This window comes from Neofelis nebulosa, chromosome 3, assembly GCF_028018385.1.
Source record: "Neofelis nebulosa isolate mNeoNeb1 chromosome 3, mNeoNeb1.pri, whole genome shotgun sequence".
In the NCBI taxonomy this organism is placed as follows: Eukaryota; Metazoa; Chordata; class Mammalia; order Carnivora; family Felidae; genus Neofelis; species Neofelis nebulosa.
In genome coordinates this window covers 34420205-34542620 of record NC_080784.1, presented here as the reverse complement: position 1 = coordinate 34542620, position 122416 = coordinate 34420205, and the positions used below count along the sequence as shown (strand labels likewise).

The 122416-nt window shown below is 38.8% G+C and overlaps 1 protein-coding gene across 1 annotated transcript; it reads left to right on the top strand.

Moving 5' to 3' along the window:
• Window positions 1-26475: 26475 nt before the first annotated feature.
• Window positions 26476-94776, top strand: ADAM7 (ADAM metallopeptidase domain 7). Its single transcript, XM_058723300.1, has 22 exons — window positions 26476-26527; window positions 27519-27622; window positions 32085-32161; window positions 48333-48411; window positions 49960-50036; window positions 50996-51188; window positions 53070-53123; window positions 58329-58400; window positions 66512-66681; window positions 68994-69078; window positions 70467-70597; window positions 72433-72607; window positions 74512-74601; window positions 75617-75812; window positions 76229-76331; window positions 77329-77518; window positions 83925-84005; window positions 85627-85705; window positions 86213-86318; window positions 86690-86789; window positions 90538-90594; window positions 94687-94776. The coding sequence occupies exons 1-22, from the start codon at window positions 26476-26478 to the stop codon at window positions 94774-94776; spliced, it is 2361 nt and encodes a 786-aa protein (XP_058579283.1).
• Window positions 94777-122416: the final 27640 nt, after the last annotated feature.

Genomic DNA, 122416 nt, shown 5'->3' with positions numbered 1-122416 from the left:
ACAAAACTGAGAGCTTTCCCCCTAAGGTCAGGAACAAGACAGGGAAGTCCACGCTCACCACTGTTACTCAACATAATGGAAGTCCTAGTCTCAACAATCAGACTACAAAAGGAAATAAAATGCATCCAAATCAGCAAGGGGGAAGTCAAAATTTCACTCTTCAGAGACGACATATTCTCTATGTGGAAAGACTTTACCAAAAAACTGCTAGAAATGATACATGGATTCAGCAACGTTGCAGGATATAGAATCAATGTACAAAAATTGGTTGCATTACCTATACACCAATAATGAAGCAACAGAAAGACAAATCAAGGAATCGATCTCATTACCAATTTACCAAAACCCATAAAATTCCTAAGAATAAACTTAACCAAACAGGTGGAAAATCCATACACTGAAAACTATAGAAAGCTTATTAAGGAAATTGAAAAAGACACACAAAAAAATGGAAAAACATTCCATACTCATGGATTGGAAGAACAAATATTGTTAAAATGTCGATATTGTCCAAAGCAATTTACATACTCAATCCAATCCCTACCCAAAAAGCACCCAACATTTTTCACAAAGCTAGGACAAATAATCCCCAAATTTGTGTGGAACAGAAAAGACCCCGAATAGCCAAAACCATCCAGAAAAGAGAACCAAAGCTCGAGGCATCACAATCCCAGACTTCAGGATGTATTACAAAGCTGTAATCATCAAGATGGTGTGTTACTGGCACAAAAAACAGACACTCAGATCAGTGGAACAGAATAGAGAACCCAGGAATGGACCAACAAATGTATGACCGACTAATCTTTGACAAAACAGGAAAGAATATCTGATGGAAAAAAAGACAGTCTCTTCAACAAATGGTGTTGGGGAAACCGGACAGCAACATGCAGAAGAATGAACCTGGACCACTTTCTTCCACCATGCACAAAAATAAACTCAAACAGGATGAAAAACCTAAAAGTAAGACAGGAAGCCATCAAAATGCCAGAGGAGAAAAGAAGCAACAACTTCTTTGACTTCAACCACAACAACTTCTTACTAGACATGTGTCAGGAGGCAGGGGAAACAAAAGCAAAAATGAACTATCGGGACCTCATCAAGATAAATAGCTCTGCACAGTGAAGGAAACAATCAGCAAAACTAAAATACAACCAACAGAATGGAAGAAGATATTTGCAAATGACGTATCAGGTGAAGGGTTAGTATCCAAAATCTACAGAGAACTTGTCAAACTTGACACCCAAAAAACAAATAATGCAGTGAAGAAACGGGCAAAAGATCTGAATAGACTCTTTTCCAAAGAAGACATCCAGGTGGCTAACAGACACATGAAAAGATGCTCAGCATCACTCATTATCAGGGAAATACAAATCAAAACCAATATGAAATACCACCTCACACCTGTCAGAATGGCTAATATTAACAACTCAGGTAACAACAGATCTTGGTGAAGGTGTGGAGAAACTGCTGGTGGGAAAATTAAAAATAGAACTACCCTATGACCAAGCGTTCGCACTACTAGGCATTTATCCAAAGGATGTAAAAATGCTAATTTGAAGGGCACTATGGACAATAGCCAAGGCATGTAAAAAGCCCAAATGTCCATCGACGGTTGAATAGATAAAGATGTGGTGTGTCTGTGTGTGTGTGTATGTGTGTGTGTGTGTGCGTACACACATATATATTGTATGTATACATATACATAAAATGGAACATTTTATTCATTCATAAGAATGAATCTTGCTATTTGCAACAACATGGATGGAACTTGCATGTATTAGGCTAAGCAAAATAAGCCAGTCAAGGAAAGACAAATATCATATGATTTCACTCATATGTAAAATTTAAGAAACAAAACAGATGAACATAGGGGCAAGGAAGCAAAAATCAGGTAAAAACAGAGAGGGAGACAAATCATAAGAGACTCTTATTTTTTTTTTAACATTTTTATTTATTTTTGAGACAGAAAGAGACAGAGCATGAACAGGGGAGGGGCAGAGAGAGAGGGAGACACAGAATCGGAAGCAGGCTCCAGGCTCTGAGCCATCAGCCCAGAGCCCGACGCGGGGCTCGAACTCACGGACCGTGAGATCGTGACCTGAGCTGAAGTCGGACGCTTAACCGACTGAGCCACCCAGGCGCCCCTATAAGAGACTCTTAAATACAGAGAACAAACTGAGGGTTGCTGGAGGGGTGTTGGTGGATGGGTGGGCTAAATGGGTGATGGGTATTAAGGAGGGCACTTGTGGGGATGAGAACTGCGTGTTATATGTAAGTGATGAATCACTAAATTCTATTCCTGAAATCATTATTACACTATATGTTTACTGACTTGGATTTAAATTTTAAAAAAAGAAAAAGAAGACACACACACACACACACACACACACACACACATACACACACACACACAATCTAAATAAATAAATAAATAAATAAATAACTCCAAAAGCCAGATATGCTCCAGACTTTCAGGCTTTAATGACCTACAGGAATATCTCCCAAGCCTCATCTTCCCTTCAAATATAAACTCATATCTATGGTATAAATGAACTTGTCAAGACTTGCTTTTAGGTCAGAGTATGAAGTTTCTGCGAAATTGATTCAGAAAGCCACACATCTGCAGAAACGCAAAAAATATTCACTCACATTCCTTAGAAACATAATGGTAAGGTCATAAAATATATATTCCCATGAAACATAGGAGAAAGTAGTTTTAGGTAAAGTCCTTGAAGTTGCTCTCTTCAACTTATTGTTCCAGTCAACCCCAGACATTTCAACTAGTTTCCTAGTTAATTGACTCTTTTTAGAGTAAATACATATATAGATCATCCCATGCATGTACACATACACGAAACAAATAAGCAGAATAAACCCGTTATTTTTACACCAAAAAAATGACCATGTTTTGTTTTTTTGTTTTTTGGTTTTTCTGGGTTTTTTTTTTTTTTACTTCCACTTGGGAAATTAAAATAAGCTTCAGAGAATTAGAGACCCCAACTACTTTATTGTAAAATGGGGGAAAACTCATTAGGTTGCCTTAAAATGTTCTTTTGGTGATTGTATTCTTTCAGAATAAGTGCTTGTGCCCAGGGCATGTGGTTGAAGTCAGATTTCTTTATTAGGAACGGAGCATTTTAGAGCTAGGAGAGACTTTCAATATCTGACAACGCTAATGGATTTAGAGCTAATTTTAGAATAAGATACGTCTGGGACACGTATTGATTTGCAGTACTGATGGAGTTTGCCTTTCTTCAGAAATATCTCCTTCCAGGTATTTTTCCATTTTCCTATAACCCAGATGAGATTTCTAAAAGCTTTGAATCATAATTCTTGACAGAAGGTAGACGGTAGAGGTTTTGTTTTTAAGTTACCTTTGTTAGAGACAATGCGGTATCCTGAAAAGGATTGGCTCGGTAGAAGATACACTTGGCTTGGAATCCTTATTCTGCCAGTTACTACTTGCGTGGAAATTGGAAGGTACAATTGGTTGAGTCATCTGTGAAATCGTACCCCTCACCCCTGCCCCACCTTTTACAGATGAGGGCGCAGGATGCACACCCGCTAAGTGAAGTATGGTTCCATGCTGCAGTCTTTTGGAAGTTTAACAGCAATGTACAAATTGCCTAGTAGTGTGAGCAGTCAGCATCCAACAGGTGAAAGGTAAGATACAACAATAATAAAAGCGTTTTCCTCTTTGTCCTGTCTCAGATGGAATATCTAAGCACTGCTTATCTTCCATAACACCACCATCTCTGTCACCAACAGGAAGGGAACTCAAGGTGCCACAATCATTTGTACACTTTCAACAAAGAGTGGTACCCCAGAGTCCATGGAAAGAATGCCTGGAAACTTCATTACAAGGTTAGATATTCTGAGACACAAGTTTTCCTTTTTTTCTTCCAAAGAGATACAGCATTAGCTGACCCAGGGGACAAAACAAATAGTTCCATCCTGGTTTCATCGTGTTTTTTTCTTCTTTTTTTCTTGTCTTTTCTGTTTGTTTGTTTTCTGTGTGTGTGTGTGTGTGTGTGTGTGTGTGCACATGCCTGTATGCATATGTGCAGTACTCTGTAACTTTGGCTATTTGAGAGGCCTTTTCTTCAGATTTCCATTTCAGCTCTTCTTAAGAGCTCTGGTTTGGGGCGCCTGGGTGGCCCAGTCACTTAAGTGTCCGACTTCAGCTCAGGTCACCATGTCGTGGTCCGTGGGTTCGAGCCCCATGTGGGGCTCTGTGCTGACAGCTCAGAGCCTGGAGTCTGCCTCGGATTCTGCGTCTCCTTCTCTCTCTGCCCTTCCCCCACTCATAGTCTGTCTCTCTCTCTGTCTCTCAAAAGTGAATAAGCATTAAAAAAAAATTTTTTTTAGAGCTCTGGTCAGTAAAAGGCAATGCAGGGACCATCTAAGTACAATAAATAGTTTGAAACAAAACACATCTTTAGAAAAAATGATTCCTTCTTCTCTCCCCTACGCCTTCCATGTAATAAAATAATGAGTTATGGCTGTACCTGCGTAATTAGCAGAAAATCTATTTTAGAAGAAATAACCTGAAGCAAAGAATTTCATAGCTATACGTTTATGCTGGATATTTATTTCCTTGGAGTCTCATTTGCTTGGCGTTAGTTTTTCTCCTTTGACTGGACCATTGCTCTTAGAAACAACTAAGAGCAGATATTTTTATAAATCTTAGGTCCACACTTAGTTTAAAATCCTTCATAAGTCTGCCCTTACTGGAGTTAACCTGAAGGATTACACTCTTGCCTGACTGCCAAACACATTTATCTTTCACTTGTGTCTCGAGAGTAAGGTCCCGAGAGCATAGAGCATCTGCTTTTGGATTAAAATACATACCCCTAATCCCTACTTTTAATTGCAATGCTTCACCTGGTCATCTCTGATTTTAATTTAATCAACAAATATAGTCTCCACTATAAATTGTCAGACAATCTCCAAGCACTAGAGCTAGGACAGTAATCAAGCTGACAAAATTATCTTTAGGTGATAAAGTCAGGGAAGTAAGCAGGGGTCAGATAAGCAGGGCTTTGTGAATCAGGATAAGACATTTGGCTTTTGTTTTCAGTGTGTTGGAAAGCCTTTAGAAGGTTTTCAGCCATAAAATAAATTGACGAGGCTTATATTTTAAGGAAATCATTTAGTTGCTGAATGCAAATGACTTCTTGGGAAGGGTTGGAGGGAGAGAAAGACTAAATGCCTTTGTGGGCCTCCCATAAATGGAAGGACTGCTCATCTCCCAGGATGCAGGATCGCACCATGTTTCCAGGCAAGGGCTCTTGAAGCTGGTTATAGATACAAATACTGGTTTATTGCTCGCTATTGACCTCTCGACTTCATGACCCAAAATGGAGATAACAATTTTACCTTCTACCAAGGGTTCATATTAGGATTTAATGCTGATATATATCAAGCTGGAGCAGTTCCTGGCACACGGAAAACTTCAGTGAACGGCAGCCTTAAGAAACTTGATCCATAAAATCTATTGGCTTACTTTCTGTTTTTGTTGTGTGGACTTTGGAATATTTTACCACAGAGATTGCAATTCCTCCCAGCTTGCTTAATCTCTTAATACTCATTCGTTCTTGCCTTGTCTGAAACATCTTTCTTGGCTTGACCGATTGCCCAACTATATGATTAGTATGCTGCAGTCATATTCTTCATCAAAGTCGGGGTTTTAAACTTCCTTTTTTTTTTAAGTTTACTTATTTATTTTTGAGAGAGAGAGAGAGCATGCGCAGGGAAGCGGCAGAGAGAGGGAGAGAGAGAGAATCCCAAGCAGGCTTAGCTCTGCCAAAGCAGAGCCCCATGTGGGACTTGAAGACACGAACTGTGAGATCATGACCTGAGTCGAAATCAAGAGTTGGCTGCCCAACGTACTGAGCCACCCAGGCACCCCCAGGGTTTTACACTTCTTAATCCAACCAGGGCTTTGCTGCCCCCACTGGAAATCTACACTTACACTCTTTGCATGTTTAATATTAGAGATATGTTATACAACTTTTGCTGCTATAGTATCTTTAGTGTCTGAGAGTCATGTTCTCATTTTAACCATACATTTTCTCATGTCCGTTTTATAATGAATTGTTTATATCATCAGCTTAGTTGCTGATTTTCCCCATTTGTGTCATTACTTTTCCCCTGTAGACTTGAAGACAAAAGTTCTAACTGTTTCCTTGTGTTTGGGGTGTTTTAGAGGCTCAGTCTAGCAATATGTTAATATAAAAGTCATTGATTTAAATATAAAGGGGGTGTATGCAAGTGATCTCATCCAGAGAGCTCTGACGGAATAGGCTGAATTAAATCACAATGTAAGAATGGGCCTCCCAGATGAGATGCCTGAAGTTCAACTTGTCTCCTAATTTCACTGTCGTGACCCTCCAGTGTAGCCCAGCTCTCTATGGTGGTTCATGGTCTTGAAAAATTATAATATTTTGTTCTTTTCTCTTATCCTGAAAGTCTGGAGAAGAGAATGCCTTTTGTGACTACAGTTGTCATGCACATTGGAATTTGAGGTTAGCAAGAGATTTTCTGATTAAATAAGTTCACATTTGTTTTTACATCGACTAATTGGGTATGATTTAAAATTCAATGCAAGTCGTAAAAACAATTTTTAACCTTTTCTTACATCACAAGCACTGTACTGTGCATTTTATATGCGTAGTGACATTTAATTCTGTTTTTTTCAACATCATATAAAAAGTTAGTAGAGATTGAGCAGCAAATGTAATTATCTCCATGAGAGCTCCAGTGTCAAATAACACAATTGCATTATGTCTATCTGTCCTTGGCCTGAAATGTATTCGCAAAAGCTGACCCAGGATCTCAACAACGTAACTGCTGTCGAATATTTATCTTTTCACTGATTCAAAACTCTTCCAAACTTTAGAAGAAGAGACAAAAAGAAAAATAACACGCACATATAAAAACAATATTGCTTAAGACAGGAATTGGTATACATTTTCTGTAAGGATCTAGACGGCATATTAGCACTTCATGGGCCATGTGGTCTCTGATCCAACAACTACTTGGCCATTGCAGCATGAAAACAGCCATAGAAAATACACAAACAAATGGGCGTGGCTACGTTTCAATAAAACTTTATTTACAAAACTGGCTGTGGCCCATAGACCATAGTATTTTGACCCACTGGCTTAAAAAATACAGTGAATATGATTTTATTTCTTAATTTTGTAGAAAATCATAGGGCAATCTTCCAAATCGTGTGTTCCAAATCATTGCACTTAGTAGCTCATACTAAGTACAGCTGGGATATGTTTTCTCTAACAAGGAAAAGTCCCAGGAATGGAATTCCTCAATCTGAGGGATAAGACTAAAAACTTCTCAAGGTGAATGAAACCAACATTATTCTTCCTGGAAGGAAGGTCTGGCCCAATCAAAACCACTTTCTCCTTTCCGCCCTCCAATGCATTATCCTAAATACCCTTCTCATTCAAGAGAAAGAACTAACAACGTTATTTCTGTGTTTAAAACTTTTGCGAACATTGCCTTCCGGATAAATTAGCACCTTCGTACTCTGGCAAACAGACCTCTTCCCAATCCATCTCCAACCTTCTGGAGAGCTTCATCTCATGGCACGGCCCACCTTCCCAATCCCATTTAACCTGGCCCTTTATTAAACACATCTCCACCGAGCACCCAGCTCCAGAATCGGTCAGAGTTTCAGATGTGAGTTGACTTCATGTACACTGTTTTTTAAACAATTTCACTTCAATTCATACTCGACCAGAGAATACATCTCAGCATCTTACTAATATCTAACTAATATTTATTGGCCCTGTGTCAATGACTGTTACAATGGCTATAAGTATGTGTTGTTCCGTGTAAACAACCGAGAAAGTTCAGCAGAGGAAATGGGAGGTACAAAGACGGGAGGATCTCGAACCATAACAACAAACAGAAGTGAGGGACGGTGCCACTGTTCCACACCACACCACACAACACAACACAGGCAGGCTTCCTGACTTCATAAGGGGAGAGAGAAAGGAAGTGGTTTTCTTGTGAATCCTCCTTAACAATTAGGGATAAAAGAGTATAATTTTTTTTTTTTTTTTTTGAGAGAGACAGAGTTTGAACAGGGGAAAGGGACAGAGGGAGTTAGAAGGAGGAAACCCAAGCAGGCTCCACATTCAGCGTGGAGTCCTACACAGGGCCCAGTCCCACGATCCTGGGATCATGACCTGAGCAGAAATCAGGAGTCAGCAGCTCAACTGAGCGAACCACCCAGGCGCTCCCCCCGACCCCTTTTTGGAGTATTATTTTTAAAAGAAGAAACTCTGATGAAAGAAAATTTTACTTTTTGAATGTTTGTTTATTTCTGAGAGAAAGAGAGAGCACACATGCACTAGTGTGGGAGGGCCAGAGGGAGAGGGAGACAGAGGATTTGAAGAGGGCTCTGCACTGACAGAAGAGAGCCTGGGGTGGGGCTTGAACTCGTGAGGTGCAAGATCATGACCTGCGCCGAAGTCGTGCTTAGCTAACTGAGCCACCCAGGTGCCTCGAAAACAAATTGAAAACTCTTGAATTTTTATTTCTATTTCTAACCATGGGCACGAACAGGCAGCACAAAAGAGTGGAAGACAAAGGTTCCAAATACGTTACATGACTTGTGGCTGATATTTAAAGTTGAAAGGGAACGCGTCCCTTGATTTCAAACCTCCTGCAGATGCTGATTACTCTGAGACTTTAAAACATTTTTCTGTGTGCGACTGTCACTAGCACAGACAGGCTCTCTCTGTAATCCTCAGAAATGAGAACGGAAGTGTGGGAACGTCATAAATTAATAGCCTAAGATAATTGGGTCTATACGAAGTTCCACCAGTCGCTGGTTACCTTTGAGCAGGCAAATTTCCCTCTGGTCAGAACTGAATGTCCAAGTGCCCAACAGAGTAAGTGCTCAAGGGGTTAAGTTTTATTGCATCATGAGGTCGTAGGGCTCATTTCAAGCCTCAATCAAGGCTTGAAAGTGTGTTCTGAGTGAAGGAATAGCTGGGTGCCAACATTTCCTGCCTCAACTTTCCCTTTGTAAGGAGACAACCTGGATGCGGGGCGTTTCTGGCGCGGGTTCGAGGGCCGTACCAAGCCACTTCCTCATGGTTAATGGAGCGCTGCTGGTACAGACTGTACTGGAAGGTTCAATTGTGGGTGAAAGCAGTCTGCCGAATTTGAACGGACAGACTGTAGAGATGCTATCGTATTCATTCCTGCTTTCAGAAGAAAGGCATGATGCATAGTCAAGCTATTAGAAATCCGAATGAGGGGCGCCTGGGTGGCGCAGTCGGTTAAGCTTCCGACTTCAGCCAGGTCACGATCTCTCAGTCCGTGAGTTCGAGCCCCGCGTCGGGCTCTGGGCTGATGGCTCGGAGCCTGGAGCCTGTTTCCGATTCTGTGTCTCCCTCTCTCTCTGCCCCTCCCCCGTTCATGCTCTGTCTCTCTCTGTCCCAAAAATAAATAAAAAATAAAAAAAAAATTTTTGAAAAAAAAAAATTTTTTTTGAAAAAAAAAAAAAAAAAGAAATCCGAATGAACCTCAACTCCCAGTCCTTGAAGAGCTCTTGGTCACGGGTGCGTCTGGAGCTGTTATGCAGCCTTGGATTAGCTATAGAGAGACCCAAAGGAACTTGATTTTCGGGAAAACAAGAGTTGTGGAAATTTGTTTTCGGTCACAGGAAATCTATAATGTTTATCACCTTTCTGCAAACTGAGCCCAGCAGCAAAGTTATGCTAAAGTAATCACCTCCTTCAACCACTGTTTATTGAATCCTGACAACGTGCGAGGTCTAGAGATGTTGGACCCCGCAGGGAAACGTGCATCTTAGCCCAGACCTCTGATTTCAACAGGTGTGTACATATTTCAGAAGATACAGTAAAAATTTCACGAATAATTCCTGACTTTGCAAATGTTAAGAGGCAGAAGGCAAGCGAGTTCAGATATATCACTTAATTAAGGTCTAGATACTTCGAAGATACCTTTGGCTTGGCACATAAACACCTTAGCCTTCACTATATTTAGCCTACAGAAACAAGCAGACAAAAGCAACAAAACTCCCTCAAAGGTACTCACACCCCTTACATACAGACTGTAGGGCAGAAGTAAGCATTCTTAGGATTCAGCGAAAGGAGGGGGCAGCATGGGCTATGTGGGGTAACAGAAGTATCCTGAAGAATGTAGTACTACATGTGTGGATTCAGGAAGGGTGGGCAGGCCCTCACCCCAAAGTGACTTATCATATTTGTCAAATTGGAGGAGGAGAGTGGCCTGGAATAAAGAATATGATTAAGCCACAAGGACTGATAGGTATACTGAGTTGTGTTCAACCAACCCTGAAAAAGATGGTTCACTTGACCCTGTAGGAAGATGAAAGGAGAGCTCAGCAGGTGTGCTGATAAAAAAAAAAAAAAAAAAAGCAGGGGAAGGGGCACCTGGGTGGCTCAGTCGGTTAAACGTCCGACTTCCTCTCAGGTCATGAACTGGCGGTTTGTGAGTTCGAGCCCCGCGTCGGGCTCTGTGCTGACAACTCGGAGCCTGGAGCCTGCTTCAGATTCTCTGTCTCCTCCTTTTTCTGCCCCTCCCCTGATCATGCTCTGTCTCTCTCTGTCTCTCAAAAATAAATAAGTGTTTAAAAAATTAAAAAAACAAAACAAAAAAAAAAGCAGGGGAGCAAGACCTGAGCAGGCCAACCAATCAGATGATCTGTTGGCTAAAAGTAGTCTCTAGTCTTTTCTAGTTTGTAGTCTTAAAATATTACACATACAGCGTCTGGTTATGACAACTTAGGTTTCCTTACATTTAGCCACCCAGGCTACTGGGAAACCCTCTTCAAAAAGGCAGAAGAGGACAGAGTCTCAGTCATTCATTGGTAATGTACAGTTTCTTGGAAAACAAACAAACAAACAAACAAACATAAACTATAAGGACAAGATCTTCAAATGAACTTACCCTAAAAATATTTATTGAGAGTCTCCCTTGTGTGAGATACAACTCTAGATGTTGGGGATATAGCACTGAACAGACACAAAAGATTGTATTACATCCTAGTGCAGGTAGATAAACAAACAAACAAACAAACAAACAAAACAAGTGCATAGTTAAAAGTCTCTGTGCTGATCATGTGTTTACTCTTCAATGACCAAGTGGGAAAGTAGATAAAGAGATCTTAGATGTTTTTATGAAGAGTGTGCATCTAAAATTGAGCAGGCAAAGAAGGACTTGCTGAAAAAGCATATTTTTTAAGATTTTATTTTTTTAAATTTACAACCATATTAGTTAGCATATAGTGCAACAATGATTTCAGGAGTAGATTCCTTAGTGCCCCTTACCCCTTTAGTTCATCCCCCCTCCCACAACCCCCCCCCCAGAAACCCTCAGTTTGTTCTCCATATTTATGAGTCTCTTCTGTTTTGTCCCCTTCCCTGTTTTTATATTCTTTTTGTTTCCCTTCCCTGTGTTCATCTGTTTTGCCTCTTAAAGTCCTCATATGAGTGAAGTCATATGATTTTTGTCTTTCTCTGACTAATTTCACTTAGCATGATACCCTCCAGCTCCATCCACATAGTTGCAAATGGCAAGATTTCATTATTTTTGATTGCCGAGTAATACTCCATTGTGTGTGTGTGTGTGTGTATATATATATACATACATATATTCATATATACACATGTACATATACATATGTGTATATATACATATATATGTACGTATATATATATACTATATATACATTGTGTGTATATATATATACATAACATACATGTATGTTTATGTGTGTGTGTGTGTGTGTGTGTGTATATATATATATATATATATATATATATATATATATATCTTCTTTATCCATTCATCCATCGATGGACACATTTGGGCTCTTTGCATAATTTGGCTATTGTTGATAGTACTGCTATAAACATGGGGCTGCATGTGTCCCTTTGAAACAGCACACCTGCGGGGCGCCTGGGTGGCGCAGTCGGTTAAGCGTCCGACTTCAGCCAGGTCACGATCTCACGGTCCGTGAGTTCGAGCCCCGCGTCAGGCTCTGGGCTGATGGCTCGGAGCCTGGAGCCTGTTTCCGATTCTGTGTCTCCCTCTCTCTCTGCCCCTCCCCCGTTCATGCTCTGTCTCTCTCTGTCCCAAAAATAAATAAAAAACGTTGAAAAAAAAATTAAAAAAAAAGAAACAGCACACCTGCATCCTGTGGATAAATGCCTAGTAGTGCAATTGCTGGGTAGTTCTATTTTGAGTTTTTTGAGGAACCTCCATACTGTTTTCCAGAGTGGCTGCCCCAGCTTGAATTCCCACCAACAACACAAAAGAGATCCTCTTTCTCTGCATCCTCACCAACATCTGTTGTTGCCTGAGTTGTTAATGTTACCAATTCTGACAGGTGTAAGATGGTATCTCATGGTGGTTTTGATGTGTATTTCCCTGATGATGAGTGATGTGGAGCATTTTTTCATATGTTGGTTGCCATCTGGATGTCTTCCTTGGAGAAGTGTCTATTCATGTCTTTTGCCCATTTCTTCACTGGATTATTTGTTTTTTGGGTGTTGAGTTTGATAAGTTCTTTGTAGATTTTGGATACTAACCCTTTATGTGATATGTCATTTGCAAATATCTTCTCCCATTCTGTCGGTTGCCTTTTAGTTTTGCTGATTGTTTCCTTTGCCGTGCAGAAGCTTTTTATTTTGGTGAGGTCCCAGTAGTTCATTTTTGCTTTTGTTTCCCCTGCCTCTGGAGACATGTTGAGTAAGAAGTTGCTGTGGCCAAGATCAAAGAGGTTCTTGCCGGCTTTTTCCTCGAGGATTTTGATGGCTTCCTGTCTTACATTGAGGTCTTTCATCCATTTTGAGTTTATTTTTGTGTATGGTGTGAGAAAGTGGTCCAGGTTCATTCTTCTGCATGTCACCATCCAGTTTTCCCAGCACCACTTGCTGAAAAGACTGTCTTTATTCCACTGGATACTCTTTCCTGCTTTGTCAAAGATTAGTTGGCCATACGTTTGCGGGTCCATTTCTGGGTTCTCTATTCTGTTCCATTGATCTGAGTGTCTTTTCTTGCGCCAGTACCACACTGTCTTGATGATTAAACCTTTGTAGTATAGCTTGAAGTCTGGGATTGTGATGCCTCCTGCTTTGGTTTTCTTTTTCAAGATCACTTTGGCTATTTGGGGTCTTTTCTGGTTCCAGACAAATTTTAGGATTGTTTGTTCTAGCTCTGTGAAGAATGCTGGTGTTACTTTGATAGGGATCGTGTTGAATATGTAGATTGCTTTGGGTAGTATTGACATTTCAACAATATTTGTTCTTCCTATCCAGGAGCATGACATCTTTTTCCATCTTTTTGTGTTTTCTTCAATTTCTTTCATAAGCTTTCTATAGTTTTCCAGTGTATAGAGTTTTCACCTCTTTGGTTAGATTTATTCCTAGGTATTTTATGGTTTTTGGTGCAACTGAAATGGGTTCGATTCCTTGATTTCTCTTTCTGTCGCTTCATTGTTGGTGTATAGGATTGCAAACGATTTCTGTGCATTGATTTCACATCCTGAAATTTTGCTGAATTCATGAATCAGTTCTAGCAGTTTTTTGGTGGAATCTTTTGAGCTTTCCATATAGAGTATCATGTCATCTGCAAAGAGTGAAAATTTGACTGCCTCTTGGACTATTTTGATGCCTTTTATTTCTTTGTGTTGTCTGACTGCAGAGGCTAAGACTTCCAATACTGTGTTGAATAACAGTGGTGAGAGTGGACATCCCTGTCTCGTTCCTGACCTTAGGGGGAAAGCTCTCAGCTTTTCCCCATTGAGGATGATATTAGCATTGGGTCATTCATATATGGCTTTTGTGATCTCGAGGTATGCTCCTTCTATCCCTACTTTCTTGAGGGTTTTTACCATGAAAGGATGCTATGTTTTGTCAGATGCTTTCTCTGCATCTATTGAGAGGATCATACGGTTCTTGTCCTTTCTTTTATTGATGTGCTGAATCATGTTAACTGTTTTGCAGGTATTGAACCAGCCCTGCATCTCAGGTATAAATCCCACTTGGTTGTGGTGAATATTTTTTTTAATGTATTGTTGGATCTGGTTGGCTAATATCTTGTTGAGGATTTTTGCATCCGTGTTCATCATGGTTCTATAATTGGTCTATAGTTCCCCTTTTTAGTGGGGTCTCTGTCTGGTTTTGGGATCAAGGTAACACTGGCTTCATAGAAAGAGTTTGGAAGTTTTCCTTCCATTTCTATTTTTTGGAACAGTTTCAAGAGAATAGGTGTTAACTCTTCCTTAAATGTTTGGTAGAATTCCCCTGGAAAGCCATCTGGCCTTGGACTCATTTTTTGGAAGATTTTTGATTGCTACTTCAATTTCCTTACCGGTTATGGGTCTGTTCAAATTTTCGATCTCTTCCTGTTTCAGTTTTGGTAGTGTATATGTTTCTAGGAATTTGTCCATTTCTTCCAGATTGTCCATTTTATTGGCATATACTTGTTCATAATATTCTCTTATTATTGTTTCTATTTCTATTGTGTTGGTTGTGACCTCTCCTCTTTCATTCTTGATTTTATTTATTTGGGTCCTTTCCTTTTTCTTTTTGATCAAACTGGCTAGTGGTTTATCAATTTTGTTAATTCTTTCAAAGAATCAGCTTCTGGTTTCATTGATCTGTTCTACTGTGTTTTTTTTGTTTTGTTTTGTTTTGTTTTGGTAGCATTAATTTCTGCTCTAATCTTTATTATTTTCTGTCTTCTGCTGGTTTTGGGTTTTATTTGCTCTTCTTTTTCCAGCTCTTTAAGGCATAATGTTAGGTTGTGTATCTGAGATCTTTCTTCCTTCTTTAGGAAGGCCTGGATTGCTATATACTTTCCTCTTATGTCACCTTTGCTGTATCCCAGAGGTTTTGGGTTGTGGTGTTATCATTTTAATTGACTTCCATATGCTTTTAATTTCCCCTTTAAGTGCTTGGTTAGCCCATTCATTCTTTAGTAGGAGGTCCTTCAGTCTCCAAGTAGTTGTAACCTTTCCACATTTTTTTAATGGTTGATTTCGAGTTTCATAGCGTTGTGGTCTGAAAATATACACGGTATGATCTCGATCTTTTTGTACTTACTTAGGGCTGATTTGTGTCCCAGTATATGGTCTACTCTGGAGAATGTTCCATGTGCACTGGAGAAGAATGTATATTCTGCTGCTTTAGGATGAAATGTTCTGACTATATCTGTTAACTCCGTCTGTTCCAGTGTGTCATTCAAAGCCATTGTTTTCTTGTTGATTTTTTGATTAGGTGATCTGTCCATTGCTGTGAGTGGGGTGTTGAAGTCTCCCACTATTATTGTATTACTATCGATGAGGTTCTCTATGTTTGTGATTAATTGATTTATATATTTGGGAGCTCCACATTTATATATTTGGGTGCATAAGTGTTTACAATTATTAGGTCTTCTTGGTGGATAGAGCCCTTGATTATGATATAATGCCCTTCTGCATCTCTTGATACAGTCTTTATTTTAAAGTCTAGATTGTCTGATATAAGTATGGCTACTCCAGCTTTCTTTTGGCAACCATTAGCATGATAGATGGTTCTCCATCCCCTTAATTTCATTCTGAAGGTGTCTTTAAATTTTTTTTTTAACGTTTTTATTTTTGAGACAGAGAGAGACAAAGCATGAACGGGGGAGGGTCAGAGAGAGGGAGACACAGAATCCGAAACAAGCTCCAGGCTCTGAGCTGTCAGCACAGAGCCCAACGCGGGGCTCGAACTCATGGACCGCGAGATCATGACCTGAGCCGAAGTCGGCTGCTTAACCGACTGAGCCAGCCAGGCACCCCTGAAGGTGTCTTTATAGTTCTAAAGTGGGTCTCTTGTAAACAGAATATAGATGGATCTTCTTTTCTTACCCATTCTGTTACCCTATGTCTTTTGATTGAAGCATTGAGTCCATTGACTTTTAGAGTGAGTACTGAAAGATATGAATTTATTGCCTTAATGATTCGTGTAGAGTTGGAGTTTCTGGTGGTGTTCTCTGGTCCTTTCCAATCATTGTTGCTTTTGGTGTTTATATATATATATATTTTTTTTTTTTCATCTTTTCTCCCCTCAGAGAGTCCCCCTTAAAATTTCTTGCAGGGCTGGTTTAGTGGTCATAAACTCCTTTAATTTTTGATTGTCTGGGAAAATTATAATCTCTCCTTCTATTTTGAATGACAGCCTTGCTGGATAAAGAGTTCTTGGCTGCATATTTTTCTGATTCAGCACACTGAATATATCCCACCACTCTTTTCTGGCCTGCCAAGTTTCTGTGGACAGGTCTGCTGCAAACCTGATGTGTCTTCCCTTGTAGGTTAGGGACTTTTTTTCCCTTGCTGCTTTCATGATTCTCTCCTTGCCTGAGTATTTTGTGAATTTGATTATCATATGCCTTGTTGATGGTCGACTTTTGTTGAATCTGATGGGGGTCCTCTTGCTTCCTGGATTTTGATGTCTGTGTCTTTCCCCAGGTTAGGGAAGTCTCTGCTATGATTTGCTCACATAACCCTTCTGCCCCTATTTCTCTCTCTTCCTCCTCTGGGACCCCTATGATTCTGATGTTGTTCCTTTTTAATGAGTCACTGATTTCTCTAATTCTTAAATCGTGCTCTTTTGCTTTAATCTCCCTCTTTTTCTGCTTCGTTATTCTCTATAAATTTGTCCTCTATATCGCTGACTCTCTGTTCTGCCTCGTCCATCCTTGCCACCGCTGCATCCGTCCGTGATTGCAGCTCAATTATAGCATTTTTAATTTCATTCTGGCTATTTTTTACTTCTTTTATCTCTGCAAAAAAGGATTCTAATCTATTTTCGACTCCAGCTAGTATTCTTATTATCGTGATTCTAAATTCTGGTTCAGACATCTTGCTTGTATCTGTGTTGGCTAAATCCCTGGCTCTCGTTTCTTCGTGCTCTTTCTTTTGGGGTGAATTCCTTCATTTTGTCATTTTGAAGGGAGAAAAGGAATTAACGAGGTAGAAAAATTGAAATTAAAAAATTATAATTAAAAAAATTAAAATTAAAAATTAAACACACACAGACACACACACACACACATCGAATAGATGATGGTAGATCTTAGGTGTGTTTTGGTCTGGGTGTTGAAAGTGGTTTGACAGATTAGAGAAAAAAAGGGGGGGAGGAGAAAAAAAGAAAAAGAAGGAAATCGTTTGAGAATTTGAAAAAATGAACACACTGAAGTAGACTAAACTGAGATAATGAGGGCAAATAGAATTTGAAAAAATATACACAAAAGTAAAGAATATAGTAGAAAAAAATAAAGAAAAATATTTTTAATAAAAATTAAAAATAAATATGGAGTTTTCCTTTTTTTGTATTTAAGAAAAAATAAATGAAACAGAGAAAAAAGATAAAAAAAGGAAAAAAGAAAAAAGAAATTGTTCGAAAATTTGAAAAAGTGAATACACTGTAGTAGACTAAAATAAAATGATGGAAGTAAAAGAATTTGAAAAGAAATTGTTCAAAAGTAAAAAGTATAGTAATAAAAATTAAAGAAAAATATTTTTAATAGAAATTGAAATTAAAAATGAAGTTTTTCTCTTTCTGCATTCAGGAAAAAGAAAAGAAACGAAAAACAGAAAAAAAGAAAAAGAAAGGAAAAAAGGAAATCGTTTGAAAATTTGAAAATGTTAATACACTGAAGTAGACTAAAATAAATGATGGAAGTAAAAGAATTTGAAAAGAAATTGCTCAAAAGTAAAAAGTATAGTAAAAAAATTAAAGAAAAATATTTTTAACAAAAATTGAAAATAAAAATGAGTTTTTTCTCTTTCTGTATTCAAGAAAAAGGAAAGAATTGTAAAAGAGAAAAGAAAGAAAGAAAGAAAGAAAGAAAGAAAGAAAGAAAGAAAGAAAGAAAGAAAGAAAATTGAATAGACAGACCTGTTAACAGATTGAAGTAGGACTGAAATTATTTCGTTTTCCCCTAGAAGTCAGTCTATGTAGCACTTTATAGTTCATAAACCAAACCGGTGTTGAGATCTGTGTTCTTGAGAGCGAAATTGGCCCAGGTGGGCGGGGCTCATTGTAACAGCTCCATTCTCCACTAGATGGCGCTGCTAGCCCACTGGGGTGGATTGTTGTGGAGCTCGTAGGTGTGTATGCCCATGTGCAGAAGTGGTGAAAATGGCGCCACCCAGCTTACCCAGTCTGTTCTCCAGGATCAGCAATTGTGCACCCGTCCTCTGTCTTCAGCTTTCGTCCACTCCCTGCTTTTTCACTCTCCGTGACCAGTCCCCAGGCAGTACCTCTCTCCTGAGTTTTGTCTCAGATGCGGCTGTTTTCCCCAGCCCCTTACTTCCGAAGGACTGCGGTTTTGACCCGTTCCACCCCTCTGCAGGAGGGTCTCACCGAGCAATGGCCAGATGAGCAATGGCCGAATGTCGGCTGCACCCAGGAATGCTTGCTGGACCCTGCTGCTGCCAGTGCCCCGAGACTGTGGCCAGGTGCCAGCCCGCCCCAGAAAAAGTTAGCGAGATAGTGTAGCAACAGCATTTCAGGGATTATGGAAAATCACAACACACATTTGGCACAAGGCTTCACCCTTAATGACCTTGTTCCAGCACCAGCGAATGTGGCTGTTTTCTGGGGTCTGCTGGGACCAGGTGGCTTCAACAGTCCTTCCAGCAGTAGAACCGCTTTTCCCCGTGTGGCCCGAGAACCTCCCAGACCCTACTCTGCTCCTGGGGATTCGCCCTTCCCACCAGGGCACCGCCAGGTATGGAGCTGCAGAGTTGCAAACTTTGCATTCCCCTTGTTTACAGTCTTCATGGAATTTAAACTCTCTCCTTTCTCTTTTCTCCCTTTTTAGTTTAGTCCCTGCAGCTGTTTCCAGTTTTCCACTTTCTCTCCGGCTGCTTTTGGGGAGGGGTGCTTTTCCCGTATTTTCCCCCCACCCCAGTCTCTGTCCTCTCTCTGCTCACAAAAGCACCTGCCCTCCTGCACTTTCTCACTCCCCAAGTTGACTTCTCTGCACCGTGTACCTGCTGAATTCTGTGGCTCAGGTTGTGCGGATTTCTGTGGCTCAGGTTGTGCGGATTGTTGTGTTAATCCTCCAGTTGGTTTTTTAGGTATGTAGGATGGTTTAGTGTTGGTCTGGCTGTATTTCATGGATGTGAGACACACAAAAAATGTCCATGCTGTTCGGCCATCTTGGCTCCTCCTCTGAAGAAGCATATTGGAGGAAAGAACTAACTGAGGTAAGGGATGGAGCCCTGAACTGACAACATGTTGGCATATTGGTTTGGGTAGAGCAAAAAGGACAGAGTAGCTGAAAAGAGCCAAGGAGAAGAGTAAATGATGAGGTTTGAGAATAACAGGGCACCAGATCATATAGGGACTTTAAGAGTGTTACAAGGAATATAGCTTCTATTTGGTTAGGTGGTAAACCACTGAAGGATTTTTTTTTTTTAATTTTTTTTTTCAACGTTTTTTATTTATTTTTGGGACAGAGAGAGACATAGCATGAACGGGGGAGGGGCAGAGAGAGAGGGAGACACAGAATCGGAAACAGGCTCCAGGCTCTGAGCCATCAGCCCAGAGCCTGACGCGGGGCTTGAACTCACGGACCGCGAGATCGTGACCTGGCTGAAGTCGGACGCTTAACCGACTGTGCCACCCAGGCACCCCTGAAGGATTTTAAACAGAGGCATGACATGTTACTTCTTCCATTTTAAAAAGATTTCCAGGGGCGCCTGGGTGGCTTGGTCGGTTAAGCGTCCGACTTCGGCTCAGGTCATGATCTCGCGGTCCGTGAGTTCGAGCTCCGCGTCGGGCTCTGTGCTGAGAGCTCAGAGCCTGGAGCCTGTTTCAGATTCTGTGTCTCCCTCTCTCTCTGACCCTCCCCTGTTCATTCTCTGTCTCTCTCTGTCTCAAAAATAAATAAACGTTAAAAAAAATTAAAAAAAAAAAAGATTTCCAACTGCTTCTGGGAAATAGACTATTAGGGAGAGGCAAGGATAGACAATGAAAGCACTGAGCAGGGGTCTGTGGTAGTCCTCCGTGCAGGAGGGAGATGATCGTGGATTTGCTCAGTGTGGTATCAGTAGAGGCGATGAGAAGAAGTTAGATTCTGAGTACGTTCTGAAGAAAAAGCCAGCAAGATGCCCTGACAGGTTATGTATGGAGTGTGAGAGAAAGAGAGGGCCCAAGGACAGCCTCACGGTCTTTGGCTTGAGTGGTTATATTGATCTACAGCATTGTTATTTTCCGAGATGAACAAGACATTTAGAGGAACACTTTTGGGGATGCAGCCGAGGAGTTTGGTTTTGGTATAAATTAAATTTGTGGTGCCCAGTACACATCAAAATGGAGATGCCAAATAGACAACTGATAAGGAAATATCTCTGGGACATATTAATTTGGCAGTCAACAGCATAGCCAAAGATTTTAAGACATGCTTTTTAAAAAAAAAAAAATTAATGTTTATTTATTTTTGACAGAGAGAGAGACAGAGCATGAGCAGGGGAAGGGCAGAGAGAGACACACACACAGAATCGGAAGCAGGCTCCAGGCTCTGAGCTGTCAGCACAGAGCCCGACGAGGGGCTCGAACTCACGGACCGTGAGATCATGACCTGAGCTGAAGTCGGATGCTCAACCGACTGAGCCACCCAGGTGCCCCAGACTTGTGATTTGTTGAGATCTCCAAGGGAATTAGTGTAGACAGAAAAGAGAATATGTTCAGACAGTGAGCTTTCCAATGATTAAAGGTCTAGGGTGTGAGGGTAAGGAGTGCAGTAAAACAAGAAGAAATGGCTAATGAGGGAGAAAATGCAGGGCTAGAAGTCCAGTAATAAAAGTGTGTCAAAAAAAAAAAAAAGACAAAGACAAAGAAAGGCTCAAATAAGAAACCAAACATGGCAAAGAAGTGAAATTAAGACTGACACTTGACCATTGAATTTAAAATGTGGAAGTCATTGGTGACATCAATGAGTCATTTCAGAAGAGTAGTGGGGACAAAAGAGATTGTCTCTTGTCCCTGATAGGAGTGGCTTAAAGAAAGAATGAAGAATCAGGGGCAGTGACTGTATTGAGAGCATTTTGTTGTAAAGGGATTCAAACACAAATATTGAAACTGCTGGGCGGGCAAGTAAGAACAAGAAACTTACTCTAATTTGTTTAAAGATGAAGAAAATCACAGCTTGTTGAGGTGTGAGGAGAAGGTGTGGCATAGTTGTGTAGGAAAATGGGACTGATGAATGGAAACATGAGAGCCATCATCTTGTGCCTGGTTATCCAACAGGAAAAAATCTAATTAGACTGCATTTCATTTTCTATCCTACCACCAGTTAGTTTTACGTCTATGTTCTTTAAACCATTTTGGCCTTGCTGAATTTAGTGCATTTCTTAAAGCTGGTATGAAACAGTTAGGTTGAGAGTAAGAAATAATGTCAACCCTTCGGTAACACAATTCATTGATTATCTCAATCTACAAAACAATCCTATGTAAAAAAAAAAAAAAAAAAAAAAAAAAAAAAAACAAAAAAACCCACTCTCATCCTTAGTTTATCATGAGGAAACCCAAACTCTAGGAATATCAAGTGATTTGTTCGAAGTCACTAGCTAAGCAATGTGATTATCAGAATAAAGAGGTGAAATGACTACACCTTCTGTTCACTCTGGGACTGCCATTCCCCAGGAAAAACTTTGTCCCTCTGGGTGACAAAGTGAGTCAATTTGTTATGGCTCTTGTTGTATTTGTTACATGATGTTTCCTATGCATATTATTGATAAACCTGTAGTTAGAAATACAAAAAATATGATAGTGATAAAAAAGTCCCAAATTTATCATTGTTCTCCCAAATCAAAATTCCTACTTACAGTGAAGGTGTTAGAAAAGGGGGGAAAAGGGGCGTCTGGGTGGCTCAGTCGGTTAAGCGTCCGACTTCAGCTCAGGTCACAATCTCACGGTCCGTGAGTTCGAGACCCGTGTCGGGCTCTGGGCTGACGGCTCAGAGCCTGGAGCCTGCTTTGGATTCTGTGTCTCCCTCTCTCTCTGCCCCTCCCCCGTTCATGCTCTGTCTCTCTCTGTCTCAAAAATAAATAAACGTTAAAAAAAAATTTTTTTTAAAGAAAAGGGGGAAAAAACCCCAACAAGTGAAAGCATGGAAATAGCATTTTGATGTTAAAAAAATACTCTTAGATTTCAAACAGTCTGACAATCCCAATTTATAAATTAGGCAGTGGAGCCAAGAAAATCATTGATTTGCCAAAGGTAGTAGAATTAGTCACAGGAGAACACAGAGCTCCTGATTTTGAACCTAGTGTTCTTTTCGATGCACCGAAAACACAATTAATAGGCTGAAATCAGCGTCTACAAAGAGAATTACAAGTTTCCTTTGATTACTGTGGTTTTGGAGTACTTTATACTGCTATTTCTTTCAAAGCCAGACAGAAAAATGCTCATTTTTATTCCAGTATTTCTCTGTGGAGCTTTTTCCTTGTTACAATTTAAATGTTTTTCTTTATTCACTTTCTTCTCTTCATTCGCTTGTATTTAGTGCCCCTTTCCTTCATGATTCTCTTCACAAAGGTAGTCACAAGAGTAAGCATTTGGGGTCTGCTGCTCTTTTCTGATTTAGAATACATCCTGCACCATCTATCATCCTTCCTGGGGCCTCCATTGTGAACACACTCCTTTAAGTTTTTACGAGGGTCTGGGGGTTGCTCTTTAAGTCACTAGCGAGGAGAGTAGGAACAACATTGAGGAAAAGAACAGCAGAAGGGAGCCCCAGAGGGCAAGCCCGAGGAGTATCTGGATTGTGAGGGAGGTCAAAAGGAGAAAGTGTACAAGGTCTGCACAAAGCTGGGGGGGCTCTAAGACTATTTCGCAAAGAGCTGATCCTAGTGGCAATAAGGAATGAACACCAGAATCTATAGCCTCCAAACCTCTCGTGGAGAGCAAGATAAGAGGAGGTTAGAGAACCTCCAAGAGAGGCTGCTTTGCTAATTTGTAACAGAGAAATAGGAAGAGAACAGAACATTCTCATGCATGTCTAATCTTTCTTTCAAATCGGCTGTTGTCTGACATTTGGACTCCCTTCGATATTGAAATCTGTTCCAGGGTTCATTGCTTTTTGGGAAAAAAAAAAGTTTCATATACTTTAGTGATCATGCTAATTTAAACAGAAAACTGTGAGCAAGAGTGAGAACAATGAATGAACTGGTTGTATTATGTTGCACTATTCGTGCTAGCAACTTGGTAGAGTTTGGAATTGAGTGCAACATTCTCCAAGTTTGAAAGATTGGTTAGAGTGGGATTTTGAGAAAGAGTAAAGCTTGTTTCCCTCTCTAAAAAGGGACACCAGGATATAATAGAAAGAACACCGAGTCAGGCAGACATTTTCTTTTAATCTCTGCCTTCCATTTGTTGAGCGGGTGGCTTGAGTAAGTTACAAAAATGTTTCTTCTTTGAAAGTGCTTGTTTGTTTCACCTGGGTTAACCATAGATAATACTGTATCTGTAATACTTTAGATACGGCAGAGAGTTAGTCTGGCTGTAACTCGAACAAAGACACCAGACTAAGGCCTCAAAGCCTTACCATTTACCATGACACTATAAATAATTGAGATTCCACAATTTGTATTTTTTTTAAACTTTTTTTAACATTTCTTTATTTTTGAGACAGAGCGAGACACAGCATGAATGGGGGAGGGGTAGAGAGAGAGGGAGACACAGAATCCAAAGCAGGCTCCAGGCTCTGAGCCATCAGCCCAGAGCCCAACACAGGGCTCGAACTCACAGACCACGAGATGGTGACCTGAGTCGAAGTCGGACGCTTAACCGACTGATCCACCCAGGCGCCCCTCACAATTTGTATTTTAAAAATTGTTTCTTCTATCTCCCACAGCTTTGACTGTAACAAAGGCAAGTTCAATATAGTTCCTGTCACCCAATTTAAAATGATCTTTTTGACTGTCATGATGAATAAGCTGGTAAGTTCCATTTGATGTGTGGATGAGTATTTGTTTGGTTTGATAATGGGTCAAATACCCTGAGGACAGTCATCAGTCTTCACCTTTCTTTTGCACTGACCTGAAAGAGTGTCATAGACTCTACTGGTAGAGATGATCATTTGCATTAAAGCTGTTTCGATGATGTTCGAAATTTCTGGAAACACATGAGGGTGTAACCAGGCAATAATGATGCTGCAAATTATGTTCTTGCATTCAACAATTTTATATTAAATGTAGTGTCTATCTGCAACAGGCTGTTAGGTTTGTGGTACCAGAGTAAGCAAAAACAAACAGAATATTTGCTTTCTGGAGATTATAGTCTGCTGGAGGAGGTAGATAATAAAATACTTAGATGCGTGTGTGATAAACTAACATTAGTTTTCAGAAAAAAAGAGAATCTTGTTTCAGAATGAAATTTGGTCGATTGTGAGAGATATCAATGATGGCTACCAGATTTCAGACTTGCAAGGTGGAATGGATATTGACATCATTAAGAAAGACAGAGAACAAGTTTTGCACCTTCTGAGTTTGCAGGGGCTTTGAGCCCTGCCAGTGAAGATGTTGAGTAGAGAGTTGGATGTAAAGGTCTACCATTCAGGTGGCTAGCTGTATAAATGTGGGACATCGCAGAGAGATGATAATTAAGCCGTAACTGGTGATAAGATGGCTTTGGAACGGGCATACAGTTAGAGGAAAAGAGGGTATAGGATAATACCTTGAGGAACTCCAAAATTTAAAGGTTGGGTAAAAAAAGAAATGCACGCACAGGTTGCCAGAGGGCTAGGAAAACATTAAAAAGGTCTGTGTCGAGGGAGTTAAATAGAGTATTTCAAAGGCGAAGATATGGTCAAGAGTGCCAAATGTTGTTCAGAGGGCAAGTAATATAAGGAACCAAAATAGCCATTGGATATAGAAATTGTGAAATGATAGGCAAGATTGATCAGCTATATCAGCAGAATAATGAAGGCAGAGTACAATGTGTTAGGATGAGCTGGAAGGGAGAAAATTGCCAGAAGAAGTAGAGATAAACTTTGTGAAAAGTTTAGTTGAAAAGGGAATGAAAACAAGGTGATGGTAGGGGTCTGTGGAATATAGGATTGAGGGGAGGATTTTTTGAAAGGAAGAGACTTAAACTTATTTAAATATTAAAAGAATGCTTCTAGTTATCATAGATTGGTTCATTTTACGGGAATATTAGAGGGATAATCAATAATATGAGATGGGGGAGGAGATAGAATCCCAAACACCAAAGGATTATATTGGGATAGCTCTTCTAACGTAAGAAGAGATCATAGGCATAGAGATAGGCTTATACAGGTTCTTTGCACATTTGTCTATTAATGTCTTATTTTTTGTATTGATTTGAAGGAGTTCCATATTATAAGGATATTTACCCTTACCCTTACCCTTACCTTGCATACATTCCTGGAGTTTTTGTCTTTTAATTTAAATTTATATGTGATTTATGGCATGAACATGTTTTCATAAATGAGTTTGGATACAGGTGGTCAAAAGGTGCAAACTTCTGGTTACAAGACAAATGTGTACTAGGGACAAAATGTACAACATGAGAATATAGTGAACACTGTTATATGGTGTATTTGAAAATTGTTAAGAGAGCAGATGCTAAGAGCTCTCATCACAAAGAAAAAGCCATTTTTTTCTTTTGTGTCTGCATCTGTAGGGGATGATGGATGTTAATTACACTTACTGGGATATAACTTACAATAAGAGTAAATCAAGTCATTGCACCATGCACCTTAAACTTACACGGTGCTGTCTGTTAGTTGTATCTTGATAAAACTGGTGGGGGGAGGGGAGATCAAGTTATCTCCCCTCATTTTCTCTTCTTGCCTCAGGACTCTGGGTTCTTTTATAAGGGTAGGAGTGGAGGCTGGGGGTGGAATAGGAATTAATATCTTGTGTTTGGGGCACCATTAGAAAGGCCATTATGCCCCTGCCCCATGCGGCATAGGCTTTTCTTTAATAGCTAGGGGAAAAAGGTTTCAGTATTTCTAACCGATTTTAACAAATCTTCCTTTACAATTCCTACACGTGGCATTCTTCCTATGCACCTTCATCAACCCAAGTTTATATAAACGCTCTTTAATGTTTTTTTTCTAAGACCCACATGATTTTTTTTCACTTTAGGATTTTTAGTACCTCTGGAATTGTATTTATATCAGGCACGAAGCAGGGATCTCTGCCCAGTCCACCCCCATGACAGCACCTCAGTAGTCCTTTTAATTAGTACATGATGTCAACCCTCCGGGTTTTAGCCTCAGGCACCTCACAAATGATGCAACACAAGCAAGGAACACTTCCTTGTGCTGCATCAAAACTGCCTGTCCATCTGTTGGGCGCTTTGACCCCGCTGAGGAAGCAAGGGCAGGGAGCTGTGCTCATCTTTTCTCAAGCACCTGTGCCCCCTTCCACCAGAATCCTTCAGAATGTTCCCCGGGACTTTGCTTTTCATGATCATACTCATTTCTCAGATTAAAGGTATGTCTTAATCTTTTTATTAGGGTTCTCTTACTAGGCTATGAGGTAATGTCTCTTTAGTCACAAAATTTAAACTGTAAATGATAAAAACAGGAATTCCCATGGATGATTTCGCTGAGAACATAGCATAGGACTTGGGCCAGTTATGACAAATACTGAGATTCTATGAGACACCTTCTCGGTCTTATATATTCTGATTTACACCGAGAAGGAGGAAGGAATGGACATTTCTGAATATCTGCAACATTGCACACGTCGAGCTGGCCATTGGCCACTTTGTACATTAGCACACGTAAAATTCTAAGTTACTGTCTCCACTTTATAGACAAAGGAATTGAGATAATATATACAGATCAGAGAGAATGAATATAGTATTTATGGTCACACGGCTAATAAACTGGTAAAACGTATTCGATTCAGATATAGCAGATTCTAAAATCCTATGGTCTTTCCTCCCTGTCGCTCTTCAGGGAGGTTACCAGGGCTCACCTCACAGATGGCCACTGGTTGTGTAGAATATTATGTCCAGCACTGATTCAAGAGTACCTCAAACCTTTTTTAGCAAAGAAAGACTTGTATGTATCTCAGAGGGTCAAGATTTCATAATGCAAATGTTCCTGGGAGACAAAAATCGGTACTTTACACTAGAATCGGTAATTTACCATCTACAATCCATCCCAGGGCAGGCTGGGACAGGGGGCAGAATCCAGAGACAGGCGTGAGGAGACAGGCAACCGCAGAACAAGGTGGAGAGATGGAAAAAGCCAAAGGACCTCATGGTTTTTTGGTCTACTGTCCAATTTTGCTTATATTTTCCCAGTTTGGAAATGACAGTCTCATTTCCTCACCTGTGAATGGGGATCTACCTCCTAGTGATGCTGTACATGACTGCTAACTGAGGGCAAGTGAACCCTGTGAGAATATTCGTTCGCCAGTCACTGCGGGTGAATGTTAATGCCAGATGTATTTTCCCCCTTATGTTTCCTTTTAGAAAAGGTAATCCTTGGAGTGGAGGGCCAAGAACTGGTGTATCCGAAAAGGCTTCCTCTGATGCAGAAGAGAGATGTCTGGCACATCCATGATTATGACGTACAGGTACACGTTTGGATTGAATAAATAGCATTTATTGCATTCACAGGATATGTAGAAAGCCAGCTTGGGCTCCAATCCGAACTGAACAAGAGAGGAGTCTCAATGTTTCTGCGGACTCCCCCCGCCCCACCACCCAGGGTACAGCGTGTGCTTGGTGGGGGGTGAGGGTTGTGGAGGCAGCAAGCTTTTGATGGATTAGGACATAAGATGGAGTAAAATTTGGATTTTAGGGGGTGCCATTTAAAACCTTCCACTAACAGAGGATTTCCACTAACAGCTTTCCGGACTGATTTAAGGCACCTTCGTTTGTTCTGAGCTGGTGCCCGTGGAATGTAATCTCTGAGCATTTTGCTTTCTCAGAGTTGTAATATGCAGGTTTGTTTGCTTTACAGCAGCTTTCTGCAGCAAAGTTGGACAACTTTCACGGGAACACATTTGGCCCGTTGCTTAGAATAGTGTTTATTCAGGTGTTAAAACATAAGCATTTAAGATTTTATTTAAAAAAAAAAAACCTAAATGTTTATGCAGACAATATGTAATACATCTAATAGGAAACAAACTTCAAAATTAGGTAATTTTTCAAATCCCGCTACTATGAAAGGCATTCAATGACTGTCCTTAGATATTTATTACCAGGCAGTTGCATTGTGAGCCTTAGGTTTCTTACTTGGTCCATGGAGAATACTGACTGTCACTTTGCTCCAACATTTTTTGAGTGGGTAAACTTTTCCCAGGACAGCTGCTTTTCTTCCCTCCAAGACTAAAAGAGCCAGCCCTCCATGCTCTCATTTGTTAGGTTTCTCAGTCATAAGCATGACACATTTCAGCGTTCCAAAAGATCCCACCTGAATGTCTTTCCCATGGCTTGAGATCATGAAAATGCAACTCTCTACCTGCGGCCATCGGGAAATAATGTCTAGCCATTTTTTCTCTAGTTATCTCCTTACAAATAGTGTATTCTCTTGATCTCCAATTCCTTTATCACCTTCTTAAACGTTTTATTAATATAACATTGCAGGTCAACAATAAAAAAAAAAGCAAAACTTTTATTGGTTGAAGTTTGGTACTCACCCAAGAGGGCAAAGCCAATCTTGTGCCACCATTGTGCAAATCAGGACTTACGTTAAAAATCCCATTATGGGGGCACCTGAGTGGCTCAGTCAGTTAGGTGTCCAACTCTTGATTGCTGTTCGGGTCATTATCTCACTGTTCATAAGATCGAGCCCTAGATCTGTGTTGTCAGCACAGAGTCTGCTTGGGATTCTCTCTCTTTCTCTCCTTCTCTCTCTGCCTCTCCCCCTCGTGTGTCCTCTCTCTCTCTCTCAAAATAAAAGCTTTAAAAGTCCCATTATGAGTATGCAAGATGAGCCTGGCCTGGGGCAGGAATTATACAAGATGAGTTTGAAGCATCTTATGCTACCAGAAAGTGAGGAAATTCTCAAACAACCCAAACTTGCATCGATGGGAGGATGTCAAAAGAACATAGGAGCCAAAAGAAGGAGCTCCCAGTAGCGAAAGAAGGGACAATTTGAGCAACAAAGTTAATAACATAGTTTTGGACCATAAAAAAAGATAAATTAATGCCCACGAACCCATATCCCCTCCATAAATTGAGGGGGGGATAGACGAATCTATTCATAAGAGTGAAAAAATTGACATAAGCACTACCCTTTCCAGGAGATGGACATAACTCCCCACCCTTTAAGCATGGACTGTGCATAGTGACTTCTCCATAGAGAAGAACGTGGAAGGGGAGAAACACTGTTACCTTGAAGTGGAGAAGGGCTGACAAATGTCACCTCAGTGAGCTGATCAAGGTTAACATCATCAGTAATAACTCATGTTGATAGTAGGTACTTTTAGTATGATGCGATGAAAATGGCACCTTTTTCCCTCAAATCTCCACAATCCCAATCCAGTGATAAGAAAAATTTCAGAAAAACCTAAATTGAGGGACAACCTATAAAATACTTGATTGTTACTCTTCAAAACTGTCACCGTTTTCAGAAAAACAAAGAATGTCCGAGAAACTGTCATAGAGGATCCTAAAGAAGCATGACTGAATGTAATGTGCTGTCCTGGAGGGGATCCTAAGACAGGACTTTAAACAAAATTAAGGAGATCTGTATAAATGTATACATTAATTGATAACGATAGTCTTGGTTCATAAGTTGTGATAGGTACATAATAGCCATGCAAGATATTAGCAATATGGAAATCTGAGTTGTGGGGTCCATGGGAATTCTCTGTATTATCTTTCCAACTTTTCTCTAAGTCTAAAATGATTCTAAAATGAAAACAAATTTGGGGCGCCTGGGTGGCTCAGTCGGCTAAGCATCCGACCTCGGCTCAGGTCATGATCTCGCGGTCTGTGAGTTCGAGCCCCGCGTCGGGTTCTGTGCTGACAGCTCAGAGCCTGGAGCCTGCTTCCGATTCTGTGTTTCCTCCTCCCTCTGCCCCTCCCATGTTCATGCGCTGTCTCTCTCTGTCTCCCAATAATAAATAAACGTTAAGAGGAAAAAAATTTAAAAAATTTAAATTAAATAAGATTAATAAAATTCTAAATTAAACATAAAATCACAAAATTCTGTTCATGTAGAAACAATAGTAATGACAAGAATAACGATAATGTCACATTTAACAATATTAACAATAGTGTCTGACTATTAGCTAATACACAATGTATACGGTTCCTCGTGTTTGTAAATGCAAATCCACCCTTTTTATTTGAATAAACACCCAGGTTCTTGCTGGCCCACTGTGAATTACGTGTTTATGATAAAGTCCTAGTTTTACGTTACACTTGCAGTCAAAAATGCCCTAATGCACACCTCACATTCAACAAACGCAAAACTCCCCTCTCCTTTCCTCAAAGCCGCCCCTTTTCAGAAGACCCTTATTTCAATAGCATAGTTTAAACAAACTAGAAGCCTGAGGGAATTCTTCACTCCTCACTTGTGCCTCCCCCATCAAAGAATCACTGAGCTGATTCCAGCATGTAAATAAATATCCTTTGAGATTATCCACCCTCCCCCCCCTTATCATTGCTGCCACTCCCCTGCCCAAGTGACCTATAATCCGGCAACAGTCTTTAAATGCTTTTCCTGCCTACGGTTGTGATTTTTGCTGATCCATTACCCATAATAAGTAAACCACCTAAAATACCATACCTACTTCTGCCTTTTTTTCTTCTCTTGGCTCTTAGGATAAGGTCCAAATCTTCTTAAGTGACTAACTAGTTGGTACCTGATTTGGCGCCTTCCTACCTTGGCGTTTTTCGTATTTATTCAATTTACATTTGCTTTTCCCGCCATGTTGAACTCTTCTGGATTTCTCAAACATGTCAAGCTCTTTCTTACCTCAGAGCTTTTGCATGTGCTATTCTCTGCCCCTGACTCCTCTTTCTACATCCCTCACACAGTCACTTCATTTCTCCTATTATGATGCTTAATAATACTCAGTTACGTTTGATTGATTTTCTTCTTTGCCAAGCTATAGCTTCCATAAGGGCAGTGACCTCTATCTTGTGCACCATTGTATTTTCCGTATGATCAGTATGCCTGAAATGACAGCTATTGAATACATGGGTGAACAATAAAGAAATGTGCTAGACATATGACCAGTAACTGTAAATCCTGAAATTATAAATAGTTCTTATGAATTATAAAGAAAGAAAATACCACAAAAGAAAATAGTTAAAGGATATAAATTAGGAAATCATATACGAGTATACAAATAACAACATAAACTAAATGAACAGAAGAAAAATATCACTCCCAATGGTCATCGAAGAAAACAATTTGTCACAATAAGTTATCAATTCATTACTGTTAACATCTAAGGCAAAAAACCAAGAACCACTGTAAATTTCTGGTGAAATTCTAATTTTGTGCTTCCTTTCTTCAGGTTATTTTGCAGTATTTCTCTAAAAGCTTTGCATTTTTTCCACCTTGCCGATAAAGAAATTATGTCTAACTACAGTGAATACCTCAAATCAAATTTCTGATATGGATATAGATTAAATAAGTTCACATTGTGCTTTTCAGCCATAAAATACATGCTATGAAAAACACTTATTGGGATAGGAAAATGGTCATGGTCATAATTTATTTTTATGTGAGACAGTAGACTATAAAACACTATACCCAAAATTGTTAAAAATACATAAACAAAAGCTCTATGAGCAGAGACTATAAATATTTTCCTTTCATTTCATTTTATTTTATAACTAGAAAGAATGCCCATCGAAAAATTTAACGAAAACATAACTTACAAGCAAAATCCTCCATATATTGGTTCTCGTTCACTCAGCCTAATCCGTATTGATCATTTTGTCTGGCCCTTACTGTTGGGTTGCCAGATAGATTGATAAAGTCTAATTTATCCCAGGATCCACCCCACTCCCCACCCCAACACACACCAAATGAGCACACGTTTAAGCCGTGCGATGGATATTGTTTTGCAGGAAACTTATGAAGAAGAATTGTTGTATGAACTAAGGCTAACTAGAAAAACCTTAATACTTCACCTTTTAAAATCAAGGTAAGTTCTATTATAATTCACCACCTTATAGATGTATTAGTCTGTAGTATGTCAGCTTTTGTAAAAACTGCCAGCGAAGTGAATTCGTCAAGTCACTGTTACCTGTATATATTCTGAATTCCTAGTCTTCTAATATAAGCCCCTTGCATTTCGACATCTTAACAACAATTACAGACACTGCCCTTCAGTTCCCGAGTTACTCTTTATTTGGAAACTTGGAGTCCTTTGTGAATCAGTGGAACAAAGGAAATTTGAAAAACATGGCTTTTTAGAGTGGACTGCTAAGTTCTTTAAAATAGATACCAAACCAAGTTCTGTGGGAGAATAAACCAGAACTGGGAAGAATTTACTTCATCAGGTTATCTTGTGTTAGCTAAATAATTCTAATGGCCTTCATTTCTTCCTTAGCTTTCCTTACAACTTCTGTGTTGTTACTATTAAATTTCCATCGTTTTTCTTTGGGCCATTCCTATACACAATAGCTCTGCCTCCCAGACCCAAACATTAAAATCATGAAGAATTATTAAATGCTAAGTGGAAGGATAACTCTACTGAAGGATTGGAGGGCACCTGGGTGGCTCAGGTGATTGAGCATCAGACTCTTAATTTTAGCTCAGGTCATGATCCCAGGATTGTGGGATCAAGTCTCATGTCTGGCTCTCTTTTTTTTTTTTTTTTTTTTTTAATGGTTTATCAGCTTTATTTATTTATTTGAAATTTACATGAAATTTATATGAAATTTATTGTCAAATTGGTTTCCATACAACACCCAGTGCTCATCCCGACAGGCGCCCTCCTCAATGCCCATCACCCACCCTCCCCTCCCTTCCACCCCCTATCAACCCTCAGTTTATTCTCAGTTTTTAAGAGTCTCTTATTGTTTGGCTCTCTCCCTCTCTAACTTTTTTTTTTTCCTTCCCCTCCCCATGGTCTTCTGTTAAGTTTCTCAGGATCCACATAAGAGTGAAAGCAGAAAGAATGAAATATGGCCTTTTGTAGCAACGTGGTTTATCAGCTTTAAATGACATTGTAAGTCTTCTACCTGTTACCCAGGTGGTGATCTATGAGCCTTTCTTATTCAATTGAGCCATACTAACCTGTTGTCTTTGTAGGTAAAATATGGCTGATTATCAGCAATGTCATATGGATTAATATGTTAATACTTCTCCCTTTTTATTTTTTGCCTTCTCCCACTTTGGAAAGTTGTGTTATTTCTACTTTGACAACATATTTAACATGTACTCATAATTCTTTGACATGCATCTTCACTTTTTGTTTTGGTTTTAGGTCTATAATGAAATATATTCAGTGGTCACTATCAGTCCTTTCGCTGAAATTTCTGCATTAATCTTTAGGTTGAAAGAAGCTCATTCTGTAGTGAGTTCTTCAGAAAGAGTTCATAGGTGGAGTTTTGCATTGTTAATGTCTGGCTCTCTGCTGAGTGTGGAGCCTGCTAGAGATTCATTCTCATGTGTGGATCTTGAGAAACTTAACAGAAGACCATGGGGGAGAGGAAGGGGGAAAAAAAGTTACAGAGAGGGAGGGAGGCAAGCCATAAGAGACTCTCAAGGACTGAGAACAAACTAAGGGTTGATGGGGGTGGGGGAGACGGGCAAGTGGGTGATCAGCATGGAGGAGGGCACTTGTTGGGATGAGCACTGGGTGTTTTATGGAAACCAATCTGACAATAAGTTATATTCAAGTTTTTTAAAAATAAAAACAACAACAACAAAGAGATTCTGTTTTTCTCTCCCTCTGCCACTCTCCCAATTGCATGTGCACACGCGCTCTCTCTCTCTCTCTCTCTCTCTCTCTCTCAAAAAAAAAAAAAAAGAATTGAGACTCTAGCCTATTAGCTAAAAAGAACAGCAACAAAAAATATAAAACAAAGAAACAAACAAAAAACCTTTCTTCTACTCCAGAGTTGCCCACTGGACAGATGCACAGAAATAGAATTAATCTAAGAACATAATTCTATTGATAATTTATTCAGATGGACAACATTACTTTAGTCCCCTCCAAGAAGTAAGTGAATTTAGTGCATACCATGGAGCCTTTCAAATCTGTGAATACTACTTATTCAGATGTTTTCATATCTTATGGTAACCAACAGAAACTTGATCTTGTGAATTTAGACTTTTGTCTTGGGTTTTGTTTCTTGTAGCCACTTTTTCCCATATTTCCCCTGTGAGTTTCATCTGACTTGGTTTTAACCATACCGAATACTTATTTTATAAGCTGATATTGAGAAATAGAGGTAAATCTTCATAGACCAACCATGTCAGATCAGATTTTTATTCATCCAGTGGAAACACTGATTGGGTCAACTTAGCTTTCACTATAGTAAATCCAATAATAGGTGAAAAGTTACATGTGTATGTATATATGAGGCAAAAGAAACATTAATTTAGAATGTGTTATATAATCAAGCACTTTACCAAAAGTTATACCTACGTGTTTTGAAAATAACCACAAATATGATTGTATTTTATTTACCTGTTGTATGTCTTTCATTTTTAACCAACAGTTTGTTATAAAAAAAATTCACACAGAGAGCAAAGTTGAACTTATTTTATTTTATTTTATTTTATTTTATTTTTAGTTGAAATAATTTTAGAGTGAACATTTATATACCCATGAATACACATATACCCATAATCCCAAGAAGATATACATATACACATATACCCATTAACATTTTAATATGCTTGTTTTATATCCTATTTTCCTGTCTATCCATTCCTCTATCCATCCATCCATCTATTCATCCACCTATCCATCCATCCATCCATCCATCCATCCATCATCTTATTTTTATACATTTTAGACATTAACATAACTTCCCACTACATACTTCAACAAGCAGCAGATCATTAGAATTTAAGATTTGTTTACAGTTTTCTTCTTCTCATTTCAAATTTTTATACAAAGAAATGCACATATCTTAAGTGTATATTCATTGAATTTTGGCAAATGCGCATACCTGTGTTACCCAAATTTTTACAAAAATGAACCATAGAAGAAGTGTCACTCAGAAAATTTACTTCTGTTTTTTCCTAACCGATTCCCCTCAAAACCTGCTCATAGAGGTTCATCGACTGCAAATTATTTTTGTCCATTCTGGAAGTTCTTATAAATAGGTTTACACCGCATGTACTCTTTTGCATACGGCTTCTTTAATTCAGCATTGCATTAATGAGACTCATTCATGTAGTTCCACGTATCAGAAGTTTGAGTCTTTTACTTTCTGAGTACTATTCCATTGTATAAATATACTACAGTTTGTTTATTTAGTCTCCCATGGTTGGACAGCCTAAGCTGTTCCCAGAATTTGGCCATCACAAGTAAAGCTTAAATGGGCATTCTTGTATAGCCTTTATATGATACATGCTTTCATTTCTCCGTGGTCAAAGCCAAGGAGTGAAATTTCTGGGTCATAGAGTGTTATTTAAAAAAAAAAAAAATTGGGGCTGCCTGGGTGGCTCAGTCAGTTAAGCGTCCAACTTCGGTTCAGGTTATGATCTTGAGGTTTGTGAGTTCAAGCCCCACATCAGTCTCTCTGCTGTCGGCACAGAGTCTGGAGCCTGCCTCGGATTCTGTGTCTCCCTCTCTTTCTGCCCCTCCCCTGCTTGCACTGTCTCTCTCTGTCTCTCTTCTCTCTCTCTCTTTCTCAAAAATAAACATAAAAATTTTTTAAAAAGAATAAAAATAAATAAATGAATAAATAAATAAATAAATAAAAGGCTTCCGATCAGTTTCCAAAGTGTTTGTACAATTTTGTATATTACAACGTATGAGAATTCTAGTTGCTCCCTGTCGTCTTCATCGTTATAATTTTTTTTTTTTTAATTTATTTGTCTTGAGAGAGAGAGAGGAAGGCGAGGGACATAGAGAGTAAGAGTGGCAGAGAATCCCAAGCAGGCTCTGCACTGAGAGCACAGAGCCGGATGCAGGGCTCAATCTCACGAAATGTGAGATCATGACCTGAGCAGAAATCAAAAGTTGGAGGCTTATCTGACTGAGCCACCCAGGGGCTCCCCTTTATAATTTTAGTTACACTAGTGAGTTTGTGGTAATATTTCATTTTCAATAAACTTGCAGCCCCTGTTGAAAACTTTTTTTATTATCTTTTATATCTTGAAGATCCGCTCTTTGTCAAATATATCTGTTAATGGCGTTTTCCATTCTGTGATTTTTTTATTCATTTTCTTAATTGTGTCTCCTAAAAAGTAAAAATTTATCGTTTGAAAACAATTTTAATTTATCACATGTTTCATTTATGGTAATTGCTTTACGTGAACCGTCTTCTAACGTCTTCATTGTTTTGGTTTTTAGATTTGATCTGCTATCGTGAATGTGTGCGTGTGTGGGCAATTTGTGGGAAGGTCAAGGTTCTTATCTTTCCATATGCTTAGCTAGTTATTCCAGCCCACTTTGTTACATTGCCTTTCTTTGCATTGGATTGCTTTCATACCTTAAACAAGATCCAATGATTATTTCTGGGATCTCTCTAGTTTATCCTGTTCATTTACTTTTCAATCCTGAATCCGAGACCACATTGTCTTGTTTACTGCAGCTTTATAGTAAATCAAAAGCCAGTTTGGGTAACCTCTCCAACTTTGTTCTACTCTTTCAGAAATTAAAAACTCTAGATCCTTTCCATTTTTCTAAAATTTAGAATCTATTTGGTAATTTTATTTTATTTATTTTTAATTTTTGTAATGTTTCTTTATTTTTGAGACCGAGAGAGACAGCATGAGCAGGGGAGGGGCAGAGAGAGAGGGAGACACCGAATCGGAAGCAAACCGTAAGTTCATGACCGGAGCCGAAGTCGGACGCTTAACCGACTGAGCCACCCAGGCGCCCTATTTGTTAATTTTATTTTTTAAAAGCCCTGGAATTTTGTTTGGAGTTTCATTGAATGTGCATATCAATTTGGAGAGAATTGATATCAATAACATTAAAACTCTTCATGTCGTATCTCTATATTTACTTAGGTCTTTAATTGCTATCAACAGTGTTTTATAGTTTATAGTGTAGAGCTCTCACATGTCTTTTGTTAAATTTATTTCTACATGTGTAATGTTTGTGGCGTTCTTGTAAGCAGAACTGCTTCTCATTATTTTATTTTTCTATTAAGGTTTCATCTATGAATCTATTGATTGTTTTGTAGGTTGCTTAAGGATTTTCAACAGCAAATATTGACAGTTTACTACTTTCTTCCTAGTCATTATCCCTTCTATTTCTATATCTTATTCCAATGATTAAAAACTCCAGTACAATTTGAGTAGAAGTAATGAGAGTTGGCAACCATTTGTTATTTTTTATTTAAAGGGGAAAGCATTCAATATTAAAGGATTAATATGATATTGCTAGGAGAATTGTCATTGGTTTACCTTACTAGATTAAGATAGTTGCCTGAGAAATTTGCTGCAAGTGTTTTGTCTTCAACTATTGAAATGTCCATATGGCAATTTCACTAATTGATTTGTGAATACTAAACCATCTCTTTGCACTCTTGGGAAAAAACTCTTTGCTGTATTCAGTTTACTACTATTTTGTTAAGGGTTTTAAAACCATGTTAATGATTAATATTATTCTGTATTTTTCATTTTTTGTAATGTCATAGCCAGATATTTATATTAGGATTATGGTGATCTCATAACATGAATTAGAAAGTATTCTCTTTTCCTATATTTATAAAGGACATTTTTGGAATGTTTGTTAGAATTCCTAAATGAAACTTTCTGTGCCTTGAGGATTTTTTTGTGTATGTGTGGGAATGAGATTTTATGATTACAAATTCAATCTTATTAATAAAGGCTTATTCAGATTTCCCTTCATATTGAGTCAGTTTTAAATTGTAATTTACAAGGAAAATGTATATTTCACCTAAGTTGTCAAAATTTTGGCATAAGGTGTTTCATAATATTCTTACTATTCTTTTTTTCCCTCATTCTATTCTTTCGTTCTACTCATTCTATTCTATTCTTTTAATGTCTGTAATATCTTTAGAGATAATCTCTTTATAATATCTAATATTGGTTATTTGAGTTCTCTTTTTTCCTTGACTAATATAAAGGAGTTTATCAATTTGATGTTTTCAAATAACTAAAATTTTATTTTACTAATGTTACTGTTTATTTCACTGATTTATTTTATTATCTTTATTATTTTATTTGTCCCACTTATTTAATGGTTACTTTTCTCTTTTTATAGAAACATTTCATGTGTTCTGTCATAAGTATTTAAAGTATTTAAAGCTATGACATTTCTTCTAAACATAAATTTAGATGCATCTCAAAAATCTTGATATGTAGTATTTTTATTATCATTTATTCCAAAATATTTTCTAATTTCTTTTGAGATTTCTTCTTTGGCTCATGTATTGCTTAAGAGTGGCTATTTAACTCCAGCATTTGGAGTTAAAAAAATTTTTTTAATGTTTATTTATTTTTGAGAGAAAGAGAGACAGAGCATGAGCTGGGAAGGGGCAGAGAGAGAAGGAGACACAGAATCTGAAGCAGGCTCCAGGCTCTGAGCTGTCAGCACATAGCCTGATATGGGGCTCGAACTCACAGACCATGAGATCATGACCTGAGCCAAAGTCAGACACTTAACTACTGAGCCATCCAGACGCCCCCCAATATTTGGTGTTTTTTCAAAAAAATATATCGTTGTGTCAAATTTTTCTATTTTAATTCTATTTTTGATGAAGAATATAGTTTGTATAACATCATATTTTTTTAAAAAAATGTATTACAATTTTTTATAGCCAAGCATGTTTCTAACTTATTAAACATGCATGTGCACTTGAAAAGAATATGTATTTTACAGTGTTGGGTGAAGTAGTCTATAAACAGCAATTAGAAAAAGTGGTGGATTATTTAGAATTATTTTTATTTAATTTATGTGTCTATTTTCTGTCCATTGCTGAGAGAGTTGTGTCAAAATATTTAACTATGATATTTGAAACTGTTTTTCTTCTTTCCATTTTTCTCTCTTTTCCATTCCTTTAATATTTGTTTCATGTATTATGAAGCTTAACTATTAGGTTCAGACATATTGATAATTTTTTTATGGTGAATTGATTCTATTTTTCCTCCAGTTCCCAGTAACTGTTTTTTTTTTTTTTTTAATTTGAATTTCAGTGTAGTTAATATACAGTGTTATATTACTTTCAGGTGTAGGCATAGTCACTCATCGATCCATATATTACTCAGTGCTTATCAAAATAAGTGTATCTTAATCCCCTTCACCTATTTCATCCATTCCCCCCCCCCCACTTCCCTCTGATAATAATCTGTTCCCTATGGTTAAGAGTCTGTTTCTTTGTCTCTTTTATTTTATTTACTTGTTTTATTTCTTAAGTTCCTCATGTGAGTGAAATCATATATTTGTCTTTCTCTGACTGTTTATTTCAGTTAGACTTATACTCTCTAGATCCAGGCCCATTCTTCGAAAATGGCAAGATTTCATTTGTTTTCATGACTGAATAATATTCCATTGTATGTATAGGTATCACTTATCTGTTCATCTATCAATGGACACTTGGGCTGCTTCCATAATTTGACTATTGTAAATAATGCTGCAGTAAACATAAAGATGCATATATCCTTTAAAATAGTGTTTTTTGTATTCTTTTTTTTTAAATAACCCAATTTTATTTATTTTTTTTCAATATATGAAATTTATTGTCAAATTGGTTTCCATACAACACCCAGTGCTCATCCCAAAAGGTGCCCTCCTCAATACCCATCACCCACTCCCCTCCCTCCCACCCCCCATCAACCCTCAGTTTGTTCTCAGTTTTTAAGAGTCTCTTATGCTTTGGCTTTCTCCCACTCTAACCTCTTTTTTTTTTTTTGTCCTTCCCCTCCCCCATGGGTTTCTGTTAAGTTTCTCAGGATCCACATAAGAGTGAAACCATATGGTATCTGTCTTTCTCAGTATGGCTTATTTCACTTAGCATCACACTCTCCTGTTCCATCCACGTTGCTACAAAGGGCCATATTTCGTTCTTTCTCATTGCCACGTAGTACTCCATTGTGTATATAAACCACAATTTCTTTATCCATTCATCAGTTGATGGACATTTAGGCTCTTTCCATAATTTGGCTATTGTTGAGAGTGCTGCTGTAAACATTGGGGTACAAGTGCCCCTATGCATCAGTACTCCTGTATCCCTTGGGTCAATTCCTAGCAGTGCTACTGCTGGGTCATAGGGTAGGTCTATTCTTAATTTTCTGAGGAACCTCCACACCGTTTTCCAGAGTGGCTGCACCAGTTTGCATTCCCACCAACAGTGCAAGAGGGTTCCCGTTTCTCCACATCCTTGTGCTTTTAGCCATTTTGATAGGCGTGATGTGATATCTCATTATGTTTTGATTTGTATTTCCCTGATGATGAGTGATGTCGAGCATCTTTTCATGTGCCTGTTGGACATCTGGATGTCTTCTTTGGAGAAATGTCTATTCGTGTCTTCTGCCCATTTTTTAAATTGGATTATTCATTTTGTTGATGTTGAGTTATTTAAGTTCTTTATACATTTTGGATACTAATCCTATATTAGCTATGTCATTTGCAAATATCTTCTTCCATTCAGTAAGTTGTCTTTTAGGTTTGTTGATTGTTTCCTTTGCTGTACAGAAGCTTTTAATTTTGATGTAGTCCCAATAGTTTATTTTTTGCTTTTGTTTCTCTTGCCCCTGGAGACTTACCTAGAAAAATGTTGCTCTGGCCAATTTCAGAGAAGTTACTGCCTGTGTTCTCTTCTAAGATTTCTATGGTTTCAGGACTCACATTTATATCTTTAATCCATTTTGAGCTTATTTTTTTGGGATGGTGTAAGAAAGTGGTCCAGTTTCATTCTTTTGTTTGTAGCTGTCCAGTTTTGCAGCACCATTAAAACTGTTTTTAACATTTTATTCATTTTTGAGAGACAGAGAGTGACAGAGTGCAAATACCAGTGGGGCAGAGACGGGGAGACACAGAATCCAAAGCAGGCTCCAAACTCTGAGCTGTCAGCACAGAGCCCGAAGGGGGGCTTGAACTCACAAACTGTGAGATCATAACCTGAGCCGAAGTTAGATGCTTAACTCTCTGGGTCACCCAGGCGCCCCTATAGCACCATTTATTGAAGAGACTTTTCCCCATTGCACATTGTTGCCTCCTTTGTTGATTAATTCACCATAAAATTGTGGGTTTATTTCTGGGCTTTAGTCTGTTCCATGATCTATGTGTATTTTTTTATGCCAGTATCATACTGTTTTGATTACTACAGCTTTATAGTATAACTTAAAGTCTGGATTTATGACACCTCCAGCTATGTTGGCGAATTGATTGTTTTATCATTATGTCATTATACAAGATCTGTCTTGTCAGGAAGTGTATTTTACCTGATATCAACATAATATCCTAGCCTTCATATATTTACTCTTTGTGTAATGTATTATTTTTCATCCATTTCCTTCAACATATCTGTCTTTCTATTTAAAATGTGTCTCTTGTAATTTGGCAAGTAGTTGGGTCCTGTTTTTTAACAAATTCTGACAATCTGATTTCTAATTATAGTGTTTGATCCATTAACATTTAATGTTTTGAATGATATGTTGTATTTAATATTTGATATCTGTCTGAGTTTTTTATTGTTGTTGTTTGTTTGTTTCTCTGGTCTTCTTTTTTGGATCTTTGGATTATTTGATTTTTTTATTACCTTCCTTACTGGCTTTTTATTTATCTATTGGGTTTTTAGAAATATCTCTTTGCTTTAGGTTTAAACTTTTATTTCAGATATTACAATATTTATTTAAAATTAACATTGTATCATTTAATATAAAATGTAAAAGCTTCACAATCATATAAGTCTATTTATACCACGATTTTTTTTATGTTAATTTGGATATGTATACATCTGTAAACATTATGAACTCCATGATGCATGGCTATAATTTTGGCTTAAAGTGGTCATGTGTACCTGAAAGAAATTCAGTGAAAAAATAATTTTATTTCCTGAATTATTTATCATTTCCTATCTTTCTATTCTTAGAAATTCAATTTTCCATCTTCTGCCAATCCCTTGAGCCTGAATGACTTCTTTTACTGATTTTTGTAGTACAGGGTCTGCTGGCAGAATTTTACCTTTGAATTATCAGACAAAATTTCAAAGCATCCATCATAAAAATACTTCAGTGAACAGGGACCCCTGGGTGGCTCAGTCAGTTAGGCATCCAACTCTTGATTTTAGCTCGGGTCATGATCTCACAGTTTGTAAGACTGAGCTCCATGTCTGGCACTGCTCTGACACTGTGGAGGTTGCTTGGGATTCTCTCTCTCTCCCTCTCGCTCTGCCCCTCCCCTGCTTGCTCTTTCTCTCTCTTTTAAAAATACATAAACTACAGGAGTGCTGATGCAGAGGGGCACTCGCACCCTGCTGTTTACGGCAGCACTTTCAACAATAGCCAGACTATGGAAAGAGCCTAAATGTCCATAAACTAATGAATGGATAAAGAAGCTGTGGTTTATATATACAATGGAATCCTCCTTGGCAATGAGAAAGAATGAAATCTGGCCATTTGTAGCAACATGGATGGAACTTGAGGGTATTATGCTAAGTGAAATAAATCAGGCAGAGAAAGACAGATACCGTATGTTTTCACTTGTATGTGGATCCTGAGAAACTTAACAGAAGACCATGGGGGGGTGGGGAAGGAGGGAAAAAAAATTACAGTGAGGGAGGGATGCAAACCATAAGAGACTCTTAAGGACTGAGAACAAACTAAGGGTTGATGGGGGGTGGAAGAGAGGGGAAAGTGGGTATGGGCATGGAGGAGGGCACCTGTTGGGATGAGCACTGGGTGTTGTATGGAAACCAATTTGACAATAAACTATATTTAATATAAAAAAGGAAATAGACATTAAAAAATAATGCTTCAGTGGACAATTATAAACATGCTTGAAACAAATGAAACAAAATAGAATGTCTCAGGGGATGGATAGAAAACCTCAGAAAAAAATAGAAGATATAAATAAGAATCTAAAGGAAATTTTAGAACTGAAAAGTAAAATACATGGAAAAAATAAAACTTTTAATGCATGGGCTCAATATCAGAATGGAGAGGGCAGGGATGCTTAGGTGGCTCAGTTGTTAAGCATCTGACTCTTGATTTAAGCCCAGGCACATGATTGTGAGATTGAGCCCTGCATTGGGCTCTGTGCTCAGCATGGAGGCTGTTTGGGATTCTCTCTCTCCCTCTCTGTCTGCCCTTCCCCTACTTGTGCACATGCTCTCTCACTCTCTTTTTCAAAGTAAACATTAAAAACAAAAAAGAACAGAGATGGCAGGAGAAAATAATCAGTGAATATGGAATAATAGAAATTACACAATCTAAATAACAAAGACAATTTTCTGGAAAAAAAAAAAAGCCACTCTCAGGAATATGTGGTAATAAAATAAAAGATGAAAAACTGAGGTCATCAGAGACCCCAAAGGAGAGGAGAAAGAGTATGGAGCTGAAAAAATATCAAATGAATATCTTGATACTGAAAATACGCACATTTGGCAAAGGAGACACTAAAAACCTACAGGTTCAAGAAGCTGAACAAATTCAAAACAGGATAAACTCAGACAATCTCCAATATATAAATCTCAAACAATTCCAAGACATACCGTGGTTGGTTTTATATATACATACATACACATGTATGAAATGTATTATCTAGAGTAACCACTAAAAAACCTATACAGGGAGGTACACTGAAAAACACTATAGATAAATCAAAATGGAATTTGAAAGTATATTTAAGCAATCCATAAGATGGCAGGAAAAGGAAACTAAAACATGAGAAAAGAAGAAACAGGAACAAAAGATAAAATAGCAGACTTAAGTCTTAATATATTAATAATTACTTCAAATTGTATAAATACTGAAAATGGCAGAGTGGATGAAAAATATCACTAAACTTTACGGTGTTTATACAATGCCTTCCAGAAAACACAGAGAATACTTCCCTTCTCATTTTATGAAGCCAACATTACTTTGATACCTAAACCAGACAAAGACAGTATAAACAAAATTAAATAGAATTCAACAATGCACAACAAGAGTAATACACCATAACCAAATGGGATCTTTTCCAGGAATACAATACTGGCCCAATATTCTAAAATTAATCAACATAATTTACCATATTAACAATGGAAAGAAGAAAAAAAATCACATGATATCATTAATTGACACAGAAGAAAGCTTTTGCTAAAATACAACAATCATTTATGATTAAACATTTCAGAAAATTAGCAATATAACAGGATGTCCTTGACTTGATAGCGAGTATTTACAAAACCCTACAGCCATAGGATTATTATTGGTGAAAGACTGAATGTTTTCCTCCTAAAATCTGGAACCAGGCAAATACGTACACTCTCACTACTGCTAGTCAACATATTCCCAGGACATCTAGTCAGTTCAACTCAGAAACAAAAGGAAATAAAAGGCATATAGATTGGAAAGGTAGAAGGAAAAAAAAAGTCCTTACTTGCAGGTGACATACAATGGTTGGCATAGAAAATTCTACAAAATCTAACAAACAGGCTAACCAAACATCAAACAAAAAATATCTTCTGGACGTAATAAGTGCATTCAGCAAAGTCACAGAATATTGCATCATAAAAATATCAATTGTATTTAAACACTCGCAATGAACATGAGGAAACTGAAGTTTAAACTGTAACACCATTTGCAACTGTTCAACAAGAAATAAAACTGTTACAAATCAGAGAACTAAATACAAAGCTTGTTCACCGAAAACTATAAGATTCTGATGAAAATCATCAAAAGGATGTAAATAGGTGGGGTCTTATTTTGTATTACTATATTGGAAGACCGCATGGGAAAGATGTTAATTTCTCCAGTGGATATATAGGGTTATCACAATTCCCACTGAAATTACTGTAAGACTTTTTAGAAATATAGACAAGATTATTCCAAAACGTATAGGGGAAGACAAAGGAACCGGAGTAGCTAAAAGAAATCTGAAAAAAGAAAAAAAAAAAACAACAACAGGAGTAATCACTTTGAGAGCTATTATAGAGAGAGTCAGACTGTCAGGACAATAGACACAGAGATCAATGGAATCAAATAGAAATCTCAGAAATAGTTCCACCCTAGTAAAGCCAACTCTTTTTTGACAAAGTTTGTAAAGCAAATCAATGGAGGAAGTAGAATCTTTTCAGCAAAAGGTGCTGAAACTATCCAGCAAAAAAATACAAAAAAAAAAAAAAAAAGAAACTCAACCTAAATCTCAATGCTTTTACCAAATTCATGTCAAAATTAACTCAAAATAGATCATGGGTGTCAGTGTAGAATGCAAAACTATAATAAATTTACTTTTTTTTTTTTTTTTTTTTTTTATTTTTGGGACAGAGAGAGACAGAGCATGAACGGGGGAGGGACAGAGAGAGAGGGAGACACAGAACGGAAACAGGCTCCAGGCTCTGAGCCATCAGCCCAGAGCCTGACGCGGGGCTCGAACTCACGGACCGCGAGATCGTGACCTGGCTGAAGTCGGACGCTTAACCGACTGCGCCACCCAGGCGCCCCTAATACATTTAGATAAAACAGCTAATATCTTAGGATCTTGGGCTAAGGCAAAGAATTCTTCCACTTGACATCAGTTCATTTGACATGACTAATAAAAGACAAGGTTGATAAATTGGACTTCATTGAAATTGAAAGTGCTTAACTCTACCAAAGTCTCATTATGAGGATGAAAAGACATGCTGCAAATTGGGAGGAGACATTGGCAAACCGACAGAGGACTAGCGCCTGGAAAAATAAAGAGTTCTCAGAACTCAACAATAATAACGCAAGCAATTCAATCAGAAAATAGGCGAAAGGTAGGAAGAGACATCTCACCAAAGACAATATACGGATGACAAATAAGCACTTGAGAGATGTGTGGCATCATCAATCATTCAAGAAATGCAAATGAAACTATAAAGAAATATCATTTCATTCAATTAGAATGGCTAAACCTAAAACAATAATTACGTCGCCAGAAAGCTGGCAAAGGATATAAGGAATACTGGATCATTAATACATTGCTGACGGGAATATTAAATAATATAACACTCTGGAAAACAATTTGGCAATTTAAAAAAAGAACAAACATGCAACCTCCCTCAGGGGAAGCAATTGTACTCCTGGGATCAGTGAGAGAGATGAGAGGTCATTTTCTGGTGGAATAGTTCTGTATCTTGATTGCAGTGGTGCAAATTACACGTATGATAAAATGCCACGTGAGCACAAACATGCATTAGACTAGTGTGTATTTCTGGGTTTGTTGGAAACAACAACAAAGTGGCTCAGTTGGTTGAACATCGGGCTCTTATAGTGGCTCTTATAGTATAGTTATTGTACTATAATTATGTGAGATGTAACCGCTGGGGAAATTGAGGGAGGTGTGCACAGACATCAGATTCTGCTACGCTATCTCTGTAACTACCTATGAGTCTATAATTATTTCAAAATAAAATTAAAAAAATGAGATACTATTACTTTGTATTCATACATCGGAAAAATGTGGGATCCTCTGTTTTATAAGAAAATACAATTTTTGAGTATAATTTTGGGGAAAGAAAAGCGATGCCCACGATGATTCAGCCCATTAAAATGTGCATTCTGGTTGCACGCTGAACATATAATCCTACCTTTTGGGAGTTACTGAGAATGAGGCAGGTTGTGTCCACGAAGCATGGACATAAAGGGAAATCTACTGACTCTGCTGGAGTAGGGCACATTGTGACTGTTCTGCCAGCTCTTTGAGGAAGGGTGAGTAACATCGCCCAGGTGGATATGTTTAATTTAAGTTCAATATTTTCTTTATTGTGTTTTGTAACTATCTGTTTTCAAATTCATGAGATAACAAAGTAAGATTGTTGGGTAAACAGCTATGTCGAGAGGATGATGTCAACTTTAATAACGAACGTTTTTATGTCTCTACAAACTACACAAATGTTTGTTTTGCACGTTCATATAAGATAGTGCACGTATTACCTCTCCAAAGTGATTTTGAGCCCGTTCTATTCAGTCAAACCCAAGTGATGGTTCTGATACTAGGGCTTTCTCTACTCCGTCACCATTTCCTCTCTAATAGAGCCAATATTCCACTTTTCTTCTTGGGGCCTCATAAATCTTAAAATAGAATGGCTATTATCCACATAGGGTAATTCAGATAGAACTAAGTAAATTACAGAACGGTGTAAGAAGAATCCAATGATTCCCTATGTACTTCTGTCGCATCCATGTACTGAGAGAGTTGAGATATACGACCTTAGTTCTTGGTCTGAGGATACCCATGGGATTTGTTACAGGGCATGTGGGAAAATAGAGTCATTCTACTGATTGCTCAGAATGCCATCCCTTAACTTGTGCAGAGAAAAAAAAAAAAAAAACTATAAAGAATTACACGAAGGGGAACCTGAGTGGCTCAGTTGGTTGAACATCTGGCTCTTAATATGGCTCAGGTCATGATCTCAGGGTTCGTGGGTTCGGGCCTCACATCGGGCTCTGTCCTGACAGCAGGGAGCCTGCTTGGGATTCTCTTTCTCCCTCTCTCTCTGCCCCTCCCCCCTTTTGTCTCAAAATAAACAAATTAACCTAAAACAAGAAGAATTACATGAAGATATTAGCAGAGGTTGTCTCTCTGTAGTGAGTTTCTTTGATACTTTTCTGTGTTTTCTAAATTTCTATTATGATTAATACATACTGCTTTTATCTGAATATATAGTTGTTGGGTTAATATATGTTAAGATATATGCATTTTATGTATATTTGATATACACATCAAATATATTTTGTATCAAATATATATATATATATATATATATATATATATATATATGACTTTACTTAGATAGTATTTTCTCTAGTTTTTTTCTCAACTTGCTCCCAGAATCTCTTTCAGTCTCTTCTAGTGTTTACCAAATCATGAAATCTGGGCAGAAAGCCTTTTCGTGTGAGTGGGGTTGATTTTGCTTATGTGTTTTTAGCATGAAAGGAACATGCTGAGATTTGGAAATAGCCTCAAGGCTTCTCTTCCTCATAATTGGTTTTATCTGCTATCTTTGTAAACTGACTAAATCTCACTACCTCTCTGCCCTCTTTTCCAGGGAGTTCCTAGCCTCAAATTACAGTGAAACCTACTACTCTATAAAAGGAGAGGCCATCACCAGCTACCCTTCCACCACGGTATCTTATGGAACTTTCCTATGTCTTCTGAAATTTTCTCATGGGATTTTGAAACGCAATCCAGCTGTACAGGCAGCTTCTGAAAATGTTATGTCAGAGGCGAATCTTACATTGAATACTGTCACAAATCATTCTAGAATAGAAAACATGACCCTTCAAACTCTAAAGGAGGCTGACTACTGTCTCACAAGCAGATTGATGACTGTTAATGTATTTTTTCTTAACTAAACTGACTTCTGTGTACCCCAAATGGTGTTAAGTCTGGAGAAAGGGTAAAGCAGAAACCAAAGAAGTAGAAGGCACCCTGATGAGATTGTCATCGGGCTAAAGGGATAAAAACTAACGACATGAAACTATTTTAAAACCTCCATCTAATTGACCCTTATGTGAGTCCTATTCCCCGGCGTAGGCCTTCTGCTGCACCAACATGGTGGTCTCTCCTTCATTCTCCAAATGAATTTTTGTTCATTTATCATCAATAATATTCCAGTGGATACAGGTTCTATTTTTACGGCCTTCCTTCCCTTTCCATGCCCTCTAGCCTTCTAACCGAAGATGATATTATTCCTTTTCACCAAAAGTATACTTTCTAAAAACTTATTTCCTGGTTAAGGCATGTGTCAATCATGGAATGTAAACCTTCAGGCAATTTTTGTAAAATAGAAATGGAAGAAAACTGGGCAACATGCTTTTATGCAGGGGGTGGCTGTTGGCCTAAGAGGGTCTGCGATCACACGGGGAGTGTCACTCATGGACAAAATGGACAAAATGGAAAAGGTGATTACCTGATGGAACCATTACAGGCAGAGCACCACGTAGGGAGTGACAGGGATACCAACTTGACTGAAGGCAAGGCCGCAGGAGGAAAGGGCTTGAGGGGACCTGGCTGGAGAGCGAAACCTAATTTTAGCAATCATCAACAACATTGGCATGGGGCGCTTGGGTGACTCGGTCCGTTAGGTGTCCAACTCTTGATTTTGACTCAGGTCATAATCTCACGATTTCGTGAGTTTGAGCCCTGCATGGGTTCTGTGCTGATGGTGCAGAGCCTGCTTGAGATTCTCCCTCTTTCTCTACCCCTCCCCCATTCGCACCGTCTCTGTCTCTCTCAAAATAAATAAATGAACTTAAAAAAACTTTTTTTAAAAAAATTGGATTGATTTCATAGGCAACTGGGGAAAAATTATAATAACAACACGAGAAGGGTAGTTTGGTAGACATTTTAGGGTGGATGAAAGGAGAAATACTTAAATGGAAAAGGGTCACATTTCTGAGACTGGATTCATCAACTAATATACTCCTAAATCTGTGAGGAAAGAATCCACATCCTGCTTCATACAAAGTAACAATGCAATTAGAATAAAAGGATTCTGAAGGAGTTCAAAATTTTCCTAATGGCAGAGTGCAATGAACGAATACATGAAGGAGCATGGGTGCGATTTGTGAGAATGCAGTGCTGATATATTGTGAACGTAAAATACGTGTATAGTGATATCTGTGCAATATGAGCATATGTATTTATATCAATAGTCTCTTCATCTATTTTAGGATCACTGTTTTTACCAAGGATCCATCATACATGAATTTGATTCTTCTGCCAGTATCAGCACATGTAATGGTCTGAGGTATTGCACCGTTCTCTATTTTGTTTATAAGTTTGCTTAAGGCATTTTCAGAGACATTTGCTTTTCATCTTTCAAACAACCTTATAAATAGAAAAAATCATGGCAAAAAGCTACTGCATATTTTCAGCATGAGTAGCCCTTCTAGCCCATCGCTGATGTCCATTTCTGACAAAAAGATGTCTAATGCACAGCCCTAAGCAAGACAAATTTTTTGTCAAGGGATTCAGAGACTGCTGGGAATAACCTAGCCTGTCCTCTCATGTCAGAGACACTGAAATCAGAGACTAGCCTCTGGACATTCAATGTGCTGGTGATAGAACTCTATGGAAAAACCAGGTCTCCTGACTTCTAGTCCTGTGAATTCCCACCACAACACAACACTTCACAGCTTTTTGCTCTTCAGGAGTTTAGAGTCTTTAGAAATCAAAAAAGCCGGAAGTATAGTCTGTATCAGTTCCTTATAGATCTTGGGCTTAAGGATAAAAGAGGAAATGTGGGGTAGCAGGATAGGAGAACAAGACATTTCCGCCTTCATTTATGAGTACTTTACTTAAGTAGATCCCAATATATTCAAGAATAAAGACTCTTTTAATGACAAAATTGCCATGTAATAGTATTTGTGCTTTCATATGGTTACTCTGCAATTAAAGCATGATGGACATAAAAATTCACAAAATATTTGTGAGAACTCTGAGATTTAAAAGTAGAGATTGGGCTGGTAAGCTTCTGAAAATGTAGAGGAGTTGATTCTTACGCACGTTATTGATTCAAAGGCCACATATCACCTCACCTTTTTATCACTCAGAATATGTGTGCAGCCACATGCTCATGAGACCTTGGTCTTATAGTTTCCTTTCTTAGCTAGGCAAAGTCAATAAAATGGAACAGAGAAATATGGTGAGAAATAAAGTAGTAAAATGGTATAGATTGAATATACATCATATTTCCATTTTCTGTAGGGGATTCTTCAGGGTATATAACCAAAGGTACCTCATCGAACCAGTGAAATATTCAGATGAGGGACAACATTTTGTGTTCAGATATAATCCAAAGGCACAGTTCGCTGCCAATTATTCTTGTACGGAACTCAATTTTACCAGGACAACTGATCCGAAGGATGCTATTAAAATGGTGGAAGACCTCAAAACAGAAGTAAGTGCCTTTTTGAAAAAATCACCTTAATGTCAGGATAAGCACCTCTTATTTCCTTTCTGATCTCAAAAGAGAGAAATGAGCACAACTAGTGAAATATACATGCCACCTGAGTCTGACTCTTCGTTGTTTGAAATCTAAAATGTCAAACTTTTTATCAACATAGAAAATGTTCGTTACTTACAGCAAATCTCAGTTTGTCCCATCAGTTTTAAGGAACGGGAATTTTTGCAACCCTACATGTGATTTATACCATCAGGGCTACAAGTGGTTGGAAAGAATGAAATTTGCAATGTCTTAAAACCTCTACGAGCTATTGTTTCCCCTTGTCGTCACTGCCATCAATTTGTTGGGAGAGGGGGGATTTGCTGATGATAAGTCAAGGTCTGCCCCTTTCATCAGGCCAAATATTCTAATTATGAATTATTAAGGACAATTAAGAGTAATCGCAAGTTCAATTTCTGGCAGATGATTGCACCATGAGAGTCCTATGTGTTTTAAGCTTTCTTGTATGACTAGTTCATATCACCTCAAATCCTCACGAGGTGTTAGCCTTTAAAGATCCATGAGTGCCCATCTGCTTCACGTATCCATGGTCCAGATTGTGTCTGAAACCTAGTAGGTGCCTAACTGATGTTTTTGATGGATTCAGTCAATTAATAAATGATCACTAAAAAAAGCCCCCCCCAAAATGACTTAGTTAGATCTTTGAACAATACGCCTCTGGTTTATTACTCGGAGAATATGCATGTACCTCAATAGATGACATTGAAAGCTGAAGACAGAATTTTCTGATATTGTTGATTTATAAAAAATAAGGATCTGTTATTAGCAACCTTTATACATTTCTTTGGAATTGAGACTACCACAAAGTAAGAGATTGAGAGACAGGAGAGGAGTAGAAGGAATACAGTCAGTCCTATTAGCCAGTCCCACGATTTGCTCTCCACTCTTGATGAGTTGAGTCCTTTTTATATGAGCTATTTATATGAGCTATTTAGCTATTATAAAGCTATTTGCTTTATAAATGAAAAAAAAAAGTTAAAAACTGTATTCATGATTCTTTATTTATAACTCTTCTATTTATTTATTTAGAGTATAGCTGACAATGTTACATCAGGCTCAGGCGTACAACCTAGTGATTGAACATCTCCATACATCATGCTACACTCACCACAGGTGTTGCTACCCTCTGTCACCATGCAACGATACCGCAATGCCATTGACTATATTCACTATGCTGTGCCTTTTATTCCATGACTTATTCATTGCATAACTGGAAGCCTGTGTCTCCCACGCCCCTTCACCTATTTTGCCTCCTACACCCTCCTTCCCTATGACAACCATCCGTTTGTTCTCTGTATTTATAGGTCCGATTCTGGTTTAACTTGTTTGTTTATTCGTTTATTTTGAATTTTAGATTCCACACTTAAGTGAAATGTTATTTGTCTTCCTCAGTCTGACTTACTTCACTTAGTATAATACCTTCTGGATTGATTCATACTGTTGTAAATGGCAAGATCATATCCTTTCTTATGGCTGCATAATATCAGTGTGTGCGTGTGTGTGTTCGTGTGTGTGTGTCACATCTTCTTTACCCTTTCGTCTACCAATAGCCACTTAGGATGCTTCCATATCTTGGCCATTGTAAATAATGCCGCAATAAATACAACTTATTTTACCTGAAAGACGATCTGATGTAAAGGGCCACATGTTTTAATAATATATGGGGCTTTCTTTAGATAAATTCCTGGAATTATTACTTATACTCCTCTTCCTCACCTTCCTGTATCAATAATACTAACATTTCTTACCATGAAAATTTTAATGTCAAATGAGAAACATTGACCATACTCTATTAAATTTTTCATAAATTTCCAGAACACCCATAAAGAAAAGTATGTGGAACTGTTCATTGTTGCTGATGATAACGTGGTAAGTTTTCAGATGAATATTTGTTCCTCATTCATACTTATAAAACTACAGTGATCCTAAAAAAGAGAAAAAAATATTTTAATCGGAATTCCATTTTGGGCTCAATGTTGTTTTTAGCTTCCCCAAACAGATTTATATAAGAGACGATAAGGTCCTTTGGCAGTATCGAAGACTAAGCCAAAATAGAATTCTCCTCCTTTTTCTGAGCATGTGGAAATGATGAACAACATACACAAAATTGAAAAAATGTGCACAATCTATAGTTGAGCTCAGAAGAAAACACAGAAAATCTCCAAGTCCTAAAAATGAGAAGAGAATCTCTTGTCAGAGCAGTAAGCAAAATTCACAGGCTTGGTGACATATAGTATATAGAATGTATTGAACAATGCCCAGAGCCATGATGAGCTGCCCCATCTCTGAAAAGGGAACCGGAGAATGTCTCCCTACTGAAACTGCAAAGAGAAAAGGAATGTTCTGTTTGTTTGTGGCAATAGGAAGGGGATATATTACGCACAGGAAAGCAAAAATGTTAAACACGTGTCATATAATGATATGGAGCATGATATATTTTTCTTTAGATACAGAAATGTCAAGCAAAGCTTTTAATGTAAAACTTGATTAGAAACTTGATAAACTGTTACAGCCCAAGTCAAAAATGTTCTATGAAGACATTTTCATAATCTAAGATAAAGCTAATCACATGAGGAAGAGTCAACTAACATAATGGGAAGGAGAATAAGCTCTCCAAGAACTGTAAACCAGCCACTGATATTTCAGATTATATACCTAACAATAGAGTCAAAGAAGATGTGCAACAAAAAAATAACAGAGTTACAGGCAGAGTAAGTTTTTTTTCAGTTCCCCTCTATCAGGAAATTTTAGGTAAAGTAGGAAAAAATTCAACACAAGTAGGAAAGATCTGAGTCACATAAATATCGTTTTGATATAATCAACTGGTAGAATCTCCAAAACACACAAAATAGACAATCTATAATCTTTTCAAATGCAAATAAAATACTTCCAAAAATTAAACTGGTATTTGACCACAAAGAAAGTAGAAAGAAATAGAAAAAAAATAGATATATAATAAAGAGCACCCTTTTGTTTTTAAACCACAACCAGATTGGAAGTTATAATAACAAAAATTGATACATTAAGCCACTAAATGATCATTGGTTTGGAAACTAAAGCAAAATACATTTCCAAATATTAACTGACTGAAGAAGTCAAATCTGAAATTATGAAACATTTATAACAGCAAAAAGAAAAGACTGGTATAGATAAAACTTTAGATGCAGGAGGCGTAGCAGTATTTAGAAGGATATTTGTAGTCTTAGACATTTCTATGAAAGAGAAAGAAAAATTTAATGAACTAAGAGTCTAACTGGAAAAGTTATAAAACGAAACAGAATAAATCAAAAAAGGATAGAAAGGAGAAAAAAATCTTAACAATGCATGAAATTAATAAAAGACATGAGTCAAAAAGAAGCAGTTGGTAGATCAACAAAGCCAAATGCTCATTCCTTGAATAGATTGGTAAAATAGAGAAATCTCTGACAATAATTATTAAAAAAAATAAATAAAAGTTCAAATAAAATTAGAAGTAGAAGGAAGCATAACTATAAATATAGCACAGGTTACACGTCAATAAAAAATATATGTACAACCTGTGCCAATACAGTTATGAGCAGAAGCATGCAGTAAAATGTTACCAAGCTGACTTGCGAAGAAATAGTAAACCCAAAAAAGATTGTGATGAATTTTAAAAATTAAATAAGCAGTCCACAGTCTCTCAACAAATGAAGACACTAGGCTCACATGCATTTAAACACAAATTTTGCCAAAATTTGCTTTAACAGATAATATCTTTTACAAACAAATTTGAAGAATAAGCAAAGGGAAAAATTCTTTGCACATGTTATACAGTTATTATACCTTTTGCATTAGATATCTACTGCTGTGTAACAAACAACCCCAAGCTTAGTGTGGTTCGCTTGTATAGCAGTTCCACTGGGCTAGCTGGCTGGTGTAAAAATGGCTTCAGACACTTGACTGATATGTAGTACCAATGTCAGTTGGCCACGTAAGCAGTAGGCTCGCCTGTGCTTCTCATATGATAGCTGGGCATCAAAATATCAAGAAAGAGGCCAGGCTTCAGTATGTAAGACTTCTTAAGCTCCTGCTTGTACTACAATTATTAGTTAATGTCTCCTTAGCCAAACTAAGCCATAGAGTCAAGCCTAGAATCGATGTTGGAGGGAAATACACAAGGGTGTGGATATCTGGAAGAGGGATTTCTTAAGGATCATTACTGTAACGATCTATGATGACTTTGATAACAAATCCAGACAGGAAAGTAAAATTGTAAGACAATTTCACTTACCAAAACAACTGCAAAATCCTAAAAAAATAGTTGAAAACCCAGTCCTTGCACAGATCCAAAGAAAGTTTACATGGCAATGGTTTATCCCAGGAATGAAATCATCTCAAATATTTCTGATAAAACTCTTAGCAAGTAAAAGATGGAAGAAAATAAAGAACATTTACCGAAATCATTCTATCCTGTATAAATATTAAACTTAAACTGTAATGTTGGAGGTTTTTTCCTCCAAAAGTGAGAATAAGATACATTTATTTTCACTGTCAATAAATTTTATTTTAACATATTCACTGAAATTTTTAGTCACCATAATAAAACAAAATAAATGGGATCTATGTTAGTTTAAAAGAAAGACACGACATTATTGCATATTTTTAAAAATGAAGAGAAACTACAATTGTCAGTTTTATAAAAAAAAAGAAGTTGGTAAGTTTTGGGCACTAGATAGGCTTACTTTAACATGTTTATGAGAACATGTTAACTCACTTTTCAAAGAGTGCTAAAATAATTTCTTTGCTCTTAACAATAAGTTATTAGTAAAAAGTAAGAACAATTTATTAAATTTAATATTTTACCCCAGGTACCAGGCAAATATTTGCTTGATATGATTTAGGGGCATTAAACTGGGCATAACTCTCACATAGGCTGCCTTAATATTGTCTTTAAATATTTAAGTTTTTTTTAAGAGAAGTTCCTATAGTAAATCATTCATTTTCATTTAACAAATAGTTAATGAGCGTCTAATATTCTAGATGCAGAGTGTTGAATGTATATATTTATAATTATATGAGTAATATATTCATACATACATACATGTATATGTTAGCTGATTATAAAGGGCAACAGCAAGAACAATGTAGAGTTATTGTATTCTGGTAAGACAGAATAGAAAAACAAAGGCAGCTTTTGGAAAACATGTTGAGGAGTTTACATATCTTGAAGACAATGTGATGAATTTTAAGCAGGTGAGTAAGGATATGGATGTATACAACCAGACCCAGCAAGTTGAAAGGATAAGCAGAACACAGGTGTCTAGATACTGGGGAAGACTAACCATTAATAAAGCCTTGGCAATAAGGATGCAAAGACTCTGTACGCATTTGTCTTCCTTACCCCCATCGGTGGAAATCACTGATTGATAAAGTACCCTATCCCTATGATCTCTAAGATACTCTTAGAATCCTTCTTTCTTGGGGGGTTCTGGGTGACTCAGTCAGTTAAGTGTCTGACTCTTGGTTTGGGCTAAGATCATGATCTCATGGTTCATGAGTTTGAGCCCCACATCAGGCTTTGTGCTGACAACACGGAGCCTCCTTGGGAGTCTCTCTCTCTCTCTCTCTCTCTCTCTCTCTCTCTCTCTCTCTCCCCCGCCTCCCCTGTTCACTCTCTTTGTCACTCTCTCAAAATAAATGAATAAACATTTTAAAAAATAGAAAGATTTAAAAAAATTTTAAGTGTATTTATTTATTTTGTGAGAGAATGTGAAAGCATGAGCTGGGGATGGGCAGAGGGAGAGGGAGAGAGAGAATCCCAAGCAGACTCCATGCGGTCCGCCCACAGCCTGACTCAGTGTTTGATCTCATGAACCTTGAGATCACGACCCGAGCCAAAATCAAGAGTCCAACACTTAGCCAACTGAGCCACCCAGGCACCCCAGTCTCAGGATCTTTCTCAACTGTATTTTAGGCAAGCTCTACCAACTGGTCACCAAGAATTCTGGTGTGAAACCATATTTGCCACCCAGAATTTAAGGGAATGGTGGAAAAAAGGAACCTCTGTACAATGAAACACTAGGAGGGATAGGGTATTGGACACAAAGGTGGTAAGAAATTTCTTGAAAGATAAAATGGTCAATATTAAAGGTAGATGAGATGACTAGGAAGATGAGGAAAAGGTGTTCAATGGACTGGATAAGCAGGAGGACATTTATGTGCCTGTCAAGAATAGTTTCCGTGGAATAGAGGCAGTTAAACTAATGAGTAGTGGGTTGAGGGATGAATGAGAGATAAGTGAAGAGAGTCTAACGTTATATCTTTGAGGTATTTAGGTATGTGAGACAACAGGAGAGCAATGGAATAGTAAATAGAGGATATTTGTAGGATTCAGAAAAGCCATATTTCTTTTTATTCTTATTATGAAACAAGCTTGATCATTTGCATTTATCCCTACAGGATACTTTTGTTATTATAAAGTATATTTTATCAGGTTTCAATAGATAATGCCAACAACAAGGTCCTCAAATGGGGAGTCCATTTCTTAGGAACAAAAGACAGAATAGGCTGGAGCAGGAAGGTCCGCTTTGTTTTCTCAGCCTTTTCCTGGAGAGAAGGGGTGTCACAGTTTCCTGCCCCTCTCCATCACATCTCTGGCTCCAGGGTGGTCTTTGATTACATTCCGTAGTTTGTTACTACCATGGATACAGAAGGGCTGATAAAGTTTCCGGGTTGTTTTGCAATATAAGGATTTCTGTGACACTTCAATAAGTTTTGCTTCATCAGCATGATAAATATGGACTCTAAAGAACACTTATCAGTTGGTTTAATAAATCAACATAATGCAATATGTTGTGATGTGAAAAGGGAACAAGGTTATGAAGAAAATCTTAAAAATAGTGCTAAGCTGAAGCATGTCTTTAGAAACTGCTGTATGTAGTGATTTCATATCAAAAATGTAATTCTGCATAAATTGCCACGATTTTTAGCTGACCAGAAAGAATACCAATAAGTTTCCCCCCCACCCTGGAAATATCTCACAGTGGGTGAAGTATTTTGTTGAGTTCATATCATCTGTTATTAATGAATGTTGATCTGATGTTTTATTTCCAGTGTCGCAGGAATAATCATCCTCACAGTAAAATAAGGAATCGAATTTGGGGAATGGTCAATTTTGTCAACATGGTAAGATCTGATAACATTTGAATCAATCTAAGAATACAAATGGAAAATACCTTTTAGGGTAGATATCTCCTGGGTTTTGTGGTAAGCTCAGTATTGAGAAGGCCCAAAACACAGAAATTCACTGCATAGACTAATGAACCAAAATCCATTGAAAACTGTAAGGCAGTAAAGGAAACACAGCTCTGAGATTTTGGGTTTTGAAGTGAATGACATTTAACATCTAAATAAATTTCAAATATTGGTTAGTAACCACAAAATTTATAAAGCAACATATAAAGACTTGAAAACTCATCATGCATAAATCAAATCCATTAATACATTTAAAATCACTGTTCCAGAACCTAGCACTGTTGGAGACCTTGTCCCCGCTTCACCCACCTTGTCCCCGCTTCACCCTCAACTTCAGGCCTTTGTTAAGAGCCAGAGCTGAAAGGTCTATATTCACAATTCTTATCTCTCCTTCAGTAGTAATCTGTTTTTGTTTGTTAATTCAGTGATCTCTAGCCTGGTTAGGGGACCCAGAGAGTTTTGTTACCCTGATCTATCCCGTTTTAGGAAAGCTCTGCCCATGGGGTCTTTGGGTAGATTATTCTCATCGTTTATGTTCTTCCTTCACTGGTAGGAGACCTAGGAGGCTCTGGCCTTAGGACGGCTTCCTGTCTGTCCTCCAGGGGCAGAAGGTTTTTGTTTGTTTGTTTTTCTGGTTTTTCTTTTCCCTTCTTTCAGTAACAATAGGTTTTCACTTGAGTTCTGGGAGAATAAAAAAAAAATGCCCTACCCTCAGCAATCAATATGCCATCCAGACAGATCATCAATAAAGACTGGATTTGAACAACACTATAGACCAAATGAAACCAACAGGTATATGCAGAATTTTTCACCCAAGAGCAACAGAATACACCATTTCTTTCCCAGAGCAGAAGAGACATTTCATGATATATATTATAGAGTAGGCCACAAAGCAAATCTCAACAAATTCAAGAAGATGGAAATGATATCAAGTATCTTTTCCTGCCACAGTGGTATGAAAGTAAAAAAGCAACGCCAGCCAGATTAATGGAAAATTTATAAATATGCAGAAATTTAAGAGCACATTCCTGAACAACAAGTGGACCAACGGATAAATGAAAGGCATAAGAAAAAAATCTTGGTACAAAAAATGAAAACAAAACCTATCAAAACGTATGAGATGCAACAAAAGGAGCTCTGGGAGGAAAGTTTATAGCTATAAATGCAAACATATATCAATTAAAAAGAAAATATCAATAAACAACTAAAGTTCTACCTTAAGGGACTGCAAAAAGAGCAAACTAAGCCCGTAGTGAGCACGAGGAAAGAAGGAACAATGAGATAAGAACAGGAAAAAAAAATTTTTCTGAAGGTCACACAGCAGCTTAGTGCTTTTGTTTTTCTGGAGAGCAAGAGTCTGGTAGGTTCAAAGATGTTCCCAAGTCAGCAGTTTCTGTCATCCTTCAAGCCTATCCCGCCAAAGGAGGGGACCTCCAAGTCTCCCATTCTGCCCTCCACGGTTTCATGGGCATGCAGAGGAGGCCCATGAAGAGGATTCTGAGCATAGGTGTGAGATTCCTTATGCCTGTGTCTCTCAGAGGATCCTATACTCATTCTATCGCATACTTGCCCTTTAGCAATTCCTTAAAAATGTCTGGTAAATTCTTCTTATGTCTTGTATGGCGCTCAGCATGCTCTGCTGCTGGGAGATACTCCAGTACCATTTCTGCCTTAAAGAAGCAATCTTTCCTGAGATTTCAGGCATCATCTTACTTGCCCTGTTACCTCAGCTAACTTACGGTCCGATCTGATATGACTTTGTAGATTCTCTGGCTTTTTCTTTCTGTCAGGGTAGAAGCGATATTATTTCCGGTTTTGTACATCTGAGCCAGAAGTAGATATTCTCTGAGCTTTAAGCCTATTTCTATGGCTATTAAAAACCCTCCCCATATTTTTCTAAAAGGGAGGAACAAGGTGGTGTGAAATAGTTATATCTCATAGTCACCTATGGGTTTTTTTCCTGTTTCTTTTTATTGATTGATTTTCTCCCTTTTCTCCACATCCATACCAGCATCTGTTGATGGCCGTTCTAACAAGCATGAGATCATACCTCATTGTGATTTTAATTTGCATTATCCTAATGCCTAGTGATGTTGAACATCTTTTCATGTACTTATTGGCCTTTCATGCATCTTTTTTGAAAAACATGTCTGTTTAGGTACTTTGCCCATTTTTGAATTAGGTTATTTGTATGTTTTTTGCTATTGAGTTGATGGGTTGTTTAGGTGTGTTGGATATTAACCCCTTATCAGATATATGGCTTGTAAATATGTTTTCCCGTTCCATCTTTTCACTTTTTTAATGGACTCTTTTGCTGTGTAGAAGCCTTGAGATGCAGTCCCATTTCTTATTTCTTATTTTATTGCTTGTGCTTTTAGGTGTCATATCCAAAAAATCATTACCAAGACCCATGTTAAGGAGCTTTAGTGTTGTTTTCTTCTAGGATCTTCATAGTAAGACTCAACATGTAAGTCTTTAATCCACTTTGAATTCATTTTTGTGAATGGCGTAAGTTACCGGTTCATCTTCATTCATTTATTTACATGTGAATACCCAATCATCTCAGCGTCTTACATTGAAGAGATAATGTTTTGTCCACTGAGTGTTCTTGGCTTCCTTGTCAAGTATTAGGTGACTGTATATGCCTCGGTTCATTTCTGGACTCTTGATTCTGTCCCATTGGACTATTTGTCTCTTTATATGGTAGTCCCATGCTGTTTTGATGACTTTAGATTTACATAAAATTTAACATCAGGAAGTGTGATGCTCCTGCTTTCTCTGTCTCAGGATTTTTTTTTTCTTGGCTATTTGGGTGTTTTGTGGTTCTATATAAACTTTAGGAGTTTGTTTTCTACTTTCATAAAAACCGTCATTGGAATCTTGATAGGGATTGCATTGACTATATAGTTGGCTTTCAGTAGTATATGCATTTTAACATTATTAATTCTTCCACTGAATGGACAGAGGATACCTTTGCATTTATCTGTGTCTTCTTTGATTTATTTTATCGACTTATACTTTTAAGCATACATATCTTTCAGCTCCTTAGTTAACTTTATTCCTATTTTATTATTTTTGACGTTCGTGTATGTGGGGGATAAATATTTTTATTTCTCTTCAGAAATTTCCCTGTTATTGTCTAGAAATGCTACCAAATGTCTGCCTGCTAATTTTGTATCCTGCAACTGTACTGAATTCATTGAGTAGATCTTAACAATTTTGGGTTGTCTTTGGGATTTTTCTATAGATAAAATCATGGCTGCAAATAGAGACAATGTTACTTTCCTTACCAATTCTGATACCCTTGTTTCTTTTTATTGTCTGATTGCTGTAGCTAGAACTTCCAGTACTATGTTGAATAGGGTTGCTAAGAGTGGGTACTGGTTTTGTACTTGATCTTAGAAGAAAAGCTTTTTCACCATTGAGCATGATGTTAGCTGTGCGTTTGTCATATATGGCTTTGATTATGTTGAGATATGTTCCACCTATGCCTAATTTGTTAAGAGGTTTTTTTTAATAATGAATAAAATGTTGAATTTTGTCAAGTTGAGATACGATTCTTATGATTCTTTTCTTTCATGTTATTAATGTAATATGTCACATTCATTGATTTGTTTATTTGAATGACCCTTGCATCCCAGGGTAAATTCCACTTGATCATGTGAATGATCCTCTCAATGTGCTGCTGAATTCAATTTGGTGGCATTTTATTGAGATTTTTTTGCATTTATACTCATTAGGGATATTAGCCTGAAGTATTCTTTTCTAGTAGTATCCATTTCTGGTTTGGGTATCAAGGTGATGTTGGCCTTGTGAAATGAGTTTGGAGTGTTTCCTTCCCTTTGAGTTTTTTTTTTTTTTATTTTTCTTTTTGGAAGAGTTTGAGAATTATTGGTATTAATTCTTTAAATGTTTGGTATAATTACACTATCTGGTCCTGGGGTTCATTAGGATAGTTTCGATTATTATTTCAATATCCTTACTAGTAATTGGTCTATTCGGAGTTTCTATTTCTGTTGATTTGGTCTTGGTAAGTTGTATGTTTCCAATAATTTTTGCTTTTCTCCTAGGTGTCATGTTTCTTGTCATATAGTTGTTCATAGCAGCCTCTTATCCTTTAAATTTCTGTGATATCAGTTGTAACGCCCCCTTTTTCATTTATAATTTTGCTGGTTTAAGTCCTTTATGTTTTGCTTAGTCTAGCTAGGGTTTGTCCATTGTCTTCATCTTTTTAAAGAACTCACTCTTAGTTTGGTTAATCTTTTCCAACGTTTTTCTGTTCTCTACTTCATTTATTTCTCCTATAATGTTTATCATTTCCTTTCTTCAGCTAAGTTTGGGCTCACTTTTTATTGTTGTTGTTTTGGTTTGGTGTTTTTTAAATATGTATAGGTCCTCAGTGTGTAGAGTTAGGTTGTTTATCTGAGATCTTTCTTACTTCTTAATGTAGGTATTTATGGCTATGGACTTTCTTTTCTCTTAGAGCTGCTTTTGATGCATCCTATAAGTTGTGTTTCCATTTTCATTTCTCTCAAGAAACTCTTGTTTCCCCTTTAGTTTCTCCTTTGATCCATTGATTGTGCAGGAGAGTGTGCTTAATTTTCATGTATTCATGAATCTCCAGTTTTCCTCTTGTTATTGGTTTCTAGTTCCATACCTTTATATTCAAAAAAGATACTTGGTATGATTTCTGTCTTCTTGAACTCGCTAAGACTTGTTTTAAAACCTAATATATAGTCTATCACAAAAATATTCTACGTGCATATAAGAAGAATATGTGTTCTGTTGTTGGATAGAATGTTCTATATATGTCTGTTAGGTCCATTAGGGCTAAAGCATTGTTCAAATTCACTGTTGACTTATTGATTCTCTGTCTGATCTATCCATTGTTCAGTGTGGGGTATTAAAGGCCCAACTATAATTGCTTTACTATTTATTTCTCCTTTTATTTCTGCTGGTTTTTCTTTGTATATTTGTTTTCTTTTTTTCAAGTTTTTTTTAATGTTTATTTTGAGAGAGAGAGAGAGAGAGAGAGAGAGAGAGAATGTTCACACAGCTGAAGAGGAGCAGAGAGACAGAGGGAGAGAGAGAATTCTAAGCAGGCTCTATGCCATCACCAAAAAGCCCAATATAGGGCTCGATCTCAAGAACCATGAGATCATGACCTGAGCCAAAATCAGGAGTCGGACACTTGACCAAATGAGCCACCCAGGCACTCCATATATTTAGGTTTTCCAGTATTGGGTGTATATATATATATATATATATATATACATATATATATATATATATATAGTTATATATACATAGTTATATATCTTCTTATATACATATATATATATAGTTATATATATATATATATATATATATATAACTATATATACATAGTTATATATATATATAACTATATATACATAGTTATATATATATATATATATACATAGTTATATATATATATACATAGTTATATATATATATATATATATATATATATATAGTTATATAGTTATATCTTCTTGATATATTGACCACTTTATTATTGACTAATGCCCTTAGTTTAAAATCTACTTTGTTGGATATAAATATAGCTACCACTACTTGTCTTTTCTTTCTTTCTTTCTTTCTTTCTTTCTTTCTCCTTCTAGTTACCATTTGCTTGAAATGTCTTTTTCCATTCCTTCCCTCTTAGTGTATGTGTGTCTGTAGGGCTAATGCGTCTTGTATGCTGTATATTGTTGTATTTTGCTTTTTTATCCATTCATCCACCCTATGTCTTTCAGATTGAAGAATTTAATTTGTTTACATTTAAAGTAATTATTGATAGGTAAGAACCTAGTATTGCCACTTTGTTTATTGTTTTCTGGTTGTTTTGTAGATCCATTTTTCCCTATTTCTTATCCTACTGTCTTTTTTTTTGTGTTTTGATATCTTTAGTATCAGTACACTTTGACTTCTTTATTGTATTCCTTTGTATAATTGCCAGAAAAATTTCCCTTGAGGTTATCATGAGGCTTACATAAGATATCAAACTTATCACATCCTGATTTAACCTGATAACAACTTAGGATTCATATACTTTGCACTTCTCCTTTTTCTCCTTACATGTTAGATTCCTGCTGTTATAATTTACATGGTTTTTAAATATTTTGTAACAAATAGCATTGTGCACATTGTACTTATGGGGTTTTTTTTTTTGCTATGTTCATTTTTTTTAGCTTTTAAACTAGAGTCGTGAATTATATACCACTATTACCAAATTGCAGAATCTAACAATGACTATACATTTACCATTACAAATGAGATTTATCAACAGAAACTTTTTAGGCCAAGAGAGGATGTAATATCAAAATAACTGTCAACTAAAAATACTATGACTGGTAAAGCTGTCCTTCAGTAATGGAGAGATAAAAACTTTCTTGAACAAACAAAAGCTGAGGAAGAGAGCTCATTACCACCAGACCTGCCTTACAAAAAATGCTAAAGAGATTTCTTTGAGTGGAAGAAAAGGAATGCTAATTAAAATCATAAAAAAACATAAAATGATAACATTAATCTCTTACGTAATTAAGAGTCTCTTATGGTTTGCCTCTCTCTCTTTTTTCCTTTCCCCAGTGTTCACCTGTTTTGTTTCTTAAATTCTATATGAGTTAAATCATTGTATTTGTCTTTCTCTGACCGACTTACTTCACTTAGCATAATACACTCTAACTCCATCCACATCATTGCAAATGGCAAGACTTCATTCTTTTTGATGGCTGAGTAACACTCCATTATATACCATATCTTCTTTATCCATGAATATGGATACGCTTCGTAGTAACGATTGCATCCTTTACTAATTCTGTGAGCTCTCCATTCAGTTTCTTATTCATTCTTTCTTTCAATCTACTTTGTATTGGCTGCTATATATAGTTTTTGTCTCAAAATCCTCATAATGTGTACTAAAACTTTATCTTCTTTTGTGATGACATCAAACTATCTGCCAGCTTAGAGTTTACAAAAGCAAATGGGAATAGGGGTGAGAAGGCTTATGGGCTATAGCAATTTGTGCCTGTTTTGAGCAATCTCCAGTAAGATTTCTCAGACTACAAAGTAGTTCCAAAAATCAAACAAAATATGGCAGCTAAGCTATTGGTCTTTGAAAATCATTATCAACCTTCTAATCTGCCGTAGAACCAGCTAGTGACTTAAATGGAGAGATAAATAAGGTACATTTATTCCTCTGTGTGTCACTGTTAGTGAATTCACATAGGTCAGTTATAATCTCAGAGCCTTAATAAATTATTTATTCTAGGCACATCTTGAGCCCAGTGTCTGTAAAGTTTATGACAGCTCAAAGGGAATCTGATTTATTTATTGTTTTTAATGTTTATCTTTTGAGAGAGAGAGAGTGTGTGTGCAAGTGGGAGAAGGGCAAAGAGAGAGAGGGAGACACAGAATCCGAAGCAGGCTCCAGGCTCTGAGCTGTTAGCACAGAGCCCGATGTGGGGCTAGAACCTGCTAGCTGTGAGATCATGACCTGAGCTGAAGTCGGACGTTCAACCGACTGAGCCACCCAGAGGTGCCAAGGGAATATGATTTTTTAGTCAAGTGTCTTTGTTGGTCATGATAATTCACCCAGGATTCTGGCCAATTTACTCTACATTCTGTTGCAAAATAACCATTTGTAAAATCAGGCCTGTGCTTTTTGTTGATGTACCTCACATATTTTGTTTTGTTTTGTTTTATAAAACGTTTATTTATTTTTGAGAAAGACAGAAACAGAGCATGAGTGGGGGAGGGGCAGAAAGAGAGAGGGAGACCAAGATTCCGAAGCAGGCTCCAGGCTCTGAGCTGTCAGCACAGACCCCGACTCGGGGTTCAAACCCACAGACCGCGAGATCATGACCTGAGCCGAAGTTGGACACTCAACTGACTGAGCCACCCAGGCACCCCTGTACCTCACATGTTAAAAGTACTTATTTTAATATAAAGGAATATAGTAACAATGAAGGATCCTTCTGTAACTTGACTCTGTGAAAACTTACTTCCCCTTTGAACAGATTTATAAAACCATGGACATTCATGTGACATTGGTTGGCCTTGAAATGTGGACAAATGGAGATAAAATAGACATAGATTCAAATATGGAAAATACCTTATTGCGTTTTTCAAGTTGGCAAGAAATATTCCTTAAAAAAAGGAATAATTTTGATCACGTTCTGTTACTCAGGTATGTAAGTTCTCTATTTTCCTGCGTAACTTAGGTGGATTATAAAAAAAAGAAAATAAAACAAATGAACAACCAAATACTTTTTAAAACAATTGACTTTTGCATAGTACACAGTGACAAAATGTTATGTCTAGCCATACGTAAAATTTCTAAGTGAACTTTTTCATATTCTTTCTTTCTAGTATTGGTTAATACTAGAAAGTAAACATATGATATATTTCCAATTCTGGGCAGGGTTGAAAATGTCATTAGGTAAGCAATGTACTTTTAGAATTGATTCACTTATCAACATCCAACACTAACTCCTTCCATGTTATGTCATTCCAATGCGCCACCAAAACCAACCTTTCCGGTGGAAAGGAATATCCTCATTCCATGGATGTTTTCCCTCAACAGAGTGTCCCTATCCAGTGACTAGCCTCTCAAGAGCATCTCTTCTGCTGTTAAAGATGACAAATAACTAATCTATCACAGCGTTAATATTCCTAAGTAAAGGTTGGGATTTACGTACAGTATTACATCATTCTTTAAAGCGGGGTGGGGGGCATTTTTATCATATTTTTGTAATTCAAAATACCTATCACACTACTCAGCCTATAAGAAAATGATAAATAATTGTGGAGCCGAACTGATCTTCACCTTGTGTTAACCATAGTCCTGTTATCCTAATTAAATTACGAAAACACACCTTTGGAGCAATGGAATCTTTCGGCAATTCTTCTGGTGCCCTTAAGGCTACTATGTATATAACCATGGTACCCACTTGACCCACTTCATTTTCCTATAATAGCAGTGCTTCTCCTAAGGTCTGTGGATGGCCTATAAATGTGCTTCCCGGCATCACATAAGTGTTAACTTTCAGTTTGAACTCAGAACAGTGAACCTTCCAAAGCCTATAGTTGGAGTCCAGCTCTTTGGCAGATTGATGAGAGTGTAATGCACCTCCAAAATAATATCAGTTCTGATTTTTATATCTGGAATGGCCCCCAGCACACATCTGCAGGGGGTCGTAGTTGTACCTGACTTGGACTCAGAGATTCATGCACCAGTTTGCCCTAAAATTACAGAGGTTAAAGTAAAATATCACCATGACCTTTGTTGTGGGCAAGATTAATCTCTTTGCCTATTTCTTGGGCCTGTGTTTTAAAATAATAAATTAGTGTAGAAATATTTACATGGCTGTAAACGGAAAACTTTGCTTTCCTCAATGTCTCTTATCCTGAGAAGTAGCTTCTTACACCAATAGTACGTCTGCAAATACGGAGATGAGAAAAGGGCTACTAAATGTCTAACCGGACATCATATTTGAGACTTCTTATGTGTTGAGCTTCTTGGACATCTTTTTGCCTATGTTCACAGAAAACCAGAAGGGATGAGACAATATATACGGCATTATCATGGTGTGACTTTTGTTCTTAAGTGACCTTGAGCAAAATCAGACCGTGTGCGCTCTGATGCTTTGTTTCCATAGGCAGTGTTCTTCCAAGATCTCCAGAGTCTAGCAAGACCAGAATTCTAAGTTCTTCCAAGATGTGTAGCCAAACACTGAGACTAAAATGTACAACATTTCGAAAGCAAAGAAAGAAATAGAGCATGTTTCTTTTTTGATCTTCTTGGTCAAAAAAGTTAAAGATTAAAGATGGTCGCCTAGCCTGACCACCTTCCTTGTATTTGAACCTTCTTAATTAAATTCCATGTGTGGTCCTCCAGCTGATGATCACTGTCTTTAAAGTGGTTCAACTCTAAATGTTCTTGAAAGCATATCAGGTCTGGATTCCCTTAACATACACAACTACATCTGTCTTTTTAGGTAATCCAAGAATAGTTCACACGACAACTTTTTAAAATATTTGATTATAGCTATCAAGTCCTCTATGAATTTCTATGGTTGATGGAAATTTTCTAAAAATTTTCAACTATAGCTAATTAATTAGTCATGGTGTTGAGTCTACTCACTGTGTTGTATTTTTCCCTCCAAGCATTTTTTAGCTTAATTGTTTGGTCTTTTAAGTGGTTTTATCCAAAGCTGAGTATAGAGTAAGCCATGGAAAATTGGACTCTCACCATATTATGTTTTTAGAAAGTACATTTTTTAAGACTTCAACTTTGGACTGCACTGTTTCAATGCCTCTAGTATACCACAGGTTTTAAATGAGCTTAATAACAACTAAGATCATCCTCAATTCTAGAACTCTAGAACAAAAGGCACTTTTATGTGCAAAGGTACTAGCATTGTGAGGGTTCGTAGCAATTCAATCTTTGTGTTAAACTATGACCTCAGACTGAAGAGTGTATTTGCACCTTGTTTCCAGTGGGAAGTGGCTCTACACAAATGCACAAGGAATTTCTTATCCAGGGGGTATATGCCTGCCCTATTATTCCTCCAGTGTCGTTAAGGTAGGCTGTGTTTTATTGATGTTATGTTACTTAATCAAAAAGTTTGAATTAAACTTTTGTAAATTTTCTGTGTCCCACTGAAGAGAACACGCATGCATTCTGTCATATATTCCCACCAAGATATGTCATGATGAAGCTGTTATATTTCTTTTATCAAATCAGAAAATAATCTTTTATAAAAACTATAGATGAACAATGAAAGTAAACGAGTGTTGTTCAGAGCTTAAAAGAACACCACACACAAAGGAACATACAAAAACTAAGAAAGCTTTTTGGCATATTAAATATAATGTGTCTTTATTTACAAGGACACATAAAGTGCACAAAACTTGATGGCTGAGTTATCAAGTGATAATTGTTCTCGTGCTGAAAAGGGAGTGCATAAACCATTTAAAATAGCATAGCAAGACAACCTTGCAATTCATTTTCAGGAAGAATAAGGCCTTCAAACTGCTGACTTATCTATTTTATCTGGTATTTTTCCCAAGTCACTAAGCTTCTAGTAAATGGTGTCCAAGTAATCTTATTTCAGTCTTATTAAGACCTTGAAATTAAAACCTAGTACATGATCTATTTCTTAAATGGATATTTTTATGATTATGCCTTGACTCCGGTATTTTAATAACACAAATTCTGCATAGTCGAGTCCATCTAATCTAACACAGGCTGTTGCCACTCCAATTATGGCATTACAACTCGTCCAGAACACATTATAAATTTCAAATGAGTGCAATGAGATAGCCAAATTAGAGGAATTTTACCTTTACAGTAGCCTAATATCCCACTCCTTTCTGGAAATTAATTTTTTAGTCATTAATATAGAGATAAAAACATGAAATAGAGCTAAAACACAGGTCACAATCAACCCTTCCTGGGATTTCAAATCACTGAATTTCTGGGTTTTTTCATAGCAGAAACTTCCTCTGCAATGATCACATAACATTGTTGTGCAGTGTAAGACTGTACTTGGAAAACATGAACCTCGCATATTTATTTTTACCCTCTTTGAATATCTAGTATATAAAAGGCAAATCAATAATGTTTATTGTATTGTGTAGGACATTAGCTTATCATTTTTAGCTATTTGTAAGAATGAGTTTATAGAAATCCAACAATGACTATTGCTGTGCCACAAAAAAAGAATTTCAAAATGCTAGTGTTAGAGACACTCAGAAGGTCGTTTGTCCAACATCATTATATAATTAAAGGACCCGAGGGCAAGACAGGGAGATAACTAAGTCCATGGCTTCTCAGATAAGTACTACTTAACCAGAAGCTAGAAACTGGGTCTCAACCAATAGTTCAAAACACTATGTTTTTTGAACTATGTTTATATAGAGTGCGTTATCTTATAGAAATTTCTGATGCACATCTTTTCTTGGCCTTAGGATCTTTTACCTGACCTAAATGTAGTCGCAAGCAGAATTGCACACCAGCTGGGGCATAGCCTTGGGATGAAGCATAATGATTACCCGTGTACTTGTACTTTTGAGAGATGCGTGATGGATCACGGTGGAAGGTGAGGCTCAAACCATGCAGAGAAGACATTTAGATATTTTGCGACCGGCTCTTGGTTAGATCTCCATATCATAGGGATATACTGTTATTATGTGAAAATTTTCCTAATATATTCCGTAAATTCTCTTACAAAACCAGCCGTGATAGGCTTCCCTTTGGGGTCTAAATCTTATCAGTTGGTAGTGTCTGTCCTAGTGATACAGTGAGAGAAAATTTAAAACTCCATCTGAACATACTACAAAAGTATGCAATGATTAATTAGTAAATTGCACTAAGGTGCATAGGGGAGGGATACACTCAATGTGCCTCGTTTTATCATCTTTGTTATAAACTCTAATTTCCTCCTTCAAATCTTTACTCACATGTTATTCTCAGCCAAGCCTCCCCCAGCCACTTGATCCAATTGTTCAATCCTGTCTCCTCATAACACCCTGTCGGGAATTATCTATCCCCTCTTCTTTGCATTCCCCCCCCCCCATTCTTAGTATTAATCACTATTTAATATAGTCTATGCTTTAGCTATTTAGCTTGCTTATTATTTTATTTTTCCAATAAATTATAAACTTCATGGGGCGCCTGGGTGGCGCAGTCGGTTAAGCGTCCGACTTCAGCCAGGTCACGATCTCGCGGTCCGTGAGTTCGAGCCCCGCGTCAGGCTCTGGGCTGATGGCTCGGAGCCTGGAGCCTGTTTCCGATTCTGTGTCTCCCTCTCTCTCTGCCCCTCCCCCGTTCATGCTCTGTCTTTCTCTGTCCCAAAAATAAAAAAAAAAAAATTAAAAAAAAAAAAAAAAAAAAAATTATAAACTTCATGAAGGCAGAGGGTTTTGTCTGCTTCGTTCACTATTTCATCACACTATCTAGAAAAGTCCCAGATACACTCTGTAAATAGTTACAGAATATAGGACTGTATATCCTGTATATATATATATATATATATATATCCCTTCATCATGCTGTGAATTACGTGCATCCAGGTCCTAAACTTTACATGTCTTGGAATTCCTTCACAGAATGCATTGCATATAAGAAAAGTGTTTGCTGATGATGGTCAGTGCTTCTATATATTCATTAAATGAAGTAAAATAGTGAAAGCCCCAAATTACAGTGACTGGCACAGAATAGGAACTAAGTAACTGACAGCTGATTTTATATCGTTATCTACATAATTAGTAGTGTTTTTCAGAACCCCACCATCCCAAAGTAACGCATTTAAGGCTCAAAAAGTACATCTGTACCCAATCATTGTGTCAATAATGGCAAGGGAGTCAAAACAAGAGGAAGACAGAAGGGAGGTGAATATCAGTTTTGTGAATCTTTAAACTTTTCAGAAGTGTAGTGCATTCCTAGGATGTGTGAGATGTTACCAAATGAATCCTTTGTTTCAACAAATGTTTACAGAGACCTACTCTGTACCAGACACGGAGTTAAACTAGCGCTTATTGGAAAAGAAGAAGATCTATTTCTTGCTTTGAGAAGCTTGTAATCTTGCACGAATGATAAACAATTATATAGATTATGGCAAGAGGCACCAGCAAAAAGTGATATGGGCAGCAAGCCATTCAGTCTAAACTGTGGGCTTCAGGGAGGACTTTCTGGAGGAGATAGAGTATTTTCACCAGAATGGCATGCATTGCCTGTTTCAATAGACATTGTCTATTATAAAAGCCCAGTTGCTACTCTCTTACACCACTAAGGCAAGAGTAGGAGAAGTAAATGGACTTTTAGAGTTGATCGTTTATATTTATTCTTTCTAAATCCCTCATAAAACTTTCATAGCTGTTCCACCAGTATGCATGGATAAAATTAATCTTTATTTTTCGCTCCTCTAAACTCTAGCATTCCGGCACTCAAATTCAGTAAATGCAACAGAATTCGGTACCTGCAACACGTGAAGGATTACAATCCGACGTGCCTGTTCAATGTCCCATTTTCTGATAAGCTAAGTGATTACCCGTATTGTGGAAACAAGAAGTTGGACGAAGGAGAAGAGTGCGACTGTGGCCCTGTTCAGGTATTTGCAAATGATGTTGTATTTAAATTACAAAGTTTGTGCTCAGCTAGAACCTAGGCAGGTAAGTAGCCTTTAATCAACCATATTTCTTGCAAAGTGTTAAATAATGTGTTTCTTTGTCTCATTTTGAAACAAGTTATTGGCGTAGCCTCATTGCAAGGCATCTTACCAAGTCATGAATTACGCATAATGATCTTGCTGGAGACCCACAGTATCACATTTGCCTCGTTTATATATTAATTGGCTCTTCTTGTGAGAAAACCCCCTAGATGTCATTAAGTCTGATCTCATGCACAGTAGGAATGTGTTCTCCACAGTCAGTCAATTGAGTTTTACTCAGGACCTTAGGAAGCTTGTCTATATCGCAGTTGGACAGTTCATGTGATTAGAAAACTCTGTCTTAATTGAGCAGAAACCTTCTAACCTTCCACATATTTATTACAGCCTCGGTCTCTGGAACACTTAGAAGAAGATTTAAGACAAATGTTTGAGTCATTCTTTTTTTTTTTTTAATTAAAAAAAAAATATCTATTTTGAGAGAGAACGAGAGAGAGCACGAGTGGGGGAAGGGCAGAGAGAGACGGAGACAGAGAATCCCAAGCAGGCTCCATGCCGTCAGCTCACAGCCGGATGTGGGGTTCAAACTTATGAACCTTGAGATCGTGACCTGAGCCGAAAGCGAGAGTTGAAGTCTTAACCAACTGAGCCACCCAGGTGCCCCTTAGAGTAATTCTTAATCTGTTTTTCTCCAACATAGAGGCTATTTTGGTTGAGAGCTTATCATGTAGGTATGAGTCCTAAACAGTTACTTCTCAAGTTATGTGTATGTATATCACCTGGGGATGTTGTTAATTATGGATTTTCTAATTCAGGAGGCCTGAAGTGAGGCAGAGATCCTTTATTCCTAACAACCACCAAGGTCACATTGATACTACTGGACTGAAGACCGTATTTGTGGTCCACACACTATAGGCACTCTACAGTTCAAAATAAATCTAATTGTGTGGCGAACCAGAGACTGCACGATCGGAGTGGGGACAGTGACATGTCCAGAGTTTTCAAATGTCTCACCTTAAATGTGAAGAGGCTCTTAACTTTGGAAATTGATGCGTCTGCCCGTGCCTGTTCTTTAAAATAGTTCTACAGTTTTATTCTAACATATGAAGTGCTGTCCATGACAGGATGCAGATAATTTCTTTTGCAATTTAAAAAAAAAATTTAACGTTTATTTCTTTTTGAGACAGAGAGAGACAGAGCATGAACCGGGGAGGGTCAGAGAGAGGGAGACACAGAATCTGAAACAGGCTCCAGGCTCTGAGCTGTCGGCACAGAGCCCGACGCGGGGCTCGAACTCACGGACCGCGAGATCATGACCCGAGCCAAAGTCGGCCGCTTAACCGACTGAGCCACCCAGGCGCCCCTTCTTTTGCAATTTTAATTTCGTTGGAGGAGACAGGGCCTAAGTGTCCATGAGTTTTTGATGAAACGTTAACAACAGCAACAAAATCCAGCCTGAAATACTTAGCATCTTGAGAAAAATGTTAAATTATGTCTTCAGAAGTTCTATTATTTCATATTAAACCTTTAGTATAAAGCAGTAGCAGGACCCTTCCTTCCAAAGAGTGGAAAGGAAAATGGAAGGTCAGAAGCTTTGGGCTTTGTACCCTGCCAGGGAAAATGCACTGAGTGTGGAGTACTGAATGGCCAAACAGGAAGGAAACAAAGTAAAAGTCCCAAAGACCAGTTACAAAGAATCGTCTTCACATACATGTCATAACCAAAGATAATGCATTTGCATTTCAAACCGAAAGACAAGTAACGATAAGTTATATACACGCACAGCTTATTAAACGGGAGCCTAACTACCAACCCATTTCCGATCTTTAACTTTTGCTTGTTGCCAGGAGTGCAGCAATCCTTGCTGTGATGCAAACAAATGTGTGTTGAAGCCAGGATTTACTTGTGCCGAAGGAGAATGTTGTGAATCTTGTCAGGTAAGGACCTTGGCTAAGACTGGGTTCTCCGTTTTCAGTTTATTAAGGATACAGAGGACCACAGAATTGTCTGTCCATCACTAGTTACATTACTAATCCCAGATTAGGGTTATGCTTGCTTGGCCCCAATAAAGCTTCTTCTGAGATGTTCTGGCAGCTTCTTCTGAGATGTTCTGGCGTCTAAGTCCTGGCAGTGATCTATGGTCTGGGGAGTGAAGAAGCAGGTATCATATGGTCTGTTGGGAATAGAATTATATGCTCAACATTACTCTTGTTCTTGGCCAACCTTTACGAAATCATTACCAACCTATTTAACCTCAGCTTGGGTGTCATTCTAACAACAGTGAAATAGAAGGGAAAAGGATTATACTGGGATTTAAAAGTGGGGAATAACTAGTACATGGAGATCTATTCCCAGAAAGGGCAATCAGAAGTCCAAATGACTCTGTCCAAAGGTTTAATGACATTTCTTTCACCCACTAGGTTCGGAACTCACAAAGGAAAGGAAAGATGTCTTCTGCATCTTCAAATCTTTCTAGAACTCATCTCAATTCAGTGCCTATTGAATGGCTGAATAAGAGAATATTTTCATGCACTTTCCTCCAGCAATGAGTCAGGGCACTTTTCTAGTTCATACGGAGAGATCTGATTTCTTGGGAGTGGAGATGCCTCATTATAGATACAGGCAGGAGGGGGTCCTGGTTGTGTGTGTGCTGGGGACGGAGTGTACCAGAGCAAGATGAGCAGAGCACTTGCTCACCTCTCCATTTTATGTCCTTTCTGGTTCTGCCCAATGCTGTTCTAACCATCCTGTCACTCCTGAAATTACATAAGCACCAAGGCATTTACAAATGATAACAATTCTCAGTGGAATGGAGAAGAAAGTCACGATCCAACCTTCAAACTTTTTTTTTTTTTTTACGATAAATTAAATGGGTCAACCCTCCCCTACTGACTTAACCTTAAGCTACCTGAATGTGCCCAAGATTTAGTCTTCTTTGTTTTTCTTCAACAGATGAAAAAATCAGGGTCCATGTGCAGGCCAGCAAAAGATGAATGTGATTTTCCTGAAGTGTGCACGGGCCACTCTTCTGCATGCCCTATGGACAAATTCCAAGTAAATGGCGTTCCTTGCAAGAATGCAAAAGGTTACTGCTTCATGGGGAAATGCCCCACCCGGGATGATCAGTGCTCTGAACTCTTTGATAATGGTGAGAGACGATTACCGCAAATGGCTCATAACGATAATAGCCATTATTTCTATTATTATCCTGTAAAAATGTATGGGCAAGATTGAAGATAACGCCGTTTGTGGCATTCTTCCCAGATATCACCTAGAATCTCTCTGGATATTACCTTTAATATTAGTTGATATTACCGTTAACGTTAATTAACTGCCTCGGTATGTGGGTTAAGGTATGTTTGTTACTTTTTTTTATATCCCCACTCTGCCGTAAAATATCTTCCTGATGCAATAGGATAGTTTTAAAGCGATTTATTTATCCCATTCTGCCTCACCGCCCCGTGATACTGACATTTCAATTAGATTAGAAAAATAAGGTATTTTGTGATGTATAACATTCATGTTTTCATTGTGTTCCTTTAATCATACTACTTTGGATCCTAGAGGTGAAAGACAGTTCTGATCTCTGCTATGAGACGAATAAAAAGGGAAATAGATTTGGATACTGCAAAAATAAGGAAAACGGATTAATTCCCTGTGAAGAGAAGTAAGTACCACGTAAAGAAAAGCAAGTGCTTTCTAAGAGTGTTTTTGGAAATCAGAACCAGAATGGCTCTTGTTCTGGCAGCTGCTAACCTCTTTTGATTGAGATTAGGAAGAGAGGGAGTGAGGCAGCAAGGACACAACCCTGGCAGTGGAACCGGCATTTACGTACTGTAGTTATGAGCTGGAGGTCGTGGAATATAAGGAAAGAAGATGGGCAAGAGTTAAAATTCCTAGGAAAGAAAGGGAAGAAGAGAAGCTGCAAAAAATAGGAAAGAGCAAACAGGAGGAGGAGGAGGAAAGTAAAGTGGGAAGGGGTGGAAGGAAGCAGAAAGAAGGAAGCGAGTGAAGCCCTATCGAGAAAGAAACGTAGAACTTGAAACTGGAAGGAAGGGGAGAAGTGAACGATCTGATTTTAAAAACCATGAGCTGTGTCATTCTTCCAGACTTGTTACGCTCAGAAAGGCTTTTTTTTTTTCTTTATGTGCCACAGAGGGATATGGACTGAAAACAAACGATAAAAGACTTAGGTTGAGTTTGACTTTGCTCCTAAATATACTAGGTGAAACTGGGCGATCCCTTAACCTCCTCTTCCTTCCAATTGTTGCCCAATCTGTCAAATGGGTGTTATAATAATAGCAAAGTCATAGGTTTGTTGTGAGAATTAACTGGGCGCTCTGTGCCAGAAAGAGATTCGAATGTCTTGATTAACATTACGCTAACTCAAATGACTAATAGGAAATATTCTTCTGGAAACGTGAGCTAATGTTGATTTGTGACAATCACAGAGATCTAAAGAAATACGATCGTTCTACACCACAGTTCCCAGAGTCAGGACTGTGACTGTCCAACCTTTCATCCTGCCTCTCTCGGTGCTTCGGCAGCCCACTGATAAGCCTGGGTCTAGAGAAAAGTTACCAAACTGCTTCACTGCTGGTCTCGTCTCTATGAAATCCTTATTTCCTGGTCCCAAGTCTGAGAATATTCTCCCTTTCCTTCAGAGATATCAAATGTGGGAAGATACACTGCAGCAGAGGGAAGCACTCGTCTCTACCTGGAGAAGAAAAGATCAATCACCTTAAGAAGGTTTCAAAGAAGAATGTCACTACTGAGTGCAAAACTTTTAGTTCATACCACAATTCTAAAGATTTGGGCCTGGTTGCTTCTGGAACAAAATGTGGAGATGAAATGGTAAGATGAAAGCCTTTTGTTCTATTAAAACTTCTTGGTTCAGTCACTTGAAAACATTACTTTTTGTAATTGGTTCCTGAGGGCCTATATATGCGAAAGCAGAAACAAATGGGCAACGTTTTTATTTTTTATGGACCAAAGTAGTAATAACACGATACTAAATATTCATTTCGCCTAATCTCTGTTAGACAAAATGATGTGTAAATGTTATAAGTGTGCTTAATTAGTATCTTACAGTAGACATCTAGTGAAGTTATAGGCATAATTTTTCAAATTAGTTTGACTATGAAGTAGCTATAGGTTCTTCAATTATGTTATTCATTCAGCCACATTTATTGCCCATTATTACCACCATACTGTGGTGCCAGTGACCATGCTGTATACAAAGGATGTAAAGATGACTGTACTTGAGAACTTCATAGATTGCATTAAATATTAAAATCAAACACAAGTGCGTTCATAGTGTTGTGACCAATATACATTCAAGCCCAAAGGAAGAAGTGATTGACTTTACTCGTAAAACACAAAAGGCATCTTATGATGCCATTAAATGAGTGACGTTTCAGCTTTGAGGTAATGAATATTTTTCAATGCAGACAAAATGAGAAAAGACTTTAAAAAATTGTTTTAATGTTTATTTATTTTTGAGACAGAGAGAGAGAGAGAGAGAGAGAGAGAGAGAAAGCAGGGGAAGAGCAGAAAGAGAGGGAGACACAGAATCCGAAGCAGGCTCCAGGCTCAGAACTCCAGAATCTGACGCAGGGCTGGAACTCATGAACGTTGCGATCATGACCTGAGCCCAAGTCAGATGCTTAACCGACTGAGCCACCCAGGTGCCCCGAGAAGAGACTTTTTCGAAAGAAATACTAACATAATATGCAAAGATACAGTGTGTATGGCATAGTCAGGTAACTGGGAAATTTTGGTGTGACAGGAGGAGCTTTGGGTGAAATATCAGAAAATGAAATTGAGCAGCTAGAATAAGGCCGGATTAGAAAGGGTGTATTATTCCAAGATGAAAAGTTGAGAGTGGACATTAAAAATAATAGCCAACTCATCAAGGTTTATAAACACAGGAATATATGGAAAATATAATACTTTCAAAAAAAATCAGTTATTCTGAAATAGTACGGCTTCTTTCTGTAATACACCTCCTTTCCTCCCATACCACCACCCCCAAACATTACAGTGTCATTCATATCATGTGATAGAGAAATGAATTGGAAAACAAAATTCATAATGTAAAAAAGGGAACTAGAATTTTAATAATTTAATGGAGCCCTATATTGCAAATCCATATTCTTAACTACTACAGTTTCCCATTATAACAACTAAATATCAAAATGGTGAGGAATGTGTATTTGTGAAATTTTAGGTATGTGTACCAACCACAGGCTAGAAAGTTCAAGGACTTTCAATGGTAGAGTATATGAGGCACCACGTTAAAGAAAATATCAAATAATTTCTTATTCACTCCAGATAAGAAAAGCCATCCAAAAATACCAACACAATTGTTTTTTTTAATGTTTATTTATTTCTGAGACAGAGAGAGACAGCATGAGCGGGGGAGAGGCAGAGAGAGAGGGAGACACAGAATCCGAAGCAGGCTCCAGGCCCTGAGCTGTCAGCACAGAGCCCGACGCGGAGCTTGAATTCACAAACCGTGAGACCATGACCCGAGCCGAAGTCGGTCGCTCAACTGACTGAGCCACTCAGGCGCCCCCAAAATTGTTTTGTTTTTTAAGAGATAAACAAAATTGACAAACCTTTAAATAGGCTGACCAAGAAACAAAGGGAAGAGGATTCAAATAATGAAACTATAAATGACAGAGGAGACCTCACAGCTGATATCACAGAAATAGAAAGTATCATAAAAAATACTATGGATAATTCTACAAGTTGAATATTTAAAAGAAATGGATAAATTCTGAAAAACATACAACGTACCAAAATTAAATGATGAAGAGAGAGAACATCTGAATAAACCAAGAGAGATCAAATCAATAATTAATAATCTCCTAACAAAGAAAAATCCTGGATCAGATGGTTTCACATGTGAATTTTATCAAATATTTAAAGAATTAATGCCATTCCTTCTCATCATCTCAAAAATTCAAACAGGAGGAGACACTTCCAAACTCATTTTATGTGGCCAGCATTATGCTCTATCAAAGCCAGAAGAGGAAACTATAAGAAAAGAAAATTATGGGCTAATATGGTTGATGAACATAGATGCAAAAATATTAGTAAACTGAATTCAGTAGCACATTAAAGGGATTATACACCATAATCAAGTGGGATTTATTCATGAGATGCAAGGATGAGTCTACTTACACAAAGTAATCAATGATACACCTCATTAAGAGAATGAAATACAAAAATCATATGACCATCTGAATAGATTCAGAAAAAGTACTTGGCAAAATTTAGAATCTTTTCATGATAAAAACTCTCAACAAATTCTGTATGGAAGGAATGCACCTCAATATTATAAAGGCCATATGTGGTAAACCCACAACTAATATCATACTCAATGGTGAAAAGTTGAAAGATTTTCCTTTAAGATCAGGAACAAGAAAAGTGTACCCACTCTCCCCACTTCTAGTGAGCATAGTACTGGAATTACCAGCCAAAGCAATTAGGCAAGAAAAAAAACAACAGGCATTCAATTCAGAAAGGAAGAAGTTAAATTTTCTGTTTGCAGGTGATATGACCTTATATATAGAAAACCCCAGGGATACCTGGGTGGCTCGGTCGGTGAAGTGTCCAACTCTTGGTTTCAGCTCAGGTCACAATCTCAGCTTCATGAGTTCAAGCCCCGCATTGGGCTCTGTGCTGGCAGTCCAGAGCCTGCTTGGGATCCTCTCTCTCTAAACTCTCTGCCTTTCCCCCACTTGCACTGTCTCTGTCTCTCTCAAAATAAATAAATAAACTTAAAAAAGAGAGAAAACCCTGAAGGCTCCATCAAGCAACTATCAGAACTTATAAGTGAATTCAGTAAAGTTGCATGATAAAGAACAACATAGAAAAATTAGTCGCATTTCTATACACTAAAGAAAGAAAAAACCTATCTGTAAAAGAAATTAAAAAAAACAACAACCCCATTTATAATAGCATCAAAAACAATAAAAATGTTTAGGAGTGAATTTAACCAAGAGGTGAAAAGTCCATAGACTGAAAATTATTAAAGACGATCCAAAAATATGTAGGAACGACAAAAGCTCTTGAATCACCAAAGCAATCTTGAGCAAAAAGGAACAAAGCTGGAGGCATCACACTTCCTTATATCAAACAATATTACAAAGCTATACAGTAATAAAAACAGCATGGAACCGACATTTAAAACATGCACATATAGGCCAATGGAATTGAACAGAGATACCAGAAATAAATTTATGTGTATATAGTCAACTAATCATTGACAAAGCACCAACAATACACAATGGGGAAAGGATAGTCTTTTGAATAAATGGTTCTGGGAATACTACACATGCAAAAGAATGAAGCCGGATTCTTAACTTACACCATGAACCAAAATGAACTCAAGATCCTTTAAGGTATGAAACAGTAAAGCACCTAGAAGAAAACATAGGAGAAAATCTCCTTGTCATTGGTCTTTGCGATGATTTTTGTTTTGTTTTGTTTTGTCTGTGACACAGACAAAAAAGCAAAAATAAATAAGGGGGGCTGTATCAAAGTAAAACATTTCTTCAGCAAAGGACACAATCAAGAAAAGGAAAAAGGCAACCAATGGAATGGAAGAAAAGGTCTCCAAACCATATATCTGATAGAGTTAATATACAAAAGTTTTAACTAATTCATACAGCTGAAGAGCAGAAAACCCCAACAGTCCAATTAAAAAAAAAAGGCAAAGGACCTAAATGGACATTTTTTCCAAAGAAGATATGCAAATGACCAACAAGGAAATGAAAAAGAGTTCAACATCATTAATCTTCAAGGAAAAGTGAATCAAAGCCACTAAGAGATGTCACCCCACACCTGTTTGGATGGCTATTATCAAAAAGACAACAGGGCTGCCTGAGCCGACTTCGGCTCAGGTCATGATCTCGCGGTCCGTGAGTTCGAGCCCTGCGTCGGGCTCTGTGCTGACAGCTCAGAGCCTGGAGCCTGTTTCAGATTCTGTGTCTCCCTCTCTCTCTGCCCCTCCCCCGTTCATGCTCTGTCTCTCCCTGTCTCAAAAAAATAAATAAAATGTTAAAAATAAATAAATAAATAAATAAATAAATAAATAAATAAAATGTTAAAAAAAATTTTTTTAAAGACAACAAATAAAAAATGTTGGTGAGGCTGTGGAAAAAAGGAAACCCTTGTGCACTATTGGTGGGAATGTAGACTGGTACAGACATTATAAAAACAGTATAGTGGTTCCTCCAAAAATTAAAAATAGAACTACGCTGTGATCCAGCACCCTCACTTTGGGGACATAACTGAAGAAACTGAAATCAGGATCTTGAAGAGATATCTGCACTCCTAGTTTCATTGCACCATTATTTACAGTAGCCAAGATATGGAAACAATTTAAATGCCCTTTAACAGTAAAATGGATAGTGAAAATGTGATATGCATATAAAATTTCACAATAATATATACTACATAATTATGGAATATATATAATGGAATATTATTTAGCTTTGAAAAAGAGGGAAATTCTGTCAGTTTCAGCCACCTGGATAAACTTGGAAGACTTTTCATGTATGCTAAGCAAGATAAAGCCTGACACAGAGACACAAATTCTGTATGATTTCACTTACATGTGGAAGCTAAAGAAGTCAAAGTCACAAAAGCAGAGAGTAGAATGATGGTTGCCAGGTGGGGAAAATGGGGAGATGTTGGTCAAAGCATATGAATTTTCTGTTATCAGTAAATTCTGAAGGTTTAATGTAGAAGGTGGCTATAGTTAATGATACAGTAATGTATACTTAAAATTTTCTAAGGGGGTAAAATTTTAAGTGTTCTCAACACACACACAAAAGTAACTATTTGAGGGGATGGATGTGTTCATTATTTTTGGTAATCATTTCACAATGAATACATCGTATATAAAATCATTACAATATGCACTTGAAATATATACAAATTTTATTTGCCAGTTATACCTCAATAGAGTTGGAAAAACATTTCCTGATACACGTTTTTTAAAAGAAATAGGCAAAAATCGGAGTGACTGGGTGGCTCAGGCAGTTAAGCATCTGACTCTTGATTTTGGCTCAGGTCATGATCTCATGGTTTGTGGGATTGAGCCCCGAATCCGCTCTGCACTGACGGCGTGGAGCCTACTTGGGATTCTCTCTCTCTCTCTCTCTCTCTCTCTCTCTCTCTCTCTGCCTGCCCCCCCCCCCGCTCACATACTCTCTCTGTCTCTCAAAATAAATAAATAAGCATTAAAAACATAAAGATAAAACAAATAGGTAAATATAAGAATAACAGTTAAAAACTTAAAAATTGGGCAGGGCGCCTGGGTGGCTCAGTCAGCTGAGCGTCCGACTTCAGCTCAGGTCATGATCTCACAGTTTGTGAGTTCAAGCTCCAACTCGGGCTCTGTGCTGACGGCTCAGAGCCTGGAGCCCGCTTTGGATTCTGGGTCTCCCTCTCTCTCTGCCCCTCCCCCACTTGTGCTCTGTCTCTCTCTGTCTCTCAAAAATAAATAAAGGTAACAAAATTTTTCAAAAAGAAAAAATTTAAAAAATGGGCTAAGATAAGCCAGGCAATAATTATAAGCAACAAAAACAACAATAATTTCGTTATAACATGTACAAAAAAGTAACAAGCAAAATGGAAAACAAAGTTAATAAGCATAAATAAGAAGATTAATTGATATTAAAAACAACCAAATGCACAGTTGACAACGGTAGTATAGCAAGCATGGATCTTATTGAACCAAAAGAAAACTTGCAGGATGCCTGGGTGGCTCAGTCGGTTCATCATCTGACTCTTGATTTTGGCTCAGGTCATGATCTTGCCGACGTGGAATCAAGCCCCAGGTCCAGGTGTGCGCTGAGCATGCGGTCTGCTTGGGATTCTTTCTCTCTCCCTCTCTCTCTGCCTCTCTCTCTCAAAATAAATAAAAAGAACAAATACACTTTAAAAAAACAGAAAAAGAACACTTGATAGAAATAATAACATAAATTGTTGCACTTACAACTGTAGAATCTTTGCTAGGTTAACATTTGAGGAATTAGTAAGGATTCAGGCATTTTAACGGTGAGTTTGTATATAACAGTGTTTGATTGTACACTACATTAATTTCAAATATCTCATCAAACATTTATGGAGGATTTCTTCTGCAGAAGATTCTACATGTGTTTTTTTTTTTTTTTATAATAGAAAAAAATCATGTAAATTCTAAGAGCAAGTCATTAACTCGTATTGGTAACTTTATTTCCAGGTGTGCAGCAATGGTGAATGTGTGAAACTCGAAAAGGTCTACAATTCAACCAATTGCTTGTCTCTGTGCAGTGAAAATGCTGTAAGATTTGGCTCCTTTTTAAATTAATGTCTCGCCAGTCATTTGTTTACATAGAACTTCATTCCTGAGCGTGTGTGTGTGTGTGCGTGTGTGTGTGTATGAGTGTTGATTTTTAAATAAAATACACATTTGGGATCCATGTTTTCATGTATCATCCATAAAATTGATCTAAAGATCCAAACCAGGTATTACTTATAGATATTGCCAATATTACAAGTATATAATTTATCATTGGACTGGTAATCTAGAAACCTAGGAACTTATGTACATATGAAGTTGAAACCTAAAGGATCTATCATAATGTCACTTATAGTAAAATTATAACAATGTCAACATTAATCGAAAGCTTTTGACCAAATAACAAAAATTGTATATATGTATATGTATATATATGTATATGTATATATATGTATATGTATGTGTATATATATACATATATGTATATGTAAATATATGCATATGTATATATATACATATATGTATATGTAAATGTATATATATATATATATAATTACTCAACACTACCTGATACTATGTATATGTATATATATGTATATGTATATATGTATATGTATATGTATACATATATGTATATGTAAATGTATATATATATATATAATTACTCAACACTACCTGATACTATGTATATGTATATATATGTATATGTATATATGTATATGTATATGTATATGTATATGTATATGTATATGTATATACATATATGTATATGTAAATGTGTATATATATATAATTACTCAATACTACCTGATACTATGTATATGTATATATGTATATGTATATATATGTATATGTATATGTATATGTATATATATACATATATGTATATGTAAATGTGTATATATATATATATATATATATATATATAATTACTCAACACTACCTGATACTACCAGTACCTAGCAGTTTGCATTTTATGGGTAACATTTTTCCTTAGTGCAATTAATCAGTAACACTTATATATCAGTTGTATATGTATCAGGTACCCTTCCAAGTACTTTACATATATTACATTTTAAACACTTCATAACAGCCTCAAAAGCGAGTACTATTCTTATGCCCAATATTACAGGTGGAGAATAAGTCACATGATGTTGTGTTGAAGGAAAAGCTGAAATATAAGTACAGAAAGAGTGCATATCCTTAATCATTACACAATGGTCTTTGATGAAGAAAACATTGCACCACTCTTTTTTCTCATATTAACGTTATCTCGTTATTACTAAGGCTAGTTAGAGCCAGCTGTGTGGCTATGATATGTCTAACTCTAACAGTTCTTTTTATAACATTCTTTTAATAACATTCATGTCTTCTAGAAAGATAAGTAAAGCCATCTAATTCATCTGGTTTTGAATTTGTTAGAATCATTCTCTTGTCCAAAGGCCACCTTCAAAAGTTGCTGCTTCTTGTAATTTCATTTATTTATTTGTTTCCAATGTTGATTTTGATATGCAGTTTAGTTAATTAATCAGTAAAAGTGTGTGTGCGTGTGCGTGTGCGTGCGTGTGTGTGTGTGTGTGTGATGTAGAACCAGCACCAAGCTAAGCGAGGTACAAAACACACATATAACCTGATAAAATTATATGATTAACTATTCTTCCAGGTGGATGGCCCTGAACTTCAGTGCCAGTGTGAGGAAGAACAGGAACATGTGGACTGGGGAGAAAACTTAAATGCTACCAGTGAGCATTCTAGAATATAATATCAAAAGCCTAGACAATGAGAAAGCTTGTTTTCCTTATTTCCCAAGTCTAATATGTATATGTTGTGTTTCCGTGTGGATTTGTATGGTCTTTTTACTATTTTGCATATTGAAACACCTAAATTTGAGTATACTACAATTGCTGTTTCAATTAATGTATCTTCTTCTACTTATATTTGGATAGGATCTTCTAAGAAACTGTAACACAACAAGGCCTTTTTATAGTCAATTAACAACTAACAGTCAACACATTTCCTGCCGATTGTTGTTCTTAAACATAACGGACTCTCAGGTTGAGTGTCAGTTGTTAATACGCATGATAATTTGTATAATGTTTTGGTCTTTTACTTTATATTTTTAAAAAATGGAGGAAGGGGACATTAAAGTCCTTTAAGTAAGGGAGAAGCTGGATTGTAATAGCTCAGTTAATACTCCCTTGTCCTAAGGTTGATGTCCTGGCTAAAGCTTATGTTTTTTAATGTTGCAGATATATCCATCCTGGTTGTTGTGCTTGTCCTGGTGATTATTGGTGTAGGGGTTGTCGCATTATTAATTCGTTACCAAAAATGTATTAAGCTGAAGCAAATCCAGAGGTATGTATTTTCTGTCTAGTGAGATGGGACCACTACTAACGATATATAAGCTCTGTCACTGTAGATGATATTCCCTGGGGGAGAAGTCTAAGCCTCTTCCTGAAGACGAAGTAAGAGTAACAGTAAATCAAGCTTTTACATATTTATGTTCTCATCTCCAAATGCTTATCCCGATGGTTCCCAAAGTTTGCTACACATTGGAATCATAGAGATTTTTTACAAGAATACAAGAATTTTTTAGTTTCTCCCTCCGATTAAATTGTTATAGGATACAACCTGAGTATCAATCGTTTAGAAATCTCCTAGATGATTAAATATTAACCACAGGCATACCCCGTAGCTTATGTTGATATTCAACTTCCTCTTGACAGCCCACCGAGAGAGACACTGGGAGTGGAGAATAAAGGACACTTCGGTGATGAGCAGCAGACAAGGACTGAGCCCATCTTTCCCGACATTCATCCCCTCCACGTAAGCCAATGTCACTTGCAACAGCTGACTGATTTAAAAAGTAGTTGCATGTGTATTCGAAGTAGAACTAGCCCTAAGCTAAGTGATATGGGAGGTGCTAAAGAACGGTTTAACGTGATTCCACACCAATGAAGCCTTTGGTCTACATGTGGGGAAGGAAAAAATGGCGGGACATAAGCAAAGCAAGACACTATTTCACAGCAGAATCTAAGAGTTAAATAAAATACTGATTTGTGCACTATTAGAAAAATTTACAAACGTAAACTATATTTTGGGGCATAAAACAAGTCAGTAAATTTAAAAGAATGGGAGTCATACACAATGTTACCAAAACAAAACTTTATTAAAAATCAGTAACAGGTGGGGCGCCTGGGTGGCGCAGTCGGTTAAGCGTCCGACTTCAGCCAGGTCACGATCTCGCGGTCCGTGAGTTCGAGCCCCGCGTCAGGCTCTGGGCTGATGGCTCGGAGCCTGGAGCCTGTTTCCGATTCTGTGTCTCCCTCTCTCTCTGCCCCTCCCCCGTTCATGCTCTGTCTCTCTCTGTCCCAAAAAAATAAATAAAAAACGTTGAAAAAAAAAAATCAGTAACAGGGGTGCCTGGGTGGCTCAGTCGGTTAGGCGGCGGACTTCGGCTCAGGTCATGATCTCGTGGTCCGTGAGTTCGACCCCTGCATCGGGCTCTGTGTTGACAGCTCAGAGCCTGGAGCCTGTTTCAGATTCCGTGTCTCCCTCTCTCTGACCCTCCCCTGTTCATCCTCTGTCTCTCCCTGTCTCAAAAATAAATAAAACGTCAAAAAACATTTTAAAAAAAATCAGTAACAGAAAACTATTGGAAAAAATCTCCAAATGAAAATTAGATAATAAATTCTAAAGAACACCTGGGTCAAATAAAAAATCAATAGGGAAAATGGAAAACACTTTAAACTAAAGGAAAATGAAACAATACCTACCAAAATTTGTGGGAAGTAGTGAAACCAGTAAAGGAGAGTTTATAGCACTAAATACTTATGCTAGAAAAGAAGAAAGGTATCAGATCAATGACATCAGCTTTCATTTTAGGAAACTAAAAAAAGAAAAGCAAATAAAACTCCATGCAAATAGAGGACAGGAAAACAATAAATATTGGTCACCAATGAAACTAAAAACAAAACAAAACAAAATCCTGTAGGAAGACAATAAAAGCAAAAGCTGTTTTCCAGAAATTAATAAATCTTATAAACTTCCAGTCACACGAAGAGAAAACAGTACGAGAGTCAAAATGACTATCCGGAATCATAAAGGTGACATCCCAGGAGAGTAATGTCCCTTATTAAATTGGCAATATTTTGAATATGGAGATTAATTTGAAAAATTATTATTTTAACATATATATATTTGACAGTGTAATTCAACAGTAAACTTTTTGAAAGTTTCAAATCACCAAAGCTTACTCATGAAGAAATAGATTACCGAAATATCTCCATATTTAAGAGAAAAATTGAATTTGTAGTAAAAAAACTTTCTACCAAAAATAATAATAATAATAATGGGTGAATTCTACCAAACATATAATGATGAAATATTACCAATTCTACATAAACTCTTCCAAAAAATGGGAGAGAATGGATACTTCCCAACTCTTTTAACAAGGACAGTATTTTTCTGTTATCCTTCTAGAGAAAAGCATTATAACACAGAAAACTGTTTGCCAATATTTCTAATAAATATAAGTGCATAAGTACTAAATTTTAGCAAATTGAATTTCACAATGCATAAAAAGGATATGGTATTGTGACCAAATGAGGGTTATCCTAGGAACGTAAGGAAAATTTAACATTAACAGACCAATCAAGCTAATCCACGGTATCATTTGGCAAAAAGTAAAATTATATGACCATCTCAATAGATGTGGGAAAAGCATTTGGAAAAGATGTAATCTATGTTCCTGATAAAACTCAGTAAATTAGGAACATAAGGGAACTTTCTGAACCTGGTGAAAATATCTACCCAAAAACCTATAGCTGATATATTTATGGTTAAAAAAACTGAATACCTTTTCTATAACAACAGGAACAAAGCAATGATGTCCACTCCCACCACTTCTATTGAACATTTTACGTGAGACTATAGCCATTACAATAAGGAAAAAAAAAAATTAGAGAGAAAAAGAGTAAACCCTTTTGATTTGCTGAAGACACTATCACCTATAAAAAATCCTATACTAGGGGTGCCTGGGTGGCTCAGTTGGTTAAGCACCTGACTCTTGATTTCAGCTTAGGTCATGATCGCACAGTTTGTGAGATAGAGCCCCATATTGTGCTCTGTGCTGGCAGCATGGAGCCTGCTTGGGATTCTCTCTCTCCATCTGTCTCTGCCCCTCCCCCACTAGTGTGCTCGCTCATTCTCTCTCTCTCTCTCTCTCAAAACAAATAAATAAATAAATCCTATAGTAAAAAAAGTGAATTTAGTAAGATTTTTTTTCAATATACGAAATTTATTGTCAAATTGGTTTCCATACAACACCCAGTGCTCATCCCAAAAGGTGCCCTCCTCAATACCCAGCACCCCCCCTTCCCTCCCTCCCACCCCCCATCAACCCTCAGTTTGTCCTCAGTTTTTAAGAGTCTCTTATGCTTTGGCTCTCTCCCACTCGAACCTCTTTAAGATTTTAAGATATGAATCTGTGCACAAGAACCTATTGTGTTTTCATATACAAACAAGAATATAGCTGGTTATGGAATTTCAAACATTCAGAAATTGACTTTACATTCGGATGCTAAAAGATCTGCCTTGGTCAATTCTTACTATAATACATAAAGAAACTCCCACTCTTCTCCAATGTAAGTTTGTTTTGTGAGTTCTTAGACTTCTTCAGTATAAGAGAATAACTTAGGGAAGAATATTTCCCCATGTGTTTTGATATTTGTACATTTACTAGGTGTTTTCTAGAGATAGCTAGAAAATTTATTGTGCAGGCTTAGAAAACGGTCATACTTGCCAGAACACTTAATTGCAAGGATAATAGTATCTCTTTTTCCTAGCAAAGAACTGCAGAGTCCTTGGAGAGACTTCCAACCAGTTTTTCAAGTCCGCACTACATCACACGGGTATGGTCCCTTACCCCCTTTCTGTTGGGTTGTGCTAGTCTGTGGCCATTTCAGTAATAATTTCGGTGTCACTTAACTATTTGCTGGTTCCTTGAAAAAGTCAAATAATATAACAAAGCTCTGAAAGCACCAAGATTTTCAACTGTCTATTTTTCAAATGAACAATTCTCATTATGCTGTCTATATTAGTAGCTAAAAGGGTGTGATTAAGATAGCTTTCAGTCTATGGTTCCCCAGAATCCTCCTCTCCCACAAAAGGATCTCGGAGCGTGCCACCCAGCTGGGATGGGGCTGAATGATCATTTCTCCCCATACCCCACTCAACCAGTACCGTCCATTTTGACAAATTGTTTTTACTGGGGTTTCAACAGGGATGTTTTCGCAATGGAAACTCCAGCGCTTGAAAAATGTTTGGAAATCTCTTACCAAATACACGGTTGGAGAGATCCGCCACAAAGTTTACAAGGAAAAAAAAAATGGCTCCGGATAAGGCTTCACTAATCAGGACTATCTCCCCATCGTCTCCCATAGCAATGTACAAACTTTCTTAGATTGTTCATGGATCAAGAAGAGACCGTCTGCATGTGATGTGCTTGTGTGTATGTGTGTCTACGTGTGACATCTGGTACAGTTCCTGACACAGCACAATTTGTGTATTCCAGAAATCTGCAAATAAAGACCCAAGAGGAATCGCAGATCCCAGTCAAAGTGCCAAAGAGGTAGGTTCCTGGGACAGATGGTACCCCCACCCACTATTGATGGAGAGGGAACACCCTCTGTCCTTATCAGAAGAATAAGATGGTTGGAATTGTTTTCTCCCGTGTGCTAAAATTTCTAAGAGACAATTTAACAGAGTATGTTTCAGTCTGAGAGTTTCAAACCTGACTATGGGAGCAAGCCAGGATTTAACAGTGTCAGAGTCTTGGGCATTTTAGACATAATAGAAACAAAACTTCTTTCTTAGACTTCTCTTGCCCAGAGTATACACACTTACGGTTTCTCATGAAGAATTTTTTTTCAAATGTTTATTTATTTTTGAGAGAGACGGAGTGTGAACATGGGAGGGGCAGAGAGAGAGAGAGAGAGAGAGAGAGAGAGGAGACACAGAATCCGAAGCAGGCTTCAGGCTCTGAGCCGTCAGCACAGAACCCGACGTGGGGCTCGAACTCACAAACCGTGAGATCGTGACCCGAGCCAAAGTGGGGATGCTCAACCGACTGAGTCACCCAAACACCCCTCTCATGAAGAATTTTAAGGACCAAATAGCACTGGTAATTACGGAGAAAGTATCATTCCTAATGGAACAGTTATTTCATGTTTGCTTTATCAAAGTTTCACCTACTAAATCAATAACTGACTCTATCTGAGGGATGATTTCACTTTTTAAGTGCAATGGCTATATTAGAAAATTTATCAAAAAGTTGTGATTTTTGTCAAAAGGAGACAAAATGAGCACTGTGGCTACATTTCAGAGTTTCTGTTTTCATTCCTTCATTCATCCATTCATCGATTTCTATTGAGTTTCTACAATGTCCTGGGTTAATCAGAAGTTTCCCCCACAAAACATTATTTTTTCATCTTTTTTTTTTTCATTTCAGAGAGACGTAGAGAGGGGAGTGGGGAGGGAGGGAGAGAACCTTAAACTGGCTCCACACTCAGTGCAGAGCCCTACATGGGGCTCAATCCCAATCGTGGGATCATGACCTGAGCCAAATCCAGAGTCAGCACTCAACTGACTGAGCCACCCAGGTGCCGCCCCCATAAAAAAACATTCTTCACAAGAAATCTTGCCCAACACACTTTCTGTGTTGGAAAGGGGAAGGAAGGACATTTCTAATGGTCCTTCCACTCCTTAATGATGGACATGTCTCATACTGATGAATGGAGAGAGATGCTCCTTAATGCAAGAAAACTGTTTGGCATCCTGTAATGAAAAACAAAATGATTTTCTCTCTTTTGTGATAGGCTTGTTCATTTCATAATGACTGCTTAATTAGCCATGGCTAAGGAGATCTGGAAAAAATGCGAACAAGCGTAGTACAACAGAATCCTGCAAAGTTACTGTAATTAGCAGATAACAATGAGTAACTGAAATATAATGTGCCGTAGACTTTAGAGAAAATAACTTCTTTTTACCCGTCTGTTTCTATTTAGAGCTTGAAACTGGATATCCAAAATGGCTGTGCAAGGCTAGGCTGAGGATTCTGGATGAAAGATCTTCATAACCTTCCCTCGATACTTGCTACACAAATTCCTGGTAGTTTTTCAAAAGTTCTTATCAAGACAGAAAATGTTGATGAGAAGCAACTTCTTTCTGTAATCTTTACCTGTATAATTTACAGCCTGTAGTGTAGACATATGCTACAAAAAGATTCTTGGCGTTTTTCCAATGACTAATACAATATAATACAATAACAAAACTAATACAATACTAATACAATAGACTAATACTAAATAGTCTCCTTGCTCTAGTATTTTCCTAAAGAATGTCAATCTGGTTACTTTAAAAAAAGACTCTTAACCTTGAGGATATTAAATTACACCCCTGAGTCTAAGAAGCAAAACACTTCTTATAAAAGTTTATTTCTTTGGAATCATAAAACTACTGAACCTTAATTGGAATATGACACGATTGCCACTAATTCTGGTTTCAATGAAGTTCTCTCCTGCAGAAACGCCAAGGAATTCAGTGCAGGAAGTCATCTGATTCCACTAAATAATTAAAAGGTAGAGGGCTGTCTGGCTCATGTCTTATCAGTGAAGGAGGCAGGAGAATAGTCCTCTTCGCTACAGAATAGATCTTAAAATTGTGGCAGCAAAGGAGGACATGAGATGCTTCTGGTTAAATTCCTAGAATCTCATCTTAAATTCCTAAATTTTTAGAATTCCTTCTAAACCTGACAGAGAAATCAGAGGGGTTATAAGAATTTCAGAAAATTAACTCCAGCAGAGAAGAAATACTCACGGCTCCCCTTAAGTGCTTGTGAGATCCTTGTAGTGCACAGATTTGGGCAATTAGTGTGCAATTTCTCTTCCGTCCCTAGCCTTCCCTGATTCTGGTGTGTGGGGCTGTCCAAGGAATGATGTCAGATATGTCTTATGCCCCTGTTCTCAGCACTTTCTCTTGTATTATTTTCTTTTTGTTAACGGTTAAAGCTGCATCAATTGTTTCTTTGTATACTAAGGTGAAGTTTTCAAGTGCTAAATGAGAATTTTATGGTTCAATAAATGAATAAATAAAGCAAGGAAGAGAGCTGGTTGTTCTTGGTGAGATTCTTCTTGCTTTACTTGACTAGCTGATGTGAAGACACAGTGAGATCAGCAAAGGACAGCAGGGACTCAGCATTTCACACCTAAGCAAGAATTCCATAAGCGTTTGTTTTTCTGGTTAAAACCACTCATTTGAGAAAGAGTGTTGACGATTGCCCACTGAAAGCAAAAGATGCTAATTTAACTGTTTTATGACTCTTGAGGATATAGAACAAACTGAGGGTTGCTGGATGGGAGGTGGGTGGGCTAGATGGATGATGGGCATTTAGGAGGGCTCTTGTTGTGAGGAACACTGGATGTTGTACATTAGTGATAATTCACTGAATGCTATTCCTGAAACCAATATTACACTACATATTAACAGACTAGAATTTAAATAGGAACCTGAAAAGATCTTTAAAAGACAAATGTTTTAGGCAAACTTGTGAAAAAAAGAAATTGTGTGACGTATATACTCCTTAAAGCAAACAATAGTCTTCTGATGTCTAAAACGAAGGGACAGTCACATACTTGTACTTGCTTGAACAATACATATGTTGCTGAACAATATATATATCTCGCCTTCTTGATTCACTATGTTTCTTCTTGCTCTCGTATTTCTTCCAAAGACTCACCATCATCTCTGCCTTGGGTTCTACATTCAGCAAACTACTAGTTTCCAGTGATCTTTCTTTCTTTCTTTCTTTCTTTCTTTCTTTCTTTCTTTCTTTCTTTTGTTTTCTTTCTTTCTTTCTTTTTTTTTTTTTTTTTTGCAAATTTTTCTTCTCTTTCTCAAATTATAAATATGCCTGGCATCACCTGAGTCCTCCTGCTTTGCTGCTTCATGCCTAGATAATCACTCCGGACTTCTAGTCTGCTCCCCCATTCTTCAAATAACCCCAGCGGCCCTCTGCCGGGTAAGCTTCCTTTTTACTTTAGAGGGTATTTTCCGTGCTTGCCCTTATTACTTATCAGAGGCCCTAGAGACTTGACCTACGCTTCTTTCAGATGCTGCCACCCTGTGCCGTGTTTCTTAGGGATCTTCTTCCAATGCTGTCTGCAGATTAGGAAGCAATTTCATGGTTCCCTTGGAGGGAACCAGCAGGAGTGCTGTCCCTGTCCCCGGTTATGGAGCCAGGTATGATTTCATAGCCCTAATATGTATGGCTCTTATCACCTTGGACAGTTTGCGTCTTTTCCTTTGAACCAACAGTTGCAGACAGAACTCCTGTTGTGAAAGAACAGACCTGCAGGACTTATGGGCTAAGGAACTCTGTCTTCCTCCTCAGCCTGTGAACTGCTTGCTTTCCCACCCCATACACAGATAGAGAACCTTCCTGATGCTGGAACTTGCCTAAAGTAAGACAGAGCTCGTTACAGCTCTGGGATGTTGTGTTTTGGGGTACTGAGTTACTCTCAGTAGCTGGGTCCCTGTACCCTCTGCCCTGGACAGAGGTGGATTTATCCAGAAGCTAATAAAGCTTGAGCTTCAGCGTCTATTCCGTGCATTGCTCCTTCCCAGACCTTTTATCTAATTTGACATTTACATTTTTTAATGACAGTGGGCTGGTTTGGGTTGGGAAGTGAGAACTCAAATGAGTTCAAATGATGTGTCGGCAATAGGGCCTATACCTAAGAAGCAGACAGGATAAAGATGCCCTGTGTTAGGCAGAAATTGGTGGTTCCAGGAAGGGCAAGGAGACGACCAGCCAGAAACGGGATGGGGGGATCTGGGAATGAGAGCAGCATGGCAGGTGTGAGGAACCCTCAGCAAACCCATGGCCGACTGGGGAAAGGCTTAGGTGGAGGTGAGTTCCCAGACAGCACCACAGAGAGGAAAATCCAAGAGGGGAGTGAACTTTGTGCTCCCCAATCCACCCACAGATAATGGCCGAGGGCCAGGGCTTTACCAGCAAGCTGAGTTTGAGCAAAACCTGTGTGCAAATCACCAAACCCTGAGCAATGCAGACCCAGCACGACCCATAGAAAAACAATACAGAATACAAAACTAAGGAACGCCTGGGTGGCTCAGTCGGTTAAGCATCCGACTTCAGCTCGGGTCACCATCTTGCGGTTCACGAGTTCAATCCCCACATCGGGCTCTGTGCTGACAGCTCGGAGCCTGGAGCCTGCTTCAGATTCTGTGTCTCCCTCTCTCTCTGCCCCTCCCCGACTTGTTCTCTCTCTCTCTCTCTCTCTCTCTCTCTCTCTCTCAAAAGTAAATAAAAAAAATAATAACAGTAAAAATTAAAAGAAAATACAAAAATAAGAAGCGAAACCCGAGCAGACATATCAGCAGCTGTACATCCCAGGGGGCAGAGGGTGGGCGATAGATTCTGCAGTTTAAGTTCGGACAAGTGCCTTTAAAAAACACTCAAAAGTAAATCAGAATTCATACTTGTCGCAATAGTATTTAAATACTACTGTGCGAAGGAATCTCCAGTATACGTTCATGTCAGTTCTGCCAGGAATGCAGTGATGGAGATCCCACACAAACTAAACCAAAAATCAGCATTCCCAGGACAGCATCCACTATTCTAAACACCGGCCAGCTCCACACGACCACGTTGCCATTCTCAGAAAGCATCGGTGCTTCCAAATGGTTGTGGAATTTAAAGGCACTCTTGGGGCGTGCTAGAATTGGGAAGTCACATCCTAAAAGACCAGTGATCGCTTCCTGATCTAGGGCACAAATACATGCATGGGCCCTGGCAGTCCTCACGGCGCAACGCATCGATGAAGTTTCTACAACGACCACTAGGTGGCCACCTAACAATCTAAATCTATGAGCTGGAAACTCGCCCAGGGAATCCACACAACACCAGGCCTGCAAAATCCTGACTTGAAATAAACTTACCAAGAAGTTTGTTCAAGTCCGTTGCTGGTTACGGAAGACATAGCTCTGGGAGAATTTTGCCAGACCCTTTTCTTCTCTGCCAGGGTTGTGGGTTGGGTTAGGAAAACAGAAACGGAGGCCCTGAGCAAAGGGGAGTTGGGTGGACAGCCTGAAAACTTTGAATGAAAAGAAAAAAAATTTAATGTGTATTACTTATTTTTGCGAGAGAGAGAGAGAGAGACAGAGTACCAGGGGGCGGGGGTGGCAGAGACAGAGGGAGACGCAGGATCCAAAGCAGGCTCCAGGCTCTGAGCTGTCAGCACAGCTCAGGGCTAGGGCTCAGGGAACCAGGAGATCAGGACCTGAGCTGGACTCAGACATTTACCTGACTGGGCCAACTAGGCAACCCGAGGCTGAAAACTTTGAATGAGGGTTTTAGATTCTGAAGGTAAATCCTGTTTGCTTTCAGTCTTGAAGTCTAGTGGTGTTGAAGCTGACATGTCAGTAGCTCCAAATGACCCCATCTCCTGAAAACTACTGGGGGAGGGCCGGAGGGATCATTTTGTTTTTGCTTTCTGCTTTTATATGATCTGTTTATTTATTTTAGTTTTTTGAAGGCCAGCAAATTAGCCACTGCTGCTGTGGACGCCCGAAGAGCTCCCCCTTTCCCCAGGGATATGTAACGGCCAGTAAATACCAGGAGGAGCCATAGCCTGTGTGACTTCTATGACTTTGTGGTGGGACATTCATGACAATCGACGTCCCCCTACTAATGACCACCAAGGAGTGAGAAGTATCGATTCGACTCCTGAGCTTATTGGACGCTTCCTGATCACTTTCTGACGGAAGCTCAGGCTTTTAGGAAAGTCGAGAGCCATTATGCAAGGGAAATGGCTGTCTCCCGGCCTTGACAGAATCCATTAGTATATTTCTCCAGGAAAAGCTGTAATTGGGAACTATATGTAATGGATATTGATCGCTAAGAAAAGAAGATACTCATAACTTTAGACCTCAGGGGTCTCCGGGAGCAAAAGGTATGTAAAAAGGGGTCGTCATAGGATCATAGAAGTGCTAGCCGGAAAGAAACTGAACCGGAGTTGCTTTAGAGCTTAGGTAAGTCAATTCAAAAGCCAACAGCTGCTTGCTCAAGGATATCAGTGATTTGCTGCAAGGAGAGCAAATATAGCATTTACTGAGTACATACTATTTGTCAGGCATTTTTCTAAGCACTTCGCATGTAGTATTTTATTTGACTTAAAGTAACTCTAGGAGTTAACTACTGTTATTATCGTCATTTTACGCTTTGAGAAAATCAAGCTCAAGGTAAAATAATTTGCCAAAAGAGAGACAGTGGACGAAAGAGCGTAGCCAGAATGTCAACCCAGGGATTCAACCTCCAGAGAGTATGTTTCCCATCACTACCACGCTGTTTGGTGTAAATATAATTTTGAGAGGGAGGAAGCACAGGTCCTTCCAACATTCACAGTGGTGCAAGGGAAACTAATATATCTTGCCCCCATTCCCATTTCCCGCCCACCAACTTCCCAATCTTTGCAGCCACAGCCACAGCCACAAGGATGCACGGATTTACACAGCAAGGCAAGCCGGGCAGGGGCCACCCCCCAATTTAGCCCGACCCTGGCTGCCATGCTGCTGTCATGGTAGAGCCATATTTGGGGGTGCGCCTGAGACTTTAGCACCTTTAACCCTTCTCCTGGCCCGTCCCAAGGGGGGTGCTTGTGATCCCGGAAACTTTTCTGTGTTGTACTACTTCAGGTCCTGGGAGGTCTTACTCAGTAGAACAGGGCTCTGCCTGGGCAATGTTTTAGTTCGCTTTAGCATGCCTGGGAAAGATGTCTGTTGCTTCCTTCATTGTCAGCGTGCAGGGCAGGAAAACCAAAAGAATTATTGACATTTGGCAGCAACTGGTGGATCAGGGGATGGCAAGAGTCAATGAAGGGGCCGACCCGCTCTGAGGAAGGCTTCCTGGTTCTAATCGAATGAAGAATGCACCAGACAAGTGGTCACATTTAACTTGTGGGGAAAGAGAGAGTATCCGTGCCACACCTTTCAGACTCCACACACCCGCTAGACCTCTCCGTATTTCTCATTCGATGCCCACTGCAAAGCCCTGTGAAAGTATTCTCTCACAGATAAGGAAGGTAGGGATAAGAGGTGCCCAGCCACACAGCGGTCAAGGGTGAAACAGAAATCCGCACATAAGCCTCAGACCAAAGCCACGATCCGAACCCACTCCAGTTTCTAAACTGACCTATTATACCCCCAGGGTGACAGTGACATCACAGGTGGCCACTGGAGCTTATTTCTGGGAGAGCCCACTTTGATCTAGAAAGGGGCGGGCCAACACAAGGCAGTGGGGGGGCCTAGGTTTTTTGTCGTAAAGAACAAGGCGTCCGTTTCATTTCCCAGTCTTCTCCAGGTTTCCAAAGTGATGATTAGAGGGAAGAAAATGTTCACAGGTCTACTGTCGTTCCAACAGGGTTCAAAAGTGGATTCACTGGATCGAAAAACGCAAAGGCTTTTAGGTAAATCCTCTGGCACTTAAAGTCCTTCTCGGCCTGTATTTAAACTAGTCCTTTTCTCTCCCGTTATCCACATCAGCCTCTGGACGTAAAAGCTGACGTTCATTACCCAGAGACGGTAACATTTTAAAAACAAAAACAAAAACGCCCAGAAAACTAGAGATGGGGCTCTGGGGTGTGCCTCTTCAGGTCTACCAGGGAAAGTCGCTGGATACTAATTTGACGTTCTTAGAAATGTGTCTGATGCTCTCTCTGCAGAAGGACATAGTTTGAAATATCATTATCTACTGCCGTCTTTAGGCTGGCGGAGGAAAGGAAGAAATAACCTCCCAGGTAGCACATTGCGCAAACTGGATACCTCAATATTGACGCACCGCCAACCAATTCAGAAGAGAAATAAATCAATTTGCTCCATCTTGTTCATGCTGCTTGGTGGCGTAACAGGTTTCCATGCTGAAAATAGCACCAGCTGGACACTGTGCTACTCAATATCCCACCTTTAGAAATGAAGAATCAGACCCAAGCCCAACCCAGTGTCATACTGCTCCCTGAGTCCCCCTGCGTTTTCTAGCGAGGGGACACTCAGAAAGCAGCAGGATAAAATGGAGGATCTCACAACCCCATTTCCAGCCAAAGCTACAATCGTCCTCCTGAGGACTCTTCAGGGACCCTTCGAAAAGCCAACAAACCAAAACGACAAGAAGAGACCAATAGTACTCTTAGATCTCAAAGGGGGAAACATGGCATAAAAGTAATAAAATAAATAACGAATATGGATTGATACAATTTAGGCTCTGTTCCTTTAATTATTCATTTACTCCATCGTTCAACAGGTGCTCACTGCACATTTGCTGTATCCGAGGTATCGTTCTAGGTGCCTGAAGATAGATGATGTAGAAGACTCTGCCCAAGGGACCTCAAGCCTCACAGGAAAGCACCCAGGCTTCTAAATGGATGGCCTCGAGGTCACGTGATGAACTGCACGGACGAAGAAGGCAGCAGATGTGAGTGACAGGAGAAGAGAGAGGAGGTGTATACTATTGGGTACAGTGGAGAATCTCTCAGAAAGGCAAGCTTTTTATCAAGAGCTTAACAAATGGACAAAGTTTTGCCAAACAGAGAGCTAGCATTCCAGGGACAATCAGCCAGCCAAGCACACCAGAGTCTTTCAGGTCCGTTCGTGGTGAGGAGTTAGGATAGCTCAACTATAATGCGTGCAGAAACGTGTGATATGAGGGCAGGTTAAAGGTAGCCTGTATAGGACATACTCTGCTGTGTTTATCTTAAAGGTAGTGGGAATTATTTAGGGGACTTAAGTGACAGTGACATGATCAAATTTGTACTTGAGGGGGAAAAAGACAGTCATAATTATGAAAGGCAGATTGGCGAGAAGCTAGCGGACCGTCCGGATTAGAAGACACCAAACTCTGCAGAGACCAGAGTTGGTAGAAAACAGAGAAAACAGAGGACTTCACATTGCTTCTTTCTTACTGATGAGGGACTTACAGGGATGGGGTAGATGGAAGCGTTGATACTGGCTTGTCCATTTCTGTTTCACGTAGATGAAGCTCCACCTGTTCCTTCACCAGAAAAGAATACAAGGAATAGAACCAGGTTACCCTGGAGATGAAAATGGGTTAAATGTGAGCCATTTTAACTTCCTCTTAATGTAAATACGTATAGTGAATTCATATGATATGAAGAGCAAAGTGGGAAAAACTACTCAGAAAAGTTTTCCTTTAAAAAAAAAAGTGATTAAAAAAAAGTAAAATAAAGATCGTGATTTACTCAACTGTTGTGCTAGACGCTACTGCCTAGAACAGCACCCAGGACCAGTAGCACAGGGTAGAATATAAAATGGGCTCATCAAATACTGGCTTAGATTTAAATGAAATGTGTTATGTTTTTTAGGCAATGGAAAGAAAGCACAGTGACGTTAGATCACTAGTAGGAAATAACACGGATCATGGTAATTCTGAGAGTTGGACGCTTGTTCCCCTTAGCTGCTCATGCAGCACCTGGCCCCTGCCCACCCTCAGATGCTTTGCTGGATCAGAGGAGCTCTCCTCCAAACTCCACAGATTCTGGGACTCTCCCTGCTAAGCTGAGGACACAACTTACTTCCCCTGAGCCCCAATAAGAGTCCTTCAAGGGAGAAAGGCAAGGGAGAAGAAGCATTACTCGTTGAAGGACACTTTTCATTTTTAATGTTTATTTATTTATTTTGAGAGAGGGCACAAGTGGGGAAGGCGCAGAGAGAGAGGGAGAGAGAATCCCAAGCAGGTTCTGCACTGCCAGTTCAGAGCCCAGCATGGGTCTCGAACTCACGAACCATGAGATCATGACCTGAGCCGAAGCCAAGAGTCAGACACTTAACTGACTGAGTCACCCAGGAGCCCCAACTTTGAAGGACACTTGAAGCCAATTCTATCCAACAAAATCGTCCTCCTCTCTCTGACTTGAAACAATGCAAACATCTAATACCTTTTGTATATTCTATGTCTCCAATTAAATCTTTAGACATATGAAATACAATAATAATAACTTTTGCAATATCCTTGTCCAGTCATTCAAAACTCTGTGTCAGTTCTAGTTCGGTTTTGATTGAGCTTCCTACTCATAAGGGTCATATCTTTCTGCCTCTTTAATGCACGGTCATTGTTGATTAGATGCCCCTCCACTGTGAACGCCACCCTTACTGGCCCTGGATTTTTTTTATTTTTTTTTTTGGTATTCCCATAAATATTCTTGAACTTTGTTCTGAAAAGCAGTTGGTTATTTGGAAGCAATTTGATCCTTTTAGGTCTTGCATTTAAGACCGTTACACAGGTCCAGAGCAGTGTTTAGTCTAGGGCAACTGATTCCTCACTGCAGAGAAATACCAAGTACTCAGATGCCCATGAATTACGAGGTATCTGATGGAGCTAGCAGGTAATTTTTCCTTGGACTTGTGTTACGGGCTGAATCACGTCCCCACAAAGATCTTGCACTCCAGAATTGCAAAGGAATAAATTTCTGTTGTTTAAATGATATGTGTTATCAGGGTTCAAGGTAAGTGATAGAATCTGGTGCTGGGACGGGGGTGGGGGGGGTGCTTCTGTTACAAAAACCTAAAAATGTGGAAGTCGCTTTGGAACTGGACCATGGGAAGAGGCTGGAAGTTTTGAGATGCATGTTAGAAGAGGCATAGATTGCCTTCAAGAGGCATTTCGGCACAAATATGACTGTTGAAGATAACTCTGTAACTCTTTTTGTATTGAAAAAGAAGAGAGCTGTAAAGAAAGTTTCTCTGATAGATACATATATCATCACAAATAGAATGTTGTTAGAAGTATGGATGTTAAAGGTGCTTCTGGTGAGGTGTCAGAGGGAAATGCTGAACATGTTATTGGACCAGATGAAAGGCCTTTCTTGTTATACAGTTGTAGAACTTGGTTAAATTGTGTCCTAGTGTTTTATGGAAGGTAACATTTGCAAGTGATGAACTTGGCTATTTAGCTGATGATATTCCTATTCAAAGTGTTGAAGGGGCACCTGGTTTCTCCTTGCTGCTTGTAACAAAATGCAAGGAGTCAGAGAGAGAGAGAGAGAGAGAGAGAGAGAGAGGAATTGAAGAAACCATTGTTAAGCATAGGGGAACCAGAACTTGAAGATTTGGAAATTTCTGAGCCTATCTATACTGCAAAACTAAGAAAGCATATTTTGGAGAGAACATCACGAGTATGACTACATAATAATTTGTTAAAAGGTGACTGATGTGTGATTTATGGATCCAGTCAGCCATCTCAGCAGAAGCCAGGGATAGGCATTGGGTTATACCTTTAGAAACACTGCAGAGATGGGATGAAATGAAGGAAGGCTGTTGGACTTCTGAGATTCTATAAGATGGACTACCAGAGCTTTTCTGGTATAACATGCTATCCTTCAAGAAAAGGAAATAATGACCCTCAGGGTGGTTCAAACGTGGGCAGGAATGGTGATTCTACCAAGAGCCAGAAGGCCAAAGCCTGAGGGGTCAGGGTCACTGTTCATAGTCAAAAGAACAGAGCCACTCCATTTGGACTGGTTGGTCTAAAAAGGCAGGGCCACTAACCAGGTGCATAGAGCCAAAAAGGATTATTCCTGAACCTTAAAATCTTAGGGAGTTTTCTCTGCTAAGTTTCAGATGTGCTTGGAACCCATCACCCTTTTCTTCTTTCTAATTTCTCCCTTTTAGAATTGGAATGTTTATCCTCTACCTGTCCCACCATTGTATTTGGGAAGCAGTTAAATTTTCTAGTTGCCAGATTCATAGCTGGAGAGGGATTTTGTCTCAGGATGAATCATACCTTGAGTCTCACCCACACCAGATTTAGATGATATTTAGATGAAACTTTAGAGTATATGATAGAATGAGTTAAGATATTTGGGGCTGTTGGGATGGAGTTAATGTATTCTGTATGAAAGAAGAACATGAGGGGACCTTGGGTGGTTCAGTCAGTTAAGCAACCGACTCTTAATCTCAGCTCAGGTCTTGATCTCAGGTCATGAGTTCAAGCCCTGCATTGGGCTCCACGCTGGGCATGAAGCCTATTTTTAATAGGCTTTAATAATGCAGCTTCCTTTTCTGGCAATATGGTGAACTAGAACACTAAAGAAATATACCTGGTACAGAATACCAAAAGGTTTTGGAATACCTTTGTTTTTCCTGATTCACTGTTGTATTGATAAGAAAGCCAAGGAAAATTTCAGAGTCCAGAAACACTGACAAATGTGAATCGAGAGCTATATAAAAGCCACTTTCATGACAAACTCAATTTTTATCTCACGGTCAGGGTCCGATGGACAGGATATGACATGTTATAAAATTGCACAGCAGAAGCGGAATTAAGTCGTCAGGAAGAAGAATCAGTAGAAAAAATAACCGGCAGATGAAAGTTTCCAAAGATAATTGGTGTTGGAATTAACAGATTCAGAATAGAAAAAAGGCACATATATTTGAAGAGTTAAAAGACCAGAGAACAACAGAAATAAGAAACCAAACTAGCCTGTAGATTTAAATATATCCATAAAATAATTAAGATTAAAAAAATACGGTTGTGTTCAGCAGCATATCCAGAAGGCAGCCTAATGAGATAGGGTTGGAGGAAAAGAATGAAAGAATAGTTTAAAGATGTAGCAGAAGGTGAAAAGATTAACCTGTATCTAGCTGTAGTCCCAAAGTAGACATTATTCATAAAATTACAGCTAAATATTTTCCAGTAGGGAGAGAAAAAAATAATCAGCACTCGAGCCTGTGACTTCCCAGATGTGAAGTACCTGTCTTAAAAGTATACAGAAATTTCAAATCATCAGGTTTAAAGGGAAGAACTCAAAACCTTCAGAGGGAAAATACAGGTTATAAAGAAAGATTGGAGAAGCAGGGAGGGCATTATATTTTTCAATGCAGGGCGGAAGGTTATAGAAGTAAGATGATCCGTATGTTCAAATGTTGAGGGGAAATGTTTTTCAAACCTAGAAGTCTAAACTCAGCCGGACTTAATAATCCAGATGAACAGAAAATAGACATTTTCACCATACAATTCATCCAAATTTTACCTGTTGTTCACTTACAGGAAGGTAGCAGAGGTTGTGCTTCAACATTTTAGAGGATTAAAAACATAAAGGAGACAAAAGATTTGGTAAACAGATGATTCAGCAGAGGGGAAAGCAAAGGCGTTTCCCAGAGATGGGTGAACGGAACTTTCGCGATGACTGCCGTGCTAGGGAGCCCTAGGGAGCACCTCTCATCGCAGCAAGACCACAGACAGCTCCAGAAGAGCTGTCCCCAAGAGGAAATCAACAACAGTTGACCTGATTGAGAACAAGGTGTCTTTATGATTCTGAGATGTGGTTTCTAGTTCTTCTGGAGCGGTAGTTCTCAATGAGGGTGATTCTCTTTTTCCTCAGGAGACATTTGACAACATCTGGAGACATTTGTGGTTGTTGCAACAAGATGGGGGTGCCTCTGGTATTGGGTAGGACAAGACCAGGGATGTGCCTGAACATCCTACAGTGCACAGGACAGCCTCCTGCCCATTAGCATCCCATCAAAGAATTCTAGGACCAAAATGTCAGTAGTTCCAAGGTCAAAAAACCCTGAGTTTCAGACAAGTATGGAATGTTTAGGATACAGTGAATGGAGACCAAGAATGAGAAAGTAGGAGACAGAGGCTCCTGTCTTTCATTGTAAATCTTTACCTATCATTTGATATTTGAAACTATATTTGATACTATCATTTGATATTTGAAACTAATGAAAAAGCAATGTTAAAGCAGATATGGCAATCATGAGATTCAGGAATCTAATTAAGAGATTAGAGTTCTGGGGGCGCCTGAGCAACTCCGTAAGTTGGGCGTCCGACTTCGGCTCAGGCCATGACCTTGCAGTTTGTGAGTTTGAGCCCCACATCAGGCTCTGTGCTGACAGCTCAGAGCCTGGAGCCTGCTTTGGAGTCTGTCTTTCCCTCTCTCTCCCTCTGCCTGTCTTGTGCTCGTGCTCTTGTCTCTCTCTAAAAAATAAATAAACATAAAAAACTTTTTTAAAGAAATTAGAGTTCTGGTTCACATAAATAAATAAGTGACTTGATCAAACTTTAACATCCTGATTTTCTGATTGATATGCCAAGAAATGCAATTTTTTTTCTGACCTTCACTGTAATCTTTCCTCATTATTTCAAGTTGGTTTCCCTTAGTGGAGAGCCCAGGCAGGCAGGCTGAAGGCAGTGTGTTCAGGGGCTGATTCAGCAAGCAGCAAGATGGTCCCATCGTCATCCCTACATGGTGCTACAAGGACAATGTAAAAGTGCAACTAAGGGACAAAACTGAGGCTGATCCAAAGAGACGTGTGCAAAGCAGGTCCTTCACTCAGTGACAAAGGATGCCTATCTATTGAAATCAACTGGAATGGAAGAGTGCAGTACTTCATGGAGAACTGGCTGCAATGAGCGAAACAGGAGGTGGTCTAGAATAATTCCAAAGAGGGGAGCCCAAGCCCCACTGCTCCTAGATGCATTCTCCGTACGTGAGCATTTGAGAGTTCACCCATTAAAGGGGCTGCAATGTAAAAGAACACCACGAAGGGAGGATTCAAAAATTAAACAAATGCACACGCACACACACGCACACACACACGAGGGTAAATTGTTTTCTTATCGTGAAATGCAATGCACAGCCTCTGGGAGCCACCGAAATAAATGAGGTAGATGAGATCATCCGTCTGCAGGTCGAGTGATCAAGACGAAAACCCTGCTTTGCTGCAGGGCTGAAACAGCATCGTTCATGGGGCTGGGCTTCTTCGTCAAAAACAGTGAGGCTGTCATGTGTTTGTGGGTCATGTGCTTGTTTCACAACTCTTTGCTTTAAGGAGCACAGCTAATATAGAACGGTTACGCTCAAACCTTCGATAATAACGTGAGGGTTTTTAAAAGTGATTTACTATTTTAATTGGATGCGTTCATGGTTGAACTCTTTTGCATTACTCCACAATATTTCGAAGATGACAGTGCAATTTTCCTTCTATCACTAGGAATAATTTGCGTTCGTGGATTCAGAGAACGCACACACGTGTAAGACCAGTCGTGATGGTTTCCTGAAAAGGAATAGCCATATCACATGGAAGAATTTCAAATTCAATCAGCTAATGATGTTAATATTTGCAATCGTGTGGTTAAAACCCTTCCCTTTTTTACATCACATTTTTCTATTATGCATATGTTCAGTATATATCTTCCCTTAGTTACAAGAGGTACAAAGTTGTCCTTCAGGACAGGTACATTTTAACAAGATATTGGAAATATAAGAAATTACAAGTTTGGTTTATTTTAGCTAGTTAGTTTTTTATTTTTTTTACTTATTTTTAAAAATTTTTTAATGTTTATACGTTTTTGAGGGAGAGAGAGAGAGACAGAGTGTGAGTGGGGGAGCAGCAGAGAGAGAGGGAGACACAGAGTCTGAAGCAGGCTCCAGGCTCTGAGCTGTCAGCACAGAGCCCGACACAGGGCTCGAACTCACAAACCATGAGATCATGACCTGAGCCAAAATCGGACGCTCAACTGACTGAGCCACCCAGGTGCCCCAGAAATTTCCGTGTTTCTAATGGTAACCAGAATATGGTTGGAAAGGCCAAGATGGGGTCGGCAACTCATTTTGGTGCCGTGTGGGCTAGGGTGGGTTTGGGATGTGGCAATGTATTTGACAGGAAGCACAGAAAACCTTTAAAATCATCCTTGTTCTCAAGGCCCTTATACCAGCTTGGGATTTAAGATCAATGTGTAAAGAAAAAAACCCCATGTAAAGTGGCAAACACTAACTTTAAATAGATTAGGAGCACAGAGTGGACTATATCATGCGTGAGCATATGGGGGTCTGAACCTGAGGGACCTTGAGAAAGACTATCTCTCAGGCTCTAAAGTTTATAATTATTATGGGCCAGAGAAAATAAAAGAGACAAGGTGATCATTAAATTCCTCTGTATTCTTTTGCATCATTTACTAGTTAAGGCCAAATGGAGATTACTTTTTGTAATTTAAAAAGAAACAATGTGTTTTTTAGATGGAAAATGAGTGACGTCTGAATTTCACCTCCATTGTCACCATAGCAAACGGCTGTCTGAGGCCCTAGAACAGTGAGAACCAGAACAAATGACCTTCTTCCGTAACAAAGGCATCACGTCCTCGTTCTCTGCCAGCGCCGAAGGGAGATCGTTAAGCGCATTTTCAGCCCCACTGCCCACCTGTCTCCTGGGCAGAAAGCTACTCAGGGTCCTGCCCTCCACGTTCTTGGAGAACAAGAATTAAGGATGAGGATACTGGGCCCCTGTTTCCTTCCATGCGGCTTCTGCAATGAATAACATGAGAAAGAAATCCTAGTTAAAAAACAAACATACAATGGAATACTAAGTGGCAATGAGAAAGAATGAAATATAGCCCTTTGTAGCAACGGGGATGGAACTGGAGAGTGTGATGCTAAGTGAAATAAGTCATACAGACAAAGACAGATACCATATGTTTTCACTCTCAGGTGGATCCTGAGAAACTTAGCAGAAGACCATGGGGGAGGGGAAGGGAAAGAAAAGTTAGAGAGGGAGGGAGGCAAACCATAAGAGACTCTTGAAAACTGAGAATAAACTGAGGGTTGATGGGGGGGTGGGAAGGAGGGGAAAGTGGGTGATGGGCATTGAGGAGGGCACCTGTTGGGATGAGCACTGGGTGTTATATTGAAACCAGTTTGACAATAAATGTCATATTAAGAAAAATAATAAATAAAATAAAATAGAAATGAAAAAAAAAAAACATACAGGGGACGCCTGGGTGAATCAGTCGGGTAAGCCTCTGACTCTCGGTTTCGGCTCCGGTCCTGATCTCATGGTTGCGTGGGTTCAAGCCCCGCATAGAGCTCGGTGCTGACAGTTCAGAGTCTGCTTGGGATTCTTTGTCTCCCTCTCTCTCTGCCCCTCCCCAACGTGCACTGTCTCTGTCTCTCTCAAAATAAATAAACTTTAAAAAAAATAAAAGTTAAAAAACAAACAAGCAAACAAGGGCGCCTGGATGGCTCAGTTGGTTAAGCGTCCGACTCTTGACTTTGGTTCAGGTCATGATCTCAGGGTTTGTGAGTTCGAGCCCTGCATCAGGCTCTGCGCTGAAGCGAGTAGCTTGCTTGGGATTCTGTCTCCCTCTCTCTGTGCCCCTCCCCTCTCGCTCTCTCTCTCTCTCTCAAAACAAATCAAAATAAACTGTAAAACAAATACACGCACACACAAGACCTTGGAAGGACGCTAAGTATACTAAATAGGAAGGTTTTTGCATCCGGTTGGTGTGAAATGTTTGGCCTGTCTTGTTCTCTCAGTTTTTCATTGTTGAATTTTAAGTGAGAATAGCCACTTCCCCTGTTATAACAATGAACTGCATAGCGACAGTCATTTGTAGAACACAGCAGTTGATCTGATGTATTCATACAGCAAAGCATTGACTCTAGCTTTGGATGATATTTCTCTTTAATTTTCCATAGAAAGTACCAAAATAATTCTCACTAATTCCTGTTCCCGATATCCTAACATCCTTTGTTCTTACCAGCGACAATGCACACCAGATATAGAAAATGTAATAGCTTTCTTCCCCTGTCAAGTGCATGAGCAACTGGGAATAGAGATACCCAGAAAGCAGCTTCTAGCAACTCATTTATAGATACTCATTTGCATCTTTATGGGTCATTCACTAGAAAGTTTATGTGGATAAGATAGCCAGAAGCAGACAGTTGCTTTTATCTATCTGTCTCTATCTATCATCTATCTATCTATCTACCTATCTTTCCATCTATCATCAACTGATTTTATCAAAATCTTACTTTCAAAGGCTGTTAAGCCATCAGCAAATATATAATTGCCATGTGCTCAGTCCTTAAAGATATTAAATATATATGACAAATGTGGGAAAAAAATAGTTCTCACCCTTCGATTTAGAGAGTGAAAGTAATATCTACCAATCAATAATACAAAAGTGTAGGCCATTCAAACCTGGTCTGTAGGGCACAGAATAGGAAGTGTTCTACAATCCACATGTCTCAAGTCTCTCTGTACTGTACAAAATAGAGGCAGAAAAGTAAAGTCCCCACACTGCAGGCTCTGCAGCAACAACCCCCCCCCCCCTGCCCCCGTTGGACCTCTGGGCTCTGACACAAGGTAGTGGTATATTTTTGGGTCTTACCGGACTTCTCTGTGCTCTTCCCTTGAAGACATTATCCGACCTCGAGATGCCCTCCAGTTATTTCTGGGAAGTCCCCCCAGGGTTTCTCACCAACAAATCCCAGGGTGCCTTCAGTGACACCCACTCACCTGCTCGGGGGGATGCTCGATTGTGTCTCATCTCTGTCACCTGTGCTGTCCGTTCCTCTCCTGCAGGTCTCGAAAGACTTCCAATCATCAGGCCGCTGGCCCCTGGTACTCTCCGCGGGCCCCTGAGATTCACTTTCTACCCTCGCCTTGCCTTTGGGTTTGTCTAAGTGGAGACAGAAGACAGGAATTTAGGGAGAGGGCAGCACAGCAATCCTTTTATGTCTCTGATCCTTCCACACTGGACTACAGGGCAGCGGGTGCTATGCAATGCAGCCCTCTCCCACAGCAGTCTCTCTCCCGGCTCCCCTCCCCTCCCCTCCTTCCCTCGCAGGAACAGTGGCCTCCTTTGCCCCTTCAGACTAAGGATGATAAGGCCTAGCTCCTCTTGACATTCTCGGGTTGCTTTACCATCATTTTTGAGCCTCCTGAAACCCTAATCACACCTCTTTATGAAACAGCAATTTCTCCCCCCGTGTCCCTTTCAGTAACACTCACCAATGACCCCATGTATGGCTTCTGTGATTGGCCCAGACCATGATGGCTACAGTGTCCTAATTCTACTTAGTTTCATGCAGAAGCAGGGGGAATATTCATCCTCCACCCCCCGACTCCCCTTTTCCAGTGCAATTCCATGAGCCCTAGAGCAGATCAGCTTATACCCAGTTAAGTCAGTTATAACACATCCCATGAAACTCAGTTCCCTACAGTCTTGGAAAACAGGCAAAAATAAATAAAGAAATAAAAGCATTCCCTCCGTCCTTCTCTTTAGGCCCTGCTCCTATTCACAAATCCCCTTCCAGGCATAAAACCTGGATGCAAAGTTGTATGCATGGCTGGACCATGCATAAGAAGGGAAGGGGCCTGGCTTACAGAGCGCTAACTTATCCGAGCAAAACATTCTCAGTTCCAATCATAAAAGTTGGGGTGCCTGGACGGGTCAGTCCATTGAGTATCTGACTCTTGGTTTTGGCTCAGGCCGTGATCTCATGGGGGTAGGATTGAACCCTGTGTCAGGCTCTCGCTGACAACACGAGCCTATTTGGGATTCTTTCTTGCTCCCTCTCTCTCTGCTCCTCCCCCACTCGCACTTGTGCGGTCTCTCTCTGTCTCTGTCTCAAAATAAATAAATAAACTAAAAAAATGTTTTTAAAACTGGGTGTGTTTGCAGGAGGTGGGGGGATAGGGGTTGGGTAAGAAACTCAGAATTACAAAGGTTGGACTCATCAGAAAAGTTTTTATGGGGGCACTTGGGTGGCTCAGCCGGTTAAGCGTCCGACTTTGGCTCAGGTCATGATCTCACGGTTTGTGAGTTCGAGCCCCACGTTGGGCTCTGTGCTGACAGCTCAGAGCCTGGAGCTGCTTCAGATTCTGTGTCTCCCTCTATCTCTGCTCCTCCCCTATTCACCCTCTGTCTCTGTCTCTCTCTCTCTCTCTCTCTCAAAAATAAACATTAAAAATTTTTTTAAAAAAGTTTTTATGAACAATATGAGACCAATTTGATCTGTTAAAAAAATAATTTCTTAAAGTTTATTTATATATTTTGAGAGAGAGAGAGAAAGACAACGCACACACTCTAGTGGAGGAGGGGAGGAGAGAGAGGGAGATAGAGAGAATCCTAAGCAGGCTCTACACTCAACATGAAGCCCACCCAGAACTTGATCTCAAGACCCTGAGATTATGACCCAAACCGAAATCAAGAGCTGGACACTTAACCGACTGAGCCATCCAGGCGCCCTGAGACCAATTTTATCTTGACAAGAGAAAGAACATGAGGCTACCTTAAGGAGCTTGGAATACGTGTCAGAGAAATGTAACATTTACAGAAGGGTAACAAAGTAGAACATTAATAGACGGTGGGCACCATGTACTGAGGAGCAACGAAAGTTGGGGTTGAATGGGTGGACGGAGCCACTAGGCAGAAGAGCTTAACATCTAGGTGGAAATATTTAAATTTTTTTTTAACGTTTATTTATTTTTTGAGACAGAGAGAGACAGAGCATGAACGGGGGAGGGTCAGAGAGAGGGAGACACAGAATCCGAAGCAGGCTCCAGGCTCTGAGCCGTCAGCACAGAGCCCGACGCGGGGCTTGAACTCACGGACCGCGAGATCATGACCTGAGCCGAAGTCGGCTGCCTAACCGACTGAGCCACCCAGGTGCCCCAACGTGGAAATATTTAAATGAGATGTAGATGACAATAGGAAAACATTGAAGTTATACGCTAAATGTAGCTAGACCACAGGAGAAATTCTGTGTTAGCAATTTCAATTACTTTAACTGGATTTTGGATCTGTGTTGGTGCTCACTTCAGAATGACTACAACAGACCTCCAGGAAAGTGTGGAAACCAGTAGAAGCCAGGCTAATTCTCCCAGTACGGCTCATGTGGAAATACTGAAATCTTTAGTTAAGGGATCTTACAGATAGTTATGGTGCTTCTCTAAATCTTTGTTCAGCAGAAGAGAGCTGACAGATAAATAGGTCTTTAACATAATTCTGCACTTGGAAACTGAGAAGCTGTCCAAGTGTTCAGAAACTGATGCAGAAGCAGTTGCCACACAAGAACAATTTTTTTAATTTCCGTTTCTTGAAAAATGGGTCAATGATAATTCTTTAGGCCCATGCTTCATCTCTAAGGACACCCTGCTTGATTTGCAGTCTAGAAGAACCACTAATGGAGAAAAGGGCAGAGAGATGAAAAGGACCAGAATTGGCTACAAGCATGTCCATTTGGCATGGACTCTGATGAGATTACAGGTCATATGGAATGGAACAGATATTTGCAAATGATATATGGGATAAAGGGCTAGTATCCAAATCTATAAAGAACTCACCAAACTCCACACCCCCCCAAAAAACAAATAATCCAGTGGAGAAATAGGCAGGGGACATAAATAGACACTTTTCCAAAGAAGACATCCAGAAGGCTAACAGACACATGAAAAGATGCTCAACATCACTCATCATCAGGGAAATAAAAATCAAAGCCACGCTGAGATACCACCTCACGCCGGTCGGAGTGACTAAAATTAGCAACTCAGCAAACAACAGATGCTGGGAGGATGTGGAGAAACGGGAACCCTCTTGCACCGTTGGTGGGAATGCAAACTGGTGCAGCCACTCTGGAAAACAGGGTGGAGGTTCCTCAAAAAATTAAAAATAGACCTACCCTATGACCCAGCAATAGCACTGCTAGGAATTGACCCAAGGGATACAGGAGTACTGATGCATAGGGGCATTTGTACCCCAATGTTTACAGGAGCACTTTCAACAATAGCCAAATATGGAAAGAGCCTAAATGTCCATGAACTGACGAATGGATAAAGAAAATGTGGTTTATATATACAATGGAATACTACTTGGCAATGAGAAAGAATGAAATCTGGCCATTTGCAACAATGTGGATGGAACTGGAGGGTATTATGCTAAGTGAAATAAGTCAGTCAGAGGAAATAAGTCAGTCTGTCTGAAGACAGATACCCTATGTTTTCACTCATATGTGGATCATGAGAAACTTAATAGAAGACCATGGAGGAGGGGAAGGGGGAAAAAAAAGTTACAGAGAGGGAGGGAGGCAAACCATAAGAGACCCTTAAATAGTGAGAACAAACTGAGGGTTGATGGGGGGTGGGAGAGAGGGGAAAGTGGGTGATGGGCATTGAGGAGGGCACCTGCTGGGATGAGTACTGGGTGTTGTATGGAAACCAATCTGAAAATAAATTATATATTAAAAAAAAGATTACAGGTCACAAAGTGGCCCAAGCTTTGGGGTCATCTAAATGATCTGGGTACGACTTTTTCTTTTTATCTCATAGAAATACACAACTAGTGGAAGGGAAAAAAATAATACACTTTTGAACATTTAAGCAGAACCAAGCGCTGTGCTACATTCTTTACATTTGCTCATTTAATAACAGTTTTATTACGCACAGGGGTATGAGGTGGTTGCATCAGGATCACACAGCAAAAGGCGTTAAAGCAGGACGCCCCATCATCAACAATCAATGCCTTTCATAGGCTACTCACTGGTATAATTGTACAGAAACAGTCTCTCTGGATGTGTCTAGGCGCAACCCCATAGATCGGCGTTTTCTTCCAAGAATTTTCAACAGGTGTGCTACAGAGCTAAGTTCCTGCCTGCCTGCAACCAGTCCTCTATCTCTCTGATCTAAATCAAACCTCTGGTTGAAGGAGATCCATTCTGTTTTCCTTTCCTGACACTTTCATGGGGTTTGTTTATTTCTTTGTTTGTCTTTGTTCCTTCATTTGTGTGTGTTCAAAAGAAAATAAAATTTAATGTCATTTATTCACTTCTATTTTTATATATCTTTGCTCTTATGTGCAAGGTGTTAGTGAGGACTCAAAGAAAATTGAAACGGAAATCCTTCCCTCAAGGAATTTTTACAAAGATAGGGAATGGACCATTGTGACCTCTAATATTGTATGTTTGTTGATTATTGTATGTTGAAAGTAACCTAGAAAATATATCATGTTGATGCGATAAATAGTATGTTGTGAAGGATTTGAAGGCCAGGTGTAAGGTACTTGAAATTTATCAGGATGCTGGGAAGTCATTTTATAGTTTTTAGTACCCCTTAAACCTGTGTACTTTCCAAATACAATTGTGGGATTATCAAAAATTCCAATATATATGTAGAATGAAAGCATAGAATTTAGAACTAGAACATAGGAAACTAAGATAAGACATCCTGCTAGACACCTTGTTCCACTCTGTCATTTGTCAAGGAGGATGTTCAAGTTCAGAGAGGTGAAAATTACTTCCTGCATCTGATAGTGTCCGAGTTAGACTTCTTTCTAAATTTAAATCTCTTGGTAGAATGTCATTGCACTGAATGCCCACTTATTTCACTCACAGATCAGTGTTTCGCAAGATCTTTGTGACCACGGATTCATTATCATATCGACTGAATAAACAACCGAGTACCCGTGCTACGTTCCATGCATAATGAGGAAAGCAACCCAAGGTCCCTGCCCTAGAAAAGGTGCATTAATGTGGAGGAGGCTGAAATGCCAATGGAGGCGTCTAACGCATTTGGATTCACAGGGTGTTGGGAAAGAACAAAAACGCATTGCGGGATCTTAATGCACAATAGGCTTTTCAAAATGCGTGGGTTGTTTCTTAAAAATATTCTACATGAAATGCCTGTTAACTACAGATGACTTTGTTGTAAAATCCTCAAGGTCTAGAACAACTCTATTAATGAAACGGCCAAACATGCTGCTGCGTCTACAGTCAACAATTTCATCTGGAGGAAGGTCATGTATGCTTTACTCTTCAGTGATGGAGCCCCTGCTTGGCCAACAGCCAGTGCTCCAGAGACTGCTTAAGCTAAATTCACATTCGGGAAATGACAGAAATCAGTGTCTTGCCTGCTCTGAAAGCTCATAGCAATTCTTTAGCCTTCTCTGGCCTTTTTTCTGAGCCGCAGAAAATCTCTCTTTCATGAAGGCATTTCATTGCACAAATTTGAAAAATGGTTCAGGGCTATCAAGGTCATTGGGCCATTTTTTCTCATTTTTTTTTGGTTCAGGAGAGGAAAGCGACACCCCCAACGGCTGGAGGATGTGCTAGCAAACAGATGCAACCAGATCCCCGGGCACCTGGCACTTTTCCAGTATCACTTCCACGGCACCATGTGTCTTTGATGTCTTATCCAATGTAATTTTCTCGTTATGAATGAACTTCCAAGGACCCATTACGGAGCAGTATCCAAAAGAGTCAAGACGAGTTCCCCGTATTCATTCAACACTATTCTGGGGCCACATAGATTCTTATTCCAAGGAGAACAGCTAGGGAGAGAAAGAAGGACACCAACAGGGTTTCCTCTTCTTTTGTAACAACTTTGCTGGGATGAACCACTTGTTGGCCTGTGTCTTAAGCTGAGCACCGCCCACTCTAATAATTCAGAATTTCAAACATTAGGAAAACTAATGCTAAACATTTTGCCTGCGTTATCTCATTCAGCTGTCACAAGTCTCTGGGGGTATGAGTGTGTGTGTGTGTGTGTGTGTGTGTGTGTGTGTGTGTGATTACCTTTATTATGTAGATTAGAAAATGGGCTCTGAAAGTTAATCTGTCCAAGTCTTATATCCAGTAAGTGGCAGCGCTGAAAATAAATTCTGGTCTTCACCAGTTTACTCCTCGAACGCATCAACTCTTCCCCTAAATTAGGCAAAAACAATTACTTGCTTTCATGCAAGGTAATCATATGTGTATAGTTCTGGCTTTAGAATGAACAGAAGTGTGCTTAAACTTATGTAGCATTTTGCATTTCCCAAATGCCTCCTTTTTTTTTTTTTTGCCTCCTTTTTCATTGCTTGGTTGAAGAGGAAAATCTTTACAAGCAATTTTTGGAAGTCATAGTGATTTAAAAAGAAAAGAAAAGAAAGAGAAGAGAAGAGAGAAGGGAAAGGAAGGGAAGGGAAGGGAAGGGAAGGGAAGGAAAGGAAAGGAAAGGAAAGGAAAGGAAAGGAAAGGAGAAGAGAAGAGAAGAGAAGAGAAGAGAAGAGAAGAGAAGAGAAAAGAAAAGAAAAGAAAAGAAAAGAAAAGAAAAGAAAAGAAAAGAAAAGAAAAGAAAAGAAAAAAGAAGGCAAGACACAGGGAGGGGCCCTAAGCAGCGATGGTTCTGGCATTGTACAGCTTCAGAGGCAAGGAAAGGATTACAGTGCTTAAAGTTCCCCGGGGTTTTGTCACTATCCTAGGTTGATAAGCCCATCAGTTTTAAGTATAAAATTGGTATAGCTTTGCCAAGGCCATTGAGAACTAATCTCTAAAATACCAGGTCTCCCTCTTAAAGCGGAGAATGAAAAATGCTACAAATAGAGATCCCGGAGTCACAGGATCTAATGTTTGTGATTTGTGGAAGTCTCATTACCACCACGGAAATCTGAATGATTCTATGAAACTTAACAGCCATCGGCCCCAAGCCACCTAACAATGCATAATGTAATAAACACCTACTGGGTGGAAGAACAGGAGACGATGTCCCAGTGTTACAACATTTCTATGCAGTAGCCGACAGGCTGACTGCACTCACGCCCTTTTCCTTTGGCCGTATTGATTACGCTGTGTGAATGTACTCACACACAGCATAGACGTCAGTCTGGTTTATACTGCAGGTGCCTCTGGTTAGCAACACCAGTTCTCCAGAGACTCTGGTCTCATCGTTCGCAGAACTGAATACTTGCAAATGGTCTATTTAAAGGGTACTGAGGGGCTGCAAGGTTGAACTAAGATGTGGGAGTCTGTCTCCTCAGCTACCTCCAGCTATAGAAATAGGTAGACTGTAAAAGTCTAGTTAGATCATGGGCAAAATACAAAACAAGTCATGGAACAGTGACAAAAGACTGCCGTCAGCAGGTATGAGAAATTTGCGGAAACCAATTCTTTTGTAAAACGTTGTGGCTAAAATCGACTGGGTTACAACTAAAGTCTAAGCCAGGGGCTAGAAAAACCCGAACTCGCTCCTAGTTGAGCGCTAACTTTTTTTGAGTAATCTTAGAATCAAAAGCTGGACTTGGGTACCTTTCCATGTCTGTAATTTGGGGTATATATCTCTATACCTTACTAACAACTTGTCTGACATATATTTATCACACCTAGAGCACAGCTCAGTGTCACAGAAGATAGTGAAGTTAGGTCTTTTGAATAAATTTGAATTTGGTCTACTTATTGCCTATAGCACTCGGGCATCATTAAGAGGCAGGGTGTATATAGTGGTTAAGTGTATAGATTGGACCCAGAAAGCCTGTGTTTGAACTTTAACTATACTATTTACACATGTTAACCTGGTCCAGTGCTCATGCCTCTCTGTGCCTTATTTTCTTCAAATGTAAATGTAATAATGTACCCACCCAATAGGTTATTGTAATAATTAAGTGAGTTAATATATGCAAGGCCATTAGGACAGAGTCTGTATATGGGAAACATTAGTACATATCAGCAAATACTACCATGTTAAAAATAGCCTCATGAACTGTATGATTCCCCGTTTTTATTCTCTTCCACAATGTTCTATTAAATATATTTATGAACACTGAAAGGCCCAGTGGAAAACAGGGAAACCTGCAAGCAAAAGTTAATCATTAAAGAGCAGGAATAGGGGTGCCTGGGGGGCCCAGTCAGTCTAGCGTCCAACTTTGGCTCAGGTCGTGATCTCACGGTTCGCGAGTTCGAGCCCCGCATCTGGCTCACTGCTGTTAGCACAGAGCCCACTTTGGATCCTCTGTCTCCCTCTTTCTCTCTGCCCCTCCCCTGCTGGTTCTCTCTCTCTCTTCCTCTCTCTCTCTCAGAATTAAAAAAAATGTAGGAATAAATATTTGACACATCCCCAGATGCCCCAGGTCACTCTCACATCCTAGAGTAAAAACGAATGCCCTGATCATACGACAGTTATTATAAGCTTTGCTTTTGAGGCCATTAATTTTCTGGCACTTCCTGCCTGTGTATACCCACTGCAATTAATTTACTGGCACGTCCTCCTCCTGTACGCTCGTTAGAATCCCACTGGGGAAGCACTATTTCTGATTCTATGTCTTATGTATAACTCAGAGATTGTACCTGTCTCGATTTCACATGCCACTGAGAAGAGAAAATGGTTTCCAAAGCAGTAAGGCAATAAAACTCCTAATTTTGTCTTTGAAACAGGTACTCTACTTAGAATTAGACCTCCTTTGAACACATAGGGTTCGAAAACTTTGCAATATGGTGACGATGAGCCCATCGCTGCCTTAGCCCGTCAGGCTTTGCTGTAGTCCTTGGCCTAGCAGGCAAAGACTCAGCTCTGAACGAAATTAGACAAAACCAAAAAAGCTTCTAAGGAAACTGGCTGCTTCCCTTAGGGAGGGTCAAGGATCAGTCTTACTTCACCAAGCCCAGGAGCCATTCTGTCTGTCGTTTTTCTCATTCAGTTGTCCACTGAACAGCTGCACTAACCTCCACCATCAGTCCCCAGACCTTGGCCTGGGCTTCCCTCTCTATTTCCTGATTGGTACTGCTGTCCCCAGTGGCATTGGAAATCGGAGCTGAATCCCAACTGAACTAGATAGGATTCTGCCCTACGACATACGTACGCTTCATTGGTATTTACGCTGGCGGCTGGAACTGTGTTCTCTGCTCCGCTTGTTGGTTTCTGTTTTGTTTACACTGAATAGACCACCTGCAAACACGATGCTGATTTTGTTTGACGAGGTGTCTGTCCACGATCTCGAAGTTCTCTTTATCTGCAGCATTCGGGATCTGACTCCCTGTATAGATGACACCTCGGATGAAGACACAATTAATGTGGGCACGCCTGGGTGGCAGAGTCAGTTAAGCATCTGACTCTCGGTCTCGGCTCAGGTCGTGAACTCATGTTTCGTGAGTTCAATCCCCGCATCAGGCTGTCGCTGATGGCACGGAGCCTGCTTGGGATTCTGTCTCTCCTCTTCTCTGCTCCTCCCCACTTGTACTCGTCCTCTCTAAGTAAATAAATGAAGTTAAAAAATAAATCAATAACAATTAATTAATTAATTAAGTAAGTAACGTTGCTTGTGGATAATCTCAGTAAGGTTTATTTACGTTCTCAGAGATCAGGACTAGATTTGGGTTTGTCAGTTGTGATCCAGCCTATGTCCACTTACTCTTACTCTCAGTGAGAAGCTAAGATGGTTTAACATGCCCCATAACAGGCTCTCTTATAGCCATGCTTCATTAAAAAGTAGAATGAGGGGCGCCTGGGTGGCGCAGTCGGTTAAGCGTCCGACTTCAGCCAGGTCACGATCTCGCGGTCTGTGAGTTCGAGCCCCGCGTCAGGCTCTGGGCTGATGGCTCGGAGCCTGGAGCCTGTTTCCGATTCTGTGTCTCCCTCTCTCTCTGCCCCTCCCCCGTTCATGCTCTGTCTCTCTCTGTCCCAAAAATAAAAAAAAAAAAAAAAAAAAAAGTAGAATGACAGGAGCTCCTGGGTGGCTCAGTCAGTCAAGCATCCGATTTTGTTCAGGCCACGATCTCATGGTTCGTGAGTTCGAACCCCACTTCGGGCTCTCTGCTGTCAGTGGAGAGCCCATTTTGGATCCTCTGTCTCCCTCTCTCTCTGCCCCTCCCCTACTCTCTCTCTCTCTTCCTCAAAAATAAATAAACATTTAAAAAAATTAGAACCTCAGGGGTGCCTGGGTAGCTCAGTTGGTCAGGTATCTGACTCTTGGTTTCAGTTTAAGACATGATCTCACAGTTCATAAGTTTGAGCCCCACATGGGGCTTTGCGTTGACAGTTCAGAGGCTGCTTGGGATTCTCTCTCTCCCTCTGCCTCTGCCTCTCCCCTGCTCATGTGTGCTCTCTCTCTTGCTCTCTCTCTCTCTCTCAAAATAAATAAACTTTAAAAATTAGAATTACAGGGGCACCTGGGTGGCTCAGTCAGTTGAGAGTCTGACTTCAGCTCAGGTCATGATTTCATGGTTCATGGGTTTGAGCCCTGCATCAGGCTGTGTGCTGACAGCCTGCCTCAGATTCTGTGTCTCCCTCTCTCTCTGCCCCTTCCCTGCTCATATCTGTCTCCCTCTCTCTCTTTCAAAAATAAATAAACATTAAAAAAAATTAGAATTACACATGCACACATTTATACGTATGTATAAGGGTAGATGCATGTACACAAATATACAATCTGGGTTACTAGGAGGTATTTTCTCATGTATTCATATGATCAATCCACTTCTAAATCATTTCTTCATTTACTCATTAAATACAAACTAAATAGTATTAGAGCAATTACAACATGCCAGGCATTGGAAAGCAGGGGAAGAATAAAAGATTAAGGAGACATGGCCCAATACAAGAAGAAATGGAAATTCTGAATATTAAAATAGTTTTAATATTTTAAAATATTAATATCTAAATTTTAAAACATGAAAGCTAGAGTTGACAAAAATGTAAAACTTCCCACAAAGTAAGCCCTAAATCCAGATGCTAAACCAGTGAATTCTACCAAGTGTTTAAGCGATTAACTGTTTCAATTCTACACTAACTCTTCTATAAGTAGCAAGATGCAAACTCTCCCCCATATTATTTTATGAGATGAGAATAAACATGATGCCAAACACAGAAAAGGATATTTCCAAATGGAAAATTACAGGCCAATCAAGAATATGGTTGCAGGGGCGCCTAAGTGGCTCGGTCGGTTGAGCGTCCAACTTCGGCTCAGGTCATGATCTCACAGTTCATGAGTTCGAGCCCCGCGTTGGGCTCTGTGCTGACAGCTCAGAGCCTGGAGCCTGTTTCAGATTCTGTGTCTCCCTCTCTCTCTGCCCCTCCCCTGTTCATGCTCTCTCTCTCTCTCTCTCTCTCTCTCTCTCTCTCTCTCTCTGTCTCGGAAATAAATAAACGTTAAAAAAAAAAAAAAAAAAGAATATGGTTGCAAATGTCAAAAGCAAAATAGGTTAAATACAATTAATTCAGGTATAAAGAGGATAATATATCACAATCAAGTTGGCTTTATTCTAGAAAGAAAGGTTCATTTAACATTCACATTTAATCAATATAAAGCACCATACTAAGAGACTAAGGAAGAAAAATTATGCAGGCATCTTGATATAGACAGAATGTCATTGGATAATCTGGAACATCCATTTATGACAAAAATTCTTAGTCGAATAGTAATAAAAGGATGTTTATTTAATCTGATTTAAAGCAGCTACAACCATGTAAAGCAAAATTCATATTTAATAGTTAAAAATATGTAGCTTTGGCTCTGACATGAGAAATGAGGCAAGGACCAATCCTACTGCTACTCCTATTCAACATTGTATCGGCAGTCCTAGCTGGTATATTAAGGCAAGTAAAAGGAAAAGAAATACAAAGACCCAGAGGAGGCAGTAATTTGCTTTGATAATGTGACTTTGCATTGTTGAATAAACAACGGAAGCTACAGATCGTTACAATTTTTTTAAATTTTTTTTAACGTTTATTTATTATTGAGAGACAGAGAGACACAAAGCATGAGCAGGGGAGGGGCAGAGAGAGGGGGAGACACAGAATCCGAAGCAGGCTCCAGGCTCCGAGCTGTCAGCACAGAGCCCGACGCAGGGCTCGAACCCACGAACCGTGAAATCATGACCTGAGCGGAAGTCGGTTGCCCAACCAACTAAGCCACCCAGGCGCCCCCAGATTGTTACAACTTTAAGTGAATTTAATAAAGCCATGCTGTATAAACATGCAGATATAAATTGCATCTCGTGACACTAACAAAAACTATCGAGACGACTCAAAATTGTGTAATTAAGACTAAATCTAACAAAAATGTATACAAACCTCTACACTGGAAACTATAAAACATTTTGGAGGGAAATAATAGAAAGTCTGATAAACGAAGAAATGCATCATGTTTATGGCTTTGAAGACTCAATATTTTAAGGATGTGTGTTCTTCCTAAACTGATTTGATACAATACAAAAGGCGTGAGTGTGTGTGTGTGTGTGTGTGTGTGTGTGTGTGTGTCTGTGTGGTGTAAAATAGGAAGATAAAATTTAAAAAAAAAATTTTTTTTAACGTTTATTTATTTTTGAGACAGAGAGAGACAGAGCAGGAACGGGGGAGGGTCAGAGAGAGGGAGACACAGAACCTGAAACAGGCTCCAGGCTCTGAGCCATCAGCCCAGAGCCCGACGCGGGCCTCGAACTCACGGAGCGCGAGATCGTGACCTGAGCTGAAGTCGGACGCCCAACCGACTGAGCCACCCAGGCGCCCCTGTGTGTGTGCATTTTAAGACCCAGAAATAACACTCCCAGGTTTTTGCCCATGCGTACACACAGCTGATGCACAAGAATGTCAAAAATGTGCAAGAATAACGCGCGTGAGAGTGTCTTTTTCATTTCAAGTCACTGAATAGCAGATTGTGTAAGTAAATCGTGGTAAATCGTGTATACAATGGGATGCTACACAGGAATGAAAAAAAAATGATTTGCTGCTACGTGCAATATCATAGATGAGATGAGTTTTCAGGCATAATTTTCAGTAAAAGAAGCCACACACAAGAGAACTTATATTAGATGGTTGTCTTTATATGAAGGACAGAA

Coding starts and splice junctions, on each gene's coding strand:
- ADAM7 (XM_058723300.1), top strand. CDS start 26,476: ATGTTCCCCGGGACTTTGCTTTTCATGATCATACTCATTTCTCAGATT. Junction 50,037..50,995: donor AGCACATGTAATGGTCTGAG/GTATTGCACCGT, acceptor CATTTTCTGTAG/GGGATTCTTCAGGGTATATA. Junction 77,519..83,924: donor CAAAATGTGGAGATGAAATG/GTAAGATGAAAG, acceptor CTTTATTTCCAG/GTGTGCAGCAATGGTGAATG.